Genomic DNA, 144,179 nt, shown 5'->3' with positions numbered 1-144,179 from the left:
GTGTTACGTAACAATGGAATTGTTAAGAGAAAGCGATGTACAAGACGCAGGTGCAGTTTTTTTCGTTTTTGTAGGAAATCGAACATATTTTTAGACCCATCTAAAAATTCTCTAATTATTTTGGAAACAAAGGGACCCAATTCTTGCATTCTGTGAAAACGGGTAAGGTAATAGTCTAAATCTTCGGTCGTTACTTTTGCTCGAGTAACGCCGGACCCACCCGCTAGTTATATATAATGTTTAAATATCTAATTAAAAGTTTCTGTTAATTAAACTGAATTCAAACTGCCAGAAATTAAATAACGTCCTCTATTTTTTTATGGGTGTTTCTGTTTAAAATGCATACTAAATAACCTGTGAAGAACGGCCTAGGCCACGTCAGCGGACGTTGTTTACAGGTTTGGCTGTACTGTGAGGGAGTATTGAGGTAGACTTGCTCACATTTTACTATCGTTTTTGATCAATTAAAATAGATAAAAGTGTTTAAATTCTTAAAAATCATAATTATAAAAATAAACTAATAAATTCATAATGAATATTTAAACATTTAATACAAAATTAAGTCGTTGAATAACGTTTAAGCGAGTGTTTAAGATAATATAAAATTGGTTAATTTATATTACTGAATGATAATTAAGTATAATTTAATAATACTTTGTTACTATCTGATTCTATATACGCGTGCATAATATAATATATATATATATATATATATATATATAATATATTCATGTAAAACCGAATCTACTATTCTACATACTTGACTAAACTGGAGACTATTGATTAATCTTACTTAAAATTATGATAATTATTCACTTATACTGAGTAAAATACAGGTTACGGAAAATAAATATATTCTACTTTATATATATTTTATCTAAACACTTATTTTACCTTGTTTATAGCATTAAAAATAAAATTTTTAAGAAATTTTTCTTATTTAAATAGAGATATTCAGAATAATTACATATTTAGCAACTTGTTATTCTTAATGTAATTAATTAATTAACGCATTTTAATTAGTACTTAAACAAGATTTCCTTAAATTTAAGGTATGTAACACGTTACCATGGTGATATATCTCTCTTTATGTTCAAATATCCTTCTGTGATACAATGATACAAAGTCTGTATTCATTATTTATTTAATTCTCTTACTTGCTTTTTATTTATAACTGTGTTAAACTTAAAAATTATTTAATTTTTAAAATTCATTAACCATATAATCCACAATCTCACTCAGAATTTCAAACAATTTTCGACAAAATTCCAGTTGTCATACATATATATACCACAGGGAAAGTATGGCGATCTGTCATAAATTGACCCTCAAGATTTTTACACTTTTGTACTCGGGTGAACGTGAACCGTCGAGAAATAAAAAATTCGGGGGTTTTTTCTTGTTTGTATGGATGTTAGTGTGTATGTGGAGGGCACGATTTCGTTCACCCACGTTGAAGCCTTAATAACTCCTGTACCCTTTGTCGGAATTTTCTGAAATTTTGCAGCGAGATTTGGGTATCAGAGCTATTTTCGTTGTTAAATTTTGGCAGTTAAAGGTCGAGGGGGTGGGAAGATAGAGATCACGTGTCGAATCTCGAGTGGGGTCTGCATTAATGAAGACTTTACAACTTCGATAAAACTAGTCTGTACTCTAGAATCAATATTTTTGCCATTTTATAATAATTATTAATGTAAAATTATTTAAAATAAAATCTCCTGACAGATGGCGCCACACACAATTTTAACATTTTTTTTGCTGGGAAAGTTACGCAACTCGTTATTGGATTTTTGTAATTTTAAGTTTTAAATTGTTCTAAATGATAGTGAATGGCTTATATTAGCTAACTATAATTGTATATTCGATGATACATGAATATAGTATCGACACATTGGAAAATTTAGATAATGCTACATAATTTTAGTGTAGTATTACAGATGTGTAATTCTAGGAAATGTAGTTCTGGATGGTTAATTATCATCTGTTGCAAACTTGGTCTACATTGGTATTGTCCAGTGCAAATTAAACTAATATATTATTGCGTTCATCAAAATAAATTCACACGAAGACCAGTCTTGCAACTAAACAAGAATTTAATTCAGAAAGCACAAACGTCAGTAATTACAAACAGTGACAAGAGGGAGAAACGATTCGACTAAATCAACAATAACAGGAAATCGCATGTCGCTTAAGACCAGACGAAATTTCATAATGTGTCTATGCCAATCAAAACTGTAAACTCTATAAATGTATTCGACTTTCTAACGTATCAATTTGTTTACTGTTTAAAACATAGTAATAAATACCATGTTCATTTAGCACACTTAATTCTGTAATTTCACTTTGCTTTCTGTACGTGTTCTGTGTTGTTATCACAGAGGTAAACTGGTGTATAAATCATGGGCTCGTAGAAGAAATCTGCAAGGAATATTTTATCTTGAGGATCCGAACCCACGACTTTCGCTTAACACAACCGTCCCGATAAGTTACGTTGACAAAGAAACGTCTTTTTTGTCGTTGTTGTGCTTCTATGCAGAAATATTTTATTTCACTTCGAAAGGGATCCGATCCCACGACTTTCGTTTAACACAATTGTCCTTATAAGCTACGGTAACAAAAGAACGTCTTCTTCGTCGTTGTTGTGCTCTGTTTATCCGAAACTACCACTTTTATCTTCATTCTTGTTGTTTCTCTTCTTCTTCTTCATCTTCCTTCTATCTAGATCTTGATTTAATTAAAATTTATAGTTGAATAATAATGTAATGCTTTGGATGTTAGTTCTTTATTATTCTTTTCTCTAACTTAAACGTTCTCATTTATTTAAGGAAAATCAATTGCTATAGAAATATCTTGCTTACACATTCATAACACTTCTTTCATTTGTAGATACTAAATTAAATCCCGGTAATAGAAATACTAAATTATTTTAATTGCTGGCGAATTGTCTTAATTAACACTTTAAGTACCGAAAATAAAGAAAATAAATCAGTTCGTGAGAAAATTAAAATCAATTTCTGACGTAACAATTACAACAATTGTTATATCATAAATGTAATTGATTAAAAAATGAAATTGAAATTGTAATTGCTATTCTTTTTTGAAATTTGACGTAATAATAAGAAATAAAATTCAAAGAAAATTAAAATAATTTTTTTTTAAAAATTAAAGATAGTTAAAATTAATTTTAAAAATAAAAAAAATTAAAATTAAAATTAAAAATTAAAATAATTAAAATAAAATTAAAAATTAATTAAATTAAAATTTAAAAAAATGAAATAAAAAATTAAATTATTTAAAAAAATTAAAATAATTTTTTTTAAAATATTATAAATATCAAACTATTGACGACAATAAAACTAAAAGTGTTTATTTAAAAAATCGTATTACACGCGTACTATTCGATAATAAACCTGATACAATTGAAAAATATTAAACATAAAACAGATTTTGATATTAAAAAAAAAAGTAAATTGCAGTAAAGAATATAATGACCAAAAAAAAGGGACATTTTTATCTAAAAATTGATATTTAGAAAAATTCTCGACACTAATATAAGCTTTTAAAAATCTATTATCCTAAGTGATAATAACACAAATACTGAATCAATTCTCATATAATATAATGTAAATTCTATCGGTTTGATCCATTATGCAATCGAATACCTTTCGTATATTTTTTTATTTTATTTTATTTTTCTGGGATAGATCTAAAATTACAAATGGTTTCTGTAAGTTTTCGATTATCCACATTCCGTGTGCGGTATCACTAATGGAAAATCGACGTAAAGTGCATCTGAAACTAGACATAATATTCCACTATCTTTTTTTTCCTTCTTATTTCATTTTTTTTAGAATATACCACACATCATATATACGTTGTATAATCTAAGTTCTGTTACTGTACGGCAGTTTTTAAAAAAATGTACACCGTTTTCTCCGTATTATCATCGTAGAAAACGTAAGTAAACGTTGTATAATAACGATCCTACAACCGAAAAATTTCATTACATTTATGAAATTTTCATATTCTATACTTTCGTTAATTGAAATTTCAAATATATCATTTCGAATTCTCATCGCATGTAATATAATGTAATATTAACTCGTTAAATTATTAGTTATGTAAATCATGTATATTTCATCTAAGGTTATGTAATGTTACAAATAATATTATATAAGGATCGAAATGATAATGCGATTTGTTGTACATTATCTATACTACCTTCGTCAATTTAGATGCTGGAGATAAGCTTGATATTTTAAATAATTTTTTTATACAATTCAAAATTAAAAAATCGATTTAATTTATTATTTAAAAAATTTTTAAACATTATATTAAAATGGGTAGTTAAATTTTATAAAAAATGCATCTTGTTCTGTATGTTTATACATCAAATTTAATGTTTAAATATGTATATATGATGAAAATCTATATATGTATGTATGTATGTATGTATATATATCTGTATAATAACAATTCACTGCAATTAAGTATTTATAAACCTAATTTTATTTATAAGGCAGTCAAGCCTTCGGTATATAGATAAAGCGAAGAAGAAAGATATAAATACACTTCCTCTCTTTCTCCAGCTCTTTCTTCTTTTTCTTCCCTTCTTCTATATATATATATTACATCTATACACATCAATTGTTATATACATAAATAAGTGAAGTATAAATTGATTATTTTGTTAGGTGTTTTTTTACAAAATATGCATATAACAGTACATTATCTTTTCAAATTATTAAATTTTACCCTTAATAACTAATACAACTTATTAAAAAAACAATAAATTATAATGTTTTTAGTAACATTTTTAACTTTAGAAGTGGAAAAATGTTTAAAGGATAAAGATTTCTTTTTATATTTTTTAAGTTGATCCAAGCGAATCAAATTTCCTTCAATGTATTTCGAATCGTTTCTCGAAAATCGTTTCAACTATTTGGATTTTTATATAATAAAAAGAAAAAAGAAAAATCTTTTTACATAAAATATTTATATTTATGTTGAAACTTCTACTGGCATTCAATTTACTTCGTCGTTTATTTTTTACTTTAAAAAAGAAATCTCACTCTTGATAGACTAATTATTTTATATTTTAAAAATCCACACTATTATTATTATTAAAATTCTTTATATTATTTTATTATATTTAAAAATTTTATAGCTTATATATAACATAACACGTAAAAAAATTTTTCCTGTTGTTTTTGAAGACGAAAAATAATAGCATTATATTTTATATAAAATAAAAGATTAATTTATAATAAATTTTTTCTATTAACTTTTAGAAATATTCATATTTTTGTAACATTGATACCAAATAAACAAATATGTTTCTACTTAAATTAAATAGAATTTGTAAGATATGAATTTATTTTGAATAAAAGAATAAAATTCGTAATATATTTGTGAATAAATTATATTGGATTATCATCATCATTTATTTGCAAAGGGAAAATTTCCCTCTAAGGGGGTGGTACAAATACATGTTTAACTTTAGATATTAATTTTGAAATTTGAATTTTGAAAATTCATTAAGTAAATTATATTGGATTATTATGATTTAATTACTTATTTATTTTTTATAAGTAGTTTTTTATTGTAACTGATTAGTTAAATTTTATTTTTCCGGCTGTTATATATAACAGAGGAAAAGTATGGCGATCGGTCAAAAAATGAACCCTGCCCCAAAATTTTTACATTTCTGCACTTAGGACATCTTGAAAAGTCGAGAAGTGCAAAAAATTGGAGGGGGGGTTTATTCTGTATGTATGGATGTGTGGTACGATTTTGTTCACCCTGTTTGAAGCTTAATAACTCCTGTGCTTCTTGTCGAAAATTTCTGAAATTTTGCAGGGAGGTGCGTTTATTAGGTGGATCGATGCTATTAAATTTTGGTGGTTAAAAGTTGAGGGGGTGGGAAGATAATGGGGTCATATGTATCTCCAGTAGGGTCGGTATTAATGATGATTTTATTCGTTATTAGCATTCACATTTTTTTTATTTATAAAACTGGTCTTTATCCTCGTAATTAAACTTTTTGCCATGTTATAATATTTTAAAATATAAACAGCTTTTTACTAAAATATGATAACAGATGGCGCCACCGAAAATTTTAAAGGTTGCCGAGAAAGTTGAGCAACTCGTTGCTGATTTATTCTTTGTTGTAATTGACTATTTGAATTTTCTTTGTTGTAACTAATTACTTTAATTTAAAACTTAATTTTATTTATCTTTGTTGTAGAATTGAATATTCATTTTATTTAAATTTTTTTTGCCTTAACTATTTATTTATGTATTTTATTTTATAATTTATTTATTAATTTTTATAATAAAGATAATAATAATAATTAAGAAATGTTTCAGTTTATTTTTAGAAACGTTATCAAAATCAATGAATAAAATATAATTGGATCAAGTAGTCAATTCGTATCACAACATTAATCATTTTACTTTCTTTTTATAGAATTTTTTAAATCCTAATCTACTTAACAAATAACAACAAGACATTTGACAAGAAAAATATAATTCAATATCAATTTATATTATTATTCCATGTGAAAAAAACGAAAAAAACAAAAAATTTATTTCTATAATAATCAAACTAAAAGGAAAATATATAAACATAAATTTTATATATGTTTATATTTATAAATAATTTATCATATGTACTATGAAAATGATATTATGTTACAAATAATTTTTTATTCTTAAAAATTTTTCAAGTTTTTTTTTATTTGAATTGAATAATTTATTCATACTTCATTGCAATCAATAATTTATTATTTATTTATATTTACTTCATTAATTTGAATTCCTTACATAATTTTCTCTATTTAAACAAGTTTTTAAATATTTTAAAAATATTTATTTACTTTTGTTTTATTGTAATTGATTATTTTTATTTCATTTTTTTCCTGTTGGAATTAATTATTTAATTTTTTTTATTTATTTTGAATACCTTTAATATATTTATTTAATTTTTTCTGTTGTTATTTATTTTTTATTTTACTTTATTTATTGCATTTCTATTATAACTGATTACTTAAATTTTAGCTTATTTTACCTCGTTATTACTTATTATTAATTTTAATGTAATTTTATTTATTTATTATTTAATTTTACTGCAATTAATTACTCTAATTTCTACAATTTTTTTCAAGGAGTTCGTACAATTCGACATTGTTGAAACCACTATTTTAATTTAATTTTTAATAAAAATACATTTCTATTAGTAAATTTTTTTTCATTTTTGATTTTAATTTTTATTATTGGGGTTAATGTTAAAATTCTCTGCTTATTACAGTAAATGAAATTTAGATTAATTGATTTATATTAAAATTTTAAAAAATTTATACAGATTTTCTTCATTAAAATTAACTACTCTTTAATTATTTAACAATCAACATTATTATGAAGTGAAAGATTAAAGTTCATTAATCTGTGAAGGTACATAATTGATTCTTAACGTAACACTAATGCACTAGGTGTTAGTTTTTGTTGAAGGAAATCAATAACAGTCATACGTTTTGATTCAGGAAATGTACCTTGTAAGCATTTTCACGTTTTCATTGGAGCAATGGTATTTAATGTAGTGGCATTCATTTTTGCTAGCTTACTTCAAACAAGTGTTGATACCGGATACCACCGAGTCGAGTTTAATTGTCTTGTGTTGGTTGAAAGCACCCAAGCAATATCATCAGTCTTTTCCTTCTCCTAAATTTTTCATTTAACTTGCAATTAACAATTCCATTATCATCTAAAATTCCTAAGAATTCTTTTCTTCATCTCGAATGGCCCTTATATTTTCTAGTCAAAGAAGTTTCTTTCTAATCTTACAAATGCAGAGAAATATTACTTTAACATTATTTTCTAATGTTACAGTTATTTAAAAAAACTTTTTTAATTATTGATTTAATGGATAAAATTGTTTTATAGACTAATTTATCTCTAGAATTTTAGGATTTAACTCGTTTTTCATGTAAAAAAAAGGTCACTAACACGCAAAAATTATTGTGACCTCTACACAATGCCGGGCTGCAATTTTTAATCATATTCATAATTTATTTAATTGAAAATATATGCTCTCGATCTCAAATTAGTAGTGACTTGCCCCTGTAGACCATACTTTTCCTGATAACAGCAAAGGTCATTTTTGTAACTCCGTCCTAAAGAAACTGTTTGAATTGAAATCATGTAACGGAAGTTTGTGTATAGTTAATCTGGGCCTCTTTTCCTTATGCTTTCCATATCTTGTTTCCTCTTTCATCTGACTAACATTGTCCTCGAGATTTAGGACAGACAGACAGACAATATGTAGGTCTATAAATTTTTCAAATTGCAACCCCTCAAAAATGTTTTTTATTGTATAATAGTTAATTTTTCCTTTTCCACTTGTGAATACTGAAGAAATCTTGCATTATTGATTATGAGCATATTACCTATGATCTTAGATACATGTTACAATCTTGTAACAACAAGACTTTCTATTTTTACCTATACTTTATCCTGTAGTTAGTTTACTGTACTTAGAAATTGTGTCGATAAGCCATGCTTTGACATCCTATGTGATCCCTTATATAAAGAACTATAGAAAAGTTCTGAATCGCTCGGATTACACGATGTTACGGATTGTAAGAAGTTTAGATTACGGTCACTTCAATCTTAAACATATCTAACTTCTTCACGACTGTATTTCTTCATTAAATTGCAATTTTTTATGTATATTTTACAAGGTTTACGCGGTTTAAACCATTACAAAAAATGCAAAGCCTTTAATTGCAAACTCCCAATTTACGATGTAAAGAAATTCTTGAAGAATTTGCAAGATAATAGCAAATTTTCTAGCTCCTTAATGTCTCAACGTTTCTTGACAACTCTGGATTTTACTGGAATTTTATTATTGCCCTAAATAAAGACTCGGACACTTTACATCTGGCTGATATTTTACAACTTTTAGACCAAAAGGGACAACTTAATGAATGTATTATGGTGGCGATGAATTTGTTAATTGCCATTCTTGACGAAATGATCTCCTACGTTGGGGATGAATTTTGCAGTAGTTGTTCCTGTGGAATTTTATAGCGACATTGCATGAGGTGGGTAACTCAACACTATATTCATCCAATCACATCTTCTGGGTTTTAATACCAACATAACGGAGTTACTTACTGTTATCTAGTTAGTTACGTTTATTATAATGGATGAGTTACTGTTAGAATTTGAAAAATTTTTATTTATATTTAAATGAAAAATGACTTTTAATACCGTGTTTTATCGTTTGCATATTCAAATATTTTGCGCTTGCTTACATTTAAAAGTCAGTTTAATCTTTGTTGAAAAGTTTTATGAGATTTTGCAGAGAAAATTGTAATTGTCCAAAAGATATTTTTAAAGAAAAGAGTACTTTTTCAGAATGAAAGTACTACTTTAGAAAATATTGTTACCCTTATATAGAATAAACGGTATTTAGAAAGTACAGTTTTAATACTTTTTCAATCTTTTATTATCTTAAATTAGTGACTTTCCTTCTTTTCTATTCTATTTTGATTATACAGTGTAGAGAACAGTGCTATTGAAAAAGAAAACTGTTTTCTATACATAGAAAACGTAATACTTTTCTTAATAAAAATGCTATTTTTCTAAGAAAGTACACATAGAATACATCATTGACATATTCCAAAACCGTGTCTTCTTTTAATTATTCTTTACTTCACAACTGGGTGCGTAGGTAGACACTGGGTGTGTAAGATATTCCTGAATACAGAGTGATGTTAAAGATGCCCAGTGTCTACCTATGCACCCAGTTGTGAAGTAAAGAATAAGAATACATCATGTGAAAAAACAATGTAGAAAATAAGGAAAAAAACAATATTTTACAGAAAAAATTACTGTATTCTCTGTACAAGATCACATACAGAAAATAGTGCTGCTTTCTAAAGTATGATCTCTGCACAGGAGACATAGATAAAAATATAAAGAATAAATTAAAAAGCACTACTTTTCAAGGAAAAAAATTAAAGAAAATCAAAAAGTAAAAATCTATTTCATTTAAAAAATAAATTAATCGATGAATTTTTCATATTGAAACTGATCACTTTAATTGAAATTTGTAATTGATTCATTTATTCAATTTAAAAAATAATAATAAAATCACGTGTTCGTTTTTATTTCTAACAGCTGATTTATTGTTTTAAAAAATTTTTAATTTAAAATTATATTTTAAAAAATGTATTAAGCTTCTTAAGAAACTTTATATTATTGTAAGTAACTAATAATGAAAACTAAAGGAAATATGTGTAATAAAAAAAGTATGCTTTTGATCTCTTTATATAATAATTTCACTTCTTTAAATAGGAGGAAAAAATAAAAAAATACACGAAGTTAATATTAAATTTTAAATTAAAAATGTATCATTATTCCACGAATCGTATATCCCAAGGGAAGTTTTTTATTACATTTATTTGTTATAGTAAAAAATATATTATTATTTTAACTCTGTTTTTCGGAGAAAATTAAAGTTCTTTTGTTGTTTTGCATGAATAGAAACAAAGAAAATAATAATAAAAAGAAAATATAATCATTTGAATTATCGTTATTAAAATATCCTGCCAACCTGAAAATTGTTTGTCTCAAGTTTTCCTTTTTTTTTTCGTTTATTTATTTATTTATTTACTTTTCCTTTATATTTTTTAAGTAAAGAAGATAATATTAACTGTGATTTGATAAGGCACAAAATTGAAAGTAATTAATATAATAAATTGATTAATATGAATAAAATTAATAGAATGTTTCTTCACTCGTTTCGCTGTCGAATTTTTATTTATTTTATTAAATTTTAAATTATCGGCTTTAATATATAAATAAATTAAATTTTGCTTATTTTAATTACTTTTTATTTGCGTCTTTTAGCTGTTTTCGTTAAGCAATCTCTTTTTGAAGTGGTAGAAATGTGTTGCATTCTTTTCTAACTCACCGCGAGCTACTAGTTAGATGGAATACGTAATGTATGCTTCCAGAAATCTAATTTTATTGCATCTATACTGTAATATTTCACTAAATAGTTGAATTTTTCATCTACTTCATCTATATTTATAATATTTTTCTTATTTTTTTCACCAAGAAACGTGTTACTTCTCGTATGTACGACTGAAAAAATCGAATTTATTACCATTTAAATTTAATTATAAAATATTTAATGCATTAAATTATTTATTTGAAGGATTTGTGTGTAAAAATAAATTAAAATTTCACTTATATTACTTATTTAGATTAAACAATATTAAAAGACCGAGTAAATCTTTACTTTACTCGATCTTTTGTAGTTCACGAGCTACTTGTTGGAAACTGAATGCACGTAACTATCAGAAAATCTAATTATTTGCTCTTTAGCTTAAGTTATAATATAATATTTCAATAAATCATACGAAATTCTGCTTATGTTGGAAATGTTGCACGTGTTTGCTGTATTAATTTCTAATTATTGATACAGGGAAGTGAATAAATATTCCTAATCACCTTCTTTTAAATATGAGATATTCATGTTATTGTAATTTATAGGGCCTACCATAATGGTATTTCTCAGCATTACTTACTCGTTATCATCATAACTTGATACTGAATAGGACTGTAATGTATCATTATCATGTTCGTACGAGTCTATGATATATAATAACTTATTATGCTGTAATATATTATATAAAACTATAAAATTGTTATGAGGGGTGCATATAATTTACGTCACAGTTGAAAGTATCAAGTTGCTTCCATTGTACCGAACTCGATTTCAGTTATTAATGAATAGACCATCGTGAATATAACACTGATTTTTGCTCGAGATAAGCAGTATTAAATTCGAAATTGACATGCATAATATGTAATTTTTGCATACATTAACATCAACACATATCATTTTTAACGAGGCTACTCTATAGTTATCTGTTATTAATGGTGTAGGAAATTTGATCTGTTCATATAATATATTAAATATAAAAATGAATGGTGGAGTATCTTTAATAAATGGAATTTGAACTTTAAACTTTACTTTGAAGCAAGTTTTATGCCGAATATTGGTTTTTATATTTATAAATTAATGATAAATGAAGTGGACTTCCTGGTCACATTGCCGTTGTAAACAGAAAAGAGGACAAAGTAGAAGTAGCAGAAGAAGTAAAAAAAATGTAGAAGAGGAAGAAGAAAGCTTTCAAAATTTGATTAAAGTTATCAGGATGTAAAATTCTAATTATTAAACTAAATTTTTTCATATTTAAATTTAAAACGACTCCTTTAACAATGGTTTATTTCTCATTTTAAATTCAGAGATTGTTGTGATATAGGTTATATGCTTGAAAATATATTAAATTGTGAACTTTGACCTTTTACTTTTATGAAAATTATAGGTCAAGATTCATATATTTACACATAGAAATGAATAATAAATAAATTTAACTGCCGTAATTTAAATTCAGAATTTTGCCTTTTTCATTTAAATTTATAAATCGTTATTATTTGATACGTTGTGTTTTTGATATCAAATCAAACTATGAACTTTGACCTTTACACAAATTTTATATAAAAATTTATATTTTTCATTTATAAATAAACAATAAACGAAGTGGACTCTTATAATTTCGAAACAGTAAACGATAGGCTATACAAAAGTTTTCTGATTTACATTCAGAATGACCCCTTTAGAAATTTAAATTCAGAAATATTCTTGGAAGTCTATCAAGCAATAAACTTTGACCTTTATATTTACCAACACATCAATACAAATTTCGCATTTTTACAAAGATTAACACTCACACGAACCTCGAAACTCGATTAAAAAATCACTCGTTTACTTGGTACAATCGGCCATTACATCGTTTAATGATGGATAAGGAAATTATTCTGCAGTTTTTTTACACAGATAACTATTTACTATAGATGATAGATATACACTTAACGTAAGAAATATGTATAAAATAAGTAAAATACACCGCCCATATTTTAATCACATGTCTAATTAGATTCTTACGTACTTAACACAACTCTCCCTTTACCCCTTTACTATACAGATTATGCGTAATTTTTTATATTTTTTTTAATCATTTTTCCTTATCCTGATCCATCCAATTTCACGTTAATGAACTAGTTGAACCTTAAAAAATATATAAAGAACTTAAGGGAGAGGGGGAAAGTATATCTATATTTATATATATATATATATATACTAGCCTCCAGTTACTATCAATTAATTTCCAAGTAGTAAAGATCGATGGAAGAACCTCAAGGATTTCTAATTTTTACTTCATTCTAAAGATAAAAAATTAAAGTAAAATAAAAAAATGATATTTAAATCTCTAACGTGTATATTTTCCTGTAATTAATCACACTTTTTACATTAAAAATTAGATAATATAAACATTCCAAGTTACATAAATAAGTATTAATTAGAAGAAATGATTTATATACTTAGCTGCAATACATCAACATTTAGTAATTAGTTTTCAAGTTTGATTACTTGTTTCAAGTTGTAGATTCTCTCAAGTAAATTCTCACTTTGATTGATTGCACATTCTACTTTATTTTTTCTATAGAAAAATAATATTTAAAAAAAAGTATATGATTTATTAATTGTTTGAATTTGATTCATGAGACAATTTCGAGTGAGATTAACTAGAACAAGTAAAGTTTTTTTTTCTATGATGAAGTTTTTTTAAGCTGTGTACAAGTCATTTAAGATAAGTTTATTATATTTTACCTGTAATTTAATCATCAATTTAACTGTGTTTTTTAAAGATTTATCACATTTTAATGATGTTACGTACCTCTAAAGATGTAGAAATTTGATAGATATATTGCTTTAATACGCTAAAAACTGTGATGTATGTGTTAAAAAAAATATAGATGTAATATCAAAAATTATTCGAATAAATTATATATATTATAATATAATTAAACAGAATCACTTGTTCTAATCGATCTCATTCCAACGTTAACTTTAAAAGTGGGATCGAGTAGAACAACTGATGCTGTCTAATTTGACAGCCGTTTGTTTTATTAGGATGCATAAGTAATTTAAAAACTTAATTATATCTTATTTGTAGTCTAATTATTAAGATTTTAAAAATAATTTAATAGTATTATCCGCCTTAAGGTATTTTTCTAACACAGTAAAATTTTGATTTATCTCTTCCTTCGACATCTCAAAACGTGTACTGTTTATGTTGAAAATACAATTTTAGTATTAAAAAATAATAAATTATATTTTTAATATACAATATTTTATAAAATATCTTATAAACAAAATTATAAAACTGTCATAAAGTAGAACAAGTGACGTTTCTTAGTGGCAAGTTTACAGTCAAGAATTTCTTATTTAAATACGTGAAAATCATTCGTATTACCTATAATTTAGTAGATTTATTATAGATTTATCACAAATTAATACATTTATGCACCGTAAAAACAATAAAAATAAAAAAAAACGTGATGCATTAACAAGCTGAAAACTGAACAGTTTACAGTGTTTTTAACATTAAAACTTGAGATGTTTTCTACAGAATTAGCCAAGTGTTAGTAAATTTAGCAACTGCTAAACAGTATACGGTAAAGGAAATTAACTGTAACACGATCTGAGAAGAGTTTAACTCGATACTCCATCTGTTCATTAGGAGTCACATTACAATCCTAATTATCTTGACGTAAAATAAAAAATATATATATATATATATATATAATATGTTCAACTGTATCAATTAGATATCTGATATAGATCTCTAAAATGAGAGTTTTGGGAGTGATTATGACTAGAACAAAACCGATATTTGTCTTCCTTCTTCAATGGGTGTTGCTTTGATAACCTGCTATTAAAGATGGATGCCAAATGTTTTTAAAGCAGATGGTACAATCTTTGTGATGATGCTTAGATGGATATTGTACTGCTCTAAGTGCTCATCTTGCTATCTACTTTATCTAAAATCAATCAAATTCATTACTAATATTGCCTTTTTTTATCGTTTTATCTTAATGGAAGTGAATTATGTAACTATATATACATTATTTGATTTATGGATCGAAAATTGTAGAGTGTAATTTGGCTTATTTTTGCCATAATTCTTTTTACGCCTTTTTTAAAATTTTAAAGTAATTAATTTAACGTAATTAGGTGTCGCGTGCTTTGTGATTACGTAAAATACAACGATAAGGAGGAAGATCGAATTTTTGGGGGATGTAGAGTTATACAAATTGTATTTTTATTTTTTTTATGTGCCTGTGCTATTTACTGTAGAGGAAATGTATACTTGTGTACATTTCTTATACAGTAAATAGCACACAGCTGCGGTAAACTGTACCTACTTACAGAATAGTTTACAGCACCCACGACAGGCAGCCCACAGTTACAATATAGTAAACAGTAATCTATACAATTTGTATAGTAAACCGCATCCACTTACTGGATAGTAAACAGCACACAATTACAATAGAGTAAGTTGTACCCATTTACAAGACCAAACAGTATACAGTTAGAGTACAGTAAACTGCACATAGAAATCGCGTTATAACCTTGGTTATATATATATACATTGCATAGGTACAGCATTTGAACATATATATTACCTGTAGATATACTTAGCTGTAACGTAGGAAAATATATATACATATTAAAACTAGAAAAGTAAATTTTCAACTCAGAGTAGAACATCCCATATTACATTTATAATATTAAGGAAGACAGGCAGGAGATTAAGGAAGGGCAGACAAACAAACAGACAGACAGACGATAGCGGGAATTTATGGGTCAACAATTTTTTTTTTTTTTTAATTGCAGCCCAATAAACACATAAGAAAGTATACATTAGACTAGATGCAGCGTAAGAAAATATACATTGTATCCAAATACAACATGAGAAAATATTAATTTTAAATAAATATAATGTAGAAATGCATATAGAATAGCATATCATATATCATGCCATACAACAAATTATAATGTATAATCATAGCACAGCACGAAATATACATAACTCACATCATGAAAAAACACATTATTAATAGCTATAACACAGCTAGAATGATATGTAACAGGCATATCTCAGCATGAATGATATGTAACAGGCATATCTCAGCATGAATAATATGTAACAAGCATATCTCAGCATGAATGATATGTAACAGACATATCTCAGCATAAAGTAATATAATTTATAGCCATAGCACAGAATAATACGTGACACAGACATAGCTCAGCATTAAGCAATACATAATTAATGGCTACAGCACAGCATAGAATAATATGTAACGGGCATATCTCAGCATGAAATAACACATTTTATAGCCATGGCTCAGCACGAAATAACCCATAACACAGATATAATACAATAAATTGTAAATTAAATTAGGCCAGCATTGGAAAATATATACAGTACTTTAATTTAAATATCTAACAGGTGTTCTGTTAGATATTTAAGTATTCTTTAGGAAAGTATTCGTTAATAAATTTAATTACAAAATTATTTATTTTAATAAACAGCCTTTTGTTTTGTTTACTATGAAATTCAATTAAATAAAGTCAACTAATAAATTACATTTCTTACATTTTCATTAGTGTTAAGTTGAGTTGGAGTGATAAATATTCCAATATTACAGATATTCGAGATGTTATTGATTTGTTTACCTGATAGCGTTTATAAATTTTAATTAATTTTGGCATATTCAATGTCAATAAATGCACCTTCTTATTATTAACCGAATTAAGTTTCCAATTACAAGTATTTTTGAACGTTAAATAAATCAAATTAACTTCAATTATAATAATTGAAAGCTATTCTAATTATAATTCTAAGAAATTTAAATATTAAATTAAATATTTAATTGAGAATTTAAATTTTAAGGATAGTTTATGAACTCGTTAATTGTATTTTATCATTAACTCTTATAGGGCTTTTAATGTTAATTATAATAAGTTATGAGCTCAATGGGCTTCAGATTTTGGACTCGATCTCTATATATCTGTACATATTTACCTCATATTTTTATAACAAGCCTCCTATTTACCGTTATAAATCATTAAATTGAGCTATGTAAGTTCAATATTTAATCCCAATGCTTATATATAACCCATTAAACTTATATATTGCGTTATATAAAGTAAAACTATGATAGCTTAATATGTATAATGTATTATATATTCATTTATATCTTTATAATTAACCCATTTAGCTCATGTTTACTCTTATAAATCAAAAATATTAAATTATACAAGCGCAAAATAAGACTCAAATACATGCATAGTGTACCATAAATCAGCTTATATTTCTATAATATGTCCATTAAATTCATGTGTTTTATTATATTAACTGATAAGGTCTTTATATTTGCAAAAAAAAAAGATCATATAAGCATAATATAAGCGTGAAATTCATTAAAAATGCTTTAAATTTAACAATAAAATAATAATATATTCAATTTATAATTACTTCAATTATCAAATTACAAGAAAATAATTTTAAAATAATAGTTTTAATACTTTTAATAAGAAAATAATAATTAAACCATAGAAATTCAACGTTTAATTTCAAATTTTGGAAATTCTTCAACATTTTTAATAATTTTTTCTAAGAAAAAGTCATTTTTACTTGTCAAAAATCCTAAAGCAGCGAATAAAAAATATTATTTTGCATCTTCGTAATTAAAAAATTAAAGAAAAAAAATGATTAAAATTAAAAAAATAATAATAATAATTCAAATTTTAAATTAATCAGAATAAGGAAATTACAAGAGAAAAAATTTTTGTAGAGGAAGAAATGACTAATTTACAATTTAATTAATTAAATAAATTAATTTTACAAAATTTTTATTCGAGAAAAATTTAAGATTTATTTAATTTCCTATTGAACTTTCGTAATTAGAAATTCAAAGTTAAATCCTATTTAAGAGAAAATAATTCTTTTGATTAAGTTCTCTCTTAACTCTGCTGCGATCATTTTTCTTTACTTTATACAAATTTTTAAACGTCGTACCAATTTTAATATAATTTCATCTTAATTTTATGACTTTTATATTTAAAATCACTTGAATTTTATTAGATTTTTATTTACTTTTATAATTAATTCTTTAATCTCTGCGTTCTTTTATTTACTATTAAAGAAAATATGTTATAAACAGAATAAATTTTAATAATAATTTTGTATAAAAATAATTATTTAATCGATGTAATTGTTTTAATTAATTAATTAAAGTTAATTTTTTTGATTTAATATATTTTTTAAATTTCAATTTCGAAATCAATTTCACGATCACGTGTTTAACAATAGCATTTGTTTTATCATCAATTTCACGTACACGTGACAAGCAATTACGTTAGAAATACGTTTCGTAAGATACGTTATTAAAAAAAATTTCTTCAGATAATTAATTTCATTATTTTAAGTTTATATTTTTCTATAAAATTAAACGAAAGTATCCTCGATTTAGCCAATTATATAACATGTTTTTCATAATGTTTTATAATTATAAGAAAATGTTTGTTGCTTACGTAATTTAAAATATATTAAAGATGTTTAAATTTACTGTTAAGATTCAATTTAATAAAATTAAATAAAATTAAAATATCAAGACTAAATCCTCATAGAAAGAGCATGTTCATTAATGCAATTAGTTTCACGTTGATTTTAATGATGTATCTATCATATTTATGTATAAATATTCTAAATTAATTAATTTTAAATTATATAAAATGCAATTCTTTCTACACTAATGTACAAATGTACTTAACGCGTATCGCAGTTGAAGTGTGTTAATGATTAAAAAAAAGAATCACCCTTCAAGAAAGAATACCCTAAAGGATATCACTTTACTTATCAAAGTCTTATAATTGAATCAGATCCAAGTGTATTGGGATCATCTCGTATAGAAAAGTTACAACCCCTGAAGTCATTTAAGTCATTTTTATAAATGCCTGACGAAATTATAAAAATCAACGACATGAAAAATTGAAATTAAAACTACACCGACCAGAAAAAACACACATACACCTTACAGAAGATAAAATAAATAATTGAACTATAACTTTAGGTTATTTTAAAATATTTTATATAAGATTAGAACTTGATTTATCATAAAAGAATGAAAGATAAATCAAGATTATTAAGTTGCATGCATCTTTAACAAATCATTTTTTTTATCATTTACCATCTAGAGATGTTGAGATGAAGTTAACCCCCTTCTACCCACACGCACACACACACACACACACACACACACACACACACAACACACATATATATATATATATATTCTTCTTTCTTTACTTACTAGATAATAGAAGAAGTCAAATTGCATTATATTTGATTAGATTACAGAGGAGCAAGACAGATTTTCTGTACAAGAAAGTTGCTCTTTACTAACTTGTATGAGATGTTAAAGCCTTGAAAGGCTAATGTACAGAAGTCTAGATAAAGAGGTTGTAATGCAGGAAGCTACTTTCTCTATATATAAAGTGATGTAGCGGAATTTTATCTAACTTATCTTACAGTTGACTCTATTATTTATATTTTCCTACATATAATTACATTATAATTAAGGTTAGGTTAATTAATAAAAATTCTAAATGATTTATAACTAGTCTCTCGCTTAAAAAATGGAGTTTAATTAGATTAAACTTAATGATTTTTAACATTAAAAAAAATATGCAATTTTTCATTTCTGTGAAGTATGTTAATTCAATTTTTCTTTGGTAATTTTTAATAATTAACATATAAAAATTTTAAAGTAGAATTCACGTAGTTTGATGTAAAGTGCTTGTTCAATATTTAGAACAATCGATAGTTCGTCTATACTGTCTTAAGAAAATTACTGTTGTCATTCAAAGTGGGGGATTTTTTTTAATACAGGTATTACAGCCATGTGCTAATTTTGTACGAAATTTATTTAAATTATTAATCAACTATCCAGCTGTTCTTTTAAAAACTTTTGAAGATCTATCGCTGCTTAATGCATATATCGATCGTATGATATCACCAGTTGGAGATAGTCGAGTGAATTGAACATTTACTTGTGATAGGCGAGATGTAAGCTGTTTACTCGACGTTAAGGGGTGTAAACATAGTTAAATTGTATCAATAAAAGCGTGTAAAACAGAAACACATTAGAATGTATGAAAGTAACAAGTATTGTATGTGCTTCTTTATGCTAAAAATTCTTATAAAATTATGTACGCAGAGAAATGCTGGAGTCGTTTCTGCTGAATTTTTCCGGTATTATTTCTTCGTTTTCATCTGTAATAATTGCTACCACTACCTTTGTAAGTCTTCATATTGGATCGGGAGATATTAAAGAAGTCGGGCTATATCTCCCTAACCAATTGTCCGATTTTCCTGAAAATTACTAGATATACTTACCTCTAATACATAAACCTCCGTACAAACTTTCACGAATTTTCGGCAAAAGGTACAAGCGTTATTAAGCTTCAAAGTAGTCCATCACACTAAAATCCATACATACAGAGGAAAAAACCCGAATTTTTTGTATTTGTTAAAGTTTCAAGTCCAAAAATGTGAAAAATCGTAGTCATTTTTGACTGATCGCCATACTTTCTCTTTGTTATACTCGTATATGTAAAATTTATGCTTATGAATACCAAGAAAAAAAGTGTAATTAAGTTGCGCTTCTATCACCGGATGTGAAATGTTCATGTAGTAACAAATGAACACGTAAAAAATGTATCTGTAACGCCACGTAACAGAAACTAATAATGCGTGTATATAAATTTACGTTTTGTTACACCACGCAACAACACACATTGTAAAATATGTGCTAATTTATGCCATGTAACAAGTGCGAGTGTACAAAATACGTTATTATGCTAGATAACAGAAGCATATTTTCTATGTAATTGGAACTTAATTCATATTTTTACTTAAAATTCTGCAGAAAAGTACTTTTTTTCGAGTAAATGAATATAAATGGTAATTTTCATCTCATCAAAAATTAATAGATAATTAATTTTAAAATTCAGATGCTTATTAGTCATTAATTACCGAATGTTTAACTTTTAATCATTAATATTCAGATCAATTTTTAAAAATTCTTCTTTGCAAAGTTACTAATCATTAGTTCAGTAGATTTGTAGTGAAAATTCTCTGTATTTCAAGTAATAATGTACATAAAATTATGATATTTACTTAAATATTTTTATGTGTATTTTTATTATCACAAATTTCTACAATCATTTTTGAAATTTTTACTATTTCACTTCCTTGCCACTCATTACTACTTGAGTAATGTCTGTGCATTAGTTAGAATTTGTGCTTATATTTTGATGTGTGCATTTATACTCATACAAATATATGCCTATATTTTTATATCTATATTCATCCTTAAACGAATTTGTGCCTTTATTTTCGTACCTACCTTTATATTACCGCAATTTACAGGTACTCCAAAGTGGGCAAAAGGAGCAAATTCCCGAGCTTCAAAGAAATAAGGTCACGTATGCAATGTATTTAATAATTTAACCTGCTACAGGGCCCAATAAGTATTTTTCCCCACGCCCTTGTTACCCACTGAAAGTCCCTGTCAATTTATGCCTATATTTTCATATCTAATTTATCTGTTAAGTATAGAAGACCAAACGAATTATTTTATTCATAATAGTACCTATTATTTCAATACATACAATTTTAACACTAAATGATGACTAAATTATGTTAATTATAAATGTTAGGAGATAATCACAGGAAATTTTACTTTATAATTAAAGGTAAATTAAGGTAAATAAAAGATAAAAATAAAAACTAAATTAATTATACATTTTTGACGTTTTAAGGTATCGGTTTCTCAACAAGTAGCTCGCGGTCTATAATAGATACAGTAAAATAACAGTTTTCTAGTCTTTTAGTGAGAGGATTGCTTAGTCGAAATGGTTAGAAACATGATTATAATTTATAGAATTTTAACTTATTTTATAAATAAATTAGATTGTCTCTGTAATAAATTTCTTTCTAACTCTATTTTCTGCTATTATTGAAAATATTTGTAAGATTTTTCTATATTTTAAAATTTTATAGAGCTGATAATTGCATTTATAGGTTAAACAGTTTACATATATAAATAATAATCGTTATAACATCAATTACAAGAATATTTTTGATGGATAATAACAATCAAAGCCTTAAAGTTATTAATACAGATAAAATCACAGTTATTTAGTAGTAATGAACAATAAAGTATTAAGTTAGGTTTTTTAACATTTCTGTAATTTTGATAAAGTAATTGTATAGTTTATATAAAACTTTTTTATTATCTTTGTTGATACTCATTCTAAGTTCAAGGAGTGATTTACATTGAATTGTTCGTTTAATATCAAGCGAGTCGCTCACATTTGTTAAACCTTGACAATCTTGTATCAGATGGTAGAGTGAGTTTTTCGGAACTGCACCAAATACAATGATTATTTGCAAAATTAATAGAACTGTTGTCGATGTAAATAGAATATTTATTAAGGCGTATTTGTGCTATTAATCTTTTTACGTTTAAGTTAATTGATTTAGATATATATGGTTGTGAAGATGGAATATGGAGCAGATTGGTGTACTAGGGATGATATTTACTCTGATTTAAACTTGTTTGATCCTTGTTAATAGACTGAGATATTGCAGATTCGATTAATTGAGTATGGCCATATTTCCAGACTTGCAAATTATCTTTGAATAGCAGGTCGGATACACCTAATGAGTTTAAAATTTTTTGAAACTTAGTCTGCCATAGTTGGTTTTAACTTATGTTTTTGCTTTTTTTTGATAATTTCATAATGTAAAACAATTAAATTATCATCACTTTTAAATTTTATTATACGTTTGAGAAAAAAAGGGAATGAGCATGTACCGTTGGTTTCGTTACGTATAGCATAACCAGGAATAGATATTTCTAGATGGAGAAGTTTACGAAGAAAATAAATTTGAAAAGATTCTAGTTTATATAAGTAATCGAGACCCAAAATTAAATTGGCATAGTATATAATGGGATTAATTATTGAATTATATAACTTCATACGGATATTCAAGTTTGACGTTTTCAGAGTAGAACATAGATACAAGAGATTGTCAATTGCCAGCTTTTCTTTATTATTAATAGCAGTTAGATGTGCTTTGATGGTAATATTCCAATCAAATATGACTCCCAAATAATTAACTTCTTTAACTATTTTAAGGGGAGTATTATTTAGATACAACTTCGATTCTGTTTGTGAAATTTTACAGTTATTACGGAATATTATAATCTTTGTTTAACGGGATTTATCGTTAGATGCAGCGAATTGAGATATGAGTTAAATTGATTAATTTTCCTCTGTAAAGAAATTTTAGTAGGTGCAAGTAAAACCAAATCGTCAGCAAATTGAATATAGTGAAAAACTCTGTCACAGATCTCAATCCCATCACTGGATTGTCCTTACTGTTGTTGATTAGGGTTGATTCGATATTTCTAAAATAATTCCTCTTTTTTGCCTTAAGCAGATTATTGAAAGTTCATTTAGCTTTTCTATAATTAGAAAAGTTTACAGCATTCGGATCCTTTCTAAATAAATTTAAGTTAATTTGTTTAATTTTTTTTCATTTTGTGACAATGATGGTCATACCAGGGGTTTTTATACTTAGTGTATCTATTACCTTTAATCTTTTTGACTTGAATATAATTATTCATTATTTGAATCATAAGATTATAGCTGTCATTACTATTAAAGTCAGTAGGATCAGGAATATTTAAAAAATAAACGATTCTCAATTTCTGTTAAATACCCTGAAGTATTGTAGCTAATTTTTTGATACTTCCTAGCAGGTTTACTAGCTTCCTTTTGCGAGAATATTAAAAATTTAGTTATAGTTGGAAAGTGATCAGATGCGTCAATTGTTGTTGTGATGAATTCGGAGCAACAGTCTAGTAGGAATTCTGAGCAAATTGTGTAATCGATGTTGAATTTTCCATTATGCTCAGACAGGTAAATTCAGCCGGATAATCGGGTTTAATACGTCCGTTAAGAATGAATAATTTGTTATCAGTCATTATTTTAACTAAGTTGATTCCAAGTCTATTAATATACTTATCTTTAGAAAGACGAATGTTGTGAATGCGGGAATTAGGACCATCATACCAAGAACCCATCAAGTTAGAAATACGTGTATTAAAATCTCCCAGTAATAAAATAAACGGAGTAATATGTTGCCAGACATCAATAATGTTAAAAATTGCTTTTAGTTTTTCCAAGGAATCAGGTAGAATATAGGTAATCATTACTATAATTAATTTATTATTTTCATTTCCAAGTATAGATTCTTTCATAGATATTAATAATAGTATATAGTTATCAGATTTTTCGGTGTGAAGAATTGTACAAAGGTATTTTTTTAATAGAATACATAACCCACCACTAGAGCAACCAGGTTCTGTTGGTTTACATGCTAATGCTGTCTCAATTATGAAATGGTTAAACAAATTTGATTTATATACTAAGTTAGATGTCGTCTATGTCTCGGTTATTCCAATAAAAGCTGGATTAAATTTGGAATGTAAAAAATTGAGTACTGGTATTTTAGTTTTAAGTCCCTGGCAGTTCCAGTTCATGATCACAAAGGGCTGATTAATTAAAATAGGTTTCTTCTGATGGAATGTACTCTGTCTCAACGGACATCAACTTGTAGTTGTCCCTGGCAAGAAAAACGGGAGAAAAGTCTCTAAATGAACCAGTTTTCCCAAAACGGCACTGAATGTCAGTCTGTCTGGACCTATTATTAACATATCGTTGCGTAATTTTACTTGCTGGTTTTGTTTTCTAATACCATGAAAGATTGAAAGCAATAGTTTACGTCTAATTCTGGATTCCTTTGATAGATTATGGGAAATTTGCATATCTGTTCATTTCTTCAGAGAGTTTTGTTGTTTCATTTTTATGAATTTTGTGAAAAAGTTATCACGGATTTGATTGTTTTGTAAAGTTAATCTTATGTTTGGCACGGTTTTGCGGTGGTTTCTCTCTTTTGTGAACGTTGCATTTTAATTAGTATGTAGTATTTCTTCAAAAATAATAGATAGAATTTGAAATAAAACTTTGTTTAGTAAAATTAAGTGAACGAAAATAGCCAACACTGCGGTTCTTGCAAGTTAACAAAGTGCAGAAAAAAAGTCACCCGTAGCCCCGACTACCAGATACGTCCCCCTCTAAATTATTAAATTTTTATTCTGGATATGAATAAATTTTTTCAATATTTTAAATAAAGTTTCAATTAAAAACATTTCGATTTTGTATGGAAATTCCTTTACCATTTGAAATACTAAGGAAAAAGTATGAAAAAAATGAACTTTTTGGACATGTTTGGACCAATTTTGACCTAATTTGTAATTTAAATGAATGTATTTTTATTTTTATTCATTTGTTTAGTGCTCTTGTGAGTTATTATTCACTGTATCTACACAAACGTTCTCCTTAGTATAGTGAGAAAACCCCTAAAAATAAGTAAAAATAAAATTTTTGGACAAATTCGGTCCTATAAAAGTCAAATTAGTACTATGACACACCTTATATCTCTGAGAACCAACATTTATTGCTTTAACAAACAAATTGAAAATAACTGTTGATCAGGTTAAAAACTTTTGTTAAAGCAATAAATGTTGGTTCTCAGAGAAAGAAGGTGTGTTTCATATGATTTAAGGAATCTGTGTGTATATTGAAGGACAAATTAGTAATTTAGAAGTGAAAGTATTATTATTTTTTTTATTTTTATTTATTCTTTTTGACATTTTAATTACTTTTCATTACATCTGGAAACCTGTACTATTACTGAATGAAAAATTAATTATAAGAAACAAATTTAAATAAATTGTTAATAATGAAAATTAAAGATGTAAAATTATATTTAATTTTGAAGAAAAACAAACTTGATACGCTCCAATTAATATCATATAATGAATAATAGAAAACGTAAACAACTATATTAAAAATTAATTTATTTAATTAATTTTTAAAAGCTTTTAATTATTAAATAAATTATTGTTTTTGTTTAATATACAGTGGTACCTCGACATACGAGTTTAATTCGTTCCGTAACCTTGCTCGTATCTCAAATTGCTCGTATCTCAAAGCAATTTTCCCTATTGAAATTAATTGAAATGCCATTAATCCGTTCCAGCTCCCAAAACACCACCTCAGTTGTTTTTGTTAAGTGTTTTTGAATAAGAAAAATGTATTTACAAGAAGAAACATTTGTTTATAAATAACAAATACATATTCTATAAAAACATAATAAAAGAAAAAGTGAAGTGCTTACAGATGCGCTTAATTTTTGTCACTGGTCTTCGCTTTTTTCGTCACGCTTTGCTCATTTTCACTTGCAGATCGTTTAAAAAAACTGTCCAAGGAGGTTTGTTTCTTCCTCCCTTTCAGGATATTGCGGAAATGAGTTAGGCAAGTTTCGTTGAACAACTCCGATGCACGACCAGTTGCAACTTTTTCGGGGTGATTTTTATCCACGAACTCCACAACTTTCTCCCACATTTCCAAGATCTCCTTTATATCTCTTGTAGAGATAACCTCCTCCATCTCTGGCTTCTCTTCAAAACTAATTTTTCGTTGAACCACCGTATGCTGCTGCGAATGTAGATCGTGTAACTCCTCGGTTGTCAGCTCCTGAGACTGTTCCTCGACGAGTTCGTTCACATCTCTCTTATCCACCTCCAGACCCATAGATTTTCCCAGAGAAACAATCTCCTCTACCACTGACACTTCGGGTTCCAATCCTTCGAAGGCTCTTTCAGCTACAGCCTCAGGTCACAGCTTTCCATGCAGAGGTTAAGGTCCTCGTTGTAACACCCAGCCAGGCCTGATCAATAATTCTTAGGCATATCACGATGTTAAAGTGGTCCTTCCAGAACTCTCGAAGGGTAAGGTTTGTGTTCTCCGTCACCTCAAAGCAGCGCCGAAAAATGTGCTTGGTGTACAACTTCTTAAAATTAGAAATCACCTGCTGATCCATGGGCTGCAGGATAGGAATGGTGTTGGGTGGTAGGTAGAGAACCTTTATAAACTTGAACTCTTCGAGTAAATCATCTTCGAGATTTGGTGGATGAGCAGGGGCATTGTCGAGGACGAGAAGGGCTTGCATGGGTAGGTTGTTTTCCTGTAGATATTTTTTAACAAAGGCCAAACACCAGGTTTATCCACTCCACAAAGAATTTCCTGGTGACCTACGCCTTCGGATTTGCCCTCCACATAACTTGCAGTTTTTCTTTTAAAATCTTATGTGACTTAAAGGCTCTGGGATTTTCCGAATGGTATACTAGCAGAGGCTTAATTTTGCAGTCGCCACTCGCATTGGCGCAAAGTGCTAGAGTTAATCCATCCTTCATGGGTTTGTGACCTGGCATCGTCTTCTCCTCTGCCGTTATGTAAGTCCTATTTGGCATCCTTTTCCAGAAAAGCCCTGTCTCGTCACAGTTAAAGACTTGCTGGGGGATGTATCCTTTGGCTTCTATCAGTTCGGAAAACGTTTTGATTTAAACCTCAGCTGCCTTCACATCCGAACTTGCTCCCTCACCATGCTTGACGACGGAGTGAATGCCGGTCCTTTTCCTAAAGTTGTCAAACCAGCCCTGACTGGCTTTAAACGAGTCCTCCGATTCCTCGTTTGTGGAAGTGTGTGGAATCTGCTTCAGCAAATCACCGTAAATCGCTCGTGCCTTCTCACGTATGATGCTTTGTGTTAAGGTTCTCCTTGAAGCTGCTTCTCTGTCACCCACACCATCAGTAGTTTCTCCATCTTTTCATGGAGAGACGTCCGGAGCTTAGAAATTATTGTAACGCCCTTAGCTGGCATTATACGCTTTATCAACTCCTTCTGTTTAAGCACATTGATGTGCTACGCCCGTACATCCTCGCCAAGTCAATTACTTGCACACCTTGCTCATGTTTTTCTATGATTTCACGCTTTAATTCAATAGACATCATCATCTTCTTCGGACCCATGGTTATAAAAATAAATGTGATAATGTTTTGTAAATGTACAAAAAGCGTAAAACGCGAACCCAATTTATCAAAAATTCTTCGAAAACGAGGGAAACAAGCACACAGACTGAGGTCTAGTCTGAGGTGGGAGAAACCGTTAGACGCTGCACACGACCCCAACATGCGGGGCGCATGTTGGGGTCGTGTGCAGTGGTGTAGTGTGCGATTCCTCGTATCTCAAATCTTGCTCTCATCTCAAAGCAAAATATCGCTCACTCGGCGGCTCGTATCTCAAAACACTCGTATATTAGGGCACTCGTATGTCGAGGTACCACTGTATATATTTATTTATTTATTTTGTTTTACTAAAATTCCACTCTTTTCTTCAATTTTCTTTCGTATCAATTAGCGTAAAAATTGTAATTTTTAATGTAAAATTAAAATTAAATTCCTTAGAAAAGAAATATAAATACATTTATATTCATTTATCATAATTAAATTTAAATTTAAGCAACTATTAAATATATAAATTATTTTTGTGAAATTATATGAAAAATAATTTATTTGCTATTTGTAATGTGTTAATGTACTGTTATAGGAACAATTTTATAAGTGATATGACCTATAATAATGTGGAATTTAGCTTTAATAAATCTTGGAAAAAATCATTTTCTAAGCCTGTATTTTTGTCGTATTGCTAAACGAAGTAAAAGATAAATTTGTCATAAGTAGTAAAACAGCAGTTGTCATGTGGAAGATGGACAATTATTGTTCTGGATGGTCGAAGCAGAAAAGTGAAATTACTACCTGTAGACATGAAATATTGTCTTTTGTGTGAAAAGATTATTTTATTTCTTTTTAATTGTCAGTATTTTAACAGATAAGAAGTTTGGAATTGAAAAATTGAAACGAGACGAAAATCTTTTCTATTTAGCAATTTTCGTGAATAAAAATTGATTAAGTCGAGTTAATTTCATAATAAATTAATACTTAATATTTATTCGTATGTTAGGATTTAAGTGTTTATTTTAAAACTAAAACTTAATTTATGTTTATACTATCATTAAATTAATTCTGTACGTAAAGAGTCGCGAATGAATATAAAAATTTTAAAAAATTGTAAAGAAAATAGGCGGTCTTCTGCATTATACAAAGTTTAAATAATTTTATTTTATTATTTTTTTTTTAATATCCGAACGATGATTGGTTGATAATATACAAATTTGAATAAATAAACACGTCTCCTCCCATTTTAACTTTCTCGACCAATCATCGCGCAAGGTCATTCTCTCTTCAGCCAATAGCTGTTGAATTTTTCTTAAGGAGTCATATATTATATATTTTCCAGGTGACTACTTATGTTTACGCGAAATTTAACTTAAGGACTTGTTCAACTTAATTTTAGTAATAAATAAATATGAAAATTTTGAAAAATTCTAGAAAAAATTAAATTACTTTAAAAAAATCTTGGAATAATTAATCTGTAAATATATAAATTATATTAATTTAAATCTAGATTTACCTTAAGCTAATAGTGTAATCAAAGTAGGATCACCGGATTTAGACACCTTATCTATGTAAATAAATAAATTTTAAAAAATTCATCAAACCCAACAAAAAGATTTAAATGGGACAAATGCATTTATACTTATGCACAAATATATACAGTGCCAGACCGCTCGTTGGACAAGTCAGACATATGCTTAAGGTCCTCTGGAGTCGGGGGCCTCAAAATTGGAAAATATGAAGCAATTTTACTATTGAAATTCTATATCACAATCACTATTTATAAATAATTCTATAGCTACAATTAGAAGCCATTAGTGTATAATGTCGTAAACTTATGTAGAGGGGCCCCAATTTGCTGTACCTGGGGCCCAAAAGGTCATAATCCACTAATGATATACATAATCTCTAATGTCACTAGTGGCCATATTTACAGTGATACAAGGGTGAATGTAAGTTTGCACGTTAGGGCTTCTAATATAGTTTCTAGTTACGCCACTGCTTTAAGCTAAAATTAAATTTAATTATATTATAGAAAAGTTATTTTTTTTTAAATTTGCTTTATTTATTATTCAATATTTTGACATTAAGACATATTTAAATTTTTCTATTTACAAGAGATACTGTATTTACTTTTTGTAAACATTAACAATGCTTCAGGAACAGAACAAAAATATTATTATTGTAAATTTAAAATTAGAAAAATTTTTTTAACTTTATAATAATATTTGCTAATTTTATTTACATTGGCAAAAGAGGGAGAGGGGAAAAAGCAAAATAAAATAAAATAATCTAATTTCTTTTATATAAATCATGAAGTCTTTCGAAGGCAGAAATTTCCTACGCCTTTCTTTTAATTTCTTTTCAATTTTAAATTTTTCTATTTTTATCAAAAACTAAACTTTACATAATTAATTGAATAAAGCGTCATTCTTGGTTGTAAGTTTGTTTCGTTACTTCTGAAGAAACAAACAAATCTTCTTTCGATTCGTTAATGGAAAGTAAACTTTGTTTCCTCCTCCTCCTCTTCTTCCTCCTCTTCCTCCTCCTTTTCCTTTTTTTTAAAGAAATAAAGAAAACAGTAAATTTACTAGAATTAAAATGAATGGAATCTTGTTTGTCTTTTACAAAATACGAGATTTTTCACTGGCAACAAGTTGAGAAGAATTGGTTTACGTAATGTTTTACCTATGGCACTTCTTTTCGATCCCCCGAGCTTTAAGCTTCATTTTACTAAACAAAAATGAAAATCAACTTTCTTAGAAAAGTATCTAGAGGTTACTAATGAAGAGATTTGTATTTAAACTGCATGCTAATGAACCCTTTATTCTTTGTGATATTTGTTATCTACTACTTAACCGACTTTTTAAAACGTTTCTTTATAGAAATGGGCACGAAAACCATTTAGAGAGTTAACTCTCCAAGTAGTAATTTAGTTCTTTATTACTTTATTATTTACATAATTGGGTTGATGTAGTAACGAAAGAAATACGTTCTTGAAACTCCCCCTCCCCGTTCGACTTACATTATCATTATTCTCTTCATTTAATGATATCGTTAACTACATAATGTGTAAAATTTACGTTCAAACTATCGATTTATAAGTAAATAAAAGTAGTTAAATTTTTTATTAAGATATTTTCTTTCGTAAGATTATACTTCTAAAGTGAATTGTTGCACGTAATTTACCGTCGGTTTCGACCGAATTATAGTTTAGTAACATTTAATTAACTATAAATGTTCCTTGGTAATGGGGTTTCAACCTATGTTGAAGAGTAACAGATTTACTTGTGTTATACATTAAAAACGATTCTTTTATAATCTTTTAAGCAATGTTTTTATTTTAAATTTGTTAGAAAGGCGTTAAATTTTATAAAATATCGCATAAAAATTGCGTTGTTCAAAGCATGTTTTATTGTTTAAATATGTGCCACTTTAAAAAATAAATGAATTTCGTTAAAATTATTTTAAAATTCTTTCACGCTGGCAATACTCGTCAATTTCTTTTAATTGTGTTAATTTTAACTGTGACGTAACATTTAACTCTAACACATCTTACGCTAGTTTGATTGTTACGTCACAAAACACGTGGGTTTTTTCCTTTTACCTATAACTAAAACACACGTGCAAAATATAATCAGTTACTTGCAACAATTGTTGAAATTTATTATTTTAATAAATTTAAACAATATGCAATTAATTTATATATTGTTTAAATGTTATTATTTTAAATATTAAATTAGTATTTCTTACATTACAGTAGTAATATATACATATGTCACGAACTTATGACTCACTGTAGCAATTATTAAAGAAATAAATAAAGAGTAAATTAAATTAGTAACTAAGTGGTGCAGTAGTTGTTTTCTACTACAATTATTTTATAAAAAGAATTAATAATTTGTTAGACTTTTTCATGAATTTATATGAAGAGTTTAAGCACAAAATGACACTTAAATCAGTCGATAAAATACAGTTTTTTTACATATATTCACTCTGTCTATAGTTACAAATTGTTAAATTATAATTTTTTCCCCTATAATTTTACTCGTACTTGAAGAAAATTGCAATTTTAAGAATGAAAATGAGTCATTCTCACCAGATGTCGATACTTCAAATATATTCATTCGCTTTACATTTATTTTTTCGATAGATATGAAATATTAATGTTGACTAAAGTAGAAAGAAATATTTTTTTCCTTTATCGATTTATCATAAAATAAATTTAGAAATAATTAAAAATAAATTAAATTATGGATTTTATATGTGAATTTTTCATGCTTTATGTATATTTGGAAATACTTTTTTCCCTCATTTTTTTTTTTTTTTGTATAAAAAGTAGCAGAATTTTTTAAAATAATTTTATTTTTATTTTCAAGAATAATTTAATAAATATTTCAAAAGTTTTATGTAACATTAATTAATATGCTTTACGTATATTGAAGGTGAGGATTGATAGTAGATTTTAACATTTTACTGTTCAGGTAACGTACAATAAACACCCTATTTAATACAAAATTATACGTATTTGTGTATACAGATGATCCACATCATCATCTTTTTTTCATTTTTAACTCTTTCTACTTTGAAGACACTAAGAAGGTTCATCATCATCATCGTCATCAATAACCTTAGGCTTGGTGTCCGATGCCTTTCTCATAACTTCTCTCGACATCTTCCTGTTCTTTGTATGATAGTCAGTTGTGATTTGGATGCGTACCATTCTTCTATATCATTTACGTACTCCGTAAGATCTCTCTTATCTGTTTGTGTCATTCATAATCCAAAATCAAGGTCATAATGTTTCGTTGATCATTCATTCTACACTGTAGGGTCGTATATCTAAATTCATGTAACTGTAACTCATATACTTACCATAATATACCTGTACTGATATACCTATACTCACATACCTACACTAATATACCTGCACTCATAAAACTAGACTCATCTATACCTGTAGATTCATAGTTTTTGCTGCAGTTTCTTTAGCAAATTTTAATTTACAATTTTACAGCTTATTACACCTTCTTACAGCTACATAATATAAAGTGTCTCTCATTGATCTATAAACAGTGTACGTCACACTTAATACTATATAATGCAAAAGTAATTATATCGAAAATATGGCGACATTACTTAACGTAGTATAGTATTATACAGGGTAATATATACGGTAAATTAAATAAAAATTGCATAAATTTCTATCGAATATGAATTTAGAAAGCATTTATATAAGAGATTCTCAACTAGAAGATCGCGAGCTCCGTGATAATCGAAAATCGTACTGATGTGAGATTCGAACTAAACAAGGTTGAGAAGTACTAATTTAAATTAATACAGGCGTAGATAACATAAAAAGTGATTTAGAAATAAGAATATATAACCAATATTTACAGATATATTTCTAAAATTACTAATTTAAATATTTATACAATAGAATATTTAGTATAAATATAATGATTTAACGCTGATCTTTAGTAATGAAGTTATGATCGATCTTAGACTTGGAAAATTTATATCGGTAAAGCATATTTACCAACAAAAAATACATATATCAAGATTTAATGGCATTTATTAAACTTTGATTATGATTAACACGATATAATTCAATGTTTTTGAAGTAAAGGTAAACATTTAGTTTTAGTTCCAAATGATATCATAAAGAAAATGTTTGAAGAAATAGGAAAATATGATAAGTTTTTTTATATTTCCTAAGCGTGGAATGTCGTAGTAGTAATTAGATTTACTTTTCCCACTTCGGTAGTAAATTAATATAAGAAGGAACCTTTAAAAAATGTTATTATAGTTGATAAAAATATACGCTGAAGAATTTTTGCGAGGTACTATATATATATATATAAAGATTGGAAAGGACGATTGATAGAATATCTAAAAAAATGTTCTAAAATGAAAGAACTTAAACAGCTTTTATCCAATCTGGGGATAGAACAGTTTGGTCTACTGATTCTCCACAGTATTTGTGACGTCTCGTTGGAAAGTCGCTTCAAACAGAGATGACAGCTGCAGTCATAACTAAGGATGTCGTTTTTTCGATAACTGCTGTCATCCTAGTTGTAACTTCTCTAGATGGCTAACTCTATTTTTCGCTACGATGCACGAAAACTTCTCAGATCGAAAAATTTTTGTGTTTCTGCTCGCTGAAAAAAAATATATACTTTCCTTGTTGCTTCAAAATTGTCCCTTGATGACAACTGGCATTTATGAGAGAGGAAACACATCAAAGTGACTAATTCTTATAAATAAATTTCAGTATTTATTGTTTAATTAAAGCTGCAAATCGTAGAATTGGAGTAAAATACATTAATTTTTTTTCTTTCCTGAAATTATATCAATTATTCTCTTTGGTTGCAACAATGATATCGAAAAGGAACAATGTGGATAATATATTAAATAAAGCTTTCTAAACTATCTGAATTATTAAAATAGATGATTTTAAATCTCCATTAATGATTAATAAAGCAAATTTGTTAAAATAAGACAATTAAAGCGAAATTTTCTGAAGGCCTCAATGCGTCCTCCTGAGCTTCAACAGGTTATTACTTTAAATAAATATATTCACTTAATTTTATAGTTTTATCAGCAAATTTTAATTCGTTCTATAGAGACGACAATACCAAGGTGTCAAACAAAGATTATGCTGCTACGCTTTGGTATAACATCAGATTAGATACCGTATGCATGAATCATGTCAGTAGCTATAGTTGAGAAAAATCCATTAAATTCAATGTTCAGCAGCGTACAGGTCAGTGTATCATGACTATTGAATCGATCGAGTTGTGTGGCGACTGTGGACTCCCCGATGTCCTGTACTACATGCTATCTGCATCTCTTTACGTCACATACACAATCGATACCCATCTCTAGTGACAGCGTGTAATATCACCGCCCATTCTGTATCCTTTCCATATCTTTTAAGATAAAGGTAAGTTCCTTCCCTGAAGGAGGATGGAAAATTATATTTTTTTTGTTTGTTTTTTTTGCTAAGAAATTCCTTTCTCTTTCCTCCTTTTTTTAACTTTTTCTCCCAGTTTTAAACATTGTTTTTGTTTGAATATGAAATAGTTTCGTTCCCCCTATTATTACTTTGTAGAAATAAAAATGGAATGGGAAAAAATTACCAAAGTAGAATTGCATCTTTCTGATAAATTATGCTTCAAAAAGCAATTTTTGAATTGAAAAGTTTTGTAAGTAATGTTGGTATTTTAGAATTTCCGTAATATCTGCTGAAAATGATTTTTTAAAGTTATATAAATATATATATATTTAAATATTTGCTGATTTTTCATTAAAACTTTTCTATTTATAATGATGTATACGAGGAAATTAATGAAAATTGTTGTCAATTCATCGCTTGTTTCTGCGATAAAAATATTTTTTCCTGATAATTAAAACATTGATCATCATCAAATGATGAGATTTCTGCACGATTTTTAGCCTTGTAGATGATAACCTATAACAATTATATTGAGCTGAATCGTTTTAAATTTCTAATAGTTTATTAACATGTGATGTATTTTCGAATTTTTGAGTGCCGTGTTTGGATAGATCGTCCCGGAAATTAGAGATATCATCGTAGTATATAACAGTAATTCTAAAATTATACCGAAAGTATTCTTGGTTAATTGAATAATGAAAGAGCTGATCATCGTCTCAAATTGATCTGATTTTTACGTCATTCATCATACGTGATGGAAAACTATCCCACTCTCAAATATAGATCAAAATAGATATTTAAGGTCAATTCAAGTTCAATTTTAAACGAATTTCAGGGCTAAATGAAAGATGAGAGGAACTATCATCTAGTGTAATCTGATATTCTACATCATTTATAGACTGTAATTATTAAAAATTATTTTACCTTAATACTCATCACGGAAGCTTAGCATTTAAGCAAATTATATTAAATAATAATGTTAATCATCATCATCTTCCTTTTTGCTTACCTTCTTATTATTTCTCTTCTTTTCTCCCATCTGTTTTTATCTTTCGCTTCAAAGTTCTTGTTCCTCTTCTTATTCATATTTTTATTCTTCGCCTTTCTCTCCTTCATCTTTTTATTCTTCTTCTTTTTATTCCTTTTCTTTCTCTCCATTTCTTTTTTTCTCTTCTTTTTCTCCAGCTTCTTCTTCTTCCTTTTTTCCCTCCATCTTCCTCTTCTTCCTCTTCTTTCTCTCCATAGTTTTCTCTTTCCTCTTCTTTTTCTCGATCTTCCTCTTCCTATTCTCCCTCCAAAAACAATTCATATTTAATTTATAAATGGAAATTTATCATCCAATTAATGATAATTACGTTTAATCAATCTTCTTATACATCTTAAAATACATCTGGTGATGATGATAACGCTTCTGAAACTCAAAGTTTATAATTTATGATCAAAAATATATTTAAAGAGATTATTAAATAACTTTATCATCATCTAGAGAGATTTTTTAACCACTTTAAACGGTTTCTAAGTTGGTAATTCGCATGAAACATTTCAAAATTATAGTGTTTTTCTTTACATTTTTCACACTTTTTCCCCTCTCCTCTTCTCGGATGAACAGGAAGATAAACTAAAATAATTATAGATAAATTCCCAAAATGTAGGGATTATTTTTCAGATGGAGAAAGAGTGATAGGTTTTCTTACCTTTAGGGACTTATTCTTCAATTTTTTCTTAAACTATTCCCTTAAGAACTGAGCTAAATTTTAAATTATTGCAGAGAGAAACTGCACCCCTTCAGGCAAAGAAAAAAATAAAAATAAAAAATAATAATAATAAATCTGTAAGCATTTTGATAGGTTTAGAAGTAACCTATCAGAAAGGAAATTTTAAATTTAAATTTATATGATTTAAACAGCCATTTAAAGCTTAAATATAAATAATTATTATTTTTTATTTTTTATTATTTTTTGGAATTTTGTACGAAGATAATTTCAATTTTTACACGTAAAAAGTTATATTAATTTTTAAAAATCATTTATGATTTATTATGTAAAATTTAAAACAAAAATTACACTTAAATATCAGTTAATTCAGTCAACTGACTATGTGGTGACTCAAAAACCAGTTAACTTATTGTTTGCAGTAATTTAGTAATATTTGCAGAGTTTTGTGAATGGTAAAATATATAAATAAGGCAGAAATTTCGTCTTTGCATTAGTTAAACTGACTGGCGATCCTGTGTATTTATAAATAATATTCATAAATATATTCAACAATTGTAATTAAAATTAATTCATTTCATTACAACTATTTTCATTCATTTTTATAGTCATTTATATGTAATTTTATATAAAATATTATAAAAAATTAATGACTTTTGCAAGAGGTCATGACCTCGTATGCTAATTATCATTAAATAAAAATAACATAACTTTATTATTACCGATTTTCATAGCTTTTTTTATAATATAATTCCTGCTGTATTCTTAAAAATTCATGCGTTTTTAAACAAACATAAATAAAAAAATAACAAGCTGCAAAGCCTTACAAAACCACAATTTACTCAACCATATCGATACCAGTGATTGAATAAAAAAAAAGAAGGAAGAAATTGTTATTCTCACTTTATTCCACAGCCTGAAATTCTCCTTCCTTGGTTTCCCTTATGAACAAACAACGAGTAAAGTTGCATATAAATAATTCAACCCTACATAGACTTAAATAACTACCTCTTATGGTTCATCCGGCACGTAACAAAATCTTTGTATTTTTATACGTCAATACTCTATGGCAAGAGGAAAGGGAAAAAAATGGAGAAGAAGAAAGAATAGGGGAATATATATATATATATATATAAAAGTGAAGAAAAGCAGAAATTTTAAACTGGGAAATGTTACTAGGTTGAATGCTCTTTCTCTAAACGGTTTAGAGAAGCGTGAAGAATACTCTATCCCCTGGGTGAGTGGTTGGTATGGTGACTAACAACGTTAAGAAAGATCGGATCAATGTGAGAAGTTGACTGATAAAGCTTTAGTGATTTACTTTATGCAATATAACTTAAGCGTGTGTATGCCAATCTTCTTGCTGTTGATTTTCTTTACTCACCATTTCAAATTATATATATATATTGGGCGTTCTTTAAAAATAATTTATTGTATGTGTTACGTTTTAGAAAGTTTTCTAACGTATTATATTAATTACAGGTGTATTTATCGATTTATAAAACTTGCATCCTCTATCAAACTTCATCAACAAGTTCAATTGGATGGTTGCTCGAAAGAGGATTAAGTACTGGATAATTTAAATTGGTATATATGCAATTTAGAGTATAAATTAAATTATTAGTTGTTTATATTATGCAAGGTTGTAAATAACAGATTTTTGTATTATTGACTTTTTTAGGAGGCTCTAGAGGCTCTTGATCATTTAATGATGAACAAGGACATTTATAATTTACAGGAGCTAAAGATGGAAGCTGTTGGAGCTCTTAATCTGATGATGATGAAGACAGGATGATTTTAGAAGAAAGTCGTTGATCATCTAATGAGAAATAAGAGCTCTAAAGGCTCCTATTCATAGTCTACAGGAGCTAAAGATAAAAGCTGTTGGAGCTCTTAATCTAATGATAATGAAGACAGGATGATTTCAGAAGAGGAGCGAAAAAGTTCTAAAGACCCCAAATAAATTAAAATAATAAAAAACTATCAATAATAAATTGAGAGCAAGAAGTCCAAACTCCAACAAAATACAAAGATTTAGATGAAGATTTCTATACATTTGTTCAAAATTATTATTAAAAAAAGATTAAAATTAATTGAGAGATTAATTTTAATTTTTAACAATATATTTTGATTACATTTTATTAATTCAAGGCATTCATCAAATATGTACATTAAAAACAATCTTATAGGCGAAAATATTTAATTTTGTTGCTAAATTTTACACAAAATCTTTAAGTAAATATAAACAATCGCTTCCATATTTAGATTTAACGTCACTATTTGCTTGTCTCTAAATCGAATAATTGACGCACCGAAATTTCATCGCCATATTAATTTTGACGCGACACCACATGTAGGGATTAAGATGTCGCGTTGCGTCGCGTCGCTTCGAAAATTAAGATGGCGTACTTCTTCTTTAGCTTCTTTATGAGTTAAATTAAACTGTAATAAATTTTTTAAATAAAAACTTCAAAAATAAATTATTATTATTATTATTATTAATACTTTAAAATTACATTAAAAAATTAAAACAAGAATAATTAAAAAGATTAATTTAATTTAGATTAATTATTGAAAACTGCAAAAAATTATAAAAATTAGTTTAAAGGAATTTTTGGAGCAACCGAACCTCTGAACAACGGCCACTGACGGCAACATAAAAAGTGTCCGCCGTTTAGAGGTGGCCTTCATCGGAGATACAACTGTATTTAATCTTAAAACAATTCTTTGTCACTATATTTAATCTGTCAAATGTATTTAATCTTAAAACAATCGAACCTGTAAACAACGGTCACCGATAAGAACATAAACAGTTATCGCTGTTGGAAGTGTCCGTTGTGTAAAGGTTATATTTAATACATTTCCATACAATATACTAAAGAACCGGCTGCTGTTTACAGTGGCTTTTATCGACGCTGCAATTGTATTTAATTTTTGAATTAAATATTAATTTTAAAATAAAATAGTTACTTATATTAAAAGCAATTTATTTATTTTAAATTATAATTTTTATTACATTTATATACATATAAAATAGAATAGAATAAAATAAATATTTATGAATAATACAGTTTGATTTATATAGAAAAATTTCCAGTTTACAAACACTTATAAACAATCAAATTGTGTTATTGTGATAATAGCAATTGCCTGAAGTGTCATAAAAATTTAGAAAAATAGTAAGATTAGGAAATTTGAATTATTTTATGATAAATAAAATTTCGTTTATTTTACATAAAATTGACAAATTTATTTATTCGTTATTAATAAAACGTAACAAATTTTTAATAAAATTAATCTAAAAAGTTTTAGATTTAATTTTTAATTTTATAAATACAGTCTGACCATCTTAGCTGAGTGGATAAAACAACTTTAGTCGTGGGTTCGCACCCAACTATTGTTATCAGCTATGGATTCTCACTTCATCAGCAGCTGAACAGAGGTTTTTTTGTCTAAATTGATGCCAGTTTCCAAAAGAAAGTCCTCTCCCTTTGTCAGACCACCCACGTGTCACGTATACAAATAATCCAATCCACTACATCGATCTAATCTAATGGATATAGTTGAACTTGTGAACAACGACCACTGAAGAAACATGAAAAATTACCGTTGTTTGGAGGTTGGGAAACATTTCAAAAAGAAACGTTTCTGAAAAAATGGCTGCTGTTTATAGGTGGCCATTATTGGTGTAAAGTTCTTAGCATCTCAAATAATTTAACATTATATCGCAAATATTGAAGAAAACTCAATGCAAGATGCTAAATCTATTAAAATTTTGTATAAAATCTTTAATATCTTGAAAGACTCACCATATATTATTCAGTGAAAAGATTATCTCAGGATAAAGCCTGAACATCTGTGAAGTTTAGAATTCTTATAGAGATTTATCATATTTTTAGGATTTTGTAACCAATATGTTAATATAAATAAGAATGATTGGATCGATGGAGTAAGACAATGCAACAACTTCGGTGATGTAACAAAGGGGGCGAGTTTATATTGAAACTTGCAACTATTTAGGTGTTAGACACGTGAAAAAACTCCACGTTAGTGCGAACCCACGATCAACTTTCCTATAGGAAATTGACCTCTACTTAGGTGTTACATGACTGAAAAATCCCAGAAAACTGCACGAGGTTCGAACCCACGATCAACTTTCAGTTTTCAGTAATTTTATTCACTCAACCACTAATAGATATTAATTAAGAAGGCTTAAATTTAATTTAATCATTTGTACGTCCAAATCTACTTTTATTCAGGATTTTGTTCAGGATCATTCAGAATTTAGTCCTGTTACCAATTCCATTATCTAAATGTATGCTGAAGATTGAAGAAAATTAAATTCGTACTCAAAAATTTCAGATAAACCATTATAAGTAACTTAAGATCTAATCGTCTAAAAAACTAATTAATTTGGTTTAAAATAAATATATAAATTTACAATTAAAATTAATGATTTTTCAATAAAATATTTTAAAAAATTTTAAGATTTTTAAAGTCTTGTAATCAAGAAAGTCGATGATAAATGTGCGATGTTCCTGCTAGAAATCGGTTTTACATGAATACGAAATAAACCATCAATAATATTCTTACAAACATAATCTAGATACAATAAAACCTGTTTAAACAGGAATCACGCAGTACCGTTTTAGACAGGTTTTTGCCTATTTTATATTTCGATATAATCTTAACTCACTTGAAGCTTGTACTCGTTAGCAATTAGATATCCATCGTGATAAGTACTTAATGACCATTAGAAAACGTTTAAAGTGAAAAACAGGTGGACGATTACCAAGAGTAAACATTGTTTACGGGTTCATTGTAGATCCAAAGCTTAAAAGACTTATCGTTGAAGAAATTTCACTCGGTTTTCTTTATACTGAAAAATTCTTTTCTTCTTCTTTTCTTCTTTAACAGAAAAACCGATTTTATATTAAGGTTATTTTTTTCCTGTGTGTTATATCTAATTCGTCCTATTATGTTCTACTAAATTGTTTCTTTAAGACTGTTTTCAGGAAACTATTTTAACAAAGTTTCTCCAGAATTTTATTCTTGAAATCTCTTTCTTCTTTATTACAGCTACATAAATATGAAATTGAAAAAGTTACAATTTATTTCCTAAAAAAAAAAAAATTTGTGTTTATTCTGCTTCATCAGTAATAATTAGTTTATTTCTTTGTATTTTAGAAAATTTAATACCATGATTAATTTTTCATATTATAATATTGAGAATTATTGAAAACCTTTCTTGTATTTTTCTATGTACGATTCATAAATACAGCGTTATAATACAATTTCCGAAAAAATTTTTTTAAAAAGTGCACAAAAATCTATTAATTAAATGCCAGAGTTTATTATAAAATCTTATATATAAAATTCTCGTGTCACAATGTTAGTTACCTTACTCCTCCGAAACGGCTTTACCGATTTTTACCAAATTTCATATGCATATTCAGTAGGTCTGAGAATCGGCTACTATCTATTTTTCATACCCCTACACCATTTCCCCCCTTTCAAAAATATATTTATATATGGATTAAGGCTTTTATGTCCAACAGATGGCGCTAACTTCCGACGACCTAAGTTTGCTTTTCTGTCAGGCATTATGCTTTTCTGTGAGAATGGACTGAAGCAGATCATTTTCTATCTATCTATATAAATAAAATATAACGTTCGTTTGTTCCTACCGATTCCTTTGAAATTTTGACACAACGTTGCATTCGAATACGCACGTGTTTTTATATAATATACACGTCGAAATTCCCCCCAGTGGGGGGAAATGGACGGGATTAAGGCTTACCGTGAAGAACTCGGCTTCTATTATACTATTTTACATGCGGTTTTTTGCGTTTTCAATTGAGTTTTAATAGGTTACGTCAACAGAATATACACTAAAAAGGGATTTTTTTGAAATTCCCCCCACGGGGGAAGTGTTATACATTTATAATAGATACATTTTGAGCCACAACAACGCGTGGCCGGGTCAGCTAGAAATTACCTAGAATTAATTTATATGGCAAAACAACGTTTGCCGGGTCAGCTAGTTATTTATATTATTGTATAAACATAAGTAGTTCTCTTTGAAATATTACAGATAGACAACCTGAAAAATTTTAGCGAATAATGAATTTCATAAGATTGTATTGACGATAATTGGTTAAAATAAAAATTAGATAAATATTTAAAAAAATAATAAAAAAATAAGCGAAAAATAAATAACATTGTAAAAAATTAGTAAAAATCAATAATTGGTTAGAATTTTTATTTCATTTTAAATCAACCAATCATCTTATCAAACACCAATAAAAAAATCGTTATTTACATTATTACACAGAGAACCACCTATGTTACATAAGCGATTTATTTGCTTTTTTTCTCAATTTTTTAAAAATTTATTTTAAAGAACGAAGCCTTAATTTGTTTATTATTAATAGATTTCTTAAAATCTGCATTAAAATTTTATAAAAATATTAAAATGCAATTTATATTTCTCATTTTACGAAAGAATAATTTACTTCGAACATCAATTTTAATTTATTTCAATATTCCACAAAATTAGTTTATTAAACAAAGACGATTTTTCACTACGACTAAAATTTAATTAATTTTTGGCATTGTTTATATTTAAACAATTAGAATTTAATATTAATAATTAAAAAATGGACATATTTTTTACAAGTACCTTATCCGTCTTAAATATCTTACAACACATATAAATGACCTCATAACTTGATTTTCTTGTAAAGATATGCCTTAAAAAATTATATATTTATATAAATATTATTCTTTAGTTGTATCTTTACTAAAATATCGATTTAAATATTCAAAATTTTGGTTAACAGATGCGAATTTACCCAACATATACACTCATCCTACAAATCTGTACGCTGTAGAACCAGCAGCTTGTTGCATGTACAATTTGTTACATTGTTATGAAACCATGTCTCATTTGTCATCCAAATAAATGGTTGTGTCGACTAAGACACGAAACTAAATGAATTCTCATAATATTTGCTTTTATTTAATTTTATTCATTTCATTTATTTTCAAAATCTGTTCAACCAATAGGGTACATCATAAACACCATCTTTAATTCAGTTCAGACGTGTTATTTTTTTCAAAAAATAGTGGTTTTAAAATTCTTTAAAACGTTCTAAAAATTTTCTTTTACTAATTAATTCATTTTTGTTTATAATTTATTTATCTTTCTGCTATTTTTAATTGTTTTATATGCGTGTTGCTTGTTTGCTTGCTTGATTTCTCGTAGACTATAACACATAAAATTATGAAATTTTTAGAAAGTTTAAAACACATATCTGTCTTAGTGAATTGCTTATTATTTCGCTTATATGTCTGCAACTAACGCCTCAATGTATATAAACGCAAAATTCTATTTTTTTTAATCATGAATAGAGTTATCGTGCCGTGCTTTTGTATTTAACTTGCCCACTCGTTGGTTTGTCTGCGCACAAAATTTTTCAGAAATCAAAATAATTATAATACTTAAAACGATGATATTGTAGACTGACTACGGATACTGAATTTAAACGCATCAATGGAAAATATTTCTGCATAATTAACTAATGTTAAAGAAGAGGAAAAAACTATTAAAAATACATTAATTTTATTAATGATTAACACTTTTTGTGTGTGATTTATGTGACTTACGTGTAAACGGACTTAGAAAATCCATTCACAAACCAACAAAGTTAATAAAAATTCATTGACAACTCAACAATTTTAATAAAAATTCACAATGTTTTATTCTTAAATTGTAGATTAACCAAATCACTTTTGATATAAATCCTAATTAAACCTCGTAAAGGTCACAGATTGTTGGAAAAGTCAATACTAAAACAGAATCAGTTGTCTAAATCAAATCAAATAGAATCGAATCACATCTGTTTCAATCCCAAAGGATATTCACTCGCTTCAATCGCATCAAGAGGATCAACTAACTTTGATTCTAATATTTCTCTATCCAAAATCTTATTTAAGTAAAAGTTTTTTTTCTTTATATATTTTATTTTAGATAAAAAAAATTTTAATAATAAAAAAACTATACTCTAATCCAAACTTATCAATTTTTTAATAATTGAAAATTTGAGTACGACTTTTTATTATTATTTATTTATATAAAAATTTTGAAATTTTATTGATTAAATATTCTATTTTCATGTTGAAAAACAGTCGAACCTCCAATAGAGTCTACCTCTAAAAGTCGGCCAATTTCTATTTTCCCGTCAATGGCCGTTGTTCAGAGGTTCGGTTGTATAAGTAGATTTAATATTTTAAATTTTGCTTAAAGAAAGTGAATTTTAATTAAATTTTACTCTTTTTTTATTTTTTAAAACTAACCTATTTTAATACTAAAATCTTAATATATTTCTTTAAAACGACGTATTATAACGAGTTATATAATGTATATTTTTATTATTTTTATTTCGATATTTTAAAGAATATTTTTATGAAGGCCGCAAAGTGCGCATTATACATTAAACTCGCATTAAAAAGTCGTTTTTCTTGGATTAAAAATGGTGCAAGAGAATAAAATCGTGCTAAATCCTTTAAAAGTAATTTTTATAATTTTAAAATTTTAATATTCAATTTACATTATTATTTATTTAATAGATAAATTATTAAAAATATACAACATTTGGAAAGGATGCGATCAAAAGTCATAATATAAAGAGAATAAACATTATTATAACAAATATAATATAAAAATATATGAATAATTATAACACTTAGCATTTTATAGATATATTTCATTAAAAATACATAATTTTAAATGTTAAAATATTATTTTTTTATACAGCTATGAATATTATAAACATTAATATATCTAATAGTCACCGGGTGGTAAACTTTATAAAAAATTTATTTTTATTTTTCTACTTTTTTTATAAAACAATTTTTTATACCGATTCAATTTTCTTTATGAAGAAATATCATATTTACAGAAAAGAGAATTAAATTTATTAATATAGAAAGAAAATAAGAAAAAAACAAACTGTTGCGTTTTACTATTTTCTTTACTGTTTATAATAGAAAAAGATAATAATTAATTAAACTTTTTCTACTTAAAAAATGAAGAAGAATTGTATTTATATATATATATATATATATATAAACAATTTTTTTATTTAATTATTTTTATTATTTTTTAAAAGAGAAAACAAGTATAAACTATTTTCTTAATTATGATTTTTTTTTTTTTTGAAACTTGTCTTTGATAAAATTGATAAATTTCTGTTAATTTTTATTGTGATTTATACAGGAATATATTTCATTTTCTTTTAGTTTTTAACTATTATAAAATATTGTTTTAGTTTTATTTAAAAGGTAGAAAAAGGAGGAGGCGAAAGAGGAGGAGAGAAAAAGACTTCAATCATTGAAGCAAAAGATTCTCCTCAAGACAAATAAGGGCAACTGAAAATTGTGTTTGGCAGTAATTCTAACTTACGATTTCACCTTTTTTTCCAATATTTCAAATACGGGCAGTTTTATTTATTTATTTATTTTATAAATCATAAATTATAAAATGTATATCTCCACAGATAATGAATAATTAATAAAAAATATAGTGCCAAAGAGACTATTGCTACTGAATACATAGAAAATTATTCATAAAACTTAACTCATTTTGGTAATTTTAAGCATTTTAAGATTTTTAAAAAAATCTATAAAAATTGTCTAATTTTAAATATAATATATAGCACTGTATTAAGCCGCCCTAATATATATATATATATATGTAATTTAATTACAGCTTCATAATTCTATAAGTTTAGTATTAATTATGTGTTAAATTTATGATCTATAAAGTATTATATTAATAATTTTCCTTAATTTTTCCCTTCAAGGAAATTTAAAAAATTTCCCAAAAGTTAGAGAAATAATCAGAATGCCAATTAAATTATTTATTTTGATTGTTAAATGATTAGAAAAAGCTAAATTTAGAGTCCGAAATAAATCGAAATTCGAAATTTTAAATATTAAAACAATTTGAATTCGATATCATGACTATAATAATACTTAGAAATAGTAAAATTTAGATTCTAAATATTCGAAAATATAATTTCTGAAGCGTAGAGTAATAAGAACTTAAAGAATTTATAATTCTAAATAATTACAAATTAGAAATTGAAATGATTACAATTACAAATGTTTAGAAATTGTAAAATGTAAATGCAGCCAAACCTCTAAACAACGGCCACTAACGAGAACATAAAAATTGGACGTTGTTCGGAGGTTATTTCGTGTGCAATTATGTTCCTCAAAAAAGAATTTCCATTTAGAGATGACCGTTGTTAGGAGGTAGCCGTTATTACAGGTTCGACTGTAGAAATACAATACTTTAGATTAAATAATTATTAAAAGTTTAAAGATTTCGAAGGTAATTATTTTAAAATTTCTAATTATTGCAGAGTTATGAAATAAATTATACACATTCCCACTTCTAATTCATTTAAAATTATGAATTACAAATTGACTTAGAGTTATGTAATTTTAAAATATTTTACATCATAAACTTTTAAATTTCTAAATTATTATAGAGAAACTAATCAGATTATTCAGTTAAAATTAATATTTTAAAATTCATAAACTTAAAAATAATAAGAAATAAATTTATTGAAATATATAAAAAATTTAATTAAAAAATAATATATTCAGATTTCAAAAAAATAAAAATGAATATATATAAATTGAAGAATTATATTAATATTCAAGTATTTATGGAGAGAATTTAATTTTCCAATTTCTAAACAATTTAAAAACAAAAAAAATAGTAATTTTATAAAATATTAATAGATTTTTATCCTATCTTCTTAAGTTAACTTACCGTTTAAAGTAAATAAAATAATTAATTTTTTCTAAAATATAAATATATATATATACATAATTTTATTTACCTTTAAAGTAAGGAAAACAACAAAAAAATCCTTTTTTCCCCTCCTTTAAAATTTAGTTAATTTAATTTATTTTCAATCCTTAATGCACTTGTTATCAAAGGAATTTTGTTATTCGCCGTTTCTGTTTGTAAGTAGGATAAAAATTTATTGTTTTTCCATTTATTGTGTTGCTAGAACAGAGAAATTACTTTCATATATTTTTATTATTATTTGTTTTCTTGGCATTACCTTATTCTCGGTAGAGAAATTAAAATTATATAAATTTATTTTCTTTTTTTCCCTTCGTGTTTGTCGTTCTTGCATAATACTTTTATTTCACTTGATTATAAAGTTTGTTAATTTCTCTTAAGTAATGTAATTAACAAAAATTTCTTTAATGTACTGATTAAAAACAATGAAAGTAACTAATGTTATGTAAATGCTTTTTTCTGGTTTCAGCATTTGTCACTTTTATAATCTAGTATCATTTTGTAAATTTTGTCATTCAAATTATTTGCAAGGACATTCGGGGATATTTAAAGGACAATTCAGTGATATTTTAAGGAATACTTAGGAAAATTTCGGGATATTTCGAGAAATATTTATGGAAATTTTGGGATTTTTCAAGAAATGTTTAGGGAAATTTCCGGATGCTTTAAGGTCTAGCTTAAAAAATTTCAAAGGTTTCTAGGAATACTTAGGAAAATTTCAGATATTTCTAGGAATATTTAGTGAAATTTCAGGATTTTTAAAAAAATATTCAGGAAAATTTAAGAACATTAAACAGATAATAAAGACTGTTTGAAAGAATGCTTCATGACATAGTGTTAGTGAATAGGCTACTAGAATATTTGAAGGAGTTTTGGGGGATATTTAGACTAATTGGAAAGACATCATGTGTATTCAAAAGAATCTTCAGTAATATTTAAAATTATTCACAGACTGTAAATAACTAAATATCATTGAAATTGTTATTAGGGATAATTTAAGAATATTATAAAGTTATTAGAAGAAATATTTAGGAATATTTAACGATAGTAAATGAGATATCAAAATTATTAGAGAACTATTCAGGAATAAAAATGAAATTTTCAAATATCTGTGAATTGCGAATATTTGAAAAGTTATAAGAAATATCTACAGATGTTCTAAGAAATATTTAGGGTAACTGTACTTAAGGTTTTCAGAAATATTTGAGAACCTGAATGTCAAAATGTAATTATCTACAATATTTGAAAATATCTTATATAATTGAAGACTATTCGACGACATTTAAGTAATAGTAAAAGAATATCAAGGATGTACGGCAATACTTAACGATGTTTGAAGAAACATTCAGAGTTATTTCAAAAGTATTAACTGATATTTTAGAAATAATTATAAGATATTCGAGGATATTTAGAGATATTTAAGGGATTCTGGAGAGATATTCAGGAATATTAAAGAAAGAAATTTTATTTAATATGAAAAAAAGCGTTGATAAGGGAAATTATTTTAAAATTTCGTAAATTTAACTCTTCGGATGAAAATAAAATTTGCATTTATATAGCACAATAAATCCATTATGCTTTTTTTAAAAAAACAGGATATTCTTTGAATATGTGTTTCGGAGTTAAAGTTAAAATCCTTTATGAAAATATTCATAAATGGAGTGTTTATACTCGTAGACAATTTTAAATCGTAGAATATAAAATTTTCTAAAGTTGAAAATGACATTTTAGAAGAGATTTAGTCAAGTCACGCTTCAGTAAAATCATCCCTTGACTTTCTAAGCAACGTCTCAGCCATCAATCTCCCCAATTAACAATTTCCTTTCACCATTCCTGAATACAGACTACACATAATGGAAACAGTTAAATGGCAAATCGTGAATTTTCCCAAAGAGTGAAGATTTCATTACACATAATTCTCGTACGACAGCAGAAAACATGATTTTTATGAAAACAAATGATTTTTCTCTAAGGAACATTTAGTTGTTTCTCTTTTATTTTTTATCTTTTCTATTTATTTCACCCCCTTTCTATCAAAAAACTGTAGTAGTTTCCTATGATGTTTGGTATAGCATGACAGGGATTAAAATTTATAAGACATATAAAGTTATATTTTTATTTTTTTTCGTTTATTTCTCTGTTTGATTGAAGACTCATATGATGATCAAAATGATTTATTGGCTGAAACTGTAGCGATTCTGATTTATTATATACCTTACTTTTTAAGTTTCTATGGTTAGAAATCACAGGGATAGAAAGGAAAATATTTAATTTAGAAATATAAAAATGTAGTTTTTAGAAAATATTTTTAGAAGTATGATAAATGCGTGAAATATATACTTTACTTTTTTATATAGTTTATAGACCAAATCACTTCTTAACGTTTTATTAAAATATCAGGTTTCAAATATTTTCATTTAAGTTAAGTAAACTAAAAACTAATAAACTCAATTTAAAATGTTCTATAATTTGATGGTAAATTGAATCGTTTCACATTACGATTTTTTCTCTTCCTCTCTTTTGTGTGGAAAGATTTTCGCACCCCTGAAAAATCTGGTAGCCTAATTTTGATTTTTAATGTAATACAAAATTTTATACTAAGTAAACAAAAATTTCCCTTCAATTATAACATTTCCCGGTTCGTAATTGAGTTTTAAAATAGAAATTTCTTAATAATAGGGAAAATTCTTGGTTAGGGAAATTACTTTAAAATTTTCTGAAATTTAATTTTGGAGAAGGAAAATTACTTTATTGTAAGCAAAATTCTTTCTCTTATATCAAAGATTTTTCCTTGCAAGCAAACATATTTCCCTAAACGAAAGTGATTTTTCCCTAACGTAAGGAATTTAATAACTTTTTAATCTTACTAATTTTATATTTATTGCATGTTTTTCATAGTTTTTGTAATTAAACACAAAATTTAATAAATATTTTGTGGATTAAGAAATTAAACTTCTTAATCCACAAAATATTCATTAAATCTAAACAAGTGAAATTTACTCATTTAGGAGAGTATTTTATTATTATTTGGGCAAAATCTCCCATTCGTTATCATGTGAATTATAAATTTTCCTATTTTAAAGTATAATATAAATTAAATTTTATATCAATTATTAAAATTACAATATTTAAATGAATAAATGTAATATACTTTTGCTAGGATTTAATCATTAATATGCATATTATCTCATACTGTACGTGTGCTTTGTATTTCGCATGCTTAAAATGAGATTTTTAACATTCGCTTTCGTTTTCTGAAGAAATAAATAAAATATATTTATCGAAAATAAGCTTTTTATGAAAATAAGCTTTATATACGTCCACAAATGCATGAAATACACTAAACATAAACTGAATATATTCCATTTTGTATAAGTAGTAGGTTTATCAACTAATAAAAATAACATATTTCTGTCAGCAAGAGAGCAATATTTTTGCTATATTTTTTCCGTTTCTTATATTTATTTTGACAAAAATTTTGCTTCAAATCCTTTTTCATTTTTCCTTATCGATAAGAATATATCAAGTTTTACTGCAGCATCTGATCAATCTTACTTTAAACCATCTACAGCTTATTTATCCATCTAGTCACATATACTTAAATTGTAAAAAGAAATCCCCAAATAGTTATTTATATTTAGATATTTTATTCATTTATAAGAATAAAATATAACAAAATTATTTAAATGCCTACAAAATAAATTACTTATTTATTTAAAATTTATTGTAATGTTCTATCCTATCGAAAATTGGTTTCTTCAAATTTGTTAAACTGAAAAGATTCTCTAATTCCATAAATTTCCCTAATCTATTTCACTCCGAGAAAAGTCAGAAAATTTCCCTGAATTTTTTATATATTACGATGTTGCTTTTATTTTTAAAATTCTATAATTCCTTAAATTTCCTTAAATAATTTGTTCTTCAGGAGAAGTAAAAAATCTCCAAATTTTCCTGAATTCAGGGAATTTTTCCTGAATATTCCTGAACTTTTTATAGGTTCTAACTTTTACTTTTTTTAAAATCAACCTAAATTTAAAGGCAAACTTTGTTATGTAAAATCGCTTAATTTTCCCTGATAAAATTTATTTTAATTTAAAAATTATTAAAGATTTAACTAAATTATATATGAAAAATAGGTCTTAAAGTTTGAGGATAATTATATTTTTAAGATTTTTTTAAATGTTGTAATATAAGTTTGAAAATTCTGAAATTTAAAAATATATATTTATATGTATTTACTTTTAAATTATAAATAGAAGAATTTTAAAAAATTCTGAAAAAATATGTAGAAAATTGTAAGGAAAACAAGTAGAAATTTTAGAAAAACATAAAACTATGTTTTTTTCTTTTTGTTTTCTGCACGATATTCTAAGAAAATTGAAGAATTGAAAAATAATTTTTAAAAATTTTTTAAATCTATATTTTATAAGAAAATTATGCGAAACTATTTAGGAAAATTTCCCTGTAAATAAGCAAAACATTTAAAAATTTATACTACAGTACATATAAGTATGTTGGCGTTTTTCATACAAATAAATAAACAGTAGTAAATATTGACTATACGTAAACGTGTAGGGAATTTTCCCCGAAAAACTGTTGATTTAGGGATATATTTGTAGGAAAGTTTCCTTAGATGTTTCCCTACAATTTTCTTATAAAACTTTTCGAATTACGTTAATACACTTAAAGGAGTATTATAAATTAAATATTATGAAATAAAAGAAACCGCGATAAACTAAAATAATTCAATTTTCTACGATCTTTTGCACTTAAAAAACGAAAAAAAAAAATTCCCTACATTAAATTTGCTTTTCAATGTAGGGAATTTTTCCTGCAATTTCCTTTACACATTTAACATTATTGATGTGTAATAATTACGTTAATACACGTAAAAGAGTTGTATAAATTAATTATAAAATAGGAAAATTCCTATGATGTTAACTTCTAAACTATAAGGAAAAAAGAGAGTTAATTTCTCTTGTAGCATCTTCCTAAAACCTCCAATTAATTTTTCTCTGATGAATCTTCCTCTTAAAAGCACCAATTAATTTTATTCCTGACGTAACTTTTCCTGAAAGTACCAATTAATTCCGTCAATGATGTAGCTCTTCCAATAGCCGATTGATGCTTCTAATATTAAGCTTCGTCTCTTTCTCTCCCTTATAAGAAACCAAGATTAAAGAAAAAATTTACTTATATTAAGAGGATGTTACTCTTCTTCAAAGTGAATTTAAAAAAAAACAGAAAGTTCTATACAAAAAAAAGTGCTTCTAAGAATCTACGTTCATATACTTCAAAGATGTGGAGCATCTTCTACATCCGCATCTAAAAACTGATAATACATTCAGCATAGGCAATAGACGGAAATTAAGAACATCTCTAGAGAAATCATCTGTTTATACTTTTAAAATAGCTGTCGTTTTTCACCAATCCCTGTGTGCGACTTAAACAAAAGTGTATAGTAAATTTCCTGCTGAATGCTCTCTTGTGGCAACAGTGCAGATCGAGCATAAAATTAAAAGACATTTCGTTGAACCTTTCAACTTTTAAGTTTGCTTTCTAATGACGACGTATCTAAATTCTCTATAAATTTCTGTTTATTTCGTTTTATCTTGTTTTTTTTTAACGCAAAAGATTCAAACTTCTAAATATACAAATTTAAATCTATATTTCGTAATTATTTAATTATAGAGTTAATTTTTGGTGTTTTTTAAGTATATACTTTTTCTAGAATTAAGCTTCTAAAACAAAACTCAAATCGAGGGGCATTAAATAAGACTCTGACTGTTTAGCCGTCCTATTTTTAGGATATAAATGTATATAAAATTACGTTACTTTTATAAAAAAATTACATTTAAATAATTTTAGTTTTAATGATAATTAAACTGAATATAATTTATAAATAAGCATAAAATATAATTAACTTTCGTTATGTAAAGTTAAGAAGTTTATTCTACATAAACTGAAAATTATTGAATATTTTAAAAGAAAAATCACATTTATTCGAAGTAAAATAGTTTTAGAATAACCACTGAATGTTATTTTATATTTTAACAAAGAATAAAAATAAGATTTATACTTTAAAATGCTAAAACATTCCGATTTCTAGCCCTCTTCCACGCAGTTTATTTTGTAAATTAACAAAAAAATTAAATTTCTTTCATTAAAATAGTAAATTTATACAATCAGTCATTGACATATTTTTGTCTAATGATAATTAAACTAAATATTATTTATAAATAAGCATAAAACGTAATTGAATTTCATTATGCAAATTTAACATTTTACACTCTACATAAATGAGAAAATCTTGAATTCCTATAAGAAAACTCATTAATTCCAAGTAAAAATGTTTTAGAATAACTACAGGACATTCTTTTACATTTTAACAAAGGAAAAATATAAGAAATATTTTTTAAAAATCTAGAAAATCCCGAATTTCTAACATACTAAATTCATGCCAATCGCCCCAAGTATAAGAATAAATCCTTAGAAATTCAAAATTCATAACTCTCTATTTAAAGGATATGCACTTCCTGAAGTAGTTAACTTCTTATTTCGATAAATACAACTTATAAAAGATTTCTTTACGAAAAAAAGAAGAAAATCTTGAAATTCTGACTATTCAACGCCATTTTCGAATACAGATGTAATTTTTTTCTTTTTTTCATATGTTGTATCGGTTATACCAAAGAATTGCTGATGTTGAATATCGTTCCAATCTCCAAAATCGTATCATTTACTGAACTTGAATAGATATCCGGTGAATATTTTTCGCTCCGAATATTTTTTTGTAGCTGTTCTTTTTTCTCCTTTCCTGTAAATACTTTTCTCGGGCGATTTTCAACTTGTATCTGAACTTATTTCATCGTAATGGGATGTCTTTCAGCACTTATACAAACCATCTTTCATTTGTGAAAGGTATTTTACCTCTTTTTAACGTTTTTCTGAAGTTGTTAGTGACGCTATTCAGCATCTATTATAGGGGGAAAAGTGTTTTTTTAATTGATTAAGTCGTTAAAATTTATACGTTTTATATTTTATATGCTAAATAATTAGTAAATTGGCTATTTAGAGTGCAAAATTTAGATTCGAAATGTATCAAAATACACTTAGAATCTAAATTCTATGTTTAGAATGATTAGAATTTGAAATGTTTAGATTAAAGAATAATTATAAATAAAAGTGTTTACAGTGTGAAATAGAAAGGAAATAATTGGGCTTCAATTTGAACGAAAACTGTAGACCTATAAATTGCCACTATCGTCCGTCTGTCTTTCGTTAATCTGTAGAAATCTGTCTAACATGTAAGACCATTTGTGGAAAGCTTAAAGGCAGGAGGCCCCAATAAACTATACTAGAACTTTGAGCCAGAAATGACGTTATTTCAATTCCACATTTTATCCTGAACGGAGTTAAATAGATGATTGACATAGCTTCATTGTTAACAGGAAAAGTATGATTTACAGGGGTAAAATAGTACTAAACTTAAATGCATTGTGACGAAAAATTGCAGCCGCAATTGTGACCAGATAACAGTAAATAATTGCTCGTTTAAAGTCGAAAATAGTTCTAAAATAACTAGAATAAAAAAGCTTAGAATTAGCAATATTTATATTTTAAATATGGCATTCTAATGCTTTGAATAATTGGCATTTAAGAAGTTTAAAATGAAAATAAATTTATAAATAAATAGTTTATACATAAAATAATTACAAATTAAAAATTTTAAACTCTAAAATGACTAGAATTTGAGATATTTGAAATGCATATAATGCTTAGAAATTGAGAACTTTAAATTTTGAATAATTAGAATGCGGCAAATTATATTAACGAGTAATTAAAATTAGAAGAATTTGGCATAGAAAATAATTACAAAATTAATCTTTTATGGATTAAAATAAATATAATTTAAAATTTTTGACTCAAAAACAATTAAATTTGACATATTTCGAATATAAAATGCTTAGAAGGTGAAAAACTTAGATGCTATTTTTTAAATGAAAAATAAAAAAAGTAGCCCAGATAAGTGTTTTTAAATTAATTTCTTTTATAGTTTAAAACTTAATTTGAAAATCGAACTTATCAACACAACATTTTCCTAAATTTATTTTATACAGCAGATTTGTATACAAATTAATGAAATTACTTGCGGAATTAATAAAGTAATAAAGACTTTATTGCTTTAATGTAATAAACAGTTTATAAACGAAATTGATAATAAGTGATAAACACTTTATTGCTGGAAACAATGAATTGTTTAATTATGTACGCTTTTGGAAATATCAATATCTTTGTTTGTTCAAACAGAGAAAAAAATTACAGGTGAAGAATTTAAATCAGGAAATAATCGTTTGAAATTATCATCTTCATTATCCCCCCTTTTCTTTCGTTTTTCTTTTTATTTTTACACTTGTCTTTGTAATTTTCGTCTTCCTGCTTTTTCATTTTTCTTCTATCTTCTTCTTCTTCCTTTCTTCTATTTTTTCCTTCTTTCCTCTTTTTCTTTCTGTTTCTTCTTCCTCCTCTCTGTTTCTTTCTTCTTTTCTTTTCTTCTTTTCCCCCTGTTTCTTTCTTCTTAGTTTTTTTCTTCTTTTTTTTGTTCTTCTTCTTCCCACCTCTTTTTCCTTTCCTCTTTTTTCCTTCTTCTTCACTCTTCTTTTCTCTCCCATCTGTTTTCCTTCCTCTTCTTTTTTTCTTTTCTCTTTTTATCCCTCTTCTTCCTTTTTTTCTCCCCTCTTTTTCTTTCTTCTTTTCTCTTCTTTTTTCTTTCCTGTTCTCTTCCTTCTTCTCTCTTCCTTCTTCTCTCCTCCTTTTTTCTTCCACTTTTTTGTTTCTTCTTCTTTATAAAGAATACATAAACTTCAAGTCTGCATTTGGATCTTCTTTATGTAAACAACCGAGCTGTAAATATATAAAAATATCTTCTTATAAAACATACAGTACAGTGTTTCAAGTTGCAATTTTACATAAACTATTTTACAAATTAATTATTTATTAAATTCATTTATTTACATTTACTTTATTTGATTGGCTTTTCTTATCTATTTTTATTTTATTTTTCTTATTAATTAACTATTTGCTCACATTTTTCATTTTTAACGTAAATTTATTTTTATTTTATTTCATTTTATTTACACATATTTACTCTCTCTCTTATTATTTATTGTATCAATATTTTATTTTTCTTTAACATAATTAAACTTAAACGTATTTATTTTTCTTATTTACTACAGTTTAACTGCTTTATTTTAGTAATTGTTTAATTATGAATATAATTAACTTTCCTGATGAAATATTTATTTATCGTCGTGAATTGATATCTTGCATACATTACACGAAAGAATTAGGACTGTATAAAGCCATATACCTAACTTGAATATACAGTATAAAAGGGGTATATAAGTGTATATAATATGGTTAGGGTAAGGGTAAAGAAAAGTGTGATACATGTATAAAGTGATGGATAAGGGTAAAGAAAAGTGTGATACATGTATAAAGTGATGGATAAGGGTATTGTTTCCTTACTCTTATCATATCTATACATTTACTGGGCTGCAAATTTCAAATTGCAGACCTATACAGTGCCAATTTCGCCTGCCTGTTCTTCGTTAATCTCGAGAATTGAGTTAGATGACCTGCATGACTCGATTATTACCAGGAGAAGTGTGATTTACAGAGACAATACACCACCAAAATTCATACCAAATGTGGAAATCTGAGGAGCCGGAGACACCGTTTAATGGATATCCGGTGTAGACCGGAAGCTATGTGACTTTTTCTACATTAAAATATGATTAAAAATTGCAGTCTGGCATTGCGATGATGTCACAATAAATAAATAATCGCTTGTCGTCTTTACACTTTTCTTATGTTATTTTCTATATTTTTAAATTTTGTATACATGTATTCGATATATCCTTATCAGTGTACTAAATATGTTATATTTTCTTTATATATATATTACATATTTATCATCTTTATACCTTCTTTGTATCATTCCTTACAAGTTTTCACTGTATATCTATTAACTATAATATTTTCTATATGTTTATCATCATACAGGTACACAAAACATGTAAACACGTAAAAAATATTATAGGAAAGATGTAAAGATTTTATTGATAAATATATAGACAGATATAAGGTGGTAGATCATAGCAGATAATATAGTGACAGATATAAGGGAGGTATAAAGAGATGGATATACAAAAATTGAACGGGTATAGGAAATAAAATAAGAAAAAGTGTAAGGATAGATGTTATATGAAATGTTTAGAGGGTATGAAACAAAGATATAAAAATTGAATGGTATAGAAAAAAGAAATTGATTGTTATAAATATATAAAGATAGTAGATATAAAAATGATATAAAGGAGGTATTTTGAAAAGGCATAAAGTTTAAAAGGAAGTTAAAAATATATAAAAAAATATATAAGGGATAAGGATATGAAAAGGTATAAAGAAGGATAAAATGACAAGAAAAAAATTAGTAAATAAATTATACATGATATTACTTTCTGTACAGGCATAGTGTACATTAATTTCTTCTGTGTATACAATTATACTTACATCGAACGCGACTTTACATTATTTATAACTAAATCACACCAAAATTAATCTATATTTTAAATTCAATTTATTAAAATATACACGTTTTAATTTTTAATTGTTTTATTTTACCTCCATATTAATTAATTACACAAGCATTTTGTGTCATTTATATGTATAAATATGGCGGATCTGTCGGATTTAAAAAAACAAAATGTATAAAAATTGAAGTGTAAAAATATCTGAAAAATTTAGAAGCATATTTGAAAAATAAAGAGGAAAAAATTGAAGTTTACATAGAAATAGATTTTAAAAAAACAAAAGTATAAAGGTGCAGGAAAAAATATCCAAATTTTTAAGACATGTTTTTAATTTTTTTTCCTCAAAACTACTTCAAAACTTTTCTTTAAATTGTAGAATATATAAATTTCTATACATAAAAATAATTTGAATGTAAAGTAAAGGAAGAGGAAGAAGAAGAAGTAGAAGAAAAAAAGAATTCTTCAAGTACTAATCTGCTAAAGTAAAACATCTGCAATACTTTTGTAACGGATGCAATTCACTAAATCACGTTCATTAAAGTAATTTTGGTATAAATTCATTCTGAACGATGTATACTGTTTCGATCTTATTATTATTATTTTCATTTTTTATTTTACTTCATAAAGAAAAATAGACAAAAGGAATAAAACTGGACATTAATGTAAGTTGTTCGCGAACAATACTTTGTAATTGCAGACTCTAATAACTGCTCTTAGGCACAGGTAATGACATCAATTAAATCGAAGTACACATCACACTACTATCCTCCTGTTTACGATCAGTTAATGGAAGTTAATGACTTCATTCTACCACGTGTCTAACCACATCGTTTCATTCTGGGTAGCAATATACTGGAATCAAGACACAACACTATTTTACGGAATATAAAATCTACAAAGCGTAACCGTGATTGGTTAACCATTGCAAATATTATATTCTTGAAGATTAATGAGAATCCAGATTTATGACTTAATTCTATTATGGATTTACTGTCAACAGTAATTTAACCTTTGACAAGAATTTCTGATATCTTATTGAATGTGTTATATTGTTGCTAATTTTTGTAAAAGTGTAATGCATTTAATACATAACAATATACTTTTCATGTTAATAATTGTTATTCTTCGTGTTTAATAAAAGTTATTTGATGTAATTCTGTAATATAGTCATTTTTTTATAATTGGAATATCAAGAAATTTCTAAGCACTATTACACTACAAACATCAGAAAATTCATTAAACCGCAAGCAATTTTATGTTGTATAAACACTCTCAGCACAAGGTAAACACCGCTGCAACTCAAGCACTATCAGCACAGAGCAAGCATCGTTACATGTCAAGCACTATGAACAGCATTACAATACGACACCATCAACACACAAACAATGCATCTCAAGCACCATAAATATAACATACCACTATGCATTGCGAATTATTAACATATTTTGAGCATTTTAACATCGTAATCACCATAAACATAACATTGCCCCATTACATCACGAGTACCATATGTACCATATAAACACCATTCCGTTACGAGCACCACAAGTACTGTGTAAATATCCTCCACCACGTGATCCATAAGTAGATATAGACACCATTCCACCACGAGCACTACGAGTACATTATATAAACGCCATTCCAGCGCGAGCACCACAATACTATGTAAATACCACTCCATCATGCACACCATAAGTACTATATAAACATCATTTCAGCGCGAGCATCACAAGCACGATATAAACTTAATTACAACATGAGCACTATTAACACAACATGGACACATTGTAGCAGTGCAATGGTACTTTCAATGCAATGATGAGTCATCAACGTTACATAAGCACCATTGTACTATAAACACTATAAACTCTAGACCCTAAGAATTACATAAGGTAATTGAAGGAATTGCAAAGGACACATCATAAAGGATTATATATTAATTAAAGAGCTTCGTTAATATGTAACTCGTTATAACGATTATGCTTATTTTGTATTTTAAATTAAATTATTTGGAAAATATTATTCGTGTTTTTAAGCCAATCAGAAAAACTAAATTACAGATAATTTATTAAATTCACAACCTCGCTATTACGTTTAGCGTTATAACGATAACTTTTTCATGTGCTAAAAACTTGAAAAAATAAAATATATATATATATATCAGACTTTCATACACTAGTTTACGTGTTTAATTAATAATTAAATAATATAATAACTTTCTTAGAATATTGTTATAACCAGGTTTTTATATAAACGATATTATACAGAAATTAAATATATTAAATTCCATTCGTTATAATGAATTTCTTATTAACGGGAATCTATTTTAATACTTAAATGCCTACAGATAAATTCTTGTTTATAAGTTATTCGTTATGACAAGTGCTTTCATTATAAAGAATAACTTATCACATAAAGTTTAGAGGAAATAAATTCAATTAAGTGGCGTAATATTTAGCATCGTTATATCAAGAACAAGTAAATCTGATGGAAAAAAATGAAACTAAACAACTTATTATGTGTTACCATAACTATGTCAACCATTATATCATTTCCCTCGTTATAACGATATCATTTACAGATATTTTATAATTAAAATATCACTCGTAACAACGTTTTCTTGCACAACGACACACAGCATTTCCGTTATTAACATGATTCTTATCTCATTACGTACCTCGTTATATCCAGTAATTCACTAAAAGAATTATCGTAGATAAATATATAATAACATGACATTTAGTGTTATTGTATCGAATAAGTTAAATATATCTAATAAAAAAATTTAAGCGATTAAATAAAATATCGTTCATTACAAAACTTTCATTATAACGACCCATTAAACACTTGTTATTAATAAAACTCTTACACCTCGTAATAACGATACTCGTTACAACGATTTACGAATTAAATAACTGAAGTAATAAACAGATATAACGTTAACTTTTTAAAAATCAGATTATAAGAAATTTCTGTTTAATATTAAACTTTATTTGTTTTAATTTTTCAATTTTTAAATAATTTTTATTACTTTAATTTTTTCACTTTAATTTTTGAAATTCTTTACAACTTTCAACATTTTACTTATTGGTTTTTTACTAATTTTTCCAGTTTAATTTTTAATTTTTTTTTGTTTTTTTACAAACTTTCATTACCTTAATTTTAAATTATTTTCTTAAATTATCGTCAAAAGATTTTTATTGTTGTTATGATAAGAATTATTTTTTTGCCTTAACTTAATTTAAATTTGCAGAAATTTTACTTCAATTAACGTAATTTATCAAAACATTTCTATTTAAGGATTAATTATATTCATTACTTAAATTAAAGATATTTAAAGAAAAAAAAATAAGACTTAGGAAGAAAATAAAGGAAAATGTTCGAATAATCTCAGACTTAACGGAATGTTCGAGTTAAAGTTAAAAGCGAAAGACTATTTATCATATCAAACAAAATAAATTTAATTAAAATTAAAATAAAGAAAATATGTCTTGTACAAATGAGATATTCTTAAAGAATTTCATTAAATGCGGGATAAAAAAAAGGGAGAAGAGACCAAGAGAGGGAAACTAAATCTTACTTTTGATGAATTTACATCAAAGAGAATTGAAACGAAATTCTTTAATTTTTTCACAAATTTAATTTTTTCTTTGTACTAAAGTTTAAACGTAAACTTATAAACAGGTCACATGTTAATATTTTACGTCTTACTGTCAAACCTGTGAACCACGGCCGAATCACAAAAACATAAAAAATGGCCGTTGTTTGGAGGTTATCTCGTATGCATTACGAGTATTTACTGGTGTAAAATGGCCGCCGTTTAGAGGTGGCCGTTGATGGAGGTTCGGTTGTTTATATTTTTCGAGGAAGGAAAATAAAAATGCACATTTATATTATATCAAGTATAAGTACAGTATACACATGCATATATTATATTATAGTACGCGTGTCGTTATAACTAGGAAATCGCTATAAAGGAGGCAATATATTTGTAAAACTAAATAATTTTTATTCATTTATACATTATATAAGAATTTATTACGAGTAGTATAATATATATATATATATATGTCACTTGTTATAACGACATGTTATAACTGCCTCTTCGTTATCATTAGCTTTAGTTATATTTATGAGTCGTGGTAATGATTGTAAATTATAGCGTTTTTAAATAAAAATTAAATTATTTAATTACAAAAAATATATTAAATAATACAAGAATACAGTTTGAATAACATAACATTGTACAGAATTCTATATTAAACATATAAAATTAGGTAATCCTTAATTAAACCTAAACATGCTTACCTGAACGTTATACATTTATACTATCATTTATAACTGCAAATTCTTGTTTAAATTGAACGTTTGACGTATATATTTAACACGCTTTATAAATTATACATATTTATGTACTCTAATGTACATTATTTATGTGATCTAGAACTACAGAACGGTTGTAGATGTAAGGAATTTAAGATTAGAAGTCCTTTAATATACTCAAGTTGTCGTTATTTTTTAAAAATATTTTAAAATTTAACATATTTATAACATTTAAAACATCTATAATTACATTACGTGAGTGTGTAATGCGCATAAAGTGAATACAGTACTGTACATAATGTACAGGGATATTAATTTGCATAAGGTACACAGGCATGTAAATGAAGAATTGCAGAAATTTACAATAACTTATACAGCATATATACACGTATACATTTTACGCGAGAAATGAGATTGGTATATGAAGTGGCACATGTTAAACGTGAGTAAACTCACTTGGAATGAAAATTGATCGATTTACAAACGAGAAAAATTAATAGAATATAACTAATTAAGAGTTAAAATAATATATGTACTGTACAAATATACATAAAATCAGAAATTGCATCTTTTAGTAGTAAATTACTGGCGTCGTCAATAGAAACATTTCATCTCAATCCCTTGAGATCTTCGTTTACAAGAGCGGCTAATGTCTGTCTGTTGCTAACTGACTCGTTGAATCAATGAAAATCTCTTGGAAATACTCACAATCTCACTACTCATTCTTTGAATGGTTTTGCAGGATTGAATAAAACCGACTAAACAAGGGGGAGGAAAGGTTTTTAATCAGAAAAAATCTCCATCAGAAATGAAGCTTACAACGTTATTGCCAAGAGTAAACAAAATTTATTTATTTTATTTTTATTATTTTTTTATATTCCATTTCATTAAAATCCAAAGCAATCATTTACTATCACGGCACGAAAAATTTTAAAAAATTCCTTTCCTCTCCCTCCCCCATTCTTAATTTATTTTCTAGCAATTGTACTTTGATTTACAAGAAGAATATCCTTACAGAAATTACATAATTAGCAAATTTTTGCTATTTTATAAATTAAATATTGTTTTAGACCGTTAAAGTTTAATTGACAATTTTTTTGTTCAACCGTTAATTTTTAAAACGTCAGTTTCGTCGTTACGTGTGTGTGTGTGTGTGTGTGTGTGTGATTGGTTGTCGTTTAAAATGTCGTTTTTTTATATTTTAAAATTATATTTACGTTAAAGAAAACTAGATACAGGGCCCTATAACAGGCCGTTCTTCTCGATCAAATAATAGTACATGGTAAAATTTGAGGCCTCTAAGCTATGGACTCATAACCAGAGGCCCTAAGCTGAACTTGTTTAGCTTATATGCAAATTTGGTTTTGACTATAAGAGTACAGTTTAGGGCCTCACGCTTTTAATCTATTATTTAATATAAGGGAAGGGCCTCTTACGTACAGCTTAGGGCCACAGTAGGTCTACTTACATTTATATAAATATGTTTTCTAGTAATTAAATAGGTAAGGTTACGATTATTAAAATTAGGAGAGCTGCCTAAAAACTGGCATAAATAATAGATTTTTTTGTATCAAAATTGTTAATATAAACGTAATTTTTCTAAAAGTGTAAATGACAAATATTTGGTCTAATAATTTACATTTAAATCAGTTAACGAATCAGTTTCGATGATGTGCACTACGATTGGTTGAAAGTTTAAAACGTCGATTTTTTAATTTTAAATTTATATTTTTGTTAAACTGGACTAGAAACGACTGAATAATATCTAGATTTATATAAATCATCGATTATTTTCGTTAAAAATCTATACAAATTTACCTATAAAAATACTCTTATGTCATATTCGTCTTATGTAAAATTAAAATTAGAATTTTATATTTATATTCGTTTTATACGAAAAGGATATTTTAGAATTTATGAATAGTTCATGTAAGGTAATAGCTACATGACTATAGAATAGGTAAATCGAAGAAGAATTGGCTCAAGTTCAAATAAAACTCAAGTTATGTCATGCAGTTGATGAATGTATCTAAGATTTATGGATGGATGATCTTTCAAATTTTTAAAATATAAAAGAAAAATATATTCTTTACGTATTAAAATTTGGGTTTTTTTAAACTTAATACCTTTATTTCGTTATTTTGAGATGATTAAATTTCATTTAATAAATCGTTCCAGAGTCTAGTGATAAGCTAATTTAATAAGGGAATTAGTTTGAAGATAAGAGAAAAAAATCGAATTGGATGAGATTGTCAAAGAACATTGGAAAAGTAATAAGATATAGAAAAATGATGGCTAGGAAAAGAATAACAAGAAACAAAAGGTTTAGGAGAGAGAGAGAATTGAAACAGAGATTGAGAAAATGTGAGGAAGATGCTAAGGAAAAGGATGCGGAAGATAAAATAGCAATAGTGAAGATAAGGAAAAAATAATTGAGTAAGGAAGTGGAAAAGGAGTAGAGTCAACAAATTAAGTGAGGAAGGCTAAAGTAAGAGAAGAAATCGAATCAGTAGAAAGAATAAAACGAGAAAAAAATAATGTAAGTAAAAATAAATATTGAAACACTACGCAAGTAATAAAATAAAATAAAGATATATATATATATATATGTATATTTTATACAAAATATAAAATTATATTAAAGAGAATAAGTTGAATTATGTAAAAAAATTTTAAAAAATGCTATAAATAAAACAAGAATCGACAGAATTTCAAGAATGTTTTATAAATGATTATTAATTAAATTTTTTTTAAATATTTTAAAATACGTATTAAATAATGAAAGAAAATAAGTGAAGATTTGATAAGAAGTTATGAGGCAGAAAAGAGTAATTAAATCAGAAAAAAAAATTAAAAATAAATTGAAGAATTATTAAAATAATTGCTATATTAATAGTACAATCTATCAGATGATGAACTGAATATAGTAAATTAAAAATATGGATTTTTTAAACAATTTTTATAACTCTTAATGTGTGTTATCTAATACTGATATCTTGTCGTTTAAATGAAGTTAAATGCGTTTAAATTTATATAGAATTAGATGTATGATATTAATAAAAGAAGAAAGATCATCAGAGATATAAAAGATACGAAAGCAGATAAAATTGTAAAATGACAAGAAAAACTATGATAGTTGTTGAATAGTTTCCTTAATTCATTTACTTTCTTGCAGAAAAACAAAAATGAAAAAGAGAAAATACAAGAAAGAAAAAGAAGGAAAATGAAGATGAGGTAGAAGAAGAGTTAGAAGAAAATGAAGACAGCAGAAGAGGAAATAGAATAAAATGAAGAAGGAATTAGACGGAGACAGGAAAAAAAATGAAAAAGGAAGCGTGAAAAGGAAAATTACAGAACGGAAATTTAGCGCACAAAATCTGCAAAATAAAAGATAGGTTAAACTTAGTAAAATAGTTAATGGTAGGTATAAAAAGAAGAAAAATTGGACAAGAAATTGAAAGAATGAAGAGCAATTACCAAATGAAAAAGTGTAAAATGAAAGAGTATTGAAAGTAAATATTGAAGAAACATTATTCGATAATAAAAAAATGATAAAATAATGAAGCTGATAGAGAAAGTAATTGAGTAAAATAAAGAAAATGAAATAAGAAAATTGAGTAAAGAAAACTTAAATTTTACCAATAGATTGGAAAAGAGAAATATTGAAATTTACTTTAAATTAGGATGTGTTGAAAACAGCAAAGAACATCAGCAAACTAAAAAAAAATGAAAATAAACAAATATTCAAATTCATTATAAAATTCTTAAGTTTTAATTATGAAAATTTGAAAGCAAACATAAATAATTGACGTTGTTAACTTTCCAGTTAGGAAGCTATTCTTGGACATATTCCATATGATTAACTAAAGAAATAGTTTTATCACAATAATTTTTAGTTTATGATAGTCACTTAATTAACTTTAACCCATTAAAATCCTTTAAACAACTTCATTTAGTGGTGTACAGAAGATGTTTCTGATTCAAAACGTTTACCAAAGTTAATAAAGTAGAAAACGACGATCATAAAGTATTATTTTTCTCCAGTTATTTAAGTAAATAAATTAAAAATTTTGAAACATTAATCCTTTATGGATAGTTTAGAAATAATGGAGGCACTTAACTGAATGGAAATTTATAATTTTTTACTTTATTTTATTCTCGGATAAAGACGAGTAAATGTTACAAGAACCAAGTGTCAAAGTGTAGATTTGCTTGGCTTAACAATTTTCCTTAATTGTTCATTCTGGTATAACATATATGCTAAGTAGTATACGATGGTATTTATGCTACATCGACTTCGAGATGACTTTTCAATGAAGTTAACTCTAGAATGAACACATCTTCTGCAAAGTTAACGTGCTGTCTACATAAAGCTACCTCATGCGAATGTTAGTATATCGTCATTTGTAAGCTACTGTATATTACTGGAAGATCCTTCAACGTAAAAATGTAAGGAATTTTACTACTTAACAGTATTACAATGATTCTGAATTAAAAAATAAGAATGTAAATTTAAAAAAGAATTTTCTCAACTAAATACTGTAAGATGCTTCTACAGCAAACTAGTAAGTGATTTTTGTAACCCAAGAGCATTGGAATATTCAAATCTAATATTTTAAGAGTGCTTTCAAGGAAAGAATTTTTTCAAAAAAATTTCATCTTTTTCACTTTAACTGAAATACGAATTTAAACTCAAAGAAAATAATAATAATAATTTGCCGGCGTATAAGATGCACCCCATTTACAGTATTTTCCGAGAAAAAGTGCGCGTTATACGTCGGCACGCATGATATATTTTCAACGAGACGGTGTAAAATACTGCTTAAAACAGTACAAAACAGTGTAAAAATATTTTTAATCCAACGAAATAAAAATTCTGTTAAACTAGCAAAACATGGATTTTGCAATTTAAGAAAGAAAGAAGTTTTCCATCGAAATATAAAAAGTGCTTATAAAGTAAGAAAATAAGAATTAAAACCCAGAAAAACCAGCTCGTGTTCGACTGGGCCCAGAGGAGTATCATATTTGAGTGAAAAAAATCAAACACGGTAACAATACTTCTAAAGTAACAAAATAAGACGTTTTCAACTCAAGGTAAAAATTTTTTTCAACAGAACTTGATAAAAATGCTTCTAAAGTAACAAATTGAACAATCTTCCAGTCCAAAAACGTAAGAATATTTCAACCTAACGATGAAAGAATGCTTCTAAAGTAACAAAAATAAGGATTTAAAACTAGAAAATTACATTTTTTTTTTCTGTACAGTAAGAAAATTAGAAATTTTTAATTCAACAAAGTAAGAACGTCCGAAGCTAAGAATGAAAAATATTTAGCGAAGATTTGTGTAACTTTCCTCGCAAAAATGTTAAAATTGTATGTGGCGCCATCTGTTACGAAATTTTTTAAAAAAACATTTTATATAATTAATTATTATAAAATGGCAATGGCAAAGGGTAGAGAGGGATTTTATTTTTTTAAAAAAAGAAAGAAAATGTAAATGATAATAACGAGTAAAGTCTTCATTAAGTTCGATCTCACTCGAGATACCATGCGTGACTCCCTCGACCTTTTACCACCGAAATTCAACAGCATCAATACTTCTAATAATGAAACCTCCATTGAAAATTTCAGAAATTTTTGACAAATGGCACAAGCGTTATTAAGCTTTAAGGTTGTTGAAGAAAATCGTGCCCACATCTATAGTACACACACACACACACAAAAAAAAAAACAAATTTTTTACATTTCTCGAAGTTCCAATGCTCCCAAGTCCAAAAATGTAAACATTTTTGGGGGTGAGGTCATTTTTTTTACCCATCGCCGTACATTCCCTCTGTTATATATAACAGCAGGAAGAGTGAAATGCTTTTAGAGTAACAAAAATAAGAATGTCAACTGATAAAAGTAAATTTTTTTCTACCAAGATAAGGTGAAACTGCTTCTAAAGCAACATACTAGATAATTTTTCAAGCGAAGAACACGCGAATATTTAAATTTAACAGTTTAACAATGCTTCTAAGGTAACAAAAATAAAAATTTAAATTCGAAGTTAAATATTTTTTTTAAAAAAAGGAACAAGGTAAATTACTGCTAAACTAATAAAACAGAGGTTTTCTTTCAATTTCTCGAAGAAAAGAGATAAATATGCTACTAAAGTTACAAGGTAAACTATTTTTAAATTAAGAACGTAAAGGTATTTAATTTTTAACAAATTAAGAATGCTTCTAACAAAAATAAGTATTTAAAGTGAAAAAAGTAAAAAATCTTTCAATAAAATAAGGTAAAGTGCTGCTAAAGAATTAAAATTATAGATTCTTAAACGAATAAAGTAAGAATTCTTTTCGATATAAAAAGCAAACATGCTTATAAAGTAAGAACTCAAACTCAAAAAAGTAAGGATTTTTTCAACAAAACAAGGTAAAAATGCTATTAAAATAACGAAACAAAAATTTGTCTAACTGAAGAACGTAACATCACACACAAATCAACAGCGAAAATTTCACACACAAATTTTTTCTGATCAAAGGAAGTGCTACACATAAATTACAACAATCAAGAAGATCATTAATTAATATCGAGCATGGAGAGAAAAAAAGGGGATGAGTATATTATTTTTTAATCATTTAATTAATATTAATGTTTCCTTGTTAATAGTAACTATTTTGTTAATTAAAGTAGAGGAAAAGTAGAAGAAAAATTTATCAAGGCAGAAAATTACATTACGCATATGCTTATCTAATTATTTTATTTTACTTCATTAGTAGGTGTATAATTATCCGAGCTTTCTCAGGTTATCTTTTGCTTTTAAAGGCTAAATGCGATATCATTATTTATCCTATAATGGGAAGCCATTTTTGGTTTGTTATCTCTTCGTCCAATCGCTGAAACAAGAGGTTTAAGTAATTAACTTTTACTTGTTGTTGTTGTCGTCGTCGTCGTCGTCGTAGTAGTATTTTTTTATTTTATTTTATTTATTTACTTGTTTAAGGGTGGAAGAGGATGTTCATCTTGTCGATTTAATGAAGACAACAAGTCGACAGAGGATTTGGTGTCAAGACATCATTAATCGTGCAGATACATCATGCGACACGTCTAATAAAAGCGATTCGTCTTTAGCTAATTTACAAACAAAAGAAGAGCATCTAAAGATGCTGAGGATCACGAGAAGAAGAGGAAGGAGGAGGAAGAAAAAAACTAAATAAAAAGAAAGCTGTTTTCAATAGCACCATTCAGCTCTTATCTTGTATATCGTGTAAAGGTATCGATCTCATTCGCGTGTCTCTAGATTTGAATGTTGCAAGTAATTAAATTTGGGCGGAGTCACGTTTTGTAACTTAAACAAGCAATTGAGATCATCTAACTCGTCGCTTCGTCTTCTACTCCCCAATTCTACGATTTTGAGCGGAGTCATATGGTTTGCTAGGCTTCTCTCATTGAATAAATTATGTCTGACACGTTTATCTACCTAATTTTAATATAAATTCGTTCCAATTTTAGAAAGAAAATTGCTGATTTACCGCTCCAATTCTTGTTTAAATTGAGTTATATTCGTGTTAAAGTCGATTGAGTTCGCTTAACTATATTTATTTTATTTTATGCTAAATTTAAATTTTTTAAGAAGAAAAAAATAACAAAGATCCATCAAAAATTTACATTAATCTGATAAATAGATTTAAATTATATCAATTATTTATATTAATTCAATTGGTTTAGCTGTTTAATGCCTATAATTACGATAAAGATCAATAAAACTAACTTATTAAATGAATAAACTCGTTAATTATTTATATTAATGTGAGATATTTAATGCCTTTTAATAAAATAATTAATATTTTTAAACAATTTATAATTATTAATTTAAAAAACGATAAGAAAAGCGCTAAAAATAATCTTGCTCAACGTTTTGGTTCAGTAAATAGAAGCAAGTATATGGAGAAAATATATTTACGTTTTCCGTTAATCCGATTGGTTAAGGTATTAGTGATGCAACAATTACGATATTAATGAATGAATGAATGACGTAAATCGGCTAGCATTATTGCGTAATTCATTCGGATTAACGTAAAATAGTAATATATTTAACGTTCTAATTTACGTATATTAGATTATTAACGATTAAATATTTTATGTTAAATATTATATTTAAAAATATATAAAACTTATTTTATTAATTAAAAGAGTACTTAATAATTAATTTAGTTTTACATATTATTTATATTTGTTAGTTTAATAGTTTATTTTTTTTATATTAATCATTAAATAAGTTAATTATAATTAAAATTTTAATTTTATTTTCAAAAAATTAATTAAATGTATTTATTTAAAATTATAGTAGATCTATAACACTACAGGTTTTATAATTTTAAATAATAAAATGTATAACTATAAAATGAATAAAAAGGAAGAAAAATAAAATGTAAAAAATGCAGTTTTACAGGGGAAAAAAATTTAATTTTATAAAATAAATTTTCATTTATTTATATTTTGTTAAAGGTTTTTTAGTTTTATTACAAGAAAAAAAATAAATATATTTTTTTTCTTTAGTTGTTCACTTTTAATTTATTAATTAGCTGGTCTTTTTTGCTGTTTCGTCATCGATTTGCATACTTATTAATTATTTGAGAGGAAAAGTATTTTATTTCCGCTTATGAATATTTTACTTTGATATTTTTCTCAACATTTTACTCTTTGCTTCATTAATGAAAACGTCGTTAATCCAATTAAATTGTTCGAATCAACATTAATAAAATGCAGAAATAAAAAAAAGAGAAACTGATATTCTTCTTCTTCCCTCTTCTTTTTCTGTCTTCATCTTCTTTATTCTTCTTGTTCTCTTATCTCTGTTTTTATCCTTGTTTATTATTCTTTCTTTTTTGTCTTCACATTCTTTACTCCTTTTCTTCTCTCTTTCTTCCACTTCTACGTACTTCTTGTTCTTTCTTCCTTCTACTCTTCTTCTTCTTCTTCTCCTTCTTTCTTACTCTTATATCTTGTTCTTTTTTTTTTTCTTTTCCTCTTCTTTATCTTCTTACATTATCTAACTTCTCTCTTCTTCTTAACTATTATTTCTTTCTTTTTTCTTTTCTTCTTTCTCTGTCTTCATCTTCTTTGTTTTTGTTCTTTTTTAAATTTTAGCCTTGTTTATTTATTTTTTACTTTTTGTCTTCATTTTCTTTAAATCTCCTTTCTTCTTCTACATACTTTATGTTCTTTCTTTTTTCTTCTCTTCATCTTCTTACTTTTTAGCCTTGTTCTTTCTTGTGTTTTTCTTTCTTCTTTATCTTTTTACTTTGTCTAACTTCTTTCTTCTTCCTCTTAATCCTTGTTTATTTCTTCCTTTCTTCCTTATTTCTCTATCTTCATTTTATTTTTATTTTTTCGTCGTTCTTCTTCTTTTTCTTCTTCTTCTTCTTCTTTATTCTTTCTTCACTTTTCTTTTATTTCCTTTTCATTTTATCTTTCTCTTAAAGTCTCAATTTTTGAAAATTTAAAAGTGTTATATAACAAAGACGACTACAACAACAACAACGATAATATTTTTAATATTTTGAAAATTAATGACCGAAATTTAATGAAATTATTTTAAAATTATACCTTAATTATTTAATCAAACTAAATTTAAAATGTGTAGAATTAAATTACAATTTATAAATAATGTAATTTAAATATTTGAAAAAACATATAATTATGTGAAGAATACATTTAATCTTCTCACAGTTATCATTAAAACATTTTACTTTTTATACTTTGTTAAATTCTGATATTTGTATATTTTAAAGTTAAATTTTAAAAAATAAATAAAACTCAATCGTTAAAATAACTCGCTTACAGATAGTAAAATGTAATTTGAATTGTTTAAAACAATCGCAAAGGTGATGAAAATTAATAAATAAAAGCATTATAAACACAGGTAGACCTCTGCTTAATGTGTGTAATATAATCTGGAAATTTTAATGACGAATAATGACATCGTAAATTTCTTAGAAACGATTGGTTAAAAATATGAATTTTTAAACTTTAATCGATTTCCTGTGACTGATTGGTTGAATATTCAAAAATAGGAAGATGTGTACAAACTTTTAATAATTTATTAACCAATTATCGTTGTGATAAGAAAATTTTTGTTAAAATGTCTTAAAATTTTATCTTACATATTTAACAAAGAACTTGCTATGTTTACAAGTCTTAATTTTATTTATTATTTATTCATGTTATTATTTTTAATAACAGTTTCTACTAAAAATTTTCAATTTTTCTAGATTTTAATAGATATTTATATTAATACTTATCAAAATTAATGGTATTAAAATGTTTTAAAATAAAAATTCAATACACATTTCCCATAAGTAACATTTATTATTTTTTCAGTAAGTATGAAGTTTAGGGCATACTCGAATAAAATTAAATATGTTTCTAGAATAAGGAAAGTAGTTATTAAGATTTTTAAATGTAGAATGTTTGTAAGTTAAAACAATAAAATTTTAATGATTCAGTGATAATTTAATAACGTATAAATCTGCTCAAATTTAATGGAGATTTTGGCTAAGATATTGGTGAAATGATTGAAAAACCTGAAAAAGTATTTTAACAAAGCCATTTTTGTACACGAAAATTACAAAAATTAATGATATTCTACAAGAAAAGTTTAAAATTTCAAATATATTTTTGAACTGCAGAGTGTAGAAAGTAATGAAAGCCAGGGTGATCCTCTTCTAATCATGAGGACAATGGTAGATAAAATAGGAAAAGCACTTCAAAACTCTATTATTTGAGTAAAAATTTTACTAAATCTAGAATTTTCGCATAGAAAAGAACAAAGTAATACAAATAAGCAATATAATATATAATTTGCGTTTAACTTTCAAGGAAGATGAGGGATAAAATTTTACGTTAAAGAAAACTTGGTTAAGATAGAGATTTTTAGAATTTTTAGACTTTTCAGTAAAAAATTGTTGATCTAAATGATAATCTATCAACAAACCACGACTATAAAAAAGTGAGAAATGAATAAAAGTGCAAAGATTACAAGCATTTAACACAAATAATTTTTAACATTTGTACCAAAACGTCTTTGAAGCAAACACTCATGCTTGCAAATGATAACAGGATTTCCAGGGACTTTAAAATCCAGCTAGATAATCCGGGACGTTTGGAATACGACAGATAAAAGCTTCGAATGTCACTGAATAAACTAAGCTTTATTCTTTAGCTATAGCCCATAGGATTATATAGAACTATACACAAATGTTCAAGGCAGCATCAACAGCAATAGCAGACGGCGTGTGTGTGTGTGTGTGTATATATATATGTATATATATATTCTTCTTCTTTGTAGATCATAAGGTGTATATCTTAGATAGTCAAACATTGAGATATTTTACTAAGGAATATAGCAATTCTGAGGTAGCCTTTATCATTTTTTTTAAGAAATTTCCATCATTTCAGAGAAGCGAGTTCTTGCGTACACCTGTTTTCTACAAGTATAAAGATGCGGATGCTTCAATAAGTAAATTCTACATTCCAATATTAATTTCAAATTATTTTTAAATTAAATCCATAAAATGTTTAAAAACTTCAAGCTGATTTCCCGTAAAGAACTTCAAGTTTAAGAACTGTCTTCCTGTAATCACTTATAAAAGAGAAAATTCTGTATTCTGATTATAATTTTAAGTATTTTCAAGCAAACAAATTCTTAAAATATATTCAGAAAAGTTGAGGTAGATTCGTACAATTGTAAAAATTGCGTTTTTGTAAGAGATCAGGCAGCAGTTTCTTGTACATTCGAATTATTCCAATGCTTCAATATAAAATTCTATACACCAATTAAAATTCTAGGCATTTAGAAATAAAAAACTTTTAAAAGAGTTTAAAGTACAGTGGTATCTCGGAGATCGAATGATCCAGAAGTCGAACAACTAGTAACTCGAACGATCCGGAAGTGGAACAATTCGTAACTCTAACATAAAGATGGTCATACTGTACGGTGTATAATATCTATTGGAGTACGCACGATTTTGCCATATTGGGTTGATTTTTACTATGGGCTACTCGCTACTTTTTGGGCTACAAAAAGAGTAAAAAAGAATCTGTTACTTTTCTAAATTAGTTGATACGAGTTTTGGGACACGTATTGAACGAGTCCATCCGTTCACAGTTCATTTGTTGCATTTTATTGCATTATTTACTTTTCATTGTTTTTAATCTATTTTATTTATTATTTTCATTGTTCTAAGTTTAAATTAGGACATTTACTTCTGTTATTTTAGCTTAAACTATGTTTTTTTTAGAATTAAAATTGGCATTCTTGGAGTTTGGGAACAGATGTATTCACTTTACATTGTTCCTTACGGAAAAATTTGCTTTGTAACTCTAATTTCTGGTGCTCCAAAGTCCTCATGGAACGAATTTGATTCGAGTTATCACTGTAATTAATGTATAATTTCGTTAGAGTTTCAAAGACATGTTGAGGGATGAAATTCTTGGAAGATACATCCTCTCAGGTGTAAAACTCTTTAAACATTCGTCTGCAATTTTTTATACCTGAGAAGATGTTGACGCTCCAATAAAATTATCCTTATATTTAGGGATTTTGCAGTTAAAATTCCTTTAAAAGACCTTGAAAAAAACATGATAGGTTCTTGCTAACGAGCTTCAGAAGCTCTGACAATTGTTGCATTGTTCTGTAATGGTGATAATTTGGGGATGTTAAAAACGTTTACGTCATTACAAGAGATGACTTAACGTTACCAAAATATCCCATAATTTAATTAATAAAATTACATAAAGCTAATGAATCGCCACGTTAACAGAAATTTATGACTTTATTCGTGATGAATTTTATGGATTTTTCCTAAAAGTATATCATCTGTAATTTTGATAACCATTAAAATATCCATTAATTAATATGCACACAATTTTAATTATTCATTAATATTTTTATAGAATGAATAATGTTTGAACAAAATGACGATTTTATAACATTTTAAATTTATTTTCTCTTAGATCTGTTACATCTGTTACTAAGTAATAAAACGTTATACGTATGTGTTAAAGAGAATTTCAGAACAATTTTTACAGAAATTATTCGTTTGTGAATATTTAGATGCTTTTTACACGTTTTTCTACTGTTTTCATAAACAAGTTTACTCCTTTTTTTTTATTAATTTCCTAGTATAAAAGACTAGGATTTAGTTGCTGTTTCCCTAGTTTCATTCAAAGCTTTACTCATTTTTTATTAATTTCTTAGTGTAAAACAAGGTTGTACTAGATTCTGAATTGTTCTTTGGTAAAATGACCAAATGTTTTGTAGGTTTTATCTATTTTAAAGCATATAAAAGCTGTAAATTATCACTTTATCTATATTTAAAACTTATCTCCCTTTCGAAATTTAACATACTTGAATTTTCTTACACGTGTGCAAAGTATTAGACTATACAAGGTGACCAAATTTTTACAGGAATTCAGCGATTTGTGAAGATAACCAAGAGTAAAGGATGCCATTTGAATCATTTTTATAAACCTAAGAGTATTTGAATACGAAACTAGTTGAATCATTACTATGGCTAACTGACTTTTGGACTCTCCTATCTTTCTTAACTTCTGATAACAGGAATTACTATTTTTCTAGAATTTTATAATAAATATTTCATTAAAAGTAACATAAGAATAGATCAATTTTATACATTTTCTGTAGCAATAAGTTCAATTTCTCTACAGGATATAATGAAATTTTTATTAAAAAGATGCTGTAACTCAAAGTTTCTTCGTAAGCTTATCATGTCAACGCCTACGAAATCAAATATCACAGTATTATTTTTTGATTTTCTCATTTTAAACTTTATTAAAATTCTAACTTTTAGTTTAAAAAATTATATTTTTTTAAATTAATAATAAAAACCCTTATTTATTGTTCTCTTTTAACCTTACAAGGCAGGAAACTAGAAAACAATTTAAGAAATCTATAAAATTCACCTTCACATTGCTAGATAAATGTATATAAGAATCATATCATCATGAGCATCACATTATGTAAGAATTATTTATATTATTATTATTATAGCACTCAACACTATATATATATGATTGATACAAAGTTGATTATTGCATTAGAACACCCGAAACTTCGTCTTGTATGCAGAAGTATGTCTAGGGATTGCGTTACACGTGTCGTATCCATAGTAACTGAAGAGGTATGAAGTAGTAGAACTCCTAACTCGACTCTAATAAATTGACAAGGAAACAACACGAATAAATTTGACTCGACAGGTAAAGTGATAAATAATGTATACACGTTTACGTTTTAGCTACTAGAAACAAAAATTGTCCCACTTCATGAATTTATTTTTGAATGTAAATAGGGGGAGAACTCAAGAAATTGATCAGTGGAACTTTTCGTGTTGTTCTACACCTTTAAAACGTTATTTACTTGTGTTTAATTGTAAAGAATTTCTTTTTCTAGAATTATACAAAATTCTTCTGTTAATTAGTGTATAGTTGCAGTTTGATATTGGAAAATAATTCGATAAAATAAAATTGTAATTTTATCTAGAGCTTCTGTGTTAAAATATACCGAAAAATAATTACATTTTTATGTTGCTTCATGCTATATCTGATGAAGTGTGCAATACATTTACTGTCATATATATATATATATATATATATATATATATATATATATGTTTTTTACGCTGGATTATCTATTTATACGCTGTTAAATTAGTCATATGCTAGAGATTTTGACTGATTTTGTAACAGGAAAATATGTATGCAGGAGCTTCGATCTTCTGATCAAACGTCTCATGGCTAATCAAAAATAATGCTTTTTAGAGTATAGAACATTAATTTATTGGAAGTGATGAAAACAGACCTATCTAAGGTGTCGATCAACTGTCCAGCTTTTGAGACATGTGATCAAAATAACAACAACGCAGTATTAATCATATTATTAAAAGGATGATGGAAGATATGACTAGATATAAACACTACTGATACCTTTGATCACATTTGAATCATTTATAAATACATCTATAGAAAGTAATGCTCCTGAATATTTAATAACAACACCTACCAATTATTTTAATTATCTTCTAAACTTGTTAAAATTGCATTATGATATTCATAGAATGCCATTAACTTTGAATGTGTTTCTGCGTTTATTTAGGGAGGATATTAATTATTTTTTAATAAAGACAATTAGAAAGATGTACTTAAGTAACAGCACTTAAAAACACATCGTAACGCCATTAAAGCTAGAGTAACACGTGATATTTAAACGGTTTGGCGTCACATACTTGATAAATAATTCAATCAAAACAACCTCAATTTGTACATTAATCTAAAAATCTTCTACTCAACTACGATTATTTTTCTTCTAGACACGTGTATAGAAGAATTACTTTTAAGTCCCCTTGCAATTTTTTCCCTTCTTTTTCTTCTTCTTCTTTCTGAAAGGGGGGTACATCAACTACCACCAACATAGCCGTTAATCTTGGTCATTAATTAAGAAAACCCTGGAACACCTGTCGTTATTTTTTTAGTTCTGCTTTCTATATTGTTCAACACTGCAAGTAATGACCACCACTTCCTAATTAAAGTCTAATGACAAGTTTTCGGTGATGGATCTTCTGCGAAAAATCCAATTACAAGGTACATCTTTCATCTGAGGAAAAACATTAAAGAAAGGAGAAGTCAAATGACAGAAAGGAATGGAATGGACGATATTATAAAGACCAGATGGCCAATTCTAATGTGAACCAGATAAGAATTGAAGGACCATCTTATGATTCTTATTCTTCTCTAATACATCTCTTCTCTTATGGAATCATTTTTAATTATGTTGAAATTTGATGGTGTTTTAATGTTTCTAACTGTAAAAAAATCCTGATCTGTTGCTAGTGGACTGTATATACAACATCCCTTTTGTAGAAAGTATGAGGTGAAAAAAATATGTGACAAAAAAAGGAGTTGTAAATAAAAAAACAACTGACATGTTGTAAAAGTGACAAGAAGTTGGAATTTTATAAAAATTCAATTTTTCTATATTGGTTTATCTTGTTTTGTTTTTTATGCTGTATAATGGAGTTGTATGTAAAGACATTGAAATTTACAAGAAAAAATTTGAAAATTTTACGTGGAAAATAAGAAATTTGGTGTGTCCATAAGTTATTGATTTTCTTATAAAATTCTCCGCTTTTTTTTTAAAAAAGTTATTGCTTGTGCAAATAATGAAGAATAATCTGCAATCCTTTATGCTCGAAATATGAAAAAGTTTTAATTATTGTTTTTAAAAATTCAATTATTCATTGCAGCTTGAATACTTGAATTGCGTTAAATGCATTCAGTGTTAGGACTAAAACTTGAGAAATTTTAAGACAATTTTTTAAATTTCGTTTTAAAATTAATCCAAAAATTAATTTTTAGTTTACTGTTTATGTAATTAAATTAAAAATGATGCGAAAGTTTAGTTTAAAGAGCTTAATTTGGCTCTTACTTACCAAGAATGGTAAAGATGCGTTGATGCCACCTCAAACAATAAAATTAAATGATTTTAAACACAACAAAATTTATAGACTAAGTAATTAGGTGCAGTTTAAGGGGCTTAAGATGGAATAGTATCAGTGAAAAACTTTCTTGTTCTGTAAAAAAAAATTGTACTTGTTGACCATTGGAGTGAGATAAAAGCGAGCAGGAATCCCGATTTCCAGGTCATTACGCGAAATTGCTGAGGGACTACTAGAGTTGTCACCTCGTAGAACTACCAGGTCATCAAGAGTAGATAAGAGAAGAAAGGATTGGGATTCCGGTCAACGAACGAACTGATGATTACTTGGTTAATAGTGGTCAGAAGTTGTGTCCATCCCCCTTCTAAGTACCATCTTCAGACAATACTTGGCAATCGTTTGATTAAATCACACTAAGAAAAACATTATATCTGAATAAGATACTTTATTCTTTGTCAAATAGCCAGGAGGCAACATTATGTTCTTTGTTGTATACCGATTCACAAACATGTTTTTCACTTGTGAACAACATCAAAGATGTTTTTCTTCGTCCTTTTTATCAATTAAAACTTTGTTAAAAATGTAATTTTTATGGTGGATTTACCAAATTATTAGTATACTTTAGAGATTTTAAGAACTTTTTTCAGCTTTTTCAACGTTTTCTTTATTATCTATCATACTTTTATGACTTTCAGCTACGTTCCTGATATTTATGACTTTTTATAACCTTCCCTCTACTGGTTCTTATGACTTTTTTCCAGCTCTTATTTTGCTTTATTTCCAATTTTATAATAAAATTTTTAAATTAAACAATTCAATCTTGCTTTCCTTTAGTCAGAAATAAAGTTTAGATAATTAATTTCTTATTTAATTAATGAGTAGATGTGAAAAAGTATGTAGTCATTAGGCCTTCTATTTATAGGATACATAGATATAATTTTCATATATCTTTCTGTAAAAATTAAACGTCAGGAATACCTTGAACTCCCTAAAAGCTGTTACTTGCCACTTGCTAGTAATTACTCGAACCTATTTGCTTTGATGTAATAAGATCTACATCTAAACAAAATCCCTAGTCACCATACGTCTTCAGATCTATTTGTTCCATGTTACTAATTGCTCAATTTTGTTAGATCTACTTGATTCGATCTAACAAAAGTCTAGATCTAACTAACCTCTACAATTTTCTGTACTTCCTACATTACCACAGCTTAAAACTATGATTAGAATGAAGTAAATATTGTTCCTCCACATCATCTTCAGCATCCATCAGCATCAAATCTAGAAAAAATATATAATTTATGAAAAGTATTTTGTAATTAATTAATCATTAATAAATGAAAAATAATAAGAAGAATTACATATTTCGAGGCCTTATAAATCCGAAAATTTAAATCACTTCAGCATCAAAAAACGTCAGGAGCGAGGAAAGTTATCTATATCTTTCACTTATAACTTGAGTTTATTTATTTATTAAGTGTATAAAATTAAAAAGAAGAAGATATTAAGCAGCTCTGGAGTATTAAAATCATCTTTAAGAATGGGAAGATTTTTTTCCACGTGCTTATTTTTTTTTCTATATAAAGGGAGGAAGAAGTAAAAGTTCGTGTTAATGAAACGATTAACTTATCAGATCCAGACGATTATTTTACACTGTTTAATAAGCTGTGCCTAGTTGTTGGTAATGAAGACACATTATTGCTGTCCAGACACTTACCAGTAATTACATCTTGTAACGGATGGGGAGAGATTGGATTAAATATTCACCCCAGAGTACAAAAACCTTTATATTTATCCAAAGCAGAAACATTGTATAATATGTCAGTGTGTCAGCCATAAATAAAAGAATAAATTACATCGAACATTCGTTGCAAGAGAAAGGAGAACTTTATGACATTTTCGAGCTAAAGAATGCAATTCAAAGTTATTTATAAAGCACGAAATTAAATAACATATATCTACACGAAGTGATGCTCTTGATAGGATTATTTTACGTTCTCTTAAATTTTACGGATTTCAGAAAAAGAAACTGTAAAGAGAAGTATAAATAATACGGAATTTTTTTAATGTTTAGAAAGTCAGCTGTAAATTGATGGATTTCGTATAGTGAAGAGCAAATATTCATTTAATGGTTGCTTATTTTCGTATGTTACAGCGTTAAAAATGCGCAATTAGTTTGTTTACTCTGCGTGGTGGAGGTTTATTTGCGTATAGTAAAGTGCAAGAATACGGTTATCAGTTGCTATTTTTATGTAGTAAAGTGTAGAAATGCAATTAAAAATTTTATTTCTACACTTTACCTCACAAATACTTGCTTATTTCACATAACGAAGTGAAAAAAGCAATTATCGATTTCTTACGACAAAATAATATTGTTAATTTAAGTTTTAAAAATAATTTTGGCTCAATTAAATCAATATTTTAAGAAATAATTATAATTTATATTATATTTTTATTTGTAGAAAACTTTATAGCATACGCTTAATAATTTATTATTTTTTGTATAAAATATTTATTTTTAGATATAAATTCTTTAGTTTTTAATATTAAAAAACCGCTAAAATTTGCATAATTTTTAAGTTTAAGTTGCTGAAGAAAGCTGCAAAGTTGCAAAATTTTCTGTTTAAGTTGCAAATAAAACAAAAAAATTTTTGCTGTTGTATTTTTTTGTAAAATTTTTATATTTTATCCTTGATTTTTTTCTTCTTAAAATTTACGAATTATTTAACTTGAAATTCAAAAATGTCAATATAATTTCTGGTATTAAATATAAAAAAATAATAAATTATTAAATTTAATAACAATAAAAAGAAGAAATGTCTAGCTTCTACTTAGAAATGCTTTTATCTGAATTAAATTATTCATGATAGTTTTTTTTTATATATATAATGTGATTTTAAAATTTTTATTTTATTTTTTTCTATTTGTGAAATAAAATTTCTATAATGCTGAATTTTCTATATATTGCATTAATCTGTAATTGTTTGCTTTCTAGAATTTTTACTTCCTTACTTGATAAATGGAGTTTACTTTTAAGGATAGGAAAGAGCATAAAAACTGATCCTTTGTCTAGAGATGAGGTATATAAAAATAGTATTTTCTCTTAGGCATCAACAGTATGGAAGTAGCTCTTTTTCTTAAATGTCAAGGACATGAAAACAGATCTTTACTTCTCATGTAAAGGTATGTAAATTTTTTTTCATAGGATCAAGGGCATGAAAGTAGAGCTTTACATCGCATGTAAAAGTATATAAAATTTTTTCTCATGTTTGACAGAGTAAATAGTATGCAGAAATTATTTTTCCTGGCTACCAAAGACATGAAATTAGCTTTTTTTCTTAAATGTTGATAGCATTAAAACAGTTTTTTTCTTAGAAATTAAGAGTATAAAATCAGTTAAGCTTCAAGAGCATAAAAACTCTTTCGTGGATGTTAAGTACATAAAGACAGCCCTTTGTAAAGATTATGTAAGTAATTATTTTTATTTGCTACCAAAGACACGTAATTAGCCTTTGTTTTTGATTAAAGAGCACAAAAATAGCAATTTTATGCTTACTCCTAACAAGCATAAAAATAGCCTTTTGTTAGGAATCAAGAGTGTGAAAGTAGCATCTTTATTGGATGTCAACTACATGAAAATAGCCACTTTTCTTATATGTAAAGAGCATGTAAATACTTTTTTTCCTTAGAATCCAAGAGTGCAACATCAGTTCTTTTATTTAAATGTCAAGATTATGAAAGTAGCATCTTTCTTTGTTGTCAAGAACATGAAAATAGCTCTTTATCTTACATGTAAAAAGAAGGAAAATAATCCCTTTTCTTATTTTTCAAGAACATGAAAATAAGCCAGTTTCTTTTACATAAAAAATCAAGTAGTGCCTCTTCTTAGCTTCTAATAATGCAATAATAGTTTATTCCCATAGTATAAAAGTCTATTTTCCTAACTAACGAAGAAACACAAGATAATTCCACGTAACTCTATATACAAAAGAAGACGAATTCACATTTTACTATAAAAATAACTGTTAGAAATCCTTATTTTATAACCGGACACTTCATGGAAATTAATGGTAAAGTAGTAAAGTTTGAAGATTATTTTACCTCATCTCCATTCCTCATAATCCACTTTATCCATCGGAAATAAATTACAATAAATATTTTCCTCAAAAAAGTAAGAAGGAAAAAAAACAAAAATAAAAAATTATGAGAAAGCATTTGAAGAAAATTGTAAAGTTATAAAACTTTTAGAATTTTGAAGAATAATTCAGCTATTCTCTTTCTAGAAAATATCATGACAAACTGTCCTTTAATGACACTTAACGACTGAGTTACCAATTGAAATTCGAAAAGCAAACTTCTCTCAATATCATTGAATATTCGAAAAGTATTCATAATTTCGATTTTCTACCAAAAATTCTTACAATTCTTTCTTCAAAGTTTTAATATCATCTGCATTCATTTGTGATAACATGTTCCAAAACTTCTAAGTACTTCCAATATCATAATATATAGAGAAACTCTTTTGTTTAAAGTTTATAAATTTAAAAAAATAAAATAAAAATAAAGATTATTTTTCAATTTTTAAATATATTTTTCTTTCTTTTTATCCATTTATTTTTTTATATTTAATTATTTTTATATGCTAAACGTAAAAAAATTCTACTCCGTCTTAAATTCCTTCATCTTTGTGTTCTTTTGTTTAATGTTTATAAATCTATATAAGAAGGAATTAAGATTATTTCTCAATTTTTAAATATATATATATTTTATCCATTAATTTTTTATATTTTAATCATTTTTATATGCTCTAAACGTAAATAAAGATAATCTTACATAGCGACTTCCATTAAAATATCGAATTTAAAATGATAAAGTGTGTAATTTTAAATATATATATATATATATTATTTATTATTCCTTATTAATTGATTATAAAAGTAATGCCATAGGTATTAAATGACTCTTCCTGATTAACAATATAAAATCCCATTAAATTACGTATAAAATCAATAATAAAAATTAAGTTAGATTATATAAAAGCGGGTATTACTAAATTTTTTTAAAATAATCTTTAAAAAGGTTATTTTTTATGTTTTATAGTTATATTTTAATGTAGAGTACTTCAAAGATATTCTAGAATCTGTATCCACGTTGTAGGGATGCTCTGTGATGAAGAAGATAAACAATAATTAATCCTAAATTATTAACTGAGCGATTTAAAACATTAAAATTGGCAGAGATAATAATTTTTATTCATCTTAAAATCTTAGCTGTGGCAATTATTAATATCGTAATTCTAGAAAAACAGTTAATTCTAGAACAATCGTTTTTTTGAGCGTCAACAGTAGTTTGTTGAGTAATTTAATTTTTATTAAAAAATTCAAAACTTTGTAAATGTACTTTTTAAAGAAAATTCTAGAGTTCATTTTCTAAGAATTTTCTATAATCTTGAAGTTAATGTAAAGCAAAATTTATTATGAAGAAATTGTAGAGTCTTTTTAATCGGCTGTAATTGATATATGTATATATATATGACAATTATTTCTAGAAGTTATAGAAAATAAAATAAAATTATGTATAACAATTTATCTACATCTGTGAGACAACGCTAAGAAGAAGAAGAAGAAGAACAATTATAGAAATTCTAGAATATATAAAGAATTATAAACAGTAATTTAATTCAAAAATTCAAGACGATATTCTTCAACACTTATAGATAATGTTAAAAATATTTAATTTCATGCTAATAATTAACTCTAGAAATTATGGAATTAAATATTAATAATTCTAAAAATTATAGAACATAATTTCTAGAATTATAAAACAATTTAATAGATATTGATAAATTTTTAAAGTTGTAGACAACAATTAACTTCAACATTTACGGAAAATAATTAAATGGTAATTTTCAAGGTAACTCCAGAAGTTATATAGAAGAATAATTCTAGAATTTACAGACTCTCTGTAAATAATAAAGAATTATCAAGGGTAATAAACTTTAAAAGTAAGATAGAAATTAACTTGAATATTTATAGATAATAACTAACACTTAACTTCAAGATGACACTTAACTCCAAAGTTATAGACAACAATTCATTCTAGAAGTCGTAGAAAACAAGTGATAACAAGGCTTATTGATTATAATTAGCAATTAATTTTATAAAGTGATATTGCAGTTAACAATCCCTTATTTAATTCCATTCCAGATAACAATTAAATGATAATATTCGCCAGAAGGGATTTTTCCAACACGATTAACCAGAGATACATTATCAAAAATAACTTGATTAAATGAATATACTTCAATTCACTCCCCAAATCTACAAGTATAAAATTAAACACTAAAACATCTTATGTCTCTTAAACTTAATTAAATCTGCAAAGTTGAGATTTAAGATGTAATAATACAGGCAATTTCGTAAAGTTATCAGTAAAGTCAAACTTTATATCCCACTTTTACAGTCAGTAAAGCTCCCAATCATCCTGATAAGAAAAGTATCCATTTTAGAAAATTATTATTAACACGAAAGACAGTAATTCGCTGAAATTAAGTTACATTTTAAGCAACTAAATTAATTTTACGATCTTTAACGTCTTCGTCGAATTGGTTTCAATTTTTTTCTTCCAAAGCAGAAACGTTTGCTTCCCTGCATAACACATTCGTGTTATGCAGGGAAGATACCATCTCAGTAATCTAATAATCATAGGAATAGCATGCAATTCAACTGTGATACTGATAAAAAGTCAATTTTAAACAACATCCCTAACTGAAACTCGATGTAAAGTGTAGTTTTGTTACAAGTTTCTATACAAGAAAGTAAAAAAAAAATGTAAGCAATCGATCACCTGATATAATAGCTTTACAGGCAATGTCAAGCTTAGTAAAGGTAAGTAAAGTGACAGCTCACAATATTGCTCACTTGTAAGCTATCTTGTTTCTAAATGTTCTGGAAAATCTCACTTATAAAACTCCTAAACTAAATTAATAACGAAAGGAAATGCTTCGTTTCTTTCAACTTCTTCTAATCAAATCATTGGCATTAAGCACGCATCTTTAATTACAATTTATGTATTCAAGATGAATTTGTTTCATTTATTATCTTATAAATTATGCAAATGGCGATATTTTATTTAGTTACGTGTATACAAAGTATTATGAAAAGATAACATTTATCTAATTCTTAATATTACGGTTACAAAGTTTAGATTTGGAATATAACTGTTTCAGTTTTGTTTACAGAGAAAAGACCGTAATTTATTGTTGATTTATGTACTTCATGCATTATAAAATAGTGGAGATCAGCTTAATAAAGAAGATTTTTGCATATGGATATGTTGTTTGAATCATTTTTCTCACCTTTCTTTTATTTTTGTGGAGTACCCGCTGCGTATAAAGCAGAAGAAATTTGCACATTCGTAAGTAAATGATAGTAGTCATTTTTTGGAAGATATCATACTCAATCACTTCGTTCTTCAGGGACTACTCTCACAAGTAGTAGTCGTGTGAGTAGTCTTTGCTATGAGAAATTAAGAAAAATGACCCTCTTCTACTGGTGCAGAAGAAATGCAAAAAGCTTAATCAGGATTTAGTTTTATTATATGAGCTTTTTTGAGTGAGATTTTATCAAAATTAAATTTCTAACTTTGTTAAAATTTGTTTTGTCGATTGTTCTTTTCTTTTATTCCTTTGAAAATCATTAGTAATTCGTTATAGCATCATCTAATACTATAAAAAATTCATTATTTAATGTTGTAATAAATTGTTTATGCTACATAATAAAGAGCATCATTAGCAAATTATGCAAAATATAAATTATGCATTTGTAGCAATTAGCTACAAATGCATATTTTTGAATGTATTATGTGATGCTGTTTCTCATCATCCAGTGCATGTTTACACGTGATTCAGATGATCATACAAGCATTAAATATTACTTTTTATCATCCAGGGCATTTAAAATGTTAAATTGGATGATGCAAAAAGCACCAAAATGTGTTGTAATTAATTGTTGATGGTGTGTGAAGAGCATCATCACAGATGTAGTTGGAAAAAAACATGATTTATTGTAATTATGCACAGATGAATCAGTTGGTATGCATTATTCCTAAATCACTATACAACACGCTGGGATATTAGAATTATGCACTGATGAATCGTGTTAAAGCTGTATGTTTGCTTTAAGTTATAATGTAATTGCACCAATACAAATACTGAGTTATTCAAAGCGATTTTATTGATGAATCACTGATTCAGCTGATCTGATGTATTGATAATTTATTGGAGTGTGTGGCTTTAGCGTGAGTGATTGACATTTTGTAGAACAGTTTTTTTTTTCTAAAATTCTTGATTCACAGATGAACTAGTTTTGCTGAAGAATTGGTCCAAAGGTATCAATGAATCATTTCAGTAAGATTCAATGGAATATGAGAAAAATAAGAAGAATTGTAGTAAAGTGCTTCAAGGATTCAATATATGTAATTCAAGGAGAGAGGGATGAATCAGTGAATCATAACTAAATTAAATCATTGAAATTATGGGATTTTTAATATTTTTATCTATAATTTCCTACATACAGATATGGCAATGCGAAAAAGTAGCTTTAATGGATACTTTCAGACATAGATTTTATCGTTAACTTGCAAGATTCCAAGATTCAGAGATAATTTTAATGAAAATATAATTTATATTAAATATCATTAAAACTAAACAAATTTTAGCATTAATTTAATTAAGAAATGTATAAAAGATTTTCACTTATAGAGCATAATTTACTGGGATACATTAACCTTATTGTATAATTAAAAATGCATTTTTTATACTTAATTTAAATTATTTTATGAATCTATTTAAGTTCAGAATTTATAAACAGATTACACGTTGACGAATTTTTAAGATTAGAGGAATGTAATTACGAATGAAACTTTACTCATAAATTTATTATTGTTATAATACTCTAGGGTTTAGAAGTAAGTATTCATCGCCCCCGTTTTACCCCCGTTTATACTCTGTTTTTCACCACAAATGTTAAACAATTAAGCATTTAGCTATGTGATAATCTTAAAATTGATTAAATATAAAAAAGGGCATTCTCGTGGGGTTTATATCTCCTTTTATTGACAAGTTTCATGGCAAAACCAACAACGATTCGCATTAAGAGCACTTCAACCATTCCATTAGTCTCGCGATGACATTCTCCCCCCTCATATTCCACTAACAGATGAGTAATTTAAGAAGGGAACAAACAAGCAAAGTACCTATCGATCCATTCACCTGACCTCAACAAGATGAGTTAAGGCAAGACAGTTAAGCAGATTTTATCATGAAGATTTTTCGCTAAATTTGCTATTTTTAAATATAATTAATCATATTTATTGGAAATGTTATTTGTTTATTTACTTATTTTGATCGCTAGTACCTTATAAAATTGTTTATTTATTACTTTATAAGCCTTTAAAATTTCTCATATACAGCATTGATTTTCTATACTAAGCCCTGTATGCATTTGGAGCCTGGTTAATTTATAAATTAATGATTTTAATGCTTTTAATGCTATAATTTATAAAATAAATTTTGTTTTATAAGTGTAGAAAGGGGTATTGTACTTTAGTGTAGGGGCATTCAAACATAGGTGTATCACTCGAGTGAATGGATCGATAGATACTTGAGTGCATTCAAGTATTTTACATACACACACACACACACACACATATATATATATATATATATATGAAGGGGTAGCATAGAAAATACACTTCGAGAATGCATTATAATAAAGTAAATGGCACACAATCCTATGCAGTTTAGAAAAAAATATATAAGGTTTGCTGCACTCATCTTCACCCATGCTTCAATGCTGGTTGAATAAAACACGCAGTAAATTTTCCTAAATGCTTTAGAACAATGAAAATTAATGGTTTGACTATTTATTTCGCTTCAAGCAATAAAATATTGATCGTAAACATCGCTAAAAGCATCGAGAACCGATTGAAGAAGGGGAAAAACAAAAAAAAGTATCTTGAACTGGAAAGAAGTCAATCCAGATGGATGGATTCCAGACAATTAATTGAATTTCCTACACATCTGTTTCATTCTCTAGAAATGCAGGGGGTTGTACAACTAGCAGAAACGACAACGATTGACAGAAGTGATGTCTTCTATGTCTAGTCTGTCTTTCTTATTCCCTAAGGGTGTTTGGTACGTCTTATTTGTCAAACAGCAGTTTTATTGGTACTCTGACGTCAAAATCCTACCCTGTGGGGAAAAAATCTCTTGTAATGCAAAATGTTCGGATTGAGTTCAGTTTAATGAAGGGAAGAAATGGATACATGTCTGAAAGAAAAGAGTATTTCTTCTTACTCAACTGTACTACTCTCACAGAAGCTTGTTTCTTTAGATCCTGTAATGTATACCGAGCTTGTGAACATATCCTAGGGATTTTACTTCTTCAGATATTCATATTTTGTTTCATTTTAGTTGGGGATGTTCTGTTTAGAAAGATTTATCTTCTATATATATGTATATATATATAACCACACGTACACATAAATAACAGCTCTACAGATAAATTGAATTATTATAGATTTTTCAATATATCATATAAAATTGAACATATCTTATTAAATCTTTATTAAAAATTAACATCTCTTGTAGTTTCTGTTAGAGAGTTTAAAGAAGAACTAAAAAAGTGGGCATTAATTTTAATGAGCCATTTTGTAATTGTGTAATACTACAAAATGATCCTTTAAATATTCAAATGGAGCTAATTTCGTGATCCATTTTTTAAAAATTTTTCTTTTCTTCGTCTACGTAAACATTTAATTTTAAATTAACTAGATGAAAAAAATTAATTTTAAATGGTTGAGTGTTTAATGTGATCATTTTAAATTTGTAATTGTTTAGGGAGTACAGTTTTTTAATTATTAATATAAAATTGTGAAAGGGTATTATTATTGTCTTCGCTGGCGAATTTTCTCCCTCTTCCTCTTTCTTTCTGTTATTTTATCTTTAAATATCAACATTATTTAGTAATCAGTATTATCTCTGTTGGGAATTCGTGTGACCTGTACTTCACTCAGACGATGTACGTGTTTCTAGTCACGAGAAACAAACGTTTAATAATTCATAAAGTTATTATTTTGTAACAGAATGTTGATACACTTCACTGGCTTTAACTCCTCTACTGAAGAAAGCGTTATGGCTTTCACTTATCCGTTTGTATCCCAGAGATTTCAAATGATAATTCTATATGAAGTGTCCCTGTATAGGAAAAACTATAATAAGAATTTTTTTCTTTTCTTCTACAAGGATAATCTCTTCTTATAACTGCAAGAATTGGGAATGTCACCTTGATGATAAAACATTTCTAGATAGGGTTTGATGTATCACTCCTTGATAAAATGATCTCCAGAGATGAGATACATTTCTTTTTAGATTACAAACTTTTTTATATATCTTACTATAGATGAGAATGTGATATAGATGCGACACTATATCATTTGCATTTCTGAATTAACAGATATTTACATAAAATTCAAGGTATATATTCAATAATATATATGTTGTGTTACTGTAGATTAAGACTGTTATGCATTTTATGATACTCTCTCTCTCTCTCTCTCTCTATATATATATATATATATATATATATATATATATATAAGAGCTCTCTCTTCCTATAAGCATACAATTTTATATAAATGCATATATATGTATCTTTCATGAAGTACTATTTTGTGCCTAAATAAATTTTCTACTTTTTCTAAACAGTGTGTTATTGTTTATAACTATACATAAAACCCTTGTTCTTATTAACGAAGTTACATATAAGTATATACAGTATAGAATGTACAGTATATGTGTAGGGTTCCTTCCTCTCTGCTCTCTATCACTTTCTATCACTCTCTCCCCCTCTCTATCTGCAAGAAAAACAGATAGACAGCATAGAGGAAAAAGCCCTATATATATAGGACTTATAAGAATATATATTCTTATAAAGGACACCTTATAGAGGATCATTATTAAGGACAACAATCTTATGCATAGTTATAAACAATAATAAATTGTACAAAACAGAACAAAATAACACTCTGTGAAAGATTCATAAATATGAATTTAAAACAAATTCAAAAATTATTTTAAAAATTTTTAAAAAAACTTGAAAAATAAGACGTTATCATACAAAATAACCATCTTTTGTAACAACAATTTTCTTAAATAGTCTACCATAAAAGTCTAAATAAACTCAGTAGCGATTTAAAAAATAAATAAATAAAAGCACATAATAAATTTTAAAAAACAAAATAAAACAAATCACTTAATAATAATAATAATAAAGTTATATTATACATAAGCACCATTAAGAAAATACAGGTAAATAAAAAATTCAAAAACAATTTTTCAGAATCAAAGGAAAAAAAGTGAAGAGTATTATCGATTTTTAGATTTACTATTTAATCTTTCGACAAAATATTGGTTTACTTTAAACAATATATTCTTTACACTGACAGTTAGCTGATATATAACACATATACATAATTTTTTTCTAAGATAAATAAAGGTGAAAAAAATTATATAATTTTTAGTTGCAGAGATAAGTTTGTTGCATAGATGAACACATAAAGACTTTATCGAGTTAATTAACTTTCTACACAAACAATCGTCTCTCTTAAGACGAGAGAATCTCTAATCTCCAATCACCCTTTATACGACCGTTAATATAGCAAGTTAGTTAATTTATTACCTTCTGCATGACTTGATTCAGTAACGAAGAAGAAGAGGAAGAAAAAGAAGAAAGAACAAAAAATGGATATTTATATAATAAAAAGAATAATAATAAGAGTGAAAAAAGGTATTTCCAAAGAAGAATATCAGAAAAAAATTATTTAAAAAATTTGTATACTTAATCCTTTCAAAGTTTATGAGAACACAAGCTTCGAGTTAATCGCTCGAACCATATTACATTTTAAAAATTTATTTTAATTTTTTTTAATATCGCTTCTTTAGTTTGCTTGCATGGAAAAATTACTTACTGGGCTACAACTTGAGAAAATTGTAGATTTATAAATTTCCACTTTCGTCCGTCTAATGTCTGTCCTTCCTGAATTTCGGAAACGGAGTTAGATAGTTAAACGTTGAGACCAGGAAACTTTATGGAGGGCTTCCTGCTCATGGAAACCTTATGGGCAGGAGGCCCCAATTAACTATATATAACCTTTCAATACAAAATGAAAGTCATATTATTGCAATTCGAAAAATTTTTCCCCGAAATGCGTTAGATAGATGACCGACACGACTCTATGTTAAAGGAAAAGTATTATGTACAGGGGCAAGCCACAACTAATTTGAGGTGGAGGGCATATATTGGATGGTGGTCGTTATTAAAGGTTCCGCGGTATATTTAATGATTTTTACTGGCACGTTTCGCTTTATTTGTTTGGTTTTATTCATATACAGGGGAAATCTGCCGAGGTGGAATGCTTCCTGTAAGGTCTTTCGTGGGAAACTAGCTCCCACTTAGATGTTACTAACGTAAAAACTCGGAAAACTCCATGTGGCCAGCCTGTTGGCCAGGTACGATCCCGAAACCAACCACCAGGGTTCGGTGGTGTTATCCATTCGGCCACCGGTGGGTACGACTCATTTGTAATCTAATCTGAGAAAAAGGACATTTAAATTTTAAAATTCTCGAAATTACAGCAAGATAATATCGTTTTTATAATTTAAAATATATCTTAAAATGTTTTGAACGTATTTGAATATGTCACGTTAAGTTCTTACCTGTTTAAATAGAACATATGTAAGTATCCTCCAGCGTGTTCTGAATGTGGTTTTAATTAAATAGTTATAAGTCTCAAGTATGTCAACATTGCTTATCATACGTGTTCAAACATTTTTTTGTAAAAAGGGCTGGTGGAAATTACAATTTCATAAAGTAAATATTGCAGTACAAATACTAGTCGTATCCTGCTTGCTCACCATGTCCAATCACCTGGAACAACCATTCTTCACTGCAGAGATGACCTTTCTTTGTAGGCTACAACTCTGCACAAATATGTAAAATAGTCTAAAATGTCCACAAGTGACAATCCCAACACAATTAAAAATATAACATTTTTTTGTAAAAAGGGCTGGTGGAAATTACAATTTCATAAAGTAAATATTGCAGTACAAATACTAGTCGTATCCTGCTTGCTCACCATGTCCAATCACCTGGAACAACCATTCTTCACTGCAGAGATGACCTTTCTTTGTAGGCTACAACTCTGCACAAATATGTAAAATAGTCTAAAATGTCCACAAGTGACAATCCCAACACAATTAAAAATATAACATTTTTTTGTAAAAAGGGCTGGTGGAAATTACAATTTCATAAAGTAAATATTGCAGTACAAATACTAGTCGTATCCTGCTTGCTCACCATGTCCAATCACCTGGAACAACCATTCTTCACTGCAGAGATGACCTTTCTTTGTAGGCTACAACTCTGCACAAATATGTAAAATAGTCTAAAATGTCCACAAGTGACAATCCCAACACAATTAAAAATATAACATTTTTTGTAAAAAGGGCTGGTGGAAATTACAATTTCATAAAGTAAATATTGCAGTACAAATACTAGTCGTATCCTGCTTGCTCACCATGTCCAATCACCTGGAACAACCATTCTTCACTGCAGAGATGACCTTTCTTTGTAGGCTACAACTCTGCACAAATATGTAAAATAGTCTAAAATGTCCACAAGTGACAATCCCAACACAATTAAAAATATAACATTTTTTTGTAAAAAGGGCTGGTGGAAATTACAATTTCATAAAGTAAATATTGCAGTACAAATACTAGTCGTATCCTGCTTGCTCACCATGTCCAATCACCTGGAACAACCATTCTTCACTGCAGAGATGACCTTTCTTTGTAGGCTACAACTCTGCACAAATATGTAAAATAGTCTAAAATGTCCACAAGTGACAATCCCAACACAATTAAAAATATAACATTTTTTGTAAAAAGGGCTGGTGGAAATTACAATTTCATAAAGTAAATATTGCAGTACAAATACTAGTCGTATCCTGCTTGCTCACCATGTCCAATCACCTGGAACAACCATTCTTCACTGCAGAGATGACCTTTCTTTGTAGGCTACAACTCTGCACAAATATGTAAAATAGTCTAAAATGTCCACAAGTGACAATCCCAACACAATTAAAAATATAACATTTTTTTGTAAAAAGGGCTGGTGGAAAGGTCATCTCTGCAGTGAAGAATGGTTGTTCCAGGTGATTGGACATGGTGAGCAAGCAGGATACGACTAGTATTTGTACTGCAATATTTACTTTATGAAATTGTAATTTCCACCAGCCCTTTTTACAAAAAAATGTTATATTTTTAATTGTGTTGGGATTGTCACTTGTGGACATTTTAGACTATTTTACATATTTGTGCAGAGTTGTAGCCTACAAAGAAAGGTCATCTCTGCAGTGAAGAATGGTTGTTCCAGGTGATTGGACATGGTGAGCAAGCAGGATACGACTAGTATTTGTACTGCAATATTTACTTTATGAAAGTGTTCAAACATGTTGAAACAAATCAAAATGTGCAAAAACACGAATTTAAACATGTCGTAACGACTTCACACGCGTTTTAAAGTGTCCGAATTCGTGTGGACGTGATTACACATATCTTAATGCAAACAAACACATTAATTAAAACATCATTCGATATGTTTTGACAAGTTTAAACATGTTTGAACTTATGTAAACAGATGTTAATGTGCTTAACTGGGTTATGAGCTTGTTTACGCATAGTCGAACGTTATCAAATATGCTTAAACATGCGCAAACACCGATTTACAAACCCAATCCCATTAAATTAGAGTTTATACATATTTAAACGTGGTTAAACAGGCTTAAACGTGTTCAAGCATGTTCGAACTTAATTAGAGGCGTTGTATAATAGTTTAACGAATTATTACACTAATGGCAACGTATTTTGCCATCGTATTTTGCGTGTTATAACATATTTGAACGTGTTTTAACAAGTTCAAACATGTTCCAAAGATTCTACTCGTATCGGAAATCGATTTGTTCGTTTTCCAATAACGAAACAAATTTGCTCTTAATTCGAAAATTAACTTTACAGAGAGTTTAATAGGAATTTTCTTTTTTACTTTTGTTTCCTTTCTGGTAAAACACGAAGGGCAATACAGTATAAACATGTTTAAACATGTCTAAAAATTTGAATTTTCATTTATATGCAAATTTCTCTTCTGTTCCTTACGAGTTAAAGAATTAATAATAAAAATATTTCTTGTTTTTAAGAAAAAGAATGAAAGACAAGGAATAATTTATAAATTTTTTTTATAAAAAAGTTTTAAAGATATTTATTTTATTATTTTTTTTTCTTTTTACTTTTATGTCTCTATGATAATGTCAAGTGGTCGTAATTTTGGTTTATTTAAATATTTATTAATTTAAAGTGATAAATGTTTAACCAATTAAACTAATAAAGTTTGGTGGATTTAAGCTATCAATCATCTATATTAACTGGTTGTAGATCGAAATACGTTTGTCATCATTCAAATTGACAAATCTTAGCAGATGGATATTGATGATGACACCGATCAATGAATATACTTTGATTTACTCTACGTCTGCCTCTATTTTAATAATTATTATCATTATTTTTTACCTATTCCTAAAGTAAATTATACATTTTTAAAACAGAATTTATTTTTTATAAATTATTAACAGTAGCTGACTCTAAAGCTGATTAGTTTTGATAATTACAGGATATTCATTTATAGCTTGGACGTGTATTGTTACTATTAATAAAAAGTTGGCAGCGTTGTTATTGAACCATTTTGACATTCTCTATTTATTTCCATCTCTAATCATTTCTATAATCATATTTAGATTTCTAGATTGGATATGTTAAAAAAGTGAGCCTTATCTGCCGAACCAATGGACCGATTTTTTTTTAAATTTCTAGAAATATTTCCTATTAATGCCCAAAGTTCTGAGCAAAATTTCAGACATTTTTGACAAAAGGCACAGGAGTCATTAAGTTTCAAAATAGGCGAAAGACTACTTGCATACTTATTACGTGCGGATAATTTCTACTGCAGGCTTTCTATGTGCAAGTATTTCAAATACAGATTTACTACATACAAGTATTTCTGATGCAAAGTTTCCTATATGCAAGTGTTTGTAATGCAGATTTACTATGTGCAGGTATTCTTCATGCAGATTTTATTTATGCAGTTGCTTATATATGCAGGCATTCCTGTATGCAGATGTTTCTGATGAGTTTCCCAATACATGCTAAAACATATTATTTATCAGGAACATTCTGTAACTTTCAGAAATAACTTGCAGTAGTAATTTCTCCCTAGTAAGTACAGCACATTATCAAAAATGCATATTAACCATCAGAAATAAACAGTAATGTTAATATTTCACTGTAATTAATTGCTGTTTACTACTGTTCGTCCTACAAGTTACTACTGATACAGGTAATGTGCATTGTTATTATTATAGCTACTTATGATATTGTAGTGTGTATTTATATTATTAATAATTTCCAATTACTGATAATGAATTATATTTTAGTATAGTGGCTACCGTTTTTATCATGTTTTAATTACAAATTTACAAATTTTTGCTATTAATTACTTGCAATTACCTACTTTGCAGCCTTATATCTTTATTACCTCACATAATATTACTGATAATTTTTATCACTGATCACTGACTAGTAATTGGTAATTTAATACCGGTAATTTTATTACCTACTTTACTGATTAATTATTATTATTAATTTAATTAGAAGTAAATTAAAATTAATTGTAAGAATTCTGATACTAGTTACTTAAAGCAATTTACTAATATCTCAATCCAAAATTTTCTAGAAAATATATTTTGTTCATAAAAATTTACAAATTTATATAAAATTTTGCAAGTGTCATCTCGCTTTTGTTATGAAAAGTTGAGGGGGTCGAAGGTTAATCTATGCAATTCTCAAGCCATGAGAAAGTGTTTTTTAAGATTTACAAGCTGATATACATGTTTGATGGCTTGTAGACATGTTCGGGTTGGGTCAAGTCTTACCTAATAATACTATCATGTTCCTTTTTACATCATGAAGAATTGAAAGGTCAGGGATGAATTTATACAATTCTCAACACATGATAAAGTATCTGGAGAGTTTAAATGAGTATTTTTTGCTTGTTATATGCTACACCATTAAAGATTAATCAAAGGATAATCTTTTCCTAATGATACACACACCGTGCCATTCCAATATACCATTTTCAACATAATTTGGACCACTTCACTTCACTTTACAGTTAAATTATAAAGAATTGAGAATTATGGATAAATTTATACAGTTCTGAAGTATTATAAAGTGTTTTAAGGTCTTTAAGTAGATATTTTTTTTCGTATTAAGCTTCAATTCATCAAAAGATAGGCAAGTTTAACCCAATGACACACATACCAAACTATGTCATTATACCATTTTATGTATATATTTGTGCAACTTCACTCCACTTTACAATTAAATTATAAAGAATTGAAGTACCAGGAAGCGAATCTATACAATTTTCAATCCATGAAGTTTCTTAAGTGGTTATACCAAGCTTGATCGATTGCAGAATGTTACAAAGGAGAGGGAGTCAAAGTTTTACCTGATGACATACACCATACGATGTCTACTGCTCTTAAAGCAATAGATAGAAAACACTTGTCAGTGACTTTTCTACCGTTTCGGAGGTAATCCTATAAATTAAACATGAGAAAAGTAATGAAAGTTGGCTCTTTCGTCGATCGATTTTTGGTCTAGTGTATGCCTCTGGTATCCTCTTTTATACGACTAGATGACGAATGATAGGTGAAATGGTAACTTTTCATTCTTACTACTCACATTTTCCTTTGTATCTTTATTGTTATTCGCTATAGTCTTCAAGTAAATCCTGTCAGAACGTATTTACAAAGATTGTTTAAAATTGATCGAATTTCTTTACAAGAAACTATCGATTGTAAGAGTAGTGTAAACCCATATATATATACAAGGGCAACACTTGTTCCAATTTAATCCGGGATCATATTACAAAAATAAACCTTTTAAAAAATGAATTTAGATGTTGTTGTTACTTCTTCATTTGTTTTCTTTGGAGAAATGAAAGAAATAGAAGAGGACATAAACACAGTTTTCTTACCTCTTTTCTTCCTCTTGGATTTCAAAAATACAATCAAATTCATTTCCTCGGGGTATTGAATTTTGTACTAGAATTTGTTTTTTCGAAAATTAAAAAATAATAATTTCGTTTCGATTTTTTTTTCTTTTTAAATGAATTTAAAATTCTTTATTTATATCCACGTAACTTCATTGCTTTTATCTATTGTTCGAAGGTGGAGGAAGAGGAGGAAAAGAAAGAAAGAAAAATTGTAATGAGATTCGACTTTAAATGATGGTTTTCTTCTTATTTATCGTGTGACTAACAATCAAATCTGGAAAATTTGATCACTTGTAAGAATTATCTTCGAATTTCTCTCGATTTTAAACGTTTAAAACCGTTTTTAATTTAAATAACGTTTTTTTATCTCTGTATATTTTAATACAAAAGTGGAATTACTTGATTTTAGACATGATTTAATCATTAATAATGCTTTACATTATGTTATTACTTCTTACGTTTTATGTTCTAATGCCTTCTTGATAGATAGTTTTATGTTAGCTGTGTTCTTTAATTTCTTACTTTATTTTACCTATATAAAGTGCTATTACATGTTTAAATTTGCTATAAATATAAAAAGAGCTTCTATATCTATAAGTTTTAACATAAAAATGGAAACTATCTACGTTTTTAAATATTTTAAACATGATTTAATTACTTAATTGCTATTGTTAATTTCTTAAATCACGTTTATAAGGCTTAAAACTTGATAATTTTTAATCTTGAAGGTATAATCATTATCGATTATCCTCAGTTAAACAGTTTAAACTATAAAAATACAGTCGAATCTTCAATAATCGTCGTTATTTCAAACCTCTAAACAACGGACACCTTCGAATGACAAGTAAAAAATAGTACTTTATGTGCAATATTATGAAGCAAATCTCCAACATAATTAGTGCTGGAGCATGAACATCCTCCACGTTTAAGGCATGGACATGTTAATACTCCAATACTAAAATCAATTATTGGGCTTCAATTTGAAAAAAATTGTACACATAAATTCTCACTAACGTCCATCTGTCTGTTCCTCTCCTTCATTAATCTCGAGAACGATGTTAAACAGATGACCGGCACGACTCTGTTGTTATCAGGAAAAGTATGATGTACAGGGGCAGGACACTACTAATTTGAAGTGGAGAACATATTTTAAATTAAATACATTAAAAATTGTAATTTTAAATTTAAAAAATTAATAATTTTAACCACAAAAAGTGTTTAAAAAAATCAAATTATTTTCATTTTTTCGGTGATAAATATTCGAAAAAAAAGAAAAAACAATCTTCTCTTCTTCACTCTCTAATGAAGCCAAACTTAACTCTTTAACATCAAAATTATCCTTAATGTCTTCTCTTGGAAACTTTGAAGAAATTTACTTTATATTATTTTATTTTTTTTATAAAAATGCAAACAACTTTAGAGTAAAATATACATTTAGTTTTTTTTGCTTTTTTTATTTTTATCGCGAAAAAAACGATATATGGAGGAACCCTTCCTGGCAGATGTCGAATCCATCATTTTATAAGTACCTATTATCGTCTAAAATTTAAATTGCATGATATAAACTCCTTGTTAAACACATTTGAAAGTCTGAATCTGAAGAAGCTACTTATAGGAAAATGCATTCCATGCAGTGATCTCCTCTTAAATAGACTTTATATCTTAGTCATTTGAAGCGAGTTAGAGTTTGAGAAGGGGGAAAATATAACTTTCCCTTATTTTAGGGTTTGCAGTGAAGTTTTGTCACTTAATTTGTGTAAAGAATTAACTTTTCTGTATGAAGCTTTAAGCTGCTTAAGCTTAAAAATCGTCAAGGTTACTTGTAAATAAGGAGTTAAAATGTATTTTTGTGCATTTAATTATGATTTTTGAGGGTCTGATTCGAGCGAAGCTCCCCGAATTCATTTTTGAACTTTAATTCAATTTAATGCGTCATGTATAACGTATACAAAAATCTAGTTTTGTAACTGATTAAGACATAAAGAGCCTAATTTCTGGATAAAATAGTAACCTTTGATTTAATTTTTGGCCTTAAGTAATGATCTATACGGTTTCTGAGAGACAAATGTAAAGTTGTCGCATTTACGTGTACAAATCTGTATAAAAGCTACTATTTGAATTTACGCCGTTTTTACGTACAGACAGCAGAAGAGCGAATATTTTTCTTTTATTTTAATATAAAATAATCATTTTTATTATCGATTTCTGTGAAATTTAAATTTTAAACTTAGTAAGAGTCCTACTTACGAAAATAAGTATTTTTAAATAGAAAAGGCGTTTAAGTAATCGATTTCGTAACGTGCGTCTCAACATCAGTCCATAAAAATCACGAAACGTTTACTTCAAAATTTCCACGAAGAATTAACAAATTTGCACGAAAATATAAATTTAAATTTTTAATATTTGTGGCTTTGAGTGCGCAAAATTCCATTACGATGCAACAAAAATTTTCCACAAAGATTGAAAACATTTCCTCCATCACAAAATACATTTTTAATGCATAATTATGCTTTAATATGAGTGAATATAATGTTAGCTTGTAAGTACAAATAGCAAAAGTTAAGCAATAAATAAATAAATAAAATAATAATAAACTGTTAATGTCGTTTGAAGTAAAATAACGTTTAATTACATTAAAAATCGCATAAAAATTGATTTAAATTACATTGAAAATTAGCGAAAGTGTTAATTAAATGTATTATCTTATCCTTAATTAAAGGAATAACCGAAGGAGGATGGTAATTAAGAACTTGTTCAATTATTACTAGTAAAGTATAATCAAGGGAATTCAATTTTATTCTTTTACATAGTTTGCTACAAATTCTGCAATTAAACATTTAAAATTGCACAACAAATTCTTAACACGTGAATGATAAAATATGCAAAAACTCTAGTGTGACGTAAGTGATTACGAATTGAATTCGACACCAACTCGCAAATACAACCAAAGACAAAATCCAATCAGGTGAATTCAATTGTCAATTGGATAAAATTCAAAAAGTTTTGGCCCGTCACGTGACTCAATTTGAAACCAAATGCCGAATTTCTACTTAACCCCTTACATTCTGTTGTCATAGAGATTGTTACTTAGCAACCGTCGACAGTCCATACATCCAGGTGATGTACAACTGGTGTCAATGGAAGGACTCTTTCTTTGTTTGACTTTAATCTTAGCAGCCAGAATCGTTTAACCGCCAAATATTTTGGTATTTTTTATTATTTTTCTCTTCTTTTTTCTTCAATTGTTTCAGTTGTAGACTTATATATATATATATATATAAGGTAATTTTTTTCATATCAAAAAGCACTGAAGCATCCATCTATAAAAGCCAAGTAAATATACATTGATTTATTATTATTATTATTATTATTATTATTATTATTATTATTATAAAATTTAACTGAATTTTTTTAAAATTCTATTACAAAGGAAAATTAAAAATTTGTTATTTCTCTGAATTTTTTAAAAAGTAAAATTTTTGGGCTGCAATTTAAAAGAAATTGTCAACTTATACATTTGCACTGTTCGTCTGTCCTTCCTTAATCTCGAAAATGGTTTTAGATATATAAAAATCAAGAGTTGATTTGGAAATATTTGGAGTAGAAGACCCTGACTAACTATACAGCAACGTCCGATGTAATCCGAACGTCACGTGGTTTGAATTCAAAAATTTAGAGAGATGACCAGCATGACTCTGTTGTTATCAGGTAAAGCTTGATGTACAGGGGCAAGACACTACTAATGTAAAGTGGAGAGCATATTTTAAGTTAAACAAATTAAAAATACGACACTTTTTGCTCGTTAAATTTCTGTTTGAATTTTATGATTTTTTTGAAATTTAAAAAAGAAACTGTTTTGTATTTTTTGTAATTTTTAAATTATTTTTGGATTGTACAAATTTTCTTTTAATTTAAAAAAATAACAAAACCGTGGATTATATTTTTGGATTTTTTGAATTGTTTTTTTAATTTTACGAATTTTTCTTATTTTTTAAAAAGTAAAATTACAAAATATGGTTTTTTACGAGATTTATTTTTAATGTAAAGTACAGTAAAACCTACGTAAACCGGAATCGCACGGTACCGAATACCTTTTTTGGTTTGACAGGTGTCCGTTTTGAACAGGTTTTTTTTTAAACATAGAAACTTGTTTTGTTCTCAAGAATATAGTTTCCTGTTTAGACAGATTTCCGTTTTATACAGGTTCCGTTTTGGACAGATTTTACTGTCAGTACCTTTAGTTTTTTCTGATCAAAATAAACTAAAATGATTCCTTTTCCGGGTTTTCTTTAAATACAAAACTTGAAAATTCTTTATGTAAACTTTAGAATAAATTCTGAAAAATGTGCACTCGAACCTTTAATAACTCTAAACCGGCGGCCATTTTTTTGTTTCTATCTGTGGCTGTTGTTTGCTGGTTTAACTGAATTTATAAAATAACTAAATGGTATGAAAAAATTCAATATTTTTATGTAATTTTCACGATGTTTTGTTAGAATGCTCATTATTTCTGTATATAAAATTTTAGAATTTCAAGCATATATTCTTGAATTTCTAAGAACAAAAATTCTTGGATAAATTCAAAAAGATTCGCCGCTTAAAATCAAAGAAGTCTTGCATAAATTTAAGTATATTTTCTAGAAATTCAAAAATTCTTGCATAACAGATTATATTATGCAAGGCTTTTTAATCTTTAGCCAAACTTCTGAAATTTACGCACAAATTATTGAATTATTAGCAAAACATTTTTCAAGTCGTGCAGGAACATACAAGCAAAATACATACGATTCCAGTATACAATTATTCTTTAATAGATAATTCACAATTTCTGCAAGAATATTTGCAACTTTTTCAATTACCTCAACTACAAAAATTGACGAGTTACACATAAAGCATTATAACACACACACATATACAAAATATATATACAAATCGAAATGATTATTATTCATGAATTTTCAAAGTTTAATCGGGTATAAAAGTTTTTTCCGAAGCAAAACTCCATTGCAACAAGTGCAAACTCCACGAAGAATAAAAGAAGCAGAAAATCAATTATCGTTTCTGTTACTTACATTCTTTCTTCTCCTTTATTTTCTTGGTATATTTTTTCTCCTTTAACTTAAATGTTCAATTAGGAACCCTCCTTCTAATATTCTATCCTGAAATATTTCTATACAACTCATTCATATTCATGGTTTCATCTTAAGGAGCAGAGGCACTTGATAGTTTAGGAAAGTGGAATCTGCAATGTTAACGAAATCGCTAAGAAATTCTCATACAAAATTCAAGAGAATTCACATTCCGATTGTTCAGTTTAGTGCTTTAAAGTGTCTCCGTGTGCTGAATGTTATGCAAATGAACTTCTAATTGAGGTACGAATGAATAAGATCCTTAATAAGTCAATGTAGCAGAAAGCTGTACTTGTTGTTTACGTATATTCTTGTGTTGTAGATGATCCAGAAAAGATGGGAGTGATGCCATGAATGGTTAAATTAGCAAAAGATGTTATCTAAGGAGGATTTATAGACGTTAAAGATCTCATTCATTGGATGAGTGATGCCATTGATTTAGTTTCTAATGAGAAAAAGATACCCTCTCGTTTGACCCATTAAATTGGGATTAACAGCATCATCCGATGATGCCAATGTTCACGAATTGTTAAAGGGATGTTTACTTTATTCGTACGATATGTGTAACTGGCGATGAAGTGTGATTGCTGAATGATGTACGGGATGACCGCTACATTGATGTTGTAGCCACGAGCTTGTGTGATCGCTGATGTAGTGGACACGGGTTCGTGTAGCGTATAAACTTCTAGATACAAACACCCCGCCGAAGTAGAATATCTTTTTTGTGTGTTAAATCGTTAGGGGTGCTTAAAAATGACGTTATATAACGTGCTGTTTAGTAATTGATTTGTCACGTCAGGAATCCTAATTCGGTTCTCAAGCATCACTTTTTAAAGATATTTAACTGTTAAACAACAAAATTGAATGTTAAATACTACTTTTTAAAGTGAAAATAAGAATTTTCTATTAAAATGAAGTGTTAATTTTACTGTATACAAGCGTTAGAAGTGACCCTCCCATTATGAAACCACGTAAAAAGTATCACATCCATCAAACTAAGTAAACTAACAAAGTTAAGATCTAAAAAATTAGGGAGAAGAAGAATTTACAGAATTAGGAACCTGAAAGTTTCGTATTATTCTCGCAGCTACGTCTCCATTCTCCAAGACAAATGAATAGTTTCACAGCTACTTTTTTCACTTCTAGAAAAACAATTAGAGATTTTTCACATATAAAAATTCCTGGCATTTAATTTAGTAAACGTTTTCGTTGGCAGAATCAATATGCGAACGCAGGGAAAAAAACTAAGTGACGGGGTGTTGTTGTCCTTAATGGGTTATTTGTCACAGTTGTGTTGTATTGGTTGCATCCATATTTCACTCAACCTCATCATTTCTAATCTCTCGGTCCAAAGGCATTTCTTTATTAGTAACTTGTCTACTGTTAGTGATTTATTTGCAGTGTAGTAATCATTCTCTCTTTACCAAAAGGAACTAAATTAGTGGATCGAAACGCCCAATACTAACGATTCTCTACACTTTTCTCTCGCTCTTCATCCCCACGTCTCTCTCTCTCTCTCTCTATATATATATATATATATATATATATATAATATCGTTTTACGTTTTGTATCGTGAGTATTATGATTAAAACACAACTTTTCCTCTCTCCATTTTCTAAATGTAATTTATCAAACTCTTGAAAAATGTTATTTTTCTCTTATCAAATCTCTTCTGGAACCGTTCTTGTAAGGGAAAAAATGCTCTCATTAATTTCCTTTTAAAACGGATAAAACTTAATGAAATGTCTGGTTTTTTGAGGAATTATCCCTGAAATTTCGCTAATTTTCTTGAATTTTCTCACAAAAAATTCTCGTTACTAGAATAAAATTCAAGAAAATCTTCAAAATACAGACATTTCGTTGAGTTTTATTTGTTTCAAAAGGAAATTAGTGAGTGCATTTTTCCCATTAATTTCCTTTTGAAACGAACAAAACTCAATGAAATGTTTGTATTTTGAAGATTTTCTTAAAATTTCACTGATTTTCTTGAATTTTCTTTTAGTAACGAGAATTTTCTGTAAGAAAATTTTATTAAAATTGCATTTTTTAAATATTTTTTCAAGACTTAAACTTTGGAAAGTCGTCTAGTCGTAGTTTAATTTTATAGATTTTTAAGCTGGAAATCGAGCTGAAAATATGTCTAGACGGAATTTAATTGTATAAAATATAAAAAATTGTTATTTATTGTTTATAAAATGATAAAATTTTCAATTTACTTCCTACTTTCTATGGTTTAAGCTCTCATAAAAGAGATACTTCAAAGATCTGTTTTACTGTCTCGAAGCTTACTTAAAGCATTAGATACAATCATAAACTAGCTTCTAAAGTCACTATTCTTTCATAAAATTGTACTTTTTACGTCCTTAAAACGATTCTTGTTGTCATTTATCTAAGAAATTACTCAAACAATTCATGTGGGATTGAGTTTAGATACCACGAAACGTGCCTTTTTCATTATAAAAATTGCGATTTAAAGTATATTTTGTGTTGTTTTACACGCCAGAGTGTCTATAAATTTAAGGTTTTTGACTTATTTATAATATATAAATATGCAAGAAGCTTGTTATAGTCGCATAGTCATGTAGGTACCAGATGCAGGTGCAGGTTTAGATACGAGAAAATGTTGCATTTTTATAATAAAAACTGCGCTAGAAGGTATAATTTATAGTATTTTAATGTTTTAAATGTTAATAATTTAATTTTTATAGTGCATAAATGTACAGGAAGCTTAAAGTCTTCACATGCACACTCACTCACTCACGCACCCACACTCAAGTACTCATTTACGTACTCAAACTCAATGACACAACTTTTATACTGGCAAATTTATATTGCCTGCAGGTTAGGTTCCAAAAAATGGCTTTTTCTTTATAAAAATCATTAGTGTGAAGTATTATTTACATTATTTAATACTTTAAAAATCTTTATTAATTTATATTACAGAGATTTTTATCCTGAGTAATGCATGAACGTGCATAAAGCTTAAAAATCTGAGCTTATAAAAGAAATTATATATTATTTAGCTGAAGTAAAGTTAAATATGCATTTTTAATAATAAAAACGCTGATGTGAAGTATAATTTCGCATTATTTTACACTGTAAAACAGGTTAGACGTTTGTAAAACTTAAGATTTTGAGCTGGAAAAGCTCAGAATTGTAACTTCCTTATACTCACGCTTCGTGTCATCTTGTAAACAAACCGATTCTATACAAGTTTATAATTCTAAGCTTATTAATAAGTAATAAATCTGCTTATTCTAAGTCTCATAAATGAATTTACAACAAGAAGATATGAATTTCTAACCCCCAAAATGTAGAAATGTACAGTACCATTCCATCGTATCTACGGAAGATCCAATATGAATTTATGATGATATCAGTTGCAATATGGATATAAAAATCGAGAAGATAAATTCAATGAGCTTAGAAGTATTAAATCGATTTTATATAAATTATGCACATATTTTATATTGATTAAATATGAATTGTAAATAGATTTAAAGATTGGATGTAGCACGAATGCTCTGGATTAAAATGTGTGCAATATGTATGCAAAGTACTGTACTGTATAATGCGCTGGTTTTTCTTCGTATTTTTTTAAATTTATATCTTAAATTTTGGCGAATTTTATTAAGGAAATTCTTCAGTAACAAATTATTTAACTTGAATTTTATATAATATGCATATATTTACAGTTTAAGAATGGTTTAAGCTCTCATTCTTAAGTTCTCAAGTCATTAATTTTTTAAGGCATTTGTACTAAACTTTGAAGCTTTGGTACGAGTTTTCATACAAAATTTATCTTAAGTTAGTCAAATTAATATATTAAGTAATAGATATTGATTGGCATTTTTCAAATTGTGGCTTTAAATTTCATGTTTAACTGAAATTTAGCTAGGAAGACCGCAAAAATCTAATATTTTCAATAGGTGTTTCAAAAGTGAGCTACAAGATTTGTATATAGTTTAATACTAAACGAATTTGTAGACCAAGAATCGAATATATTTTAAAACAAATCAAATTTTACAGCGGATAAAGCAGATATAATTTGCACATGTATCAATTTTAAGCCCCAAAAATTGAATATATTTTACAAACATAATGATTCTAAGCTGTAACATCAAGTATATTTTACAAATATTCCAATTGAAGCCCAAAAATCAAATATATTTTACAAATATCTCAATACTTTGAAGCCCCAAAACCCAAATATATTTATAAAAATACATAAAGCTCAATACTGGCAAACATAGAACATAACATAAAAACCTATAATTTATATCTACATAACGAAAACCTTGATAAAAATTAACCAAATAATTCCTTTCAACTTTTAAACTCATTCATGAAAAAATAAAAATAATAAAATCATTTACTAGGGAAAAAAATAAGAAACAAATTCCCAAAAGTATAACAATGTAAGAGAATGATAAATGGTGAGGAATTACAGGAAAAAAAAAATATATATATATATATAAGTATATATATATATATATAAGGAAGGGAAAAAAGAACGTTTCTAGTTGATTTTTTACAGGAAAACGAAGCCAAAGGACAAGGAATAAATTCGAAATTATGATAAATTTTCGTTTTATTCAAAGAAATATAAACATTATTTTAGCACCAGTCCATCAAAGGATAGGTAATAAAATGATTTTCTAAATCAGACAGCGATGCAATCACGACTTGTCACATGACCTGGGCCATGACAAACGACGATAATGAATAGACGCTTGCTGATGTGTCGGGAACAGAAGAGGATTTCATTTGTCACCCTGACAGATTTGCGGCGACCGTGAACCAAAAAATAACACACACAAATAAAAAAAAATAAAAAAATACAGTACACGGTTGAAAGTCATTACAGGCAAGGAAAAATAGTTTAGGGGGTTGAAAAAGTAGAATATAAAATCAGTAAACGTGATACTACTTGTGTATTGATGAATGCACCGAGATAACATACTACACCCCCCTTCCCTTGAATTTAAATATCCTTAAGGTGAGTAAAGAATAATGGCCAATAGATCCTAATTATTTGCCATACAAAAGCAATAAATCATACGTTGTCAACTGAATTTTACAGTAAAAATTTAGGTTGAGATAGTGGAAAAAAATTTTTTTTTGAAAAAATAGAAACTAAAATAAAAACAACCCTCAACTAGATACATCAATCCTTCATTCGGTTTTGCATCAGAAATTCTGGAGTAATCATGGAAAAAAACAGCAAAGATTTGGAAATTTTGTAGAGTTATATTGAAAGAAATTATAAAAAAATTAACTTAAAACTATTTTTGAAAATGCAATATATATATATGTATTTTTTTTAAATTTTAAGTGGAATTTTTTATTGTTGCATATGAATAAGAACAGTTGTTTCGTTTTTTCGGTCGTTTCGTTGAGTTTTTATTTAAAATAATAAATTTTTATAAAAATACAATTGTTTTGATTAAAAAATATATTAAATTGAAGATTTAAAAATCGATTTTTTAAATGTTTTACTTAATTTTAAAAGTAAGCAATTTCAGTTTGATTGTAGGATCTCTTTTTCCTCTTCGTTCTCCATTGATGAAGATGCAAAGAGATGCGGAATATTAAACTTCCATTAAAGATAAAATCATTAAATATTTTATAAAAATTTATGATTAATTCGATGGAAATCTTAAAATATATTATCTATTTTAACATTTATTTATTATTTATTATTTCTATCATTAATTAATTAATGTCGTGTTAGCCTATTCTTCCTCATCTACAGCATCCCTCTTCGCAGGTAAAAAGATGCTAGAGATTTTTAGAAAAATTATTGGATAAGTATGTACTACTATGAACGTATTTTAATATAATTTCTATCATCGATTAAGTAATAAAGATGATGTTAAGCTTGTTATTGTATCCTTTCACAGTTACAGCACTTTTCTTCAAGGCAACAACACAAAAGATACGAAGGAATTTTAAGAACATCAGTTATAAATATGCCCTTCTACAAGTGAATTTTAAGATATATTTATAATTTTTATTATTGTTAAATTAATAAAGGAAATGTTATTTAGTTCTTCTACATCCACATCACCTTTCTTCTTGTAGATCTTCCTAACTGCAAGAAGAAAAATATTATAAGATGTTTCAGAATAGCCGTTAAAATATATTCATAGGAATATACAATTATAAAATTTATTTAATAATTTCTATCACAAATCAATTATTTATGCTGCTGTCATTCTATTCTTCAGCATTTACAGCACACTTTTTCATATCAAGAATAAGAAAGATAGTATAGATTTTCTTGAAAAACTATTATAAGAATGTACTCCTACCTAATAGGAACCTATTTCCCAAGGGTTTAAACATATAAAAAACTAAACTAAAATTTAGTAAAGATCGATAAATTCCAAGAAAATTAAATATTTTGCTACATTTTTTTCGAATCTACATCCTTAATCATTACTTTTTAATACATTTCTTACGTATAACTATTTTAATATACATAATTTTGTCATAATTTTATGTATAAAAATCACATAATCTAGTACAAAAAATAAAGCAATAAACATCTGCCATAATTAAGTGTACATAATTAAGTATTACAGCGTAACAGCACATCATCCCTTCAACTTATCAAGCGAAACTATCTAAAATATTTGTTTAGCTATTTTTTATTACATATCTTTAATGGAAATAGTTTCTTTTAGTTGCCTTCGGCGATCATAAAGCACAAGATACTAATCTTAACATTCTAATAACACGTCAGCACGTTCAACAAGGGATGAGTGCCAAACATTAATATAAGTAAGTAGGCATTTTTAACATCAAAATAATAATTAAACGATTTAATTCTGTAACATTAACTTTCTTAGACAATAATTTTGAAGTATAATACTAAAAAAATATAATATATTTAATTAAACATCTATATAATTGTCGAAACATGTTAATAAACTGAATTTTTCAATAAATAACGTTGAAGTTGTTAGTTTTTTTCCGTTGTTGTAAATAGTTACAAGTACTTTCATTGTGGAAATACACGAATAAAACATCAATTTTAATTAATTATTTTTACAAAAAAATACGTGTTTCAACAATTAAAAATTCAAAAAGTTAAATAAAATAATCAATTTTAATAATCATAAGTGTTTTTAATTGTTGAAATACACGAATTTTAATTTTAATTAATTGTTATAAAAATAACAGGTTTCGATAATTTAAATTTTTAAATGATTCAAACAGATGAATAAAATAATCTTTTTCAACGATTAAAAATTTTTAATTTTTTTTAAATTATCAAGTAAATTAATCAATTTCAACAATGAAACACGTTGAAATATTTTTTAATTGATAAAATTGAACAAATAATCAGATTTTTTGAATAAAATCTATTGAAAGTGATTAGTTCATTTGTGTATTTCAACACTGCACTTAACAAAATAGATTTTTTTCAGTAATAACTGAAGATTTTTGTCAGGGACACTTGATATTCTTTTCGTTTCAACAATATTAGTCAGTTTTAATAATTAAAAATCGTCATTTACAGAAAAAAACTAAATAAATCAATTACCTTCACTAACTTTCATCTGTTTCAATATCGAAACTGATCGATTCATTTACGTGTTTCAACGATAATTATTGAAACAGATTTAATTAATTCTGTAAAATTTAATCATTTTCTCGTTTCTAGTAAATTATATTAATTCGTTTCAACAATGAAAAATTTCTGAAAGTGATTAATTTATTCAAATAGTTTACAGTTGTTTATTGTTGAAACATCTAAATAAATTAATCAGTTTGAATAATACAGAAGGAAATAGAAATAAAATAGAATAGGAACCGATTGAATCAACTAAATACCATCAATAAGTTTGGTAAGAAACTATTTTGGAATTCTAAAGCAACCAGTGAGTGAAGGTAGATTTTTAACACAAGTCGAGAAAACACGATAGGTTCGTGTGGATGTTTAGCTTTGGCAGTTAAAAAAATAAAATAAAATAAAAAACTACGAAAGAGTAAAGTTGGTGACAGGTCATATTTCTTTCGGCTGTCTCGTCGACCATCAGTTATTCTCCTCTCCTACATTTTTGGCCGTTTGGGTCGATGTTCTGCATCAACCAACCCATCGTGAAGCAGTGACCCTGCAGGGAATCGCTTCAATCCTCTCTGATTGAAGTGACTACATCCGATCCTTTCATTCTACCTCTTAACAAACAAACAAACCTCTTAATCGCTAATGGTTTAGGAATCGTAGATCAATTATTTAATTTCATTCTTCTTTATTCATCTATTGTTACGTCTTTAATCTATTTTGCTGTTTATTGTTACGTAAATTTCCTATTTCCTGTAATTAATAAATAAAATTTCGTTATTGTTACGTATATTTATCTCTGTTTTTAATTACTATAAAACTTTTAATTGTTGAAACTAATTTTTAAAACATGTAAACTATTGTTTTTTTAACTGTTAGCAATGTTTCATTATTGAAACACATAAACAAACTATCAGTTTTAATAATATTTATTAATACTTTTTAACAATATTGATCAGTTATTAAATATTAAATAGTTGGATAAAGTAGTGTGTTTCTTCAATTTATTCAGCTATTAACATTTGAAACAGATTAATAACTGTTGAAACACGGATTTTTGAATTCAAAAAATTGAAATTGATTGGATTTTTTAAATTCGTTTTAACAGAAAATTAATTTTAAATTGTTTTAAACAAATTTAAACGTATACAGGATGATTCAATTGTGTTCCAGTTGTACCCGCGAATATTAATGATGAACTGAGTTTAGAAAAATTTCTTTGATATTTTTTTCTTTGCGAATTTTCCAATTTTCGAACAATTGTTTTAAAAAATAAACCAGAAATTTACTGACTTTTAGGCCGTCCTGTATGCTATTTTCGAAGAAACGAATAATGGCACTACACTGTAAAAAGAAGTTGTTTTTCACTCAGTAAGCCATTAATATTTGAACAATATTTTGGGTAAAATGTAGTTTTATGCGTTAAATTTTGGATCGCCTGACAAGTATACTCTTCCAGGATACTTGCCAAGTGATCCAACAGATGATGCTCCTCCAGGATCTTGCCATCAGATGATACTCTTTCAGGATAATTGTTGTCAAGGGATCGAAGATGCTCATCCAGAATACGTGTTAGGAGTTCTAACAGATGATACGTTTTTAGGATAGTTGTCAGGGAATACAACGGATGATGCTCTTCTAGGTATTTTAGCAGGTAATCTAACAGATGATGCATATCACCTGTATTGTACGTTTACAAATAATATTAAAGAAGGTGTTCATCCAGGATATGTATCAGGAAATATCAAATATGTTTATCCGGAATACTTACCAGGAAACACACCGAATATTTATCAGGATTGAGGAAGACGTTCAGCTAGAATGCTTAACTGAGAGCGTTAAAGATGTTTATATTGCATATATGTCAACAAATATTAAATATGCCTATTCAGGATGTAGAAGCATTAGTGATGCTCACTCTAAAAGAATATCATCTTTTATCGTTTAAAGATGTTCTTTAAGTATGCTTAACAGAAGACATTAAATAAGGTGCTTATTTAAGATGTTTAACAGAGAACATTAGAATCTCTCATACAGGATGCTTAACAGAAAGCATTAAAGATATTCATTCAAATGCTCGTGAAAAACATTAAAGATGTTTATCCAACATATACGTCAAAAATATTGATGATAGTGCTCATACAAGATAATTATTAGAAGGGTTAAAGAGAATGCTCATCCAGGATACTTACGAAAACAAGATATCAGCTTTAATTTTTTTAAAAACTAATAATTTTAACGTGTTATATTAATTCTTTTTAATTTTATAAATTAAATTTTGAAAATTAATATTAATAAGATTTGTAGTTAGAAGAAAATTGCTTTTATCGACAAGAATTCTATATCAAACTATTGTGTTTGGTAAGTTATTTGCTTCTGTAATTAGCGGATTAATGATTTCACAAAGTAGGGAGGGTGGAAGAAAAGTTAGAGGATGGTGTGTCAACAGATTTTTCCATCCGGAATCTACTTTTCTTACCATCTTCGAGCTTAATGAGTTGTAAACATTTACATTAGAATCGATTCCTTATAACGAGTTGGAATAGAAGATGTACCCATTAGAACTGCTAGAATAATTAAAACTTTGACGTGTAATCAATTAATTATAAGTGCTGCCCTTCTAAATTAAAGAGAAGCTTTTGCTATTGTTTTGATGCATGTATAATCTATTCATTTGTTTGAACGGTTCCTTTCATGCTTCGAGGTATCTTTAGTTAGAGGAAAAAATATATTTCGACCCCATTGAAAAATTCTTCGGGCGTGAGCTGATATGTGGTTAAGAAAATTAAAAAAAACTGTAAAATTAACTTTTTGAAATTTTCCTAAACTAGTTACAGTTTTCTAAATCAATTAATTTCTTCGAACTAGTTAGAGAGACGTGATAGAAAGTCACTTCTTTTTCCTGTTTATAAATAATTATTTTGTATTCGTGGACGTGTTTCTTGGCTAAACAACTGTCTTGGTACTATTTAATCTTTATAAAAATACTTATTATTGTCTTATTTTTTGTTTTAATTATTTCTTTTTACAAGAATGATGCTTGAAAGAACTTATTTACTATGCAAAATGCAAGAAAAATGTTTATTCTCTTTCATTTTTCTTCTGATTCTTAGAAGATAAAAGGGTGAATTTCTTAGATAAAGAATTTATTTGAGATAAAGAACTGTCTTTTGAACGTTTTTATCTTTGTAGAAATACTTCTTAGTGTTACTTTTTGGTCTATTTTAATTATTCCTTTCCAAGAATGATGCTGCAAGAGTTTATTTAAATTTTTTTTTTTTTTGGGAAGTTGCTTGGAAGATGCAATGTCTATTCTCTTGCATCTTTAAAGCATCTTTCCTTTAATTCTTAGATGAAAGAGTTAATTTCTTGAATAAAGAAGAATTTATTTATGTTTTCTTATTGTAAAACTACTTCTTATTGTGTTGTTTATATCATTAATTAAAAGTTTTATGTCTTAACTAAGGAATAAATTATTGTCTTTCATCTTTCAAGCATAGAAATATACATCCACAGAAGATGAAGGAATTGATTTTTTAAATAAAAAACAGCATTTTTAATGTTGTTACGTCATAAAAATACTTCCTAATGTGTAGTTTATATTAGTAATTTTGATTTTTATGTTTTAATTAAGAATTATATTTACTTTCTTCTTCTTAGAAACTTCATCTTTTAATTAGAAGATGAAGCTTCTAATGTAGATTCAAATATTAAAATAATGTTAAATATTAATTTAAAAGCATGTTTAAGTAATTGTCATGATGACTTATATTATAATTATAATTTTCTTTAGTTTTTATTTTGTACTTTGAAATTTAGTAATGAAACATTGCTACATTGCTGTATTTTCCATTAATGTAATTGTTTTCATAATATTTTATTTTCTTAAATATTTTAAATCATGTTTACACTAGTAAAAGCATCTTTTATAATTCTTTCTTTTATATAAGTCGAATTCTTTTCTGATTTTCTGCATCAAAATCAATTTTTAAAGCTTCATCTTTAATATTGAAACCATTTTTTCAGTTTATTTTGTTAAAAACACGCATTTTTAGTATTTTGTTTATAATAAAACAACAATATTTTGCTTTTTTACAATAATTCGAGCACTTTTTTGTAACTTTTCTACTAAAAAATATCAAGTTTTTCGGCCATTTTTACACGCGAAAAGTCATTTCAGCATCTCCTCCACCCGCATCTTCTGGATCGTCTCCAAGATCCACACAAAAATTACCAATTTTTGGTTCATATTTTCTGTAAAAAAATTACTATTTTGCATTCATTTTATCGCTTTTACGTCACTAAAACCGTTTATTCGGTTAAATTTGACCAAAAATTGACATTTATCTTATTATTTTGCTGCATTTTCTTATGTTAGAAGCATTTATTAACAGAATATTTCATAGCACGATACTTGAAAATATACTACTGGATCCATAAAAGCTTTACTGTTATTTTATTGTGTACAATCACTAATTTTATAAAATACACTTAGAATATCACCTTACATGATTTATAATAATGTTAATCGGGTTGAAAACCAGGTATCTATAAACATGATACATCAAAACATCTCGGAGTTTTCAATAAGATCTTTGTATCAATAGCATCATTAACCATCTTAAGAGATATAGTTTTAAATTAATTGCCATTACTTTAGTGCTATGCCTTCCTACTCACCATTACTGCTTAATGGTTGTCGAGTATGAACATTAAGATATCGAATCTGCTCCTAATTATCTTTAATAATGATGATGTTTACTAAATTGCATTGTTCCATTTGTTTGGCTACAGATTTGTATATATTTTTTTTCTTTAAAAGGCTAAAAATATTTGAATAAAAATAAATTATAATTACATATCAATATTCTTGGTGTTTTGAAGGAGAAACATATATTTTGATGATAATTAGTGAATTGACGCAGTTGTTTACATTAATTCACTTTTATAATGGCATTGATGAAGTGTTTTTCTCCTTATTTTTCTCGAAATTTTGAATATAATTCATGTAGAGAAAGTCTTTTCACTCTTTTGATTTAATTTTTATAAATTCTAGAGTTTTATTAAACTTAAATTAATATATAAGAACTGCCTAGTCTTAAAAATTAGTTCGAAAACTGTAAGCTTCATTAAGGTTACTTATTTACTAGAATTTTTTTTTTAAATTTGGTAAGAATGGGGATTGAGAATTTATATTAGCAACGTGAGAGCTTATATTGAGAGTCAGAACTACAGCATTGAGAACTGCACTGAGATTAGGAGCAGTAGAATGCTGTGCTAAGATTGAAAGCAGTCGAGAGATGTACAGTACCAAAACTAAGAGCAGTCGAAAGATGTACTAAGGTTGAGAGCAATGAGAATTGTACTAAGACTGAGAACAATAACAAATATGCTAAGATTAAGAATGATTCAAGTAAAAACTAAATTATAAGTAAAGAGTATAAATACTAAAAGGGCTAATAGTTTTCATGCTAATTTCTACCATTTTTTACTGATCAGTTAAAGTAACATATTAATCAGTAATCGAACTAAAAACCCATTAAATTTACTATAATTTGAAGTAAATTATTATGCTTAGAACGGTAAAAACATGACACAGCAGTGCGTTTACACCCTAGACATTTAATTGCTAATTAACCGTAAAGAAAATAAAAAAAATCGTACAGTTTAGTTACAAATATGGCAATTTCTCTTGTAAGAATGAAGAGGGATGGTTTGAAAAATAACAAATCTGCTACACACAATAGGAAATCGATGTATTGACATAAGGCTGCTTTGTCTACTAACCACTGCCTGATATACTTACTCATAGATGAAACCGATAAAGTGTATCTGATGAAGTCGGAAAGTTTTGCCAACCCCCTCCCTTTTAAGATAGGCAACTTGCCTAATTTTTGTAACCTAACGAATTCTATTTTTAGCAGATAATAATGTCAACAAACTATTCACTAAAGATGAACGAGTGTAGGAAGTTTTCCAAAGGAATAACTTAACATCACCTATTATCAACAAGAGATCAATGTGACAAAGCTGCTTAAATATGTCAGCTTCTTAATTTAAAAGATAATTAATTTACTATTTTAATGCTTTATCTAAATAATTATAATTTAATTAAATTTGTAATCAACAATATGATTTAATTTTAATACAATTAAAACTTGACTTTTTCAACTCAAAATGGGATTTAAGAGTAGCAAACATATTTGATCTTTTTATACTGCATTTTATGCTCTAGAAGTGTTATTTTACTTTATCGAAGTAATTATAACTTAATTACAATTATTGAATTTAATTTTAAGGTTATTTAAATGTGTTTTTTATACCATCAAAGTCGAATTTAATCCCTTAAAACGTTATAATTTTAAGTGTGAATTATGCTAATTTTTGCATAATTCCTATGCTCTAGAAGCATCATTGTAAGTTATTTATGTTAAAGCATTAAAAAGGATTTAATTAAGTACATTTTTATATGATTTAAATGTAATTTATCGAAAGAATTTTAGAAATTCGAGAGAGAGATTTTAATTATTAAATTATACAGAATTTTAAGTAATTAACTTTGTTAAAGAGTTTCATTTTTTATTTTTTCCTTTGTAAAAATTAAAGAAAATACTTTACCTTTTAACACTACAACATCGAACAATGATTGATGCATTAACCTTTACATGATCATTAACTTTTTTTTGGTACATTCGACTGTTATCATTCGTGAGATACTCAATCAGATTGACAAAAATTTCGATCAATTTTTATCTTTTTTTGTAAAAAAAGATTAAAGAAAAATCAAGATTTTTATCAAAATTCTTCTTACCTGTTGTTATTTGTTACTTTATTTTCTTATTTTCGCAGCTCGGTTTTCATGTAATTCCTGTTGATGCTGGGGATGACGGATGTTCTCTTAAAGGAAGATACTAAGGTGAGTATCTTTTAATAAAATTCACTGTTTTTCGTGACATTTTTACTGTTTTTAATTAATAAATCATACTTTTTCTAGTTGATTGTGTGCTTATCTTCTTTTTTGATGCATTTTTGTCAATAAAATCCAATTCTCTTCCCATTCAAGACTCGTTCTTTATGTATGAATGATTCTCCCCTGTGTAAGATTCACTGCTTATTCATGACTCACTCTTTTCTTTAAGCATTTGTTTTTTTATAAATGACCCCTTTTTCAGATACAAATTGTTAAGGGACTTTGAGGTTCATTTCAATTTTAATTGTATCTTTTCGAGTTGAATCGGGTTTTACTACTTTTTATCTTAATCAAACTGTTTTATACTGGAGTGTACTTATAATGTAAATACAGTATATTTTATACAGCTATTTTATACAGCTCAAGATAGATGAACCTCTTAAAAATATGGTACAGTGTACTGTAATAATGTACTTCATGTTAATATGTAACGATAAAGGACAAGATTTATCATCTGATGAGGTAAAGATGATAATCTGCACTTTTATATAAGTTGAAATACATAGATACACTAGTATAAGAGTTAGTATGCTTCACTTATGTGGTACTATGATAGAATAGTACACTTTACCTTAATATGATAAGGCAAAGAAAAGGGTTTATAAGCCTATGAATGTATTATTCTCTAATCCTTACAGAATATAAAATCGAAGGCTACATCATCCACAGAGCATCATTTAAAAGATGATGGTCTATGGATGATGTAGCCTTGGGATGATGCTTTGGATGATGTAACCTTTGAATGTGCATTTTCTTAGCCTTACAGAATATATAATCAAAGGTTACATCATTTATGAGGATGATGCTCCTTACTTTAGTTTGAAATGATAAAGCATAGTGATTACTTTTCCTGAATTATATCTCTGTCTAGAATAATGCATTTACCTTAAAGATGATTGCATCCTTTAATTACACATCATTTCAGTATGTTCATCTTAATTTAAACAGCAGAGAATAATGTTTTTGAGGTAGCGCATCCTATCCTTCATAAATGGGAATACATTACACTTAACATCTTTTATTATCCCATGACTATAGCCCCTTTAAATATGGAACAGTAAAGGATAGAGTACATCACCTTACAAGCTTAAACACTAAAGACCATAACACTGTTATATGATAAGTAATATCATATATTAGGTCTGATAATACAGTAAAATGAAGCATTAAAGCTAATAATACATTAAATAAAGAAGATAATAGATGACATTATGCAGTAGGGGATATACCAAATACACTTGAATGGGCTCTTGTGTATAGTACGCAGTAACAAGACCACTCTACGTTAGATAAGTATACGTTCGAATCATCAACAGAAGGTTAATTATTCTCAGTTTTCGAGGTAACAATTTGGGTGAATTGCCGAGTCACGAAGAGTTAGCTAGACCTATATGTCAACTGTCGGAATGTCGTCATGTAGCGCGTGGTCTTTTTAAGTCATTGTGTACCACACCCACACCGTTCAACACGCAAACGTAGCATTACCAATCCCAAAAGAAATCTGTCATTTACAAAATATCATATTTGATTCATTCAAAAATATAAATTTATCACTTTCCCACCCCCTTATAGGTAAAGACCGAATATAATATATATATATATATATATATATATATACATATATACACATACTTCTTTTCCTTTGTTTCTTTAGCTTTCACTACACCAAATTAATCTCACGTGTCTTAAATTAGCATTAAAAGAGAGGGGGGTTGAAAAACCACTTTAAAGAGGGGGAAACAAGTTCGTTTTAACAAATTATTTTTAAAATGAGCATAAATGGTTAACTAGGTGTGGCTCTTTATGAAATTATCTTGGAGAGAAACAACGTTTCATTATGATATCATTAATTTAATTGTGTTTCTTACAGCTGTTTATAATGAGAAGTTGTAAAAATTTGCTACCTTTCAAGTTACGAAGCTATTCGTGCATTTCATCATCAAAAAGTTTAAGGTTAATGAAGGATGATCCTCTCTTCTAAGAGTTGTATTTTATTCTTTATGAATGAACCTCTTTCTCATTTTGGATAAACATTTCTTTTCTTCGTAGACTTACTTCATTATTGATCAGTCTCTTAGGAATATTTTTCCCATTTCTTAAGAGAAAGAATAAGAATTATTAATAAAGTAAAGCAACAGGAAAGATTGGTTGAAATATTGCTTCCACCATTATTCTTTTTCTTCCCTTTTTCCTTGTCTTCTCGTTGAACTGCTTTCTGTTAAAATGATTGTTGTGAAATTTATTAATGTTATTGCACTTTAGGATATTAAAAAAAAATTGTATTTATACTATTGATTTCATTTAATAAAATAATAATAAAATGTTTCGAAATATTACTTAAGAAACTTGTATTCTGAAAAATTCAAGGCAAGTTAAGAAACATCATTTATATATTAATAATTATGTTTCACTCGTGTTTCGGTTTTGTTTCTATGTTTCGTAATCATGTTTCGACGATTTTATAGCGTGTTTTCTTGGATCAATAATAAATTACTAGTTATTATAGTGCATTTTTTATGCAAAATCACGCTTTTTTTGTTTGTATTATATCACTTTTATCTTGTTTTATTGGATCAGTGTTTCATAACTCTATCTGTTTATTCATTATTAATTATTTCAACTTGTTTCTTTCTATCGTAATCGTGTTTCATACATCCATAATCTGTTTCCTTTGTATCTTAACATGCTTACGTCTACATATTTATAAATAAATTTCAATGTTCAGTTGAATTTTTATATTCACTTTCAGAAATTATTTTAATTATTACTTATTCATAAAATTTTAAATTAAAATTTTATATTTTATCAGTTTTTTTAAAGAAAAATACGAAAGTTTTCTTATTATAATGCTTAACTGCAATCAGGCTTTCCTGCACGTATTCGTGCTTGGCAGGAAAGCTACATCCAATTTCACTATAGATTAAATAATGCAAAATTATAATTTTGTCAAGCTTTCTCGAGTAAAATAATTACAAAAACACAATAAATTAATAATTTTTTAATTATATTAAACAATAATTGATAATATTTTCGAATTTTCTACTAGAAAATTGATTATTATTATTATTATTATTTTCCTGTGTGTTGATTTGAAATGTTTAAATATTTAATTATCGAAGAAAAAATGAATTTTTTCTCAAAATAATCCTTGAAAATTTAAAGAAATTATCATCTACATCATTTAAATTTCTCCCCTTTTTACAGTTTATTATCTTAAATTATTTATTTTATCTCTTAAATCTCATACAACCGCATACTTTCTATACGACTTCTTGGTATCGAGAACAATCTTATTAGATGGAATTTTAAAATGTATTATTTAAAATTAGAATGAATACATAAAGTTCTTTCTAACTCAATCCTTTAGCATGATTGAGTAGGCAAGTGTGCCATAATTTAAATACTTGATTTTGAATAAAGTAATCGATTGATTTTAAAGTAACCGATCAAAGATCTGAGAAAATAAAGATACTTCCTACTGAAAGAACATGTACAGAGCAGAGAGATAACCCTGTCTCATACGTCGAGAAATACCTCTCCTGAGTATAAAAAAAGTAAAAATGATTCCAGTTTGTTCCGTTACGCAAGCTATCATCTAAACGTCACAGTTTGCAGTGATGTGCGACGTCTCTTTACAAATGATCACACACAAGAATCATACATCTGCCACTCAGCATCTCATCATACTGTCAACCCATGGACTTTCTTCTGTCCAACTTTCACTTTTTTTAACGTTTTCGATTCTAAATGAAAGAAGAAAATGTTTAGATAGAACTTATTTCCTTCTTTTGGCAAGAGTATCACATGAGGTTATCATATGAGAATTTCTGTAAGGATAAAGTGGATGTAAATTTTAATGTGAGTCGTTTCTAGAGAGGCTCCTGCTATGAGTGATCAATGTTCTTGTCTATTAGAGATACTTTGATATTTAATAGTTGTTTCCAGAGATAATCATGTTCTGAAGTTATGTTTTTAATTATGTTTTCGTTTCCAGAAATTCTGATAATCTGAATGTTAATTATGTTTTTGTTTACGTTCTAGACATCCAATCTTCTTGCTCTTCGAAGGATATCGATGTTCTAAACATAAAATATACTTGTATCCCGAGAGATGCTGATGTTTCGAATGTTCACATTAAAAATGTCTACTTACATTCTGGATGTTTAATATTACCTGCATAATAGTATGTTTACACTGCAAGTGATGTCATTCTTTGAAAGAACGTCTTGTGTACGACATGACGTTCTTTCAGAATTGAAGTTCTACAAGCACGCAAATTGTAAATTGTATTGAACTTTTAAATCTTTCAAAGCATGTATTTCAATGATTTAAAAGACTAGAAGTTCAATACTAAAATTATTTTAGCTTTCTGTGTGTTGCATCATCTCATAATGATGAGCTAAGAGATCAATCAATAAGTATATTTATATTTATTTATGTAAAATAACAAAATACCGTGCTAAACATACGTCGTAAAAAGTGTAAGATTTTCGTGTACAGAATGCTTAGTTTAACAGGAAGAAGTGCAGGGTAAACGTGTTAAAGTAAGAATGTCAGTGTGTTAGTACGAGCTTCTTCATAACGTCATTCAAAATAGTAGGCTTTGCACATTATTATCATGTATACCTGCACAATACCTTCATTTATGGAGCAGCACAATATAAATGCATTAATTGTACACACCAAGCATAATAGCCTGAGGTATTTGATGGTATAAGTATATAAACATCTATATATTTATATGAGGAGCTTGTCAAAGAGGCAGCATCTAAGCTAACAAGAATAAGTTAATCCTTTCCTGTTATAGGTTAATTCTATTATAAACAATAGCAAATCCTGTTAACATGAACTTCGCGCCATCTATGAACAAAGTTTGAAATTTTACATAATATAAATCCTACAACAAACAAATCTTGTAACAAATGTGTGAATAATAATGCCTCTAGCGCTAAATTATTTATAAAATTTTAAATATTTAAAGGTTGTAAGTGTTAAAGAAAAGGTAATGTTATAGATATGTTAGACGTTAAGATATAGTGTGTTGAATTAACAATAAATGCTAAATAATAGTTGCTAAGGTATAGGGTAATTAATAAAAGAATAGATGCTGAAATACTATTAATAGAAGAATAATGTTGAAGTACGAACTATTAATATATTGAAGTACAGACTGTTAGTACAGTAATAGTTTTGAAGTATATGCTGTTAATAACGTATTTTTTGAGATACATTATTGCAAAGATTTGTTAGAACTATTAATACAAGGATTCTGTTGAAGTATGGGCTAATAATACAAGGATTCAATCCAGACTACTGAATAACAGTTCTACTGAGATACACGCTTTTAATATAGTAACTTGTTGATGTATAGGATAATAATACAAGAATATCTAATAAAAATCCATTAAATGCATAGAATAACATATTCTACATTCAACTATTTAACATATATCCGAATATACATGTAATTTAATATAAAATAAGTAGAAAATGCGTGTAAACTAATACAACAGTAACACAAAAGTAATGTTTCCGCTAGCAATACCCAAGTGCATTTTTATTCTTCATCTCGAAATCGTAATTCTAACAAATGTAATTATTTAAAAATATTATTTCTCCTCATCTTGCGCACAAAATATTTACCTATTAGAATAAAAAAAAACAAAAGAGAATTACGTTGAACAATCGATAATTTCATTTTCTTTCTAGTAAGAATATAATGAGTAACGTGACCACGATACAGAAATTATCTATGTATAATTGATAACACTGAAAAAATAATAATAATAATTCTAGAATATCAACGAAACCTAAATGAATTCTAGAGAAAAAGAAGATTTTTTCTAGATTAAAATTTAATCAAAATTATGAATTTTACAAATTTCGATCCATAAAAGTGGGCAAGTTACAGTATCAAATTATTCATAGGATAAATAATTTAAGATCTTTTTTTTGTAATTATTCTTATAATTCTTTGGGTTTTGGTCAAGAGAATATCATCATTTTTAATGAAAACTTGAGAATCGATCCATAAAAACACCCTAACACTTTTTTTGTTGCGTGCTTTTCTGTCGAAAATTTCAACGCGTCATTCATTTTCATGCTATAACGTTGGCCCAATAATGGCTTTCGTTCCCCTATTCTATTTTTATAGTGTAATCTACTTTCAACGAAACTTTCTAAAAAAAAATACTGAAAAAATATTTATATATTTTTGAATTATAACGTAGAACAATATCCAGAAATATGCATCTTCTTCTTATGTTATACACACATATAAAGTTACGTGCTACATTGAACTTTATCTTCTCGAATTGATTGTCTAAATTACAATGCGTGTTTTTTTTTGAAGGATTCTAAAAATCTTATATAATATAAATACCGTTTCATACGTTAGACATTGATTAATTTCGAGTATATATAATTTATAGTCTAACAGCTATTTTTGTATAAAAGTCTGTAGTTTAATTACATCAACACTATTCTTGTATTAATAATTTGTACTTCGTTAGTATGCTTTTATAAATAATTTGTATCGTAAAAGTATTTTTACGATACAATTTATTTATAAAAGCATAACTCGATACATGAACATAATCCTTAAATTGATAGCCTGTACCTCGACAGCATTTTTGTATGAACACTAGTACCTTAATAGTATTCTAATTGTCTATAGGCAATTAACACCAGAATATACTTATATTGAGTATTGTTAATTGACTTTAGGCTCATAATTATTCTGTACAGTACGTTCAGTAGTACAATACATTCTTCTACTGCAAATTTTTGTTGAAGAATGTTAAACTATAGCATTGCGATCATCTATCTATAACCCTGTTGTAGAGAAATTTTGAATTGAAATCACGTGACTTCCGATCCAGACCGGAATTACGTTTATACTGTAGTTAATCTGTTCCTTTCGTCCGTGGACTGGAAGTCAGGTGATTTTTTAAAATTAAAAGATGATAAAAACTGCAGCCCAGCGTTATGGTTAGTTCCTTGCTTTCTGGGAAAATAAATAATCCTCATTGTCCACTATCTTAAAAATTCTCACTGTTTATTAATATCAATTTTTAATAAAGAAATTTTTACACTAATTGACCTGAAAGATTTTGCACGACTGTACATACAATCAAACCCCGATATAGCGCACTTCTAAAACAGCATCAACCTGATAAAGGACCAGTGAATACTCGTAAACTGATCTTCTCCATAATTTGAGAAACTTCCAGCATCTAAATACCGTGCCTCAAATTTGCTAGTGGACCTCATTAACAATATGCCTCAGTTTAGCGCTAACATTCCATTTAGTGCGTTAAGAAGCGATTATTCAGTTTTTTCTATCTCCTTTACACTTTGAAGAACAATAATCACTCGTGCCATCACCGTAAATAGTAAGTAAATATCGTGTAAATTATCGATATTTCTGCACATTAATGTTAAATAAACATAGACATGATACTATAGATAACAAAAGTTCGTGTTACTGTCAAAAGCTATCAATCATACGTTAAGTATGGCGTAAACAAGGTAGAGCATACAGCTCTATTATCTGAAACGATCTCTGAGAAATTGTTTTCGGGATCATTTGTTTTTTTCTTAGCTTAAAACATTTACTTCAAAAAATATAAATTATTTAGTGCTCGAGTTCGTATGTACTGTCTGTCTGAGCGAGTGCATCAAAAAAATTTCGTTCCCTATTAAGGTAACGAAAATAGTTTGCAGTGTTGTTTTACAACCAGTATCTCGTGAACTACCTGTTGAAAAGCTTCACCATATACATTTTTTACTTTAAAAATCTTTTGAATTTTTTTAACTGCAAGTGATTGTTTTAAACAATTAGCCCATAATCGCATAAAGTGATAATTATGAAAAGATTTTTCAATTGTAAGCAACGTTGTAAAATGTTACAGTGTTGTGCTCATGAACTGATAGTTCGCAGGCTACCGGTTGGAAAACACTACTGTAAAGTGTTTTCGCTACATTATTTAATAGCGAACCATTACACTTAATTTCTTTATCTGTTGAACATAAATAATACAAGAGATATTTATACAGTTTGACAATTAATATAAATTAGTTTTCGATCAGATAAACGATATCTGTATTCATCTCTGCTTTCTTTTATAGATGACAGCAGTAGACGCCCTTGCTGCCATTCCATTTACTTACTATACGTCATAATACAGATAGAAGATTAAAAAAACAGTAAAGAAAAAAATACATTCTCATTATCAATTCTTCAAGCATCGTTTGCTGAGATCTGTGCCACCTGGCACAACTGTTCAGGTATTACTGGGCGTGTGTTGGTGTTAACGATACTACAAACCATCCAAATTTAAACTATGATTATTGAGATTAATTTCCAGAAAAAAAAATTATATACACGACTTATTTTCGATTTTATGTATTTTTAATTAGTTTTGATGGTTTAATTAGTTGATAAATTCCATCAAGGTAAGCTTGTTTCGCTCTGTTTCATTCTTGTCACGTGACACTGTTACGTTTACGTTTTTTATGTGGACACTTTAATCACTTGCTGTTATGTTACGCTGTAAAATTCTATTGTAAAAGACACTGTAAAATTACATTCTTAATGATACTGTAAATTACATTGTAAAGGATGTTGCAAAATAAACATGTATAAGACATTTTTATATAAATAAACATGTATACATTACATCATTTAATGATTAATTTGAAACTTTTCAATAAAGTATTTACATTTTAAAATATTATTTTGTATTTATCTGATTCAGTTCGAGATGTACAGTACATTATTTATATTTAACATTAAACTCTCAGAGCCTCTCGAGTAATTTGTCTCTAATTTGTAAAAGTAAAATTAACTCGAAGAGTAAGAAGAGCAAAAAACGTCACTTATTTTTAATTCATAAATTTTGCTTTAATTTTAATAACGAAGTTTCATTAATTCTCACTCTCTCTCGCTCTCTCTCTCTCTCTTTACATCTTGAAATATTAAATTACAGAAATTTAAAATTTTCATCATCTTTAAGGCGTGAAATGTGTTAAAGATAATGCTGATTTGTTTTTATAATTAAATATACGTGTAAAATTATTATTATTTAATTAATTAATACTGTAAAATTATCTTTTAAAGGATGCTGTAAAATTATATTGTAAAGAATGCTGTAAAATTAATGGACCCCCCATATACATGTATATGGGGGGGTCCATTGGTGTGAAGCTTCCAAGTTTGTAAGTTTCAAATCAACACCAAAGTAAATACCAAAGGAATTTCTAAGGTTTCTTTGGTGTTTGCTGTTACACCAAACTCAGGTGTTAAGGTATTAATCAATTACAGCATCCTTTTAGAATATACGTATATTAATTAAGTTTAAAAATTGAAGGATGACATAAAATGTATACAATAATAATAGAGAAATTATTGTTAAGGAAGGTTGTTAAGTATAATTGTAAAATAAATTAAAAGTTAGTTAAATGTGTAATTATTAAATATATTAAGCAAGATACAGTAGAACTTCAAATAACGCTCACCTCCCAACAACGGATGCCTCTAAACAGCGGCCATTTTTACGCGAACTTCTTTTTAAGCAAAATGTGTATGAAATAACCTCCAAACAACGGCCACCTACGAACAATGTGCATTTTTATGTTATATTCAATAGAATTTCAGAATTTTCTAGAATTATAAATGATTCTGGAATTTCAGTCTTCTTATAAAAGATTTAGTAGAATTCTTGTTCTAGAGACATATGATTCTGGGAAATTACAGTCTTCTAGAGTGATAAAAGATTCTGGAAAATTATAATGTTCTAGAGATTATTCTATATAATTATAATTTTCTATAATTGTACTAGCTAGAATATAGTTCAATTTATAGAACTGTAAAAAATACTGTAGAATTTCAAATTTCTAGAATTGCATAATATTCCGCAGAACTCTAAATTACTAGAATTATATAAAATCCTATGATATACTGTTTTATAGAATTCTATCAGATTTTAGAAAATTCCAGTTTTCTGTAAAATCCTGGAAAATTATGTAAAATCCTCGAATTCTAATCGTCTAGAATTGTATTGAATATTGTTCTTGATACAATTACTTGATTCTAGAACTGATGCAATTCTTTTGTATGGATTCTGGAATTCTAATCGAATTAATTCTCGAATTGTATCAATTCTGGAATTGATTAACAAGAAAAATTCTAGAACTTTTTACATTTTAACCAACCTTTATGAAGCTTGTGTAGAGATTTTTTTCTCGTATTTTTTTCTACTTTACAAGTATTGATATGACGAGATTAATCTACGTAACAATTGTTTAAAAGGTGGTAGTGTGTGGTAAATAGTCGAAGCACGAATTCTTCTCAGCAACGAAGTGCAAAGTTCATCAACGATAGCAACCCCGCCTTTCATAACACCTAAGTCCCTATCTAATTTACGCTAGCTAAGCAAGGGAAGTGACGAAACTCATCTATCATACTTTCACACCAACCGATGACGTCACTGAGGCATTACGGAATGGTGGTTAAACACAATCAAATGCCTTCATTTCTCTCACTAGGCCATTAATAAATGTCTTATTATTTCGATTTGTTATATCAACCGTTTATTACCTCTAACACAACAAGTATGACTGGATTTATTTTATAAATTCGTCGGTGATGGATGCGCAATCGCGGATGCATTTGCACCAAAATCTAATTATACGTTTAACACTTTAGAACAATGTTTACGTTACGTCATACAGCAACATGTGAACAGTTGATTTACTGAGAAGAACGCAAATAAGTTGATTTTTTATTTGTTAATTTCGATTAAATCGTGTACGGGTCGTTCGTCGGTGTTTTCTTCGTGGAATTTCAGAGTTTCTAGAGATAACGCAAGTTATCTTTGTTCTAGAATCAATAACAGTTCTGCTCATTAACTTTTTAAAAAAGCTTGAGGCATTAAAATGCCTGAATTATTCAGAACAAATCGTTAACAAGATGCTAAAAAAATTAGAGAAGAGTCGAATTGTTTTTCATCAGCTGAAACTCGAACCAAATTTCATTTATTTATGCCTTCAAGATATGATAAAACTTTCTCATTATTTAATATCAGATAATTAACCTTTAATTTATTAAATTTTTTTTTTAAAAGTAAGAAAAATTAGATTTTATAATGTACTTTAGTTGATAAAGTAGTCATTTTTATAATTATTAATTTTTTTTAATTAAACAATAATTTAATAAATGGTTTGAGTATCTTAAATATTAAAAACTTACATTTATTCTCCTGTTAAAAAATTAAATAATTAATAATAAATTATTTATTATAAAAATGTTAATTTTTTATTCTAATTTATGGATGTAAAGTACTAAAAAATGTAACTTGGTTACGTCAAAAGTAAATGACAAATTTAATTTATAAAGTAAAGAATAATTACTTAAAAAATTTGAACAGATTATTTATTTTATATATTTTACTTTAATAATTTTAATTAATTTGTAATTAATGTTTTTTATGCATTTTTTAAATCTAGATAAGTAACATTTTCTCATACTTTACATTTAAAAATTAAAAACAAAAAATTATATAAAAAATTAAATTTGTGTAATACATTTTTTGTATCATTTATTATAGAAATTTGATTTTTGTAGAATTTTTGTATTATTTATTATAGAAATTTAAGTCTTCTATAGTTTTTTTTTTGGTCTTTTATTTATAATTTATGAGTGTAAAGTATACAAAAATGTAACTTAGTTACAATATTTAATGTATAATCTAAGGAAGAATTATAGAAAAATATAAAATAAATAATTTACTAGATTTTATTTTCATTTATTTACAATTAAAGATATTTATGAATGAGCGAATTTCAGTGAAGAATGCGTAATTCAATTTTATGAAATTTTACATAAAGGATGGCTCAAACGTCAGTTAACCAAGATATATTATTTTTCAATTTTTACCTGTGAAATATATCGTGGTTTTAGATTTTTACATGCCTAGTTCTTAGAAATATAAGTCGGTTAGCAGACTTTTAGGCCATTTTTCATAATTAAAAATGTAATTTACTTAAATTATATGCAGCAAATTCTAGAATTGACTCATAGAAGTTATATGGTTAGGTGTAAACATTTGTTTCTCAAAAATAATCTAAATAATTAATGTAAGTTTTTTACATTCCATTAGTAACCAAGTGGATAAAACCAATGGCAGTTGACGTAGTGGATAACCAAGTGGATAAAACCAGTGGACGAACCCATAACAGTGTTAGTCATGGGTTCGTACCTCGCTAACGGGCTGGCTACGTGAAGATTTCATGGTTTTATTCACGTGTCTAACATTTAATAAGGGGCCATTTTCTTATAGAAAACTTCTCCTTCTTTCTTGGCCTTTCTGCAAGGAAGAGTGGATGAGGGCAATTTGATTGTAGCTGATAAACGAGGAAGTGCTGGATGAGGACAATTTAATTATAGAGAATGGAAGAGGAAGAGCTGGATGAGGACAATTTGATTGTACGTAATGGAAGAGGAAAAGCTAGATGAGGGCAATGAAACACATCGTTCATCTGTTGTGTTGCCTTCTTCCATCGTCTACATTCAAAATTTTTGAATCTATATATTCTAGGCGATAAATATCATTTAATATTAAAATAATGTTGCTCTGCATCTTTATAAGAAGATTATTTAAAATATTAGACAATTGATAAAAGATGCAGAGCAACAGCGGCATCTTAATTCTGATGGATAGACGAGGAAGATGTTGAGAGCATTATTTTAATATTAAACGATTGATAAGAAGATGAAGAGTAAGAAAACCTTAATTCTGATGGATAGACGAAGAAGATGTAAAGAGGCATTACTTTGTTATTAAATAATTTATGAAAACATGCAGCGCAAGAGCATCTTAACAACTTTTCTTGATGGATGGATGAAGAAGACGGAAAAAAGCATTATTTTAATGTGAAAACTCTCAAGATAAATCTTCGAATTTTGCTTTCAGCAACAGTATTTTAAACTAGAATTCTTCAAGAAGTTTATGATTTTAAAATTTATTTTATGTTACACGTGCAGCATAAGATATATGAGTGAAAGTTTCGTTAGTCATGCTGTCTGTACATACAGAATATCTCACAAACCTCTCCATGTCTTAATGCATTTTTAAAATGATGCCAATATCAATTATACATAAAAATGAGCGATTTAGTTGATGAGATTGTTAGAATGATTGTTGAAGAAAACAGCACTATTATTTTGTTTATTAGCATCTTCTTTGTTGTTTCACACAATATTCTATTTGCTTTTAAGAATAAAAATTTCATGTTTACATGTGATACCATATTAAAAAATTTATATATTTTCAACTAAATTTCACTTAATTTACTTGAATTTATTGTAAAATTGATCACAAGATGGCTGAAAATAGTACAACCACGTGATCAAATCTCAATTTAATTTTTCTATCACACACACACACATATATATATATACATTATTGTTTTTGATTATTCTTTGTCATGTGATCAAATCAAAGTTCAATTTCTTGGTCACGCAATTTTTAAACAATATAAATTCTATTGCTTTTGTTACGTGATTGGAGCCAACCAGTTTCCGTGACACATGGAATAATTGCATCTCACTCGCTGGCACGTGATCAAAATGTTCTTTAGCTTCTTCACGCTATTGATTTGGTCACCTGTGCGGAAATTATTGACTTGGCACGTGATTAAATCGTCTTCGTTCTTATCACGTGATAAAAACGCTTAATAGCGCGTATCATGTGATCTTGTGCAACAAATTCGTGGGATGGATCTAAGCGTGTGACAGCTGTAAGTGGCTCCAAGTGACGTGCTACTGTATACAGTGAAGCATCGCTTCGATTGTATTGCGTGGTGTAGAGAATAATGCACTGAAAGCTTCTGAAAGGGGGATTTTTTCCTCTCAGTGAAAGCTATTTTTAGATTGGTGTACAACTTAGATAATTCCTGTAAACTCTATTTAGAATTAATGATGCTAATTAGAGATTACAAGCACTAATAAGCTGCCTTAAACATTCTCTTAGCGGTTTTATTTCTCTTGTTTTTTTTCCTTCTTCACTTTCAACAAATTTCTTCTTCTTCTCGTTAATTAATTCGAGAATAATATAAAAATATAATTCATTAAATATTTAAAATATTGATTAAACTTTCAAACTATTTAATTATTATTTTATAATATTGCTTGTTACATAAACAAATTTGTTAAGCAGTTAACCAAGTTACAACTTCATTTCTACGCTATTTTATTAGCCATAAAACTATATAAAAGGCATATAAGAGGCCTCTTTTGCCATGAAATATCTAAAAATATGAGAGCCTGATTGCATACTTGTAGCAGGAGGCCTTAACTGTATGTACTTGTAGCGTGATTTTAACTGTATATATCTGCATGCATTTGTAGCACGACATTCTGACTTCTAAGTGAGGTTATAATGCATACTTACAGCGTGAGGGTAATGCATACCTGTATGTACTTGTAGCGTGAGGGTCTAAATGTATACTTGAAGAGCAAGTCCTTAACTGTACACTCGTAGCATAAAGCCGTAAGCTGCAGCCTGTTACCTTATGCATAAACTCGACCCTGACTTCATCAAAACCATCACATTCATTTTTATTCAGTTTTCCAACACGTGGTTTCGATCAATAAAGCAATAAAATTTCTTGTCACGTGACGAGATGCAATCCAATTTTCATTCCTGTTCAAAGGAATATTCGTTTCTGACTGATATGAAATGATAAATCACTCGTTTCCGATCGATATTTAAGTGTTTATCTGATCGAAAAACAATCACGCTCTTTAATATCTCTTCATATAAAGTACACACGTGACACGTGATTTTGCTGGATTTATACTTTAATACCACGTGACTACACATAAATATGTTGTACTATTTCACTTATTTTCATTCACGTGATTTAATTATCGATTGTTTGAGGGGACAAAAATGCTACAACACGATAATTTGCGTGCAGTTACTGAGTTAATAGTAATTTATATCAGTCACTAATATCATAATCATCTATCTAATCATAATTAATTCAATATAAATATCATAAAGTTAAATGGTTTGTTAATTATTAATATTATCTATAATTAAATTAAGTAAGGTTAATGTAGTTAATAAAGGCTGTAATTGCCTTCTAGCATCAGCTGATGCAACAGCAGGAAGCAACAGCATGCCTGGGAGCAACGACTCTTGCATACGAAATTTGACCCCATAAAATAAATTATAAGAAAGTTTTATAAGAGATAAACTTTTAAATATTAAATGTTTATATTTTATGTCATACAGGCACGTGATTTTTGGCATAAATTACAAATTATGAAGCGAATCTTCACTATTAAAGTAAGTAGTATTTTCTAATGCGAATTCCTCATCTGTCAAGTTAACGGTGGTAGTAGGCCAATTACAATAATCACGTGACACCTTATCGATTTTTGGGCACGTCACGTGACTAACCTCTTCACTTTTAACGCGGCCCCATCTCCTAGATCCTGTTATTTCCAATAGCAGGCATAAGAACTGGGTCAGGTGTTGCTACTTATTTTTTGCTCCTAATGGAAGTTTCTGTAGATTTTTTAAATACATTATCTCTAATTATAATTCTTCAATCAATTTTTATTTTAAATTAAATTCTTTCCCTAAAAAATTTGGGCTAAAATTCCCGGGGAAAAAAGTTTGACTTCAGGGCATCGCTGCTGTTTATTCTGATAGTTAATTGAGGCTAAACAGAATTATTTTTCGAATTATTTTCTGCGAGGAATAATTCCTTAGGGAAGAATTTTTTGTTAATTAATTCAAAGAATAATTCTAATAATTAATCTACAATTTGTCAAAAGATAGTTATTACCTGTGGTAAATTAATCCTAAACTTTTTCTGCTTGTTAATTCCTACTTAAGAGAAGGTAAGTAGCGACTGTGCGGATTCTCAGGTTTCTCTAATAAATTTCTACTAAGACCATAGTTATAATCTGTAATAACGGATCCTCAGTTTAGAAACAGATAGTCATCACCTGTAAAAATTGATCCTCAATGTGGAAACCGATAGTTATCATCTATTATTGGCCTTTAATTCTTTCTAGGGGGTTAATCTTCAATTAGTTAACAAAATAGGTAATTAATTCCCATCTTTTCAGAGATATTCTTTCCTTGTCCTCTTCGTAATTTAGCTTCTGACAGCCAGTCTATTATATTTAATCCCCATTTTTCAATCAAAACTTCAGTTTTAAACACCCATTTTAGTGATAAATCACACTACTAAGAATCAAACAAAACTTTTCTAACTATGAATCACGCGATTTAATAGGACTTTCAGGACAATATACTAGTATAATTTCCTTTATTTTTTTACAAAAACAACATCTTTGACACTAAAAAAAATTGAATTACATTAAGCTTACCTTCACACATGTCTCTTATGAAGTATGGCCCAAACATTCCTAAATTTCCATACACATATTAAGGAATGATGTAAGTAATTTTTATATATGTTTCTGTTTACCATTCCAAAAAACAGAAACGCATTTATTCTTTCAGTGTGGGAACTGTTTTTCTTCTCTTAAAAGGATATTTTCCATTGTATCACAGGGGGTGGCATCATAAATTTGCTGAGTCGACTTTCTAAACTGGAAAATGTGGGGTACCCCTTCAAACAAGAAAAGAATGCTGACGTCAGTATCACACATCCCTACGTAGTAATTCCGTCATTTCCAGTCTTATTCGCAAAATTTACTAGCAGAATTTTTGATGGAAGTCGTAAAGAACGAAGTTCCATTTTGAACTTTTGTTGCTCTTATCGCTTCGACATTATTTTCTTTCCTTTTTTTCCATCGTTTTTCCCACCCTTCTAATATAAACTACACCATTGGCCTGCAATTTGAAAAAAAGACCTAAAATGTCTGTCTGCTGTCTGTTTGTCCTTTATCTCGAGAACGGTGTAAGATAAATTAAAATAGAGACGAGATGTAAAAGGCAGAAAGGTAGGAGACCCCGATTAACATCATAGAAACTTCCGCTCTACGCTGGAAATCACGTTTCAATTAGAGAACCTCTTTCTAGAACGGCGTTATGTATATAACCGGCACGTCTCGGTTGTTATCAGGAAAAGTATGATGTACAGGGGAAAGACTACTAATCTGAGGTGGAGAGCATATATTTTAAATAAAATAGATTAAAAATATGATTTACAATTGTTATGGTTATAATTTGTGACACGTGATGGTATTCACTAACCTGTGTCGCGTGACAAATAGACGTACAAAAAAAGGTTTGCATATAATTTATTTCTGTCTTCTAATGGAAACCATTTATACTTTTCATGTGATTAACTTAATGAAGTTTAACAATGTTTTCAATTAAATAAGTAGATAAAAGGGGGATTGATTTAAAGTATAATTCCAGAAATTTTTTAATGTTAAATTAAATAATGGATATCTTCTTTAAATATAAAAGCTTAAATGGAAGAATATTTAGTGAACTTTAGGTATGAGCATTGATTTCATTGTTACTTACAGGGATCGTGATTTCTCTGGTAGGAAATTATGTTTTTCTTAATCTAAAAGTATAAATAATTATGTGATTTTGTGTAAAACGTTTAATTCGGTAAGACAAAAACGAGTTTAAACATGTATTTTAACCTGTTTTTACTGAATAATTCACATAAAAGTTGCAACTTCTTGAGACCACCGAAGAATATTAAAAACTATCTGAGAAAAGTGTGATTATTGAGGTTCTTTTTTATGTTAAATTATGTAAAACAATTAAAAATTGATACACAAATGCATACATAAGGAATTTCGTCTTTTTTCTCATATTTTTTTAGCATAAATTTCGTTTATCTTATTAAACGAGCATGTATAGAGATCGATTTTGCTGATTTCTTCCTTTACTTTGCTAAAAATGAGAATATTTTTTAAATTTTTCCATAGAAAATGTTTAATTTAATAAGATAAAAATCTATTTAAGCATATATTTTAATTTGTTTTCACACAATAATTTACTTAGCAACGTCATCAACTGCATCAAGACCATCGAAGAATGGAGGAATATCAGAGAAAAATCTCATAAATCTATCCATAAAAGTTTTTTGAACCCAATTTCCAAGTTAAATTCTATAAAATAACTATAAAAATAACAAATTTACGAAGAAAAGATGAGGAGAAAAATGCTTAATATTCTCAGCATCTTGTTGAAAGGAAGCGATTCAGAAAGTTGTTCCATAGAAACTTTAAGATGGAAGAAATCAGTTGATTGCTTCGAGCTAGAAACTCAATTTTTTCTTCTTTACTTCTTCGATATCATTCGGTTCGAAAGCCTTGAGCAAAATAGCAAAAAAAGAGGAAAAGTATAAACATCAGGAAAGTTACAGCATCCCTGTGAATTAACCATATATCGATGTCCTTTCTTCTGCTCTCTAGTTCTTATCTCACTCTGGATACGTATCAAAAGTGATGCTGAATGAAAGGAGGAGAAAAAAAAAATACAGTAAATAAATTGCTAAAGATCACTTAGAATTGGATGAAGTGGGTCATTTTTTAAAGAATTGAAAGGAAATTATTTTTAAACAACCGCTGCATCACATCATCTTTGCAACGTATGGACGATACAATACACCTTTACGTGTCAACATATCAGAAATAAAATCAGTTTTTACATCTTAAAAAAGATTATAATGTTTAAAATTTTATGTAAATTTAATAATATAAGCTTATAAATTTTAAATTATAAGCTATAAATTGTATTTAAATCGATAAAAAGTTGAGATAAGATGCTTTTGTACGACATCTTTGTTTTTTTTTCATGTGTTTTCCTTGAAGATAAGAAAGAAATTCAAGCTTTTAACACGTAAAATTGTTTTTAAGAAGTAACAATTTTATAAGATTTAATAATATTAACGCTAAAGGCATTAATACTGAGAGAAAATGAGAGAAAACTAAGTTTCTCTTGCTTATTAATTACTTATTTGTAATGTAGAAGATGGAATTTAAAGCAGGATAAACGTCTAACTATTTAAGGAAACTTGTTTAAAATATTAATATTAATAACACTTTACGGTGTATAACTTTAGTTGCTGATTTAATATTCAAGTATAACTGTAATTAAGATAAAATTTTAAACATTCAAAAGAGTGTATGCTGTTTATCACTAAAGATGACTGCTGTAATGAAGAGTGTGAGCCATATATCACTACTGTTATTGCTAATGAAGTATATAACTTGCGTATTAGTGATGCTGATAATGAAATAAACTATGTATCACATAATTCCTGTTCACACTTTTCATTGGAAGCAGATGGTATCACTGATTATGATTGTTAGAAAACGATGCTTGATAATAATCATAAGTAATAAAAAATAGAAAATATATATATCGGATGATAAATTCTATCATCATCACAAATCATCAATGTAGAGTTTCCTTGATATTAATTAATCCAAAAATGTTTTGATGACGTTTAAAGCTATGGATCTTTGTACAAGAACCTCAAACTTTCGCCCCTATTAATATTTTACGATGATTGTTTACACTAATTTTCAACCCCAACAACACTTGATTAATACACAAAAAATGGTGATGATAACAGTAAACTAGAGCGTGTTTAAGTTAAGATATTATTAAACATATCAACGCTAATTAAATTGCAATTAGCAGTATAACAGGATGATGCCTGTATATGTTAACAACCTTGATGATGAAGTTCCATCATCACAAGTCAAGACAATTAGTGATGATGAGAGCAGCGAGGTGAATGTTGTTTAAGTTATTATTCAAGAAAAATCGAAGTGGTAGAAGGGAGACCAATGAACTTTCATTCAGCTTGCCTACTCGAAGAGTAAAGTACCCCATAGGAAACCCCCTCTGATAATATTTTATCGACGCTCCTTTAATTAAATAAGCAAAGCTCAAAAGCAAACTTTTCAGAAACTTAATTCAATAAATTACTTTAAGGAAACATTCTCTTGTCATACCTTAAATCAGTAATTGTATATAATTGAAGTGTCAAAGGATAGGAACCAATCAAAACAAACCTCTTACATGCTGCAAGGCAAGGCAACATTCAGACTTCATTAAAACCATTTTGGTTATCCACGTTGGTAATTACGTTGTCAAACAGGGGATCAGTAAATAGAATTTAAACTCTATCAACTGTAACGCTTACATTAGATGACACCATGTTAAAAATGATACGAAATTCCCTCTTATAACTCCGGGCAAACCTTATAAAACGTATGAAATTCATTACGTCACATTAAACCATTCCCTTTCGAAAGGCAATGTTTAAAATTGACGTTTGTCACACCCTTGCGGATATTTTTAAACAAGACAACAGCATTAACTCATACTAAATTATTTATTAAATTACAATAAAGTATCATTTTCCACAGTTATTTAATATTGTATTGTTACTAAAATGGCTAGTTTCTGGATGGTGATCATTTCATCTTATCTTTAAGAAAAATCGAAAATAATTTATTATTCGTTAAAATTAATTAATAACGATTGAAACAAGGATAAACTTTTCAATGTTTAGCTTTAGGGAAATTCAGAAATTTATTTAAATGAGTTCGTTTAATATTTTTGACGTTGTTAAGTAATGAGGAAGATTTGCAAAAGGTGGAAAATCTCATTGCTAGTTAATCACGTTTTCCAATGTTATTCTCTGTTTAAAAGCTTACCTTTCTTTATTTTTAAGTAATATTTTACATTTTCATAAAGTTTATTTCTTAGAAAACAGTTTTAAAAACATATCTTCAAAGTCGTAAAGTGCATCCTCTTATAATCCATTCATCTCTCTAGACTTAAAGTGAAGATAACTTGGATCGAAGTTGAAGTGATATTTGTAGGGATGGAAAGAAATTTAAGCAATTTAATGTCAATAACTCTAAGAAAATTCTTGAATAAATATATAATTTAAAGATTTAGAAGATTATTTTCATATAGAATCGTAAATATCTCGTTTCTACGGATGCAGTTGGGAAAGTTTATCTTACAGGCAAGATGCAGATCATAAAATCGCAAAAATATCTGATTTTTCTTAGTTAAAATTTATATTTTAGAAAATTAAACAACCAGAAATGATTAATTATTTTATTAATTTCATCCTCATCTTTTATCATTATCATCAGCATCATCATTAATATGTTTAATTATAATTACTATCAGAATTATTACTCTGTAAATTATTATATATTTTTCTAATTTTTATTGTAATTAAGTTTAATTGTAGTTAATTAAGTAATGTTATTAGTATTATTAATAATTTTATTATAATATATTATAAATGATGTTAGATTTGTTATCTGCATCACATAAAAATCCATTATCATTACTACCTTCATTTTTCTACAGGAATTTAATTAGCATTTTATTTACTACATTATTAGAATATTGCCTTAAAAAATTATTTAATTACAATTAAAAAGTTCTTAGTTATATACTTTAAACAAAGAACACAATTAGCGCATCATTAATTAAACATTTAACATTCAAGTTATTTAAGTATCAAATACCAGATGGGTTGAAACTAACTAGGCATTGAAAAATCACTGTGATTTCTGTATTTCTGATGAGATTATGAATTGTGTCTGACATGTCTTATATTTAAATGAAAAACATACCTTATAATTCAATGTAGGTACAAGCACCTTTCACCAACGACATGTTTATCTCAGATCGTGATGTATATGGACGACCACGTCTCTTTGCACCCGAAACAGAATCTGCGGTCATTTTAGCTTAGAATGACAGTTCTTGATTGTTTCTGGATAGATTGCGTCACGTCCTCTCTTTTTTGTACGCCACCATCTCTGCACAGCCACCACTGATTTCCACACGTAGAATGCAACAATTTGCTCTCGCTCCCGGACAACAACGGACAAATGGTCGGCCATGTTTTATGCCACTGCATGTGCAATCTCTCTTAACCTCTATAAAGATATAGATCAACTCAGAAATTCCATTGATTGGTCTATATTCTTACATAAATTATATTCAAACTGCATTATTATTACAAAAATTATAACGATTTCTTAATGCCTAGTTACTTTCCACCATCCTTTATATTAAAATTTTTCAAAACAATCAATTCACATTTATATAATCATTTGTAATAAAGTAAAATGTTTATTCTTTCATACGTTCAGCAATATATTTAATATTATCACCTTAAATAGCCCCCGTATAATGCGATGATATACTGCTAAACTTATTTACAGTCAAGAGAAGATTAATGTACTGTACTTACATATTCTTGTTTATTCTGTAAAAATAAACATTAAATTATACTCTTCTACATACTTTTAGTGACAATTTATTACATTCTTCTTTATCACAAAGGCTTTTTCTTAGATATTTCTTGTCTCACGAAACTTTTATAGGATAATTTCATATTTCTGTTAATTCTACAGGAAAATAGTTATGATGTAACTATCAATAAATGTAAGATATATGACCCTCAGAAACTTTTTAATAATAAATAAATAAAGTAATTTACCATAAGGAATTTTGCATAAAATGCTAATTTATCCTACATTATCACGCAGAAAGAACGTTTACACACTTGATATCCTCCCCACAAATCACGTGTTGAGGATACCACATAGATAAATGCTATTTTGTGTTATTTTCTTAATGAAAAGACCATTATAACACACGAATATCCTTACTACGAGTCATGTATGTATGGATAATTGGTTATAAAATGTTACTTTATATCCCTTTGATAATAGAAAAGACGTATAAACACCGAATGTCCTCACTACAACTCGCTTGCTGGGAATTTTACACATAAAATTTATGTTTTATATTAATTTTTCACATAGAAAAATACTAACTTCTACATATACCCACTCTGAGTCACGTGTAAGGGGTTTCCTCCATAGAAAAATACTGTTTTTACACAGAAATATTAGGTAAATGCTTAAGTATCCGCCATCATAGATTTTACACGTAAATACTACGTCACTTGAGAGAGCATTAACAATGGAAGTATCCTAAATTTTTTCATGAAATTACTTAATATTTATATTTTTCATTAATTAAACAATTATTAATACAATTAAATGTGTTAAAATGAATTATAATTAAAATTAAGTAGATAATCTCTCGTGCAATTTACAGTTGTTGTTTACTTTAAATTTTTTTCAAACATATTTTTATTTATTTTCTCGTTTAATTATTAAACTTAATTCGTAAATAATTTATTTTCGAAATTAAATTATATTAGCTTAATTTTATTTACAATGTTATTAAACAAAAATTTCTTTTCTATTATTTTATTTTATCTTTGAATTCGATGTTTCGTGTGTTTTTATTTACTTGATTTTCTAATTTTATTTTATTTTTTTCACTTAATTTTTACATTTTATTTTTATAAATAAAAACTTAAAGTTTAAATGTAGGAAAAAATAAATAAATAAATATTTCTGTATTTTTATTGTAATTGTGCATTGTATTTTTTATATTGTATTTTTGTATTGTGATTTTATTAATTAGAACTGAATAGTTTTGTTTTACTTCATTTTAATTTCATTTTATTTGAGTTTATAATTTATTAATTTTAATCCCGTTTTACTTTATTTTTAATTATTTCATTTTATTTATTTTATTGTTCTGAATTATTCTTAAGTACTTTACTTTATTTCTAAGCTTATCTTCGTTTCATTTTACTTTATTTTTTAAAATTTTTATTGCTTTATTCGTTGAATTACTTTATTTTTAGCTCGTTTTTCCATTTCATTTTATTTTAATTCTCGCTTTTACTTAACTCTTAATCCTATTACTTTTCTTATTTTCCTATTCAATGCCATTTTATTGCAATTTTATGATGTATTTTAATACATAATTTAATTTCTAAATATTTATGCTATATTTTTCATTATTTTGAATTTAATTTATTTTAGTTTTCATTTTTGTTTTGCTTCCTTTACTTCATTTTCTCATATTAAACAATTAAAAATTAATTTCTTTATTAAATTTATTCGTAAAAAAACTGATATTAATTTTACTAACAAAGTTTGATCTCGTTTATATAATTACACCGTTTACAAATCGCTAACTAAGTACGTAAAGTCGTTAATAATTCCACCCTAACTCCCTGTTTAATTAGAAAAACTTCTAACTAGTTCTCCATATATACTGCACATACGATTAAAGGATAGTCCAATTATGGTATTAAACAATAAAATGTCAATGACTACAGAATTTCGTCCATATTCTAACTTTTATTACTTGTTATTACGTGATCTGCAACAGAAAATTTTTTATTAGGATTGGTTAATTGTGAAAATGCTTTCAGTGAATAATTATCTAGGAAAAATCCTTTATAAATATTATCAAAACATTATTTAAAAGTTTCATTCTTTAATGTTACAACTTTAGTTTGAATTTTACTTGTTCTTCTTCTTTTATATGTATTCTTATTCGTGTTGTTGTTCTTCTATTTCTTGTCTTTCTCTTCGTTCTTTTTCTTACACTTCTTTAATATTTCGTGTTGTTGTTGTTTTGCTCCTTTTTCTTGTATTTTATTTTTTCCTGTATTGTTTTCTTCTTTATATTGTTGTTGCTGTTCTTTTACTTAACTTTTTCTTGTATGTCCTCTTTATTCCTGTGTTGTACTTTTTCTATCAGTTTTTGTTGTTGTAATATTGTTGTTGTACTTTTTCTTCTTCTACTTTTCTGGATTTTACTTTATCTTCTTTTTGTATTTCCTCTTTTCTTTGTGTTGTACTTCTTTCAAATCCTGTGTTTGTTGTTGTTGTTGTTAATTTTTTTTGTACTTCTTCTTCTTGCATTTCTTCCTTTTATTGTGTTGTATTTCTTCTTTCAATTGTTGTGCTTGTTGTTCTTCTTCTTCTTTTACATATACTTTCTCTATTTTTTTGTGTCACACAACACAAGAATACTTCTTTTCTTCTTCCTATACATTTCGTGTTGTTCTTCTTGCTTAAGATACTTTGTTATAGTATCCAACGCCACAATTCTACAATTGCATCTTAGTTTTTTATACGTTCTCTAGCATACTTTAATGCATTTAGAATTAGTTCTTTCTCAATGCATAAATAAGTATATTTTTCTAGTTTTAACGTTTTTAACTATATTAAATTAGTAACAAAATCAAAATTATGCCTGTGATGTAGACCCAATTATTAAAGCTTAATAATTCATGCTCAATGAAACACCATTATGCCCACTATATACTAAATTCTATGCCTTATAGTTAAATCAATGTTAAAATATCATGATATAAATATATATAAGTTTAACTATGGTTAAAGGTGTTACAGCCTTTTAATCAATCAGTATGATTTCTAGTAGTCAAAACGATGCCAAGATACTGTGTTAAGTGGTTAAATTTATGCAAAACTATGCCCCATTAATTAAAACCATAGCAACACTAATTTGAAAAGCGCATTAATAAAAATGCATAATTTAAACTTTTAATTAATTAAATATAACTTAAGAGGAGTGATACTCTTTCCGTGTCTCCATCTAGCGTTAATTATTTTAATCATCCAGGGATATATTATTGATATATTCTTTTAAGTTTGAGAAATGTAACCACAATCCCTTCTGAGAATAAGAGGCGATAGTATATCTTCTAAAGGCAATTTCTTAATGCCTGCATTTCCTTTAGTGTACTTTATCTGAAAATGCTATTTATAACATCCCAGCCTCTTATGGATAAATTATATGGCTGGTAAAGAGGGGGAAGGATAACTTTGGACATAGGAAACGGAAGTCTAGTGTCTACTCTATGATGGATGTTGTTGCCAAATGATTTATCGGAATGCATTGCTGCACTAACTGGTAACATTAAGCTTAGCAAAATGGATATAATATATATTTTTTATTCATTTTTTACCTTCACCTTTTTTATACGTTTCGGTCGATATAAAACACGTGACGCTGAAGAAATTTTTCTTAAATGACAGATGTTGTCAAAACACAATTACGCTCCTAATCTTTGCTGCTAAATGTAGTAAAATTCTTGTCTTCTACTAACCTTGACTTTTCTTGGATCTTTCTACTCAAATCGTCCATCCTTAGTTTTTCTACCCTTAGAATTCCTATCATTAAGTCTTTCTAGTTTTGATTCTAGTTCCCTTGGGTCTTTCTACTCTTAAGTCTAATTCTCTTGGGTCTTTCTACTTTTGAGTCTAGCACCCTTGAATCTTTCTACCCTTGAATCGTCTATCCTCGGGTCTTCTTTTCTTGGGTCTTTCCATCCTTGGATTTTCTATCTTTAAGTCTTCTATCCTTACGTCCTCTATCATGGAGACTTCTACCACATTGAAGAAGGCGTTAGCACCCTT

The 144,179-nt window shown here is 27.2% G+C and overlaps 1 protein-coding gene across 1 annotated transcript; it reads right to left on the bottom strand.

Annotated features, from left to right (window-relative positions):
- Nucleotides 1-30,412: 30,412 nt before the first annotated feature.
- Nucleotides 30,413-135,943, bottom strand: LOC136989454 (uncharacterized). Its single transcript, XM_067287608.1, has 4 exons — nucleotides 135,867-135,943; nucleotides 55,952-56,382; nucleotides 35,953-36,235; nucleotides 30,413-30,539 (listed from the first exon to the last, which is right to left on the bottom strand). The coding sequence occupies exons 1-4, from the start codon at nucleotides 135,941-135,943 to the stop codon at nucleotides 30,413-30,415; spliced, it is 918 nt and encodes a 305-aa protein (XP_067143709.1).
- Between the last annotated feature and the right edge of the window lie 8,236 nt (nucleotides 135,944-144,179).

This window comes from Centruroides vittatus, unplaced genomic scaffold (genome assembly GCF_030686945.1).
Source record: "Centruroides vittatus isolate TY-2023 unplaced genomic scaffold, ASM3068694v2 scaffold_576, whole genome shotgun sequence".
Classification (NCBI taxonomy): Eukaryota; Metazoa; Arthropoda; class Arachnida; order Scorpiones; family Buthidae; genus Centruroides; species Centruroides vittatus.
Note: the sequence above shows the minus strand (reverse complement) of the source record. Positions and strands in the feature narration are given on the sequence as shown.

Excerpts from the sequence above, each read along its gene's own strand:
- LOC136989454 (XM_067287608.1), bottom strand. The coding sequence starts at position 135,943 with ATGGATAGATTTATGAGATTTTTCTCTGATATTCCTCCATTCTTCGAT. Across the intron at positions 56,383-135,866 it reads GCAGTTGATGACGTTGCTAA|AAGAAGAAACAAAAAAGTGG; the intron begins GTAAATTATTGT and ends TTCTTTATAAAG. Across the intron at positions 36,236-55,951 it reads CGAAAATTACAAAGACAAGT|GGAGAATAGGAAGAGGAAGA; the intron begins GTAAAAATAAAA and ends TTGTTTTTGGAG.